This window comes from Pleurodeles waltl, chromosome 4_1, assembly GCF_031143425.1.
Source record: "Pleurodeles waltl isolate 20211129_DDA chromosome 4_1, aPleWal1.hap1.20221129, whole genome shotgun sequence".
Classification (NCBI taxonomy): domain Eukaryota; kingdom Metazoa; phylum Chordata; class Amphibia; order Caudata; family Salamandridae; genus Pleurodeles; species Pleurodeles waltl.
The window spans coordinates 668,501,957-668,646,135 of NC_090442.1; positions in this window are offsets into that span (position 1 = coordinate 668,501,957).

The window sequence follows — 144,179 nt, forward strand, 5'->3', positions numbered from 1 at the left end:
ATAGCATACACTGGAGTGGCATCCAATGGAAAAGTGTAGAATGGAGTGGGGTACAATGTAGTGGCATACACTGGAGTGGCATAGAGTGGAGTAGCATACATTGGAGTGGCATACAGTGGAACAGCATGGAGTGGAGTGGCATATAGTGGAATGGCATGGAGTGGAATGGCACATACAGGAGTATCATATAGCAGAGTGGCATATAGTGTAATAGCATAAAGTGAACTGATGTAGAGTGGAGCTGTGTACAGTTTAATAGCACAGAGTGGAGTGGTGTAGAGCAGAGTGTTGTAAAGTGGAGTGACATGAAGTGTAATAGTGTATAGTGAAGTAGCATATAGTGGAGTGGTGTAGACGAGTGGCATACAGTGGCTTTGGGTAGAGTTTAATAGCATACAATGGAGTGCCGTACATTGGATTAGGGTCCAATCGAATAACATAGAATGAAGAGCAGTATAGTGGAGTGCCACACACTGGAGTGCCGTAGAATGGAGTAGTATACAATGAAGTGGCACACGGTAGAATACCATAGAGTGGAGAAGCATACAGTGGAATGGAATAAAGTGGAATAACATATACTGTAGTAGCGTATAGAGGAATAGCATAAAGTGGAGTGGAATACACTATAGAGTGGAGTTGCATACAATGTAATGGTGTAGAGTGGATTGGTGTAGAGTGGACTGGTGTAGAGTGAAGTTGTGTACAGTGTAATACCGTACACTGAAGTGACATAGATCAGAGTATTGTACAGTGGAGTGGCATGAAGTGTAATAGTGTACAGAGGAGTAGCATACGGAGGAGTGGCTTAGAATGAAGTGGTGTAGATTGGAGTGGTGTACAGTGGTGTGCGGTGGAGTGTAATAGCATACAGTGGAGTGGCATACATTGAAATGAGGTCCACTTGAATAGTATAGAATGAAGTGGCATACAGTAGAGTGTTGTAGACTTGAGGAGCATACAGTAGAATGAAGTGGAGTAGCATAGAGTACAAAAGCATATAGTGGAATAGCATCCGGTGGAGTGGTGTACGGTGGAGTGACAGACTTGAGTGGCATACAGTGGTCTTGTGTTCAGTATAATGGAGTAGAGTAAAGTGGCATAGAGTGGAGTCTCATACAATGGAGAGGTGTAGAAATGAGTAGTGTAGAGTGGTATAGCGTATTATGGAGTGGCTACACTGGCATGGCATACAGATTTATGTGAAATTTAGCAGCAATAAAGATTATGATGTGCAGAGTAATGCAAAACAGCGAACTGTGCTGCCATTCATTTCTCAAGATTTACCAATCAATGCAGGGACACGTATGGTAGCCTTGCGTTCCTTTCTAAATAACCAGGACACACACAGATGCAATAATCATGCCTTTATACCCCTGCAGGACCCCTACCCAACGTCACCGGACAGGAGGTTCCAGACATGTCCACTCCACCCACAGAAGAGGCCCACAGTGATGACAGCAGCTCTGTCCAGCTGGATCTAGATGGCCAGCCCGGCCCATCTGGGACCTCGGGACAGTCGGTTCCCCTCACACAGTCACAGGCCACCACAGAGCCTCCCCCCTCTGGAAACACCAGCACAGCACCCACCCATCCCTCTGCCCCCAAGCAGCAGTGTGTCCACCACTACAGGGAACCAAAGCTAACCCACCACCCCAAGAACAGCAGGGACCTGAGGGCAGTGATAGAGGGCACACGGTTCAGGGGACAGAGGCCCAGGAAAACAGGGGAACTGGGAGGGCTGCTGTGCGACAGGGGGAGGACAGGCACAGGGAACCCACTCTCCACGAGGCCCTCTCCAACATCATGGGAGCCTACCATCATTCCCAGGAGATGATGGCAACGGTACTGGCCAAGTTTCAGGAGACCCAGCGGCTGCAGGAGGAACAGTATTTGGGGTTCAGGGAGGAACTCAAATCCATCAATACCACCCTGGGCACCATTGTAGGGGTGCTGAAGGACCTCATGAACACCAGAAGGGAGACTGTGGAACAACAAGGGGCCCCTGACACTCGCGTGGATGATGAACTGCCCACCACCTCCGCCGGCGCTAGTGGACAGGAGGCACCGCCACAGGACCATGACACCAGCACCCCACCCCCTGCAGATGGAGAACCACCCCGCAAGCGGTCCCTGAGATCCAGGACAAAGACAGAGAACAATGCCAAGACCCCCACCAAGAAATGAGACCACCCTGATTGTCATCCTTCTGTCCCACTTTGTCACCCTGTCCATCCTTAAACTGCCCTAGCTCCACTTCCTATGCCCCTTTGGACAATGCACCTGTGAGACAATTAGACTGGACTCTGCCATGGACAGTCCTCCACCATCACGCCTGACCATTTTACAACCACCTCCACTATTTAGCACTTAAATAAACACTCTTAAATCACAAAACAATCTGGAGTCAGTCTGTGCTTTCACAATTGTGTATTTGCAATAACTGAGGGAAATAGCAATGTCCATTGTATTGTCAACATACCTATGTCACACAGCTCTAGTCCATGAGGTAACATAGCAGAGGTCACACAGTGGGACCCACATCTGTGAAATCGAAAGGCAAAGTGACAAATCAGGGTCCATACACTGGGTGAAAGTGACAGACAGATGAGAGGTCAAACAATTTTATCAGATGTAGGAGGCAGTGATGTCTTATTACCTGTGTCTCACTGGAAGTATTGATGGATCACAGTGTTTCTGTTGTTTATGTCCTCTTCTTCTGCCTCCACTGTCCACAGGCTCCACAGCTTCCACAACACCTCCTTCAGACCATCCTCCTGCAGAAAAGGCACCTGTCGTTGCAAAACCAAGTTTTGCAGCATACAGCAGGCCACGATGATCTGGCACACCTTCTTTGGTGAGTAATATAGGGAACCACCTGTCATATGGAGGCACCTGTACCTTGCCTTCAGGAGGCCGAAGGTCCTCTCCATAACCCTCCTAGTTTGCCCATGTGCCTCATTGTAGCGTTCCTCTGCCCTTGTCCTGGGATTCCTCACTGGGGTCAGTAGCCATGACAGGTTGGGGTAGCCAGAGTCACCTGCAAATGTCGAGGGACAACTGTTAGACACACACTAACCCTTATGACAGACCCAGACAACTATTCACACTGTATAGGGTCCATGTCCTCACCTAATAGCCACACACAGTGCCTCTGGAGTTGCCCCATCACACAAGGGATGATGCTATTCCTCAGAATGTAAGCATCATGCACTGAGCCAGGAAACTTGGCGTTCACATGGAAAATGTACTGGTTGGCCAAACACACCATCTGCACATTCATTGAATGGTAACTCTTCCGGTTTCTGTACACCTGTTCATTCCTGCGGGGGGACCAAGGCCACATGTGTCCCATCAATGGCACCTATGATGTTGGGGATATGTCCCAGGGCATAGAAGTCACCTTTCACTGTAGGCAAATCCTCCACCTGAGGGAAAACGATGTAGCTGCGCATGTGTTTCATCAGGTTAGACAACACTCTGGACAACACGTTAGAGAACATTGGCTGGGACATGCCTGATGCAATGGCCACTGTTGTTTGAAAGGACCCACTTGCCAGGAAATGGAGTACTGACAGGACCTGCACTAGCGGGGGGATTCCTGTGGGATGGCGGATAGCTGACATCAGGTCTGGCTCCAACTGGGCACACAGTTTCTGGATTGTGACACGATCAAGTCTGTAGGTGACTATTACATGTCGCTCTTCCCTTCACCTCCACCACCCCTTCCGTCCCCTAGGGCCCGCCATTCCAGGTCCCAACCCAGCACCTCAGCCACCACATCACCGGAAACAGTGGTGCCAGCAGTAACCGGCTTCTGGAGAGCACCAAGCAGCAGGGCAGCCAGTGTCCCAAGGAGCGAGGCCAAGGACACTCCCCAGGATAAAGCAGTGGGAAAACCACCCACTGGAGAGACTTGTGAGACTGTGGCTTTGCACTCCCCAGGATACCTCAATGGGCATGGAGCCCCCTCATGGAGCTGGCGTTGTGCACTCATCTGGCTGAGGTGCCCTCCCCATTCCCTTCCCCCTGAGGTGCCTGTTTTATTTCGATCTGATGCTCCTGCAGTGTTCTCTCCATTTGGATCGGGTATTGAGTGTGGGCCTCGCCCATGCATTTTGGGCCCAGTGGTCCATGGACTATGAAGGTGAAGTACATGGACTTTAATTCTTGGTGTATATATTTGTTAATAGTGTATATATATTTTTGAGTAATGGATTTTTCCTGATTACAATCGTTCAACTCATTTCCTTTTGTCCTTGCGTTCTTCCAGGGGGGTTCTGGGGGGGGGGGGGAATGTAATGTTTCAGCATGTATTGGTGTGTGTGTTGTTGTGTGTGAGGGTGGGGGTGTTGCGTGTGTGTGTGTCACTTTCTTTTCCCTCCCCCCTCCCCTGTGTCGTAGGTGCAGTACTCAACGTGGTCGTCGCTGCCGTCGGTCGTGCTCCTGGTAGAGGAGCTGGAGGACTATCGCAGGGAGAATTTGGAGTTCCGGGTCCATGGCGTCCTGGTTCCTCGTGGGGCGTGTAGAGGTGAGAGTTTCCCCTTCCAAGTCCTGTTTCTGCCATGTTTTTGTTTGCGTTGAATCCGCCCTGGAAAAGGTGGCGGATTGGCCTCTCATAATGGTCTGGGCGGTACATTGTGTTCCCCCTGTCTGTTGGCGGTGACCACCATGCTGTTTGTTTGTACTGCCGTGGCAGTCCGAGTGTTAAAGTGGCTGTCTATGTTGGCGGTTTCCGCCATGGTCGTGATTCCATATTTTTTACCGCCGCTTTAACACCGACCGCCAGGGTTGTAATGAGGGCCATATTCTTTGCGTCATGATGTTTAATCCTGCCAAGTTTCATTCAGGCATTTTTGCGCTAATACAGTAGTCTGTGGAAAATGCATTGATGGAAAAATGCGTTTTGGGCCCCCCTTTTATCTTTGCACTCCCTAAACGATTTACCACGAAAAGTAACATCATCTCAAAGTGTAGAAAATGCTATGGGTCTGGAAAGTTTTGTGGTGATTAGTCAAACATGTTGAAAGTTATTAGGGATGTAGTATTGGAGAGTGGTAATCCGTGTTGTTGTTATGTAATTATTTATTGGATTACAGATTCATGTGACCATAAATGTGTCTTTTAGTTGTTCATGTAGCAATTCTGAAGCCTACATATGCTGTCTAGTTTATTTTTTGTGCTTCCTTGTTACTATTAGTAGGATTGTGCTACATGTGAAGCTCAAAGTGAACGAAAGCCAAACACTGTTCTTATAAAATAGATCACTTTTGCATTTTGCTGGACGGGAGTACATAAGGAATATGTTTTTTGTTTGGCTGGTTGAGCACAGTTTTATTTTGTGAGCCAGAAATCATGCAAAGACAATGCATGTAGATTAAGATAGATTCTATATGTTATGTATTTGTTTATAGGTTTCCTTTAGCATGTGACCATAAATGGGTCTTTCAGTTGTTCATGTATTGAATCTAAAACTTTACATATGTAGTCTAGTTTATTTTTTGCTTCCTCGCTACTTTAACTGGTACTGTGCTACATATGAAGGCCAAAGTAAATGGAAGGAGATCATTGTAATTGTAAAAATTAACATTATTACTTTTTTCCCTAGTGAGCAATTATCATGTCCTCCAAAAAGTAGTTTGTGTGGCTCACTGCTAGAGCAATTTCTCATTTTGTTGCACAGGGATGCATAAGAAAGATGTTTTTTGTTTGGCTTGATGGGTCAGTTTTATTTTGTGAGCCAGAGAGAATGCAAAGAAAACTTATGCAGATTAAGATGTATTCTATATGTTATGTATTTGTTTAAGGGTTTCTATTAGCATATGAAGTCTAACTTATTTTTTGGGCTTCCTGCTGCTTTTAGTAGTATTGTGTTGCAAGTTGAAAAACCTTATAACATAACATTTACTTACTCTACTTACCTGGAGTACCACACAGATTCATCTGTTCCTCCTAATATATAACGCTGCTAACCTTCATAAAAATCCAGCGGTTTTTGTGCTATGCAAAATACAAACATCTATGGAAAATGCATTGAATTTGAAGCCTATTTTGAGATGCCTGGTTTTTCTTTGCATCCCTGGACCAAACACAGTGAAACTTTAATCCTCTCAAAATGAAATGGGGGCAACAGGTCTGCAAAGTTTCACATACATTAATCAAATGGGTGCAGAGTCATGAAGGAACACCCTAACTATAACTACAGAGTGGCTACCACTACTCTATAATGAATATATTAAATATAGTTGTATGATTTTTTTATATATATATTATTATGTATCACATTTAAATTCATACAACTTAAGTGTATAGAAATATAGGCCCTCATTCTGACCTTGGCGGGCGGCGGAGGCCGCCCGCCAAAGTCCCGCCGTCAGATTACCGTTCCGCGGTCGAAAGACCGCGGCGGTCATTCTGACTTTCCCGCTGGGCTGGCGGGCGGTCGCCTTCAGACCGCCCGCCAGCCCAGCGGGAAAGAGGCTTCCACGATGAAGCCGGCTCGGAATCGAGCCGGCGGAGTGGAAGCTGTGCGACGGGTGCAGTTGCACCCGTCGCGTATTTCACTGTCTGCGCAGCAGACAGTGAAATACATGTAGGGGCCCTCTTACGGGGGCCCCTGCAATGCCCATGCCAGTGGCATGGGCACTGCAGGGGCCCCCAGGGGCCCCGCGACCCCCCCTACCGCCATCCGGATCCCGGCGGTCGGACCGCCGGGATCTGGATGGCGGTAGGGGGGGTCGGAATCCCCGCGGCGGTGCAGCAAGCTGCGCCGCCGTGGAGGATTCAATGGGGCGGCGGTACACTGGCGGGAGCCCGCCAGTGGTGCCGGTCCGACCGCGGCTTTACCGCCGCGGTCGGAATCCCCATTGGAGCACCGCCGGCCTGTCGGCGGTGCTCCCGCGGTCCTCCGCCCTGGCGGTCAAAAACCGCCAGGGTCAGAATGACCACCATAGTGTGGCTACCAAGTTAAATACATTATGGCTCCCATTATGAGTCTGGCGGTCTACTGACCGCCAGACATGCAGTGGTGGTTCCACTGGTGGCGGACCGGGGGTGAAGACCGCAAATTACGAGTGTGGTGGTTTGGCCTGTGCCAAACCGCCATTTGCCCATTCCTACTGCCAGGGTTGGCAGAACCCTGGGCAGGAGATAAGCATCTCCAACCACACAGTCCACCAAAGACCGCTGGCGGTATTACAAGTCCACTTCCAGCCAGGGATTTCGTGGTGGTAGCACAGCCACGAAATCTCTGGTGGGAAGGCTACGGGAGACAGGAAATTGTATTCCTGTCACTGGTAGACGACTTCTCCACCCCTCCTGCAATCCCAACACCTCGACCCCCCATTCCATACCAGACCCCTCTCCCCCACCCCCTTCCATACCAGACCCCGCAACCCCCCTACCGTACCAGATCCCCATCCCCCGCATACACCCACACACACACACACGCACCCCGCATGCACTCATTCACAAACACTGACATACACACATTCACTCACACGCATCCATACACGCATTCACACATACAGTCCAACATGCATTCACACAACCATTCCAACACGCACTCACTTAAACAATCATACACAAATTCATACACCCATACACACATGCATGCACACATGCATGCACACACGCATTCAAACATGCATTCAAGCATGCATTCAAACACCCATACACACATGCATACTCACTTTCACACACACAGACAACACCCACTCACACACGCAAACACAACACCCACCACCCTCCCATCCCCCTCCCCTGTTGGATGCTCAACGTACCTTGTTTGGCGAGGAGGTTGTCCGGCAGCGAACTGGAACAGGGGCTTCTACTGCCGGCAGCGCCCTGCCATCAGGACACTACCAGGTCATAATACAGGTACTAATACGGCTAGCGGAGTCCTTTTGGCGGGGCAGGGGCAGTGGTGGAACCACCTATGCTCCTCCGGCCACCAGCACGACTACTGGAGGATTTCCACCCAATTTGTGGAAGAAATCCCTCAGTACTCTTAATATGGCACCCGCGACTTCGGTGGTCTGTGTAAAAGTCCACGAAGTCGTAATGAGGGCCTATGTGTGGAGGTGGAAGAGTTGTAATAATTAGAAGGTGTTGCTTAAATTATAAATTAAAGGACATAAGTATAATTTTAGTAATTTAACTTTTTGTGCTCTTTAACCTTTGTTTGTAGCTAAGGAATAAACAATGTTAAATAAATCTAAAGATGGTCTGTAAATTATAAACATTTTTTAAGGTTTTTATAACTAACTTTTATTGAGTATTTCATTAACAATATGACATGCAGGAAGACATGCCCCAGATTCTCACTTACACATTCTAGTGCGGATATGTGAATAACAATCCTCAAGTAAGTACTGATTACAATCATATAAGTCCCAGCCATCCATCCCATATCTTATGGTATTTGCCCTCATAGCCCCTTGCCTGATAAAAGGGTCTCTCCATTGGACAAACCAGCCCATTCCCCTCTTTCACAGCTGCACCAAAGGGGAAGTCTTAGAGGACCAGAGTCTAGCAATGTCTCTCTTTGCAATTAATAGGGCTGTGCCCACCAATGTTCGGATCGCTCAGGAGTTTCCTACCCCTTCCATCACTCCCAGCAGGGCCATCTTGGGGGAGGATGCCAGTGAGAGGTCTAACAGTGCAGAGAGTTCATTTGGGATTTGCGCCCAGCACTGCTGGATCAAAGGGCAGGACCACACCACATGGAAGAAGTCCAGTGGTTAGTATGCACACCACTTACAGCAAGGGTCTGGTCTGATCCCAGCCTGGAAAAGCCTAGCCGGGGCCAGGTAGGCACAGTGCAGGTAGTACCTCTGCACCATGCGCAGTCTAGTCGAGATTGTAAGGACTTGCAACACCATCAGTGCATCCTGCCAGTGTATGTCGTCTAGGGAACTGATCCAGGATTCCCAGAGAGCCCGCAGGGGTTGGAGGGATGGTGAAGTATTTAACACAAGTGTGTGTTAGATTTGAGAGACTCCCCGGCTCCCAAGGCCCCCATCATCACCTTGGCCTCAAGAGGGCTAAATTCAGGTGGGGGGTGCCATCACTAATTTGTGTTCTCATCACATGCCTGAGTTGCAGGAATTTATGAAACTGTGTCTGGGCAAGGGCATATATTTCTTGGAGTTGCTGAAAGGACATCATGTCTGTGCTTTGCCAGATATCTCCTACTGTTGTTATGCCTATGCTGTCCCATCTTGAAAAACCTTCTAACCTTCTAAGTTAGCAACCTCCTGAAAACACATGTCCGCACCATAGGGGGTAAGTTGTGTGATTTGGTCCCACCACCCAATCAATTTCTGGGTGACTCTCCAGCTATGTAAGATGGCCCTTGGGATGGGGCTTCCATATAGCATATTCATGAGGCGTGGGAACCCCGTTGTGGATAACTCAATATGATAAGTTGGGTCATCCCATCCCCCAGTGTGCCAGTCATTGATGATGAGAAGTCAGGCAGCTAAATAGTAGCAGTAAAGGTTAGACATGGCTAGGCCACCATTGTATACATCACATTGGCATGTTTCCCATGCTAGGCGCCGCTGGCCATCCTGCCACACAAAGTAGTGAGCCATTGTACCCATCTGTCGGAACCACTGGTGAGGGAGCCAGAGGGGAAGGTTTTGGAGAATATAGATGGCTCGGTGTAGAATAAGCATTTTGTAGAGGGCATCACATCATATCACACTGAACCGCAGCATCTGCCAGGGCCCCAACTCCGCTTTCACTTTTCGAGTAAGAGGGGTGAGCTTAAGGGCCCTCGTTAAATTCGGTTCGAGCACCACTTTCAAGCCCAAATATGTGAAACTTAGGCTGCGGATCCATAAATTGTAAATTTAAGGTACAACTAAAACTGAAGAATTTCTAATCTTTGTGTATTTTGTTTGGTTTATATATCAAGAATAAATAAAGCATTCCTAGCTATAAAAAAGTTTTCACCTTCGTTTTTTTTTATTGAATTTCAATTTTTATAAAATATTTTAAAATCAGAGTTCACTGCCATAAAGTACAGTGGTATTAAGCAGAGTGTGGTACAGTACAATAGCGGAGAGCAACATAAAGTGTACTGTCATAGAGTAAATTGTCGTAGAGTGGAATGGAGTAGGGTAGAGTGTGGTACAGTGGAGGTGGAATTGAATAGAATAGCATACAATGGAGTGGTATAGAGTGGAGTGGCAGAGAGTGGAGTGTTGTACAGTGTAGTGCGGTACAGTGGAGTGGCATGTAGTGGAGTGGCATTGAGTGGAACAGCGTAGAGTCGAGTGTTGTACAGCGGAGTGGCGAGAGTTGGGTGGCATACAGTAGAATAGCATACAGTGTAGTGATGTGGCATTGAGTGTAGTGTGGAAGAGTGGAATAGCAAACAGAAGAGTGTAGTGGTGTAGAGTGGAGCCGCGTACAGTAGAGAGAGATTCAGTGTAGTGTTCTACAGTAGCGTGAAGTGGAGTGTTATAGAGTGGAGTGGTGTAGAATGGATTAGCATGCAGTGAAGTATTGTAGAGTGGAGTCTCATAGAGAGTAGTAGCATAGAGTGGAATAGTGTATAGTTGAGTGGGGTAAAGTGGAGTGGCATACAGTGGAGTGGCATACAGTGGAGTGGCATACAATGGAATAGCGTAGAGTGCAGTGGCTAGAGTGGAGTAACATACAGTGGAATAGCTTAGAGTGGCGTAGTCTAGAAGAGACTAGCTTAGAGCGTAGTGGCTTAGGCTGGAGTGGCCTAGAGTGGAGAGGTATAAAGTAGAGTGTGCAGAACAGAGTGGCATAGAGTAGAGTGGCATAGAGTGCAGTGAGTACAATGGAGTGAGTTACAGTGGATTGGTGTACAGTCGCATATCGTAGAGTGAAGTTGAGTGGCAAAGAGTAAATTGTCTCCAGTGGTGCTGAGTGGAATTGCGTACAGTGGAGTGGCCTACAGTAGAGTGGTGTAGAGTGGAATAATTTACAGTGGAGTGGTGCACAGTAAAGTAGGGTACAGCAGAGTGACATAGAGTGGAATGAGGTATAGTGTAGTGGCATTCGATGGAATAGCCTAGCCTGGAGTGGCATCGAGTGGAGTGTTATACAGGGTAGTGGTGTAGAGTGCAGTGTTGTAGAGTGGAATACTGTACAGTGGAGTGTTGTAGAGTGGAGCCCGGTAGAGTGTAGTAGGGTAGACTGTAGTGGTGTACAGTGTAATAGCATACTGCGGAGTGGAGTGGCATAGAGTGGAGTGATTTAAAGTAGAGTGCTTTAAAGTGGAGTGATGTACAGTGGACTAGTGTAGAGTAGAATAGTGTATAGTGGAGTGGCATAGAATGGAGTGGCATAGAGTGGGTTATTGTAGAATAGCAGAGTGGAGTGGCATAGAGAACTGTGACATACAGTGAAATAGCATACACTGGAATGGGGTAAAATGTAGTGGTGTAGAGCAGAATAGAGGAGAGTGGAATGGCATACAGTGGAGTAACGTAGAGTAGAGTGGTTTAGACTGGAGTGAGGTATAATGAAGTGGCATACAGTGGAATAGTGTAGACTGGACTGATGTAGAGTGGAGTGGCTCGCAGTGTAATGGAGTAAAGTGGAGTGTTGTAGAGTGGAATACCGTAGATTGAAGTGTTGTAAAGTGGAGTGGGTCACACTGTAGTGGTATAGACTATAGTGGCATACAATAGACAAGGGTACAGTTGAGTGTTGTAGAGTGATATAACATTGACAGTTACTGGCATACAGTGTAGTGATGTAAAGTGGAGAGGAATATAGTTGGAAAGCATACAGTAGAGTAGTGTAGAATGGAGTGTGTACAGTGGAATAGGGTAGAAATCACCCTCACTGTGGAAGATATCTCAGGAAGTTATGTGACTGTCCTTGTTGCCATTCCAGCTTTATTTAGGCAAAAAACAAGAAATGGTAGTAATGTTTGGGAATATGATCAACCATTTTGTCATTGCAAATAATGTGCCCTGTCTGTTTTTTCTTATTTATGAAGTGGCATACAGTGGAGTGGCATAGAATGGGGTGATGTACAGTGTAATAGAGTACAGTGCATTGTCATAGAATGGAGTGCCCTATAGTGGAGTGCATACAGTGCAGTGGTGGAGACTGGAGTGTAACAGAGTGGAGTGGCATAGAGTGGAGTGGCAAAGAGTGGAGTACACTGGAGTAAAGAATAGTGCTGTAGAGTGGAGTGCCATAAAGTGAAGTGGCGTACAGTGGAACAGCATGTGTTAGAATGCCATAGATTAGAGTGACATAGAATGGAATAGCATAGAGTGGAGTGTCACACAGTGAAGGTACACACAGTGAAAAGTGTAGAGTGTATTGGGATATAGGGGGTCATTCTGATTCCCGCCGGGCGCGGTCACCGCGCGCCCGGAGGGAGCCGTCAAAATACCGTACCGCGGTCGGAAGACCGCGGCGGGTATTTTGAGTTTTCCCCTGGGCTGGCGGGCGGCCTTCAAAAGGCCGCCCGCCAGCCCAGGGGAAAACGACCTTCCCACCATGAAGCCGGCTCGTAATCGAGCCGGCGGAGTGGGAAGGTGCGACGGGTGCTACTGCACCCGTCGCGTATTTCACTGTCTGCTATGCAGACAGTGAAATACAAGCGGGGCCCTCTTACGGGGGCCCCGCGACACCCCCTACCGCCATCCTGTTCCTGGCGGGCGAACCGCCAGGAACAGGATGGCGGTAGGGGGTGTCAGAATCCCCAAGGCGGCGCAGCATGCTGCGCCGCCTTGGAGGATTCTGACGGGCAGCGGAAAACCGGCGGGAGACCGCCGGTTTTCCTGCACTGACCGCGGCCAAAGCGCCGCGGTCAGAATGCCCTGCGGGGCACCGCCGGTCTGTCGGCAGTGCTCCCGCCGACCCTGGCCCCGGCGGTCTGAGACCGCCGGGGTCAGAATGACCCCCATAGTGTAGTAGCATACAGTGGTGTTGCATAGATTGGAGTGTAAGACAGTGGAATAGGGCAGAGTGCATTAGGTTAGAGTGGATTCACGTAGAGTGAAGTGCTGTACAGTGGAATGGCATAGAATGGACTTATGTACAGTGTAATGGCGTAGAGCGCATTGTCATAGGATGGAGTGGCGGATAGTGGAGTGGCATGCAGTGCAGTGGTGTAGACTGGAGTGCAACAGGTGGAGTGGCCTACAGTGGAGAGGCATAGAGTAGAGTGGCATAGAGTGGGGTAGAGTGGAGTGTCATAAAGTGGATTGGAATGCAGTGTGTTAGAGTGCCATAGACTGAAGTGGCGTAGAAAGAATAGCATAGAGTGAAGTGTCAAGCAGTGAAGTTGCATACTGTAGAATAGTGTAGAGTGTATTGGCATAGAGGGGGTCATTTTAACCCTGGCGGTAAGAGACCGCCAGGGCTAAAATGACGGAAGCACCACCAACAGGCTGGCGGTGCTTCCTGGCCTATTACGACTGCGGCGGAAGCGCTGCGGTCGCACCGCCGGGGCTGGCGGTATTCTGCCACTTTTGCCCCGGCGGTGATAATCCAGCGCTGCCCAGGGGATTACGAGTCCCCGACCGCCAGCCTTTTCCTGGCGGTTTGCACAGCCAGGAAAAGGCTGGCGGAACGGGGAGTCGTGGGGCCCCCTGACAGGGCCCCATGCAGCTTTTCACTGTCTGCTGTGCAGACAGTGAAAAGCGTGAAGGGTGCAACTGCACCAGTCGCACGGCCGCAACACCGCCAGGTCCATTTGGAGCCGGCTCCTATGTTGAGGCCGTGTTTCCGCCCGCCGGCCCAGCGGGGATCTCCAAATGGCCGTGGCGGGGGTGCGGCTGCATTGGTGGCCGCACGGCGGTCAGATCTTGGAGGGCGGCTGATGCCGCCCGCCAAGGTCGTAATCACCCCCATAGTGTAGTAGTGTGAGGGGGGTGGCGTAGACTAGAGAGTCATACAGTTGAGCAGCATTCAACAGATACCATACAGTGGAGTGGTGTACAGTGCAGTGGGGTACACTGGAGTGTGTTAGACTGCAGTGGCATAAAGTGCAATGCAGTAGAGTAGAGTGGCATACAGTGAAGTGACACAGAGTGGAGTGGCGTACATTGAGTATTGTAGAGTGGGCTCGCATAGAATGGAGAGGAGTAAAGTCTAGCAGTATACATTTAACTAGTGTAGAGTGTAGTGGCGTAGAGTGTAGTGGTATAGAGTGGAGTGTCATACAGTGGAATAACATACACTGTAGTGGGTTAGAGTGCAGTGGTGTACAGTGGGGGGGTTGTAGAGTTTAGTAGCATAAAAGAGAGTGATGTACAGTGGAGTATCATAGACTTGAGTGGCGTACAGAGGACAGATGTACAGTGTAGTGGTGTACAGTGGAATAGTGTATACTGGAGAGGCATAGAGTAGAGTGGCATACAGTCTAGTGATGTAGAGTGGAGTGTTGTAGAATGGAATAACAAAGTGGAGTGCTGCAGGGTGAAGGGGGGTACAGTGTAGAGGGGTATAGTGTAGTGACATACACTGTAATAGCATTCTGTTGAGTGGCACAGAGTTAAGTGTTGTAGAGTGGAGTGGTGTACAGTGGAATACCTTAGAGTTTAGTGGCATAGAGTTCAGTGGTCTAGTGCAGAGTGGCACAAAGTGGAATAGCATACAGTAGAGTAGTGTAGAGTGGTATAATGTTGAGTGCTACTAGCGTACAGTATAGTGATGTAGAGTAGAGTGGTATATAATAGAATATTATAGATTGTAGTATGGTAGCGTGGATTTGCGCAGGCTAGAGTGTAGCACCATAGAATGGAGTGATGTACAGTGTAATAGCATGAAGTGGACTGTAGTAGAGTGAATTGGGGTATAGTGGAGTGGCTCACAATTGAGTATGTAAAGTGCAGTGGCATACAGAAGAACAGCATACAGTGCACTGGTGTACACTGAAATAGTGCACAGTGGAGTGGCATAACGTGGAATAGCGTAGCGTTTAGTGGTGTAAAGTTGAGTGGCATAGTGCAGAGTGGCATAAAGTGGAGTAGCATACAGTAGAGTAGAGTTTAAAGGTGTACAGTGTATTGGTATGCACTGGAGTATTCTAAAATGGAGTGGAAATAGAGTGTAAAAGGGTATAATGTTGTGGTGTAGATTGAAATGGTGTAGAGTGGAGTTGGTCAGAGTCAGTGATGTACAGTGGATTAGTGTTGAGTGGAGTCGCGTATAGTGGAGTGACATAGAGTGGAGTGTCCCAGGGTGTAGTGGCATACAGTGGAGTGTGGTAATTGAAACAGACATAGAGGGTCGCCGCCCGCCTGGCGGGAATCGCCAAATGGCCGCTCTGCGGTCAGAAGACCGCGGAGGCCATTCTGACTTTCCCGCTTGGCCCGGCGGGCGCCCGCCAAAGGAGCGCCCACCGGCCCAGCGGGAAAGGCCCTGCAACAATGAAGCCGGCTCCGAATGGAGCCGGCGGAGTTGCAGGGGTGCGACGGGTCCAGTTGCACCCATCGTGATTTTCACTGTCTGCAATGCAGACAGTGAAAATCTTTATGGGGCCCTGTTAGGGGGCCCCTGCACTGCCCATGCCAGTGGCATGGACAGTGCAGGGGCCCCCTGGGCCCCACGACACCCGTTCCCGCCATCCTGTTCCTGGCGGTAAAAACCGCCAGGAACAGGATGGCGGGAAGGGGGTCGGAATCTCCATGGCAGCTCTGCTTGCAGCGCCGCCATGGAGATTCAGCCCATGCAGGGGAAATCCGGCGGGAAACCGCCGGATTCCCTTTTCTGACCGCGGCTTTAACGTCACGGTCAGAATGGGCTGGGAAGCACCGCCAGCCTGTTGGCGGTGCTTCCGTGGTCGTCGACCCTGGCGGTCGATGACCGCCAGGGTCAGAATGACCCCCATAGAGTGGAAGTGTGGTAACGTATGTAGAGATAATGTGGTAGGAAAATATGTTATTTCATGTAAATGGTAATTTTGGTACCATGTGTGAATTGTATAAGTAGTTTTAAAGTTATAACTTTTAAAATAATGAGTAATATATTGTGCTGTGGTATACTGCAGTAAGTTCACAGTAAATGGTGGTACATATGCATGATAAGGTAGTATGTGATTGGCTAATGGCTGTATTTACCAAAGGTAAAAGGCAGCCACATTGTTTTCAGCACATTTTGTCTGCTTTCTATGTTTCTCTGCATTTTGAGTTAGGGTCTTAAAGTCAGTTTTATTTTTGGTCCCTATCTATTACCACTTTATCAAAGTGTTACTAGGTAGAGAAAAACAAGTTTATACAAGTGTATAATTTTCTATATATTTTTATATCAGTTCAGGGAGAACGTCATATTTTTTAAAAAGTTTTGTTTTTTAAATATATATATATATATATATATATACATATATATATATATATATATATATATATACACATAAATGTATATATATGTAAATATATATTTATATACACATATATATATATACATATATATATATATATTCACTGAAAAAACAAAGGTTACAGGGACGATATAGTTAGGTAATGAATTTACTTTTACAAAACCAGAGAAATTCAGCAGTTATAGTTAGGGTCACGTAACTATAACTCACGCCTCGCCACGCAAAAATTCCTCAAAATGTTTACTGCAAATATTACATTGATATTATCAAGGATGTTATGAAAGATGTCATGAGTGGCATAATTTGTATGGTAATTAGCAGGGCATGGCGAGGGCGTGAATTATAGTTACTTTAGCGCATGTTTTAAAAAAATTATATTTCCTAACTATAACGCCCCTGTAACCTTTGTTTTTTCCCTGATATTTCAGTGCTCTGATATGTTCAAATACCTCTGTCTCTTTCCCCTTGACCTGTGACTACTGTTTCATATAAGTTTCACGTTTTGAGTGAGAGGCCTTATTTCGAATAGCATAGGTATCGGTGACAGTCCCTTTTGATCTATGCTTCTATAAACCTCTCTGATAGTATTCAGGCCCTGATTACAACCCTGGAGGTCGGTGATAAAGTGGCAGTAATACCGCTAGCAGGCTGACGGTAAATACCGCCAAATTATGACCATGGCGAAAAGAGCTCAGACAAACAACCACTTTACCACATCGACCACCAGGGCGGAAACAACAGGCACCACGGAGGTAGCCGCCTACAGCCAATGTTCCGCCCACTGTATTAAGACACAGGAAACCACCACCTTTTCCAGGGAGGTACCAACGACATCAAAAGCCTGGCAGAAACACTGCACAGAAGAGAAACTACTCACATGTGGAGACTCAGGGAAGAACCACGCCGCCATGGAGCCTGAACTGCATATATTCCTAATGTTGTTCTACGTCCTGCTCCACCACGAACACCAACGACGGTGAAGACGACCATGGTGAGTACAGGTGCCTAGCACACAAGGGAGTGGGGGAGGAAAAAGAGAGTGACACACACACGCAACACGCAACAACCCACCCCCAGCACCACACACTCAAGCAGATGCAGTAATAAAACATATTCACCCCGTACCCCTCAGGATTAATGCAAGGAGAACTTGAAGAGATAAAAGTGAGTGTAATAAGATAAATAAAGTAGTAATACATGCATCCAATCTAAAAGTATAAACAGATTTACAAATCAAGGGACACTGCCCAGTCCTCAATGTTTGTGGGCCACTGTGCCACTTTACAAAGTCCAAGGCCCCACTTGACTCCTGCAACAACACGGAGAGAACACTGCAGGGGCATCAGTTAGAAAATAGGCAGGCACCTCAGGGGGACGTGGAATGGTGGGGCACCTCTGCTGGCAGATGGAACAACACCATTGGTCCTGGAGAGGGCAACATGCCCTGTGCTTGGTCCTGGGGGGTGTAAGGCCACAGTCTCTCAAGTGGGTGAATTGCCCACATGCTCTGGAGGGGCAACATGCCCTGTGAGGTGTCCTGGGGAGTGCAAGACCACAGTCTCTCAAGTGGGTGATTTGCCCACATGCTCTGGAGGGGCGTTGTGCCCTGTGCTCATGTTCCTGGGCAGGCTGGGGTCCAATGGTTCTGGAGGGGGCATTGTGCCTTGTGCTTCTGATCCTGCTGAGGATGGGGTGAGTGAGTGCCATTCCCACTGGTTCTGGAGGGGGCATCGTGCCCTGTGCTTCTGATCCTGCTGAGGATGGGGTGAGTAAGTGCCATGCCCACTTGTTCTAGAGGGGCCACTGAGGAGGATGGGGTGAGTGGATGGCTTCTCCACTGGTTCTGGAGGGGGCATCTTGCCCTGTGATCTTCATCTTGGGGAGGATGGGGTGAGTGGATGGCTTCTCCACTGATTCTGGAGGGGGCATCGTGCCCTGTGATCTTCAAGCTGGGGAGGATGGGGTGAGTGGATGACTTCTCCACTGGTTCTGGAGGGAGCACCGTGCCCTGTGATCTTCATCCTGGGAAGGATGGGCTGAGTGGATGGCTTCTCCACTGCTTCTGGAGGGGGCATCGTGCCCTGTGATCTTCAAACGGGGGAGGATGGGGTGAGTGGATGGCTTCTCCACTGGTTCTGGAGGGAGCACCGTGCCCTGTGATCTTCATCCTGGGAAGGAAGGGCTGAGTGGATGGCTTCTCCAGTGCTTCTGGAGGGGGCATCGTGCCCTGTGATGCAAGTTTTGGGGAGTGCAAGGTCACAGTCTCTCAGCTGGGTGTCAATCCACCAGGATTTGTAGGGGCAGCCCACACAACAGCACATGGTCGCAGGACTACACACTGTCCACCGGCGGTGACAGCTGCTCAGTGGTGGTGATGTAATCTTGCCACTGGTGGTGGCGGGAAGCTCCAACCATTCCCCTGCAGACTCAGATGGCTGCCCATTGCTGGTGGTCATGCTGGTGGTGGTGCTGGTGGTGGTGGGGGGAGGCTCCAGCCCATCCCCTGCAGCCTCGCATGGCTGCACCACCATGGTTTGGTGGTAAGGTCTCCGACTGAGTCCCAGCACCAGGCCCTTTGTCCTTTCTGCCTGCGGGTGCAGGCCCCTTGCCCTTCCTGGCAGCAGCTGGTGATGGCTCCTTGCTCCTCTTGGCAGCAGCTGGGGATGGCTCCTTGCTCCTCTAGGCAGGAGCTGGGGATGGCTCCTTGCTCCTCTTGGCAGCAGTGGGGATGGCTCCTTGTTCCTCTTGGCAGCAGCTGGGGGTGGCACAATTACCTTCATGGTAGCAGCTGGGGGTGGCACCTTGACCTTCCTGGCAGCACTTGAGGCAGGTACTCTTCTTGTGTGGTTTCCTGGTGCCCTGGATCCCTTCCCACCACGAGTTGCTGGGGATGCTACTGGGCCCGTGGGCTGGGTGGCTGAGGTGCTTGTCTGGGTTTTACACACCCTGGCCAGGCGTGAAGGAAGAGGGAAGAGGTCAATGGTGGAGAGGAAAAGCTTCTTAGGGACATTGGGGCGGGAAGGGGTGAAGGTCTGGGAGTGGAGGAAGAGGGAGTGGTTGTAGGAGGTGTCTGCTGTGTTTGGGTTCGGGTGCATGGGCTGGATGCTGTTGTGAGGTGGATGGCTGTTAGGTGTCTGAGTGCTTGCGTTTGTGTACTTTGTGAGAAAGGGGAACAGACACAGTGGGAGAGGAAACAGAGGATGTGTGCATGGCTGTTGGGGCGGTGACTGCCAATGACGTGTGTGTTCTGATAGGTGTGCTGGTGATGGAGGTAGTGGATGAGGATGTAGTGCATGCATGAGTGTAGATGCAACTGGGAGGGAGGTGGAGGATGAGAAAGAGGGGGCCAAAGTGGAGGCAGTGGATGTTGGTATGTCTGCATCTGGATTGTGTTTGTGTAAGTGCATGTGGGATGATGTGTGGTGCCTGTGTTTGCCTGTGCCACTCTTGTGTGTTGTCTTGTGTGCATGCTCTTCTACCTGTGTGCTTGGGATAGGTTGGAGTTGAGGGGACAATGGCTGCCATCAGAGAGGAGGCCAGAGCCTGGATTGATCTCTGTTCGGCCACCAAGCTAGTGTGAATGCCTTCCAGAAATGCATTGGACTGTTGCACTTGGCTGCCAGCCCCTGGATGGCATTCACAATGGTTGACTGCCCAACAGAGATGGATCGCAGGAGGTCAATAGCCTCCTCACTCAGGGCAGTAGGGCTAACTGGGGCAGTGCCTGAGGTGCCTGGGGCGAAGGAGATACCCACCCTCCCGGGTGAGCAGGCACGGGCAACTCGCTGAGGGGCTGCTGGCAGTGTGGTGCTGGTACAGGTGGTGCGGGGGTGGCGGCTGTGCCTGTAGCTGGGGTGGGCACAGAGGTGCCTGCCACCATCAGCGAGCTTCCATCGGAGGAGGTATCCGTGTCCAAACTGTCCCCTCCAGTCTCTGCCGTGGTGCTCCCCTCACCCTCCGTCCCACTGGTGCACTCACAGTCGGTGGACTCTGCCTCCTGGGTCCTGTGGGATGCAGCTCCCTCCATCGCCGGTGCGTCAACTCCTCCACCAGATGATGCTAATGCACATAAGGACAGGGTGACAAAACAAAAAAAGGGGGAAGAGACAAAGGATACACTTGGTCAATGGCTGCACCAACACCACCGCTGGCATACACAGCACCCTTACACACAGGGAACAGCCCTACGCACTCTGCAATGCACTACCAGTAACAATGCTAGTCACCAGGGTATGGGGAGGGACACATACCGCCCACTGCAGCATACCTGGGACCCATATACCCCTGCCCAGTACAGGATGCCTACTAGCTAGGTTGGACCAATTTCACATCAGAACCCTGCTCAACATGGGACCTACTCTGCAATGTCAGCCCTGGCCTAGGGGCACCCACAGGCACACTTCCCCCACCTGGATACCACCCCACTAGGCATAAGTAGTAATGATGGGCACTGTACTCACCCACTTGTTGCTGCTGTCATGCCCCCAAGCTCCCATCCAGCTCCGGATAGGCCAACACCAGTATGCGGGCCATCAGTGGGGGTCAGGGTTTGACGGGCACCCCTTCCTCGTTGGGAGGCCATCCCCAGATGGGCCTCCACCATTTTCTGTGCCCAGTGTCTCAGGTCCTCCCACCATTTCTAACAGTGGGTGCTCCACCTGCCGTAGACCCCCAGGGTCCGCACGCCTTTGGCGATGGCACACCATATACCCTTCTTTTGATGGGTGCTGACCTGCAGAGGAAATATACACAGGGAAAGGTATTAGTTAGACCGTCCTGCCTGTTACACTCATGGTCCACCATAGCCCTTCCCTTCCCCTTACGGAGAGACATGGCCCAGCATACATGCTGCACATGGCCCAGGGGACATCCACCAACCACCCCCGCACACGAGACCTTCACACACACCACTCCATGCATTCATGCCCCATGCATCGTTCTCACAGTGTACTCACCTGATGGTCTGGAAAACCACACAGCAGTCCGTACTGGGGTAAGACCCCATACACTAGTCTCACCAACTCCGCTGAGGTGAAGGCAGGGGCCCTTTCCCCAGTCACATGGGCCATGGTAGGTTCTAGACACAGGGCACAGCAGCACATGCATTGTAGGGCCTCTCCTGTTGAAGGTCAGGTAGCAAGTAAGTAAACAGATAGAAAATGGCGGTGACGTCTGTGGCGGTGCATACCATCACCATCTTCATACATCACCATTGGCCACTGTACCCCATGGGGCCCAATAATAACCAATGATTAGTTGCACAGCGGTTCCCGATCGCCTCCCGCAACGGCGCACAACATCAGTGGAATTACCTCACTTCCACCTGTTCCTCCATACAGGACAGGCGGATGACATTTTGGGGAGAGAGGTAGCCCATGAATCATAACTGCATCACAGATCACAATTGTACATTCAAGACATATGCCACTAATAAATAAAAAAATCACATCATGCATTGAACTGTAGTAGCTACAATGTACAGATTATGGCCAGCTCCTCACTCTCTAGCCCCATAGATTGCAACCTCTGTGGATGAATAGGAGATGGAGACATTCCCCCATGTACAGACCCCTGGTGGACTTGGCAACAACGGAGGACAGGCACATTATCCTCACCTACCGACTTGAAAGGTCCACAATCACGGAGCTGTGTGCCCACCTGGAGCCTGACCTGATATCTGCTATCCGTCACCCCACTGGGATCCCACCTCTTGTGGAAGTGCAATCAGTGCTCCATTTCTTGGCAACTGGTTCTTTCCAGGTGACAGTGGGCTTGGCAGCAGGAATGTTACAGCCAATGTTCTCAATAGTGCTGACCAGAGTGTTGCTGCCCTGATTAAACACATGTGCAGCTACATTGATTTTCCCCAAGTGGAGGATTTGGCCACAGTGAAGGCTGACTTCTATGCAATGGGACATATCCCCAACATCATTGGTGCAATTGATGGAACATATATTGCATTTGTCCCCGCCCGGCAAAATGAACAGGTGTTCAGAAATTGAAAACGTTTTCACTCGATGAACGTGCAGATGGTGTGTTTGGCGGACAAGTACATCTCCCATGTCAGTGCTAAGTACCCAGGCTCGGTGCATGATGCTTTTATCCTGAAGAATAGCAGCATCCCAAATGTGATGGCCCAACTACAGAGGCACAGGGTTTGGCTAATAGGTGAGCCCTGGTTCCCACCCAGTGGATGTTGGTGTATGTGTATGGTGTGGGCCATATGGCATAGTGTGTGGCTAACAGTTGTCCCTCGATATTTGCAGGTGATTCTGGTTACCCCACCCTCTCATGACTAGTGACCCCTGTGAGGAATCCCAGGACAAGGGCAGAGGAATGTTACAATGAGGCACATGGGCGAACAAGAAGGATCACTGAACATACATTTTGCCTCTTGAAAGCCAGGCTTCAGTGCCTCCATCTAACAGGTCGATCTCTGTGCTACTCACCCAAGAAGGTCTGCCAGATAATCGTGGCATGGTGCATGTTGCATAACCTTGCCTTGAGACGCCATGTGCCTTTTCTGATGGAGGAGGAGGCTGGAGATGGCATGGTGGCAGCAGTGGACCCTGTGGACAGTGAAGATGAGGAGGCAGAGGATGAGGAAAACAGAACTGCAATTATTAGACAATACTTCCAATGACACAAAGGTAAGACAGTGTAACTTCACATTCCATTGACAGTTTTTTGTTTGACATTGTCACTGGCAGACTGTACCCTTTGGCAACTCTTTTTGCAGATGTTGGTGCCCCACTATCACTCCTGGTGTGTTCACTGCAGCCAACTACAGGTCTTTCTTATGTATACATTAACGTACAGTTGAATTGCAATGTTTAAACCTTGTTAAACAAATACATACATAAATCGCTTGACATACTGCATACTTGTATTTTTTCAAAGTGTGTTTATTGCAGTGCTCTGCAGAAAAAGGGGAAGTGCAATGGGCTGGGGCAATGATGGAGAAAAGTCCAGGGTAGAGTCCAGTTTATTTGTAGCACAGGTGCATTGTCCAAGGGGGCATAGGATGGGGAGCAATGGCAGTTCAAGGTGAACAGGGTGACAGAGTGGGACACAAGGGTGCCAATCAGGAGAGTCTCTTTTCCTGGTGGGGGTCTTGGCAATAGTCTCTGGCTTCGGCCTGGATCGCAAGGTGGTTCTACTTCTGCAGGGGGAGGGGTTCTGGTGGCCTGTTGGTCTTGTGGTGGGGCCTCCTGTCCACCAGCGGCAGCAGAGGTAGAGGACTGTTCAGTAGTCTGGCTAGTGGCATGGGCCTGCTGGTGTGACACTGTCTCCCTCATAATGTTGGCCATGTCTGCCAGCACCCCTGCTATGGAGACCAGGGTGGTGTTAATGGGCTTCAAGTCCTCCCTGATCCCCTGGTACTGTCCCTCCTGCAGCCGCATGTTCTCCTGCAACTTGTCCAGGATCTGGCCCAGCAAATCCTGGGAATGTTGGTATGCTCCCAGGATCATGGTGAGTGCCTCCTGGAAAGTCGGTTCCCTGGTCCTGTCCACCCCCTGGTGCACAGGAGTCCTCCCAGCTTCCTTGTTGTCCTGTGCCTCTGTCCCCTGAACCGTGTGCCCACGGCCACTGAGCCCAGGTCCCTGATAGTCTTGGGTTTGTGGTGTGGCCTGGGCTCCCTCTAGTGGTGGACACACTGCTGATTGACGTGTCCTGGGACAGAGGTATGGGCATACTGGGTGAGTGCTGCAGTGGTGTTTCCTGAGGGGGAGGCTCTGTGGTGGTGTATGACTGTGCCTGGGTAACAGACTGTCCGGAGGTCCCTGATCGGCCAGGTTGGTCATCCAGATCCAGGCGACCAGAGTCGCTGTCATCACTGTGGGCCTCTTCTGTGAGGGGACAGGATTTTGCTGGCACCTCTTCTCCGGTGACATTGGCTGGGATACCTCTGGGGATGTAAATGCATTGTTATTATTTCTGTGTGTGACATATTGTGCATGGGTGGGTTGCCCTCTATGTTGTTATTGCCCTGGCAGCTTTTCCTTGTGTGAGTTGTTATGTGGTGGGCTAGGTGATTCTCTCTAGTGTGCATGCTTTAGTGATAGGTGTCCATGCAGGGCTGTGAATGGTGTCCATGCATTGGTGGTGTATGCAGGGCTTGGTATTGGAAAGAGTGGGTTGTGATGGTGTGGTGTGTGGGAGGTAGTGGAGTGATGGGAGTGAAGGTGGGGTCTGGGTATGTGATGGCATGCAGGTAGGGGATGATAATAGAATAGAGTTGACTTACCAGAGTCCGTCCTCCTACTCCTGCCAGGCCCTCAGGATGCATGATTGCAAGACTTGCTGCTCCCATGCTGTTAGTTGTGGGGGAGGAGGTAGGGGTCCACAGCCAGTCCTCTGTACTGCGAGCTGGTGTCTTGCTGCAATGGAACACAACTTCCCCCGTAGGTCATTCCACCTCTTCCTGATGTCATCCCTTGTTCTGGGGTGCTACCCCACAGTGTTGACCCTGTCCACGGTCCTCTGCCATAGCTCCATCTTCCTATCAATGGATATTTGCTGACCTGTGATCCAAATAGGTGTGGCTCTACCCTGATGATTTCCTCCACCATGACCCTTAGCTCCCCCTCAGAGACACTGGAGTGTTGTTGTGGTGCCATGGGTGTAGTGGTGTGAGTGAGGGTGTTTAGGGTGATGTGTTGGGGTGTGTGATGTAAGGTGTGTGGGTGGTGTATAGGTGAGGGTAGTATGTGACTATGGTTGTGTGAGTGGTCTTGCTGTCTCTCTCTGTTGGCAATGATTTGTATTCTTAAAGGGTTGTGGGTAATGTGGGTGTTTGTTTTATAGTGGTGTGGGTGTGGTGTGTGTATGTGTGTCAGGTGTGTATAGTTTGACTTGTCCAACGTGGTGCTGTTTTGTATGTGTGTGTGTGTATTTTGAGTGCGGCGGTATATACCACCAATGGTTTATCACCATTGAATGTCCACTGTGGTGATTCGAGGGTCATAATGTGGTGGGCGTTGTTCTATTGGCGTAACAGTGTGGGTTTTGATACCGCCAGTTTATCACTGACCTTTGGTGTGGCGGAGTTGTGTGTGTGGCTGAATAGTGACGGATTGGTGTGTGTGTGTCATAATATGGTGAACAGATATCCGCTGCAGCGGCGGTATGTTGGCGGCAGTCAGCATGGCGGTAAGTGGGATTTACCTCCATTGTCATAATGATGGCCTCAGTCTCTAATATCTCCTGGTTTTACTACATGCAGTGTCTTCATTGAACATGGTGAAATCTCTTTTCTCCTAACCTAAGCTATATTTTGCAAGATTCAAAATATCTGATTAGACTCCCCTAAACATCTCAGAAATCGTGATGTATCCCTACTCCATTCACCAGTAAAATGGAGTGCATAGGAGAATGATGAATTAGAATGAATTGAAGAAAGAGACAGAAACGTAGTGTACCATATTGTCTTGTAACTATGTCTAAAACATCAGCACAGATAGGTAGATATACACTGAGACTCAATCTGTCTTTGGTTTCCATGGTAAATGCAAAAGGGCTGCCCCATCTAGTGCTTATTCAATGTATGGCCAAATCTTGGGGGTCATTCTGACCCTGGCGGTCGGTGATAAAGCGGCGGCCAACCCGCCAACAGGCTGGCGGTCCAAAAAATGGAATTCTGACCCTGGCGGGAACCGCCAACATAGCCCGCCACTTCAACACTCCGACCGCCACGGCGGGACACACAAACAGCGCGGCGGTCACCGCCAACAGCCAGGCGGCAGACAATGTACCGCCCACCCTATCACAACTCACCAATCCGCCACATTTTCCGGGGCGGGAGCCCCGCCGATAAAAACACGGCGGAAACAGACTACGAACGGGAAAACGCTCACCTCTATACACTCCACGAGGACGGAGGACAGCATGGAGCCCGAATTGAACATCCTACCTGCTCTCGTCTACCTGCTCATCTACCACGAGTACGAATTCCGGCGCAGACGACAACGGTGAGTACCGCACCTACGACACAGGGGAGGGGGGGAGGAGGAAGGGTTACGGGCACACACATACGCATTACACCCACCCCCCAACTATCTACACACCAATGCAGAGCACCAAGTCAAAGTGACCCCACCCAAACCCCCCGGAGTAACGAAAAGATATGATTAAAGTGAGAAACAACATTTATTTAAAAAATAGGTTCATTGAAGTCATGGTAAAATAGGAAAATGAATCAAAAAAATCCAAGTGTAAACATTGCGTAACCGATAAATAGAGGCAAAAAGTCCCGCACAGTCACTGAAATTGCAAATGTCCGTGGGCCAAAGTGTATCAACACATGGGCAAAGCCCACACAGGAGACCTGAGTCCGTTGGAGAGAACACTGCAGGGGCATCAGATGACAAAACTACAGGCACCTCAGGGGGAAGGGAAGGGGGGGCACCACAGCCACATGAGTCCATGACGCCAGATCCAAGAAGGGGCCACCATGCCCACTGTCCAATCCTGGGGAGTGCAAAGCCACAGTCTCTCAAGTCTCTACAGTGGGTGGCTTGCCCACTGTCATATCCTGGGGAGTGCAAAGCCACAGTCTCTCAAGTCTCTACAGTGGGTGGCTTGCCCACTGTCATATCCTGGGGAGTGCAAAGCCACAGTCTCTCAAGTCTCACAAGTGGGTGGCTTGCCCACTGTCATATCCAGGGGAGTGCAAAGCCACAGTCCATCAAGTGGATAACAGTCTCCACAGGCAATGGAGGAGGCAGGGTGGCCCGAGTGCAGCGTGAACATTAGCACGACACAGAACCGGCACTGTCATTGGGCCAGCGGTGCTTGAGACGGCGGGGCCCAGCGGAGCGGTGCTTGAGATGAAGGGCCCAGCGGAGCGGTGCTTGAGACGGCGGGGCCCAGCGGAGCGGTGCTTGACAGGAAGGGCCCAGCGGAGCGGTGCTTGAGACGGCAGGGCCCAGCGGAACGGTGCTTGACAGGAAGGGCCCAGCGGAGCGGTGCTTGACAGGAAGGGCCCAGCGGAGCGGTGCTTGAGATGGCGGGGCCCAGCGGAGCGGTGCTTGAGATGAAGGGCCCAGCGGAGCGGTGCTTGACAGGAAGGGCCCAGCGGAGCGGTGCTTGAGACGGCGGGGCCCAGCGGAGCAGTACTTGACAGGAAGGGCCCGGCGGAGCGGTGCTTGACAGGAAGGGCCCAGCGGAGCGGTGCTTGAGACGGTGGGGCCCAGCGGAGCGGTGCTTGAGATGAAGGGCCCAGCGGAGCGGTGCTTGAGACGGCGGGGCCCAGCGGAGCGGTGCTTGAGATGAAGGGCCCAGCGGAGCGGTGCTTGAGACGGCGGGGCCCAGCGGAGCGGTGCTTGACAGGAAGGGCCCAGCGGAGCGGTGCTTGACAGGAAGGGCCCAGCGGAGCTGTGCTTGAGACGGCGGGGCCCAGCGGAGCGGTGCTTGACAGGAAGGGCCCAGCGGAGCGGTGCTTGAGACGGCGGGGCCCAGCGGAGCGGTGCTTGACAGGAAGGGCCCAGCGGAGCGGTGCTTGAGACGGCAGGGCCCTGTTCAGCGGTGCCTTTCTGGACGGCGGGGCCCTGTTCAGCGGTGCTCCTCCCGGCGGTGCCCTGTTCAGCGGTGCCTTTCTGGACGGCGGGGCCCTGTTCAGCGGTGCCTTTCTGGACGGCGGGGCCCTGTTTAGCGGTGCTTTTCTGGACGGTGGGGCCCTGTTCAGCAGTGCCTTTTTGGACGGCGGGCCCTGTTCAGCAGTGCCTTTCTGGACGGCGGGGCCCTGTTCAGCGGTGCCTTTCTGGACGGCGGGGCCCTGTTCAGCGGTGCTTGTTCTGTAAGTCAAGGGAGTCAGACCTGGCCACGACTCCCTGCTCAGTCGCCCTCCGACCGTGCAGTTGCTGGACCCTTCGGTGACGGTGTGCTGGGCCCTTGGGTGTCCTCCCTCACACCCGGGATGGGGCTTGTGGGGCCCTCCTGGTCCGCGCTCCTGCTGGCTGACTTCTCCGCCCTGCCGCCCTTGCCCTCCTTCGATCTGGCTCTCTGGCCCTTGCCTCCCCTGGATGTTGTGGCAGGTGAAGTGGCAGAACTTTGGTCCTTGGGGGCAGCCGTGTCAGTCGTCCCGCGGCGTCCCCTTACTTTAGGGGTCCGCTTTCCAGGGGGGGGGCTGGCTGTCCCCTTGCTGCTGACTGATGTATCACTGCTGGCAAAGGGGGGCTCCAGAAGCCATGCACTACAGTGACCCTTGAAGCCGGGCTGGTGGTGGCTGAGGCACTCCTGGGACTCTTAGCAGATGGAGGGGGGGGGTCAGGGGAGGGAAAGAGGTCAAGAGTGGAGAGGTAAACTTTTTTAGGACCAGGGTAAAGAGTAGGTGTAGTGGTTATGGGAGTGGAGGAAGAGGAGGTGGTTGTAGGAGAGTCAGGTGTGCTGTCCTTGGGTGAAGGTGCATGGGCTGGAGGCTGTCGTGAGGTGCTTGGCTGTTGGGTGGGTGGCTGCCTGCGTTTGTGTGTCTTGGAAGAGGGGGTGACAGACACAGTGGGAGAGGACACAGGGGACGTGTAAATGGCAGTGGGGGTGGTGACTGCACGTGTGCGGACTGTACTGGAGGGTGTGGTGGTGATGGAAGTACTGGCTGTTGGTGGTGTGCATGCAGGTGTGAGTAGAGACATCACAGGGAGGGAGGAGGGAGACGAGGAGGTGGGGGACACAGAGGTGGTAGTGGCTGTTGGCATGTCTGCATCTGGGTGTTGCTTGGGTGAATGTTTGTGTGATCTGTGGTGCTTATGTCTGGATGAGCTGCCCTTGGGTGTTGAGGTGTGTGCAGGCTGGTCTGATGGTGTGGGTGGGATAGGCAGAGGAACAGGAGACAGAGACAGGCTGGAGGCAGTTAGAAGAGGGAGGCTGGAAACAGGGACAATGGCTGCCGTCAGTGCTGAGGCCAGAGCATTGAACGATCGTTGATGGGCAGCCTGACCCGAATGAATGCCCTCCAGGTATGCATTGCTACGATGCACCTCCCTCTCTACCCCCTGGATGGCATTCAAAAGGGTAGACTGCCCAACAATGATGGTCTGTAGGAGGTCAATGACCTCCTCACTGAGGGCAGCAGGGGGAACAGGGGCAGGGCCTGAGGTGCCTGGGGCGAAGGAGACGCCCGCCTTCTTGGGCGAGCGGGCACGGAGCGAAGGCGGAGGGGCTGCTGGGAGGGCGGAGCTGGTGTGCGGGGTGGCGGCTGTACCTGTAGAGGCGGGGGGCCCGGATGTTGCTGCCAACGCTAGGGAGCTCCCATCCGAGGACGTGTCGGTGTCGCTGGTGTCACCACAACTCCCCGTTGTGAAGCTCCCCTCGCCCTCCGTATCACTGGTGGCCTCGGTGTCTGTGCCATGGCCCACCGGGGCCTGGTGAGTTGCCGCTCCCTCGTGCTCCGGTGCCAATTCTCCTCCGCCTGATGATGCTAATGCACACATGCACAAGAAGATAAAGCAAAAGGGTGGGGGGAGACATAAAAACAGGTTGAGTGCATGCATTGTCAACACCGTTGGCGGAGAGGACAGACACAGGAGCCTCATGCACTAAGCCGCGCAATCGGGGTACACTACTCAGTACTTGTGACTAGGCCAACAGGTCTAGGGACAACAAACGCGCACATGGGTGATGCAGGACCATGGATAGCTGTACTTGTCACCCTACAGAGGTGGGGGGCGGGGGCACAGGGGCATGGCTAAAGCAGAGGACTACACTACAGAAAGCGCCCTGGCCTAATGTCACCCACAGCCCTCTTCCCCCACCCAGGCACCTCCACTGCGCGTAAAGATAGCTGAATGTGCTGGTACTCACCCCCTTGTGTCTGCTGTGATGTCCTCACATGCCCATCCAAATCGGGGTAGGCCACCGCCAGGATCCGGGACATCAGGGGGGTCAGGGTACGACTGGCACCCCTCCTAGGTTGGGAGGCCATCCCCAGCAGTGACTCAGCGGTCTTCCTGGTCCCGTGGCGGATGTCCTCCCACCTCTTGAGGCAGTGGGTGCCCCGTCTGTTGTGGACCCCCAGGGCCCGGATTTCCTTGGCGATGGCACGCCAAATGTCGACTTTCTGATGGGCGCTGACCTATTTGACATGTACAGGGTGGAAATTGAAATATCATAAATTTTCCGCATGATAGATGCGATTGGCCTCCCCTCCCCAACCTTGCCATGTGGCACATGCTCTCATCTGTCGTGCCTTGCACTCGTCATTGTCTCCCCACCCCACCATCTTACATCCACCATACACAACCCAGGCATAGCCCATTCAACGTGCACACAGTGTACTTACCTGTTGGTCTGGAGGACCGTAGAGTCGCGCATACTGGGGCAGGACCCCATCCACAAGTTTCTCCAACTCTTCTGTAGTGAAGGCAGGGGCCCTTTCCCCAGTCGCAGCAGCCATTGTATCTCCCAGACCGAGGTCACAGCAGCACTTGCAGTATAGGTCCTCTCCTGTGGATGATCACGTCTCGAGTGATTAACCAGATAGAAGATGGCGGTCACGCCCGCGGCGGCGCGTACCGCCGCGGTGCGTTCCGCGACCGCCGGCGCAGCTAGTCATTGGCTCGTGAAACCCATAGGGTTCGATGTTAACCAATGCAGCTTTGCGCCGCGGTCTTCGACCGCCTACCGCCACGGTGTGTCACGCCAGCGCATTGACCTCACATCCCACTGTCACACTTCTCAGGTCAGGCAGCCGCCATTACAAGGGACCACAGGGCTTAATTACTACTGCGTCACACAGGCCTAGGCCTTGCATTGCCACTCATACCAGCCATTCAATGCATTGAGAATCGTGTACTGTGCAAGCTGTAGTTACGTACCTGTGGGTTGCTTGACTCTGTGCTCCATGTTGTCCTTCCTAGGCACCGCCCACTGGGACTTGCGAGGAGAAGGATGAATCCTCCCGTGTACCGACCGCTGGTTGACCTGTCGACAATGGAGGAACGTCATATAATACTTCGCTACCGACTTGACCGAGCCACTATACTTGAACTGTGTGCCCAGCTGGAGCCAGCACTGATGTCCCCCATCCGCCAACCCACAGGAATTCCCTCTCTGGTGCAGGTTCTGTCAGTCCTCCATTTTTTGGCAAGTGGGTCTTTTCAGACAACAGTGGCCATGTCATCAGGGATGTCTCAGCCTATGTTTTCTAAGATTTTGTCCAGAGTGTTGTCTGCCCTGACGAAATACATGCGGAGCTACATTATTTTCCCTGAGGAGGGTGATTTGGCCACTGTGAAGGCTGACTTCTATGCCCTTGGACATATCCCCAACATCATTGGTGCCATTGATGGGACCCATGTGGCCTTAGTACCCCCAAAAGACGATGAGCAGGTGTACAGAAACAGGAAAAGTTACCATTCGATGAATGTCCAGGTGGTCTGTTTGGCTGACCAGTACATCTCCCATGTAAATGCCAAGTTCCCTGGGTCAGTGCATGACGCGTATGTTATGCGAAATAGCAGCATCCCTTATGTGATGGAACAGCTACAGAGACACCGTGTGTGGCTAATAGGTGACTCTGGATACCCCAACCTGCCGTGGCTACTGACCCCAGTGAGGAACCCCCGGACCAGGGCAGAGGAACGGTACAATGAGGCCCATGGGTGATCTAGGAGGATCATAGAAAGGACCTTCGGCCTCCTGAAGGCCAGGTTTAGGTGCCTGCATATGACAGGGGGATCCCTAATGTACTCACCTAAGAAGGTGTGCCAGATCATCGTGGCCTGCTGTATGCTTCACAATCTTGCATTGCGACGCCAGGTGCCTTTTCTGCAGGAGGATGGTCCAGATGGTGGTGTGGTTGCAGCTGTGGAGCCTGTGGAGAGTGAAGAGGAGGAAGACGACGGGGACGACACGGACAACAGGGACACAGTCATACAACAGTCATACAACAGTATTTTCAGTAGCACCCAGGTAAGAATCCCCCACGCCATTTTACATTTACTTCTGGCCTCCTGCATCTCTACTTTCTGTGTTTCCCCCCAGTTCCTTGTATTCACTGAATTGTGACTTTCCCTTGGCTTTTCAGAGCTGTATGACCCACTGTGTGACTTCTGGTTTGTTCAGCCATGGAGTAAAGCACATTGACATTGGTATGTTGTCATCACAATGTAACTGAACATTTTTGAACCGCTATGTGTAATACATTTGTAAAGAATACAAGCAGACTCCTGAGTGTTTTAAGTGCAATTAGTGATTATTTAAAGGGCTACATATAGGTCCATGATAGTAAAACGGTGATGGGTGGAGGTGGAGTGATGTCCATGGCAGAGTCCAGTTCTCGGTCGCACAGGTGCATTGTCCATATGCCTGTGGAAGGATGGAGCAGGGGCAGTTCAAGGTTAGACAGGGTGACGATGTGGGACAGTGGAATGACATCCGGGGGGATCTTAGGCTGGCGGGGGTCATCCTACTCTGTCTTCCTTTGTGATCTCAGGCTCCTCTTGCGGGGTGGTTGATCTTCAGCAGGAGGTGGGGTTCTGGTGGCCCGTCGTTGTGTGGGGGCCTCCTGTCCACTAGCGCCGGCGGAGGTGGTAGGCTGTTCCTGGTCCGGGCTGGTGACAGGGGCCCTTTGGGGTGCCACATGGTCCCGCAATGTGGTGACTATTAGGTTCAGGGCCTGGACGATGTTCCTGAGCTCCTCTCTGTACCCCATGTACCGTTCCTCCTGCTGTGCCTGGATCTCCTGGAACCTGGCCAGTACCGTCGCCATCGTCTCCTGGGAGCGGTGGTATGCTCCCATGATGGTGGTGAGGGCCTCTTGGAGAGTCGGTTCCCTGGGCCTGACCTCCCCCCCCTGTCACACTGCAGCCCTCCCAGTTGCCCTGTTTCCCCGGGCCTCTGTCCCCTGGACGGTGTGCCCACTACCACTGCCCCCAGGTCCCTGTTGTTGTTGGGGTGTTGGGTCAGCCTGGGTGCCCTGTAGTGGCGGACACACCGCTGATTGACCTGTCCTGGAGACATAGGCATGGGCCCGCTGGGTGGGAGCTGTGCTGATATTCCCAGAGGGGGTTAGGTCTGCTGTGGCCTGTGTCTGTGTGTGGGGAACCGACTGTCCAGAGGTCCCCGATGGTCCGGGCTGGTCATCAGGTTCCAGGTCGACAGAGCTGCTGTACTCACTGCGGGCCTGTTCTGGGGGTGGGATGGACATATCTGGACCCTCCTGGCCAGTGTGTTGGCGTTTGGGCCCTGCAGGGGTGAAAGAGTATGGTTATTGCTTCTGTGTGTTCCATGATGTGCGATTTGTGGGTGCCCTTGTCCCCCAGTGCTGGCATTCCCTTGTGGCAGGAGTTGTGAGGGTGGTTTGTGGGGGGGATGGGTATGTGCAGTGATCATGCATAGGTGATGGGTGTCCATGGTTTGTGTTGGCATTCAGGGTTTGGTTTTGGGTTGGGTGGGTTGTGCTGGTGAGACATTGGCAGGGAGGATGTGTGCTGGGGGGTTGGGGGTGAGGGTGGGGGGGTGGGTTGGCATGCTGGTGGTTGGGGGGGGGGAGTAGTTGAGACTAGACTTACCAGAGTCCATTCCTCCGCCTACTCCAGCGAGGCCCGCAGGATGCAGGATGTTAAGGACCTCTTGCTCCCATGCTGTGAATTTGGGAGGGGTGGGTGGTGGTCCGCCGCCAGTCCTTTACACAGCGATGTTGTGTCTGGAGACCATCGACCGTACCTTCCCCCGTAGGTCGTTCCAGCGCTTTCTGATGTCTTCCCGGTTTCTAGGATGCTGTCCCACAGCGTTGACCCTGTCGACGATCCTCTGCCATAGCTCCGCCTTCCTGGCTATTGTGGTGTGTTGCACCTGTGTGCCGAAGAGCTGGGGCTCTACCCTTATGATTTCCTCCACCATGACCCGGAGTTCTTGGTCCGAAAACCTGGGGTGTCTTTGGGGTGCCATGGGGTGGTGTGGATGAGGTGTGGGGTGGTGTTTGTGGTGATGTGAGTGGTGGTGTGTGGTGATGTGTGCGTAGATGTGGTGTGGTTGATGATGTTGGGTTCCTGTGTGTGTTGGGGTTTTCGATTGCTGTGCTCGCTCTCTCTCTCTCTATCGCCTTCTCTCCGATTTCCAACTAGTGGGGGTTTGTGGGTGATGTGGGTGTGTGTTTTATAGTTGCTTGGATATGTGGGGGTGGTGTTTGTATGTGTATCAGGTGTGTGTATTTCAAATTGTCCAATGTGGCTGGGTTTTGGAGCTGGGTGTGTATTTTGACCGCAGCGGTGTGTACCGCCAATGGAATACCGCGGTTGAATGACCGCCGCGTGGATTCGTGGGTCGTAATGGCATGGGCGTGTTTGTGTTGGCGTGGCGGTGGAGGTTTGGTCATCTCCAGTTTATTGCTGCCCGCTGATGAGGCGGCCTTCCGTGGATGTCGGGTTTTTGGCGGCTTGGCAGCTGTGGGTCAGAATGACCGTGGCGGGTTACTGCGGCCGCGGTGGTAGAATGGCGGTCTTCTGACCGGCGGTAAGAGCCTTTTACCGCCGAGGTCAGAATGACCCCCCTTGTCTGTTTCAGAAAGGGAACAGTTATCGAATTCCCTGAGATGCATTGTCTTCTGCTAAATGCAAAAAATAAAATCAAGGAGGCCTAATCTACCCTTCAACCTTGTGTTCGAAAAAAATGTATATGGCGAAAGTGGGCAGGTTCCTTGCCCATTATATTGAGGGTGAATGTATTTCAAATCCCCAAAAAATCATAGTTCCTCTGGAGGCAGTCTGGAGTGTCGTTAGTAGTTTGGGTGTAATTAGCCTTGTAAAGATCAATAACTGATGAAGTGTTATGGACATCGAAGCACTTAATTGATTTGTCCAACATGCTTAATAAAGCTATCCCCTTTAGTGCATTTACCTTCACCTATCTGAGAGTCAGCTTAAGAATTTCAAAGTTGACTCATTTGATTTTAAAAAACGCCACATTTCCAACACCTTGCAGGTGTATCATCAGCAAGGGATCATGCTCTCAGGAGATGTTGGGGTCAACAAAGTATCATTCGCAAATTAGGTGACATTTTGTAAACATTCAATTTGAATGGGACACCTTCAATCCCAACCTCATCCCTGTTTGAAAAGCCAGGGGTTGGATACTAAGAGCAAATAAAGAGGTGAAAGGGTCAGCCCTCCTTGGTTCCCCTTCCAAGAGAGATCGGGCGAGAAGAGCAGACAGTTTGGTCTCTTCTGGAAATGAGGTTATGGTATCTGACAAGAACTAGTGAGATGAATCTCAGACCCAGTATAATCTAATATAGGATTTTAGTGTCGAGGTGCCAGTCTACCTAGTGGAAAGCCTTTTCAGCATCAAGGAAAGCCAAGACTGCAGTGAGTGATTTCTTTTTGACCTTCTCGATCAGATGGGTGACCCTTCTTATGTTGTTATGGGTCTAACCCAAGATAAACCTCAAAGGATCACGCTGTATTAAATAGGATAAAAGTGGTTTCTATGACACAAGCAATTCTTAGGATCTTTCACAGGTTTGGGTTTAAGAGTTCTGCTTGCTTCCTGCTTCTCCCATCGAGGGCATAGTGCTACACCCATATTCAAGGTTGTTTAACAAAGACATCAATTTAGTGGCTATTTTATACATGAATATTTTACACAAATTACCCATAAATCTATCAGGCCTGAGGTGTTGCCTACTTTAAGAGTAATGGTGACTGCAACAATTGTAGTTATCGGAACTTTCAGAGCCAAGCATTGATCAGGTTACACTAGATTCATGGAATTACTGGGTATTCCGCTGTATGTAGGGATGTATAATAAGAAGGGAATCCATTTAGGATATCTGCCTCAGATAGAAGTGAGATATCTTGATAAAAGAATCTCTGGGACATAGGTATTCTCTACTTTTTGTCTCAGGAAGCAAGTCAGATGAAGTCCAACCTCATTGTCTTGATCATAGGTTTTCTTTTTGAAGCAGAGAACTATAATCGCAGCCTTATTAATAGCTATAGGATTGACTTTGCCTCATAAGAATGTCACCCTATGCAGCAAAGTCAGAAGAAGCCTAGCCCTATATCCCCCCTTCCCACCTTGTTTCATCTCCCTTTTTAAAGTCATCATTATCCCAAGGTATTTCCCTCTCATGATAGATTTAACCCCTTCGCTGCCAGGCCTTTTCCCCTGCCGTGCCAAGCCTTTTTTTTGGCTATTTGGGGCAGTTTGCGCTTAGGCTCTCATAACTTTTTGTCCACATAAGCTATCCACGCCAAATTGATGTCCTTTTTTTCCATCTTCCAAGAGATTCTAGGGGTACCCAGAGTTTGTGGGTTCCTTGGAGGAGACCAATAAATTAGCCAAAATACGGCAAAGATTTCTTTTTTTTCAAATAATTGGGAAAAAGGGCTTCAGAAGAAGGCTTGTGTTTTTTTTCCCTGAAAATAGCATCAACAGAGGGTTTGTGGTGCTAAATTCACCATCTTCCCAGCTTTCAGAACCGAAACAGGCAGACTTGAATCAGAAAAACACATTTTTCAACACAATTTTGGCATTTTTATTGGGACATACCCCATTTTCACTAATTTTTGTGCTTTCAGCCTCCTTCAGTTAGTGACAGAAATGGGTGTGAAACCAATGCTGGATCCCAGAAAGCTAAACATTTTTGAAAAATAAACAAAATTCAGAATTCAGCAAGGGGTCATTTGTGTGGATCCTACAAGTTTTTTCTACAGAAAATACCAGCTGAAATAAAACAAATATTGAATTTGAGGTAAAAAACAGCCATTTTTCTTCACGTTTTACTCTGTAACTTTCCCCTGCGATGTCAGATTTTTGAAAGCAATATACCGTTACGTCTGCTGGACTCTTCTGGTTGTGGGAATATATAGGGCTTGTAGGTTCATCAAGAACCCTAGGTACCCATAGCCAGTAAATGAGCTGCACCTTGCAATGGGTTTTCATTCTATACCGGGTATACAGAAAATTATTTGCTGAAATATAAAGAGTGAAAAATAGGTATTAAGAAAACCTTTGTATTTCCAAAATGGGCACAAAATAAGGGGTTGAGGAGCAGTGGTTATTTGCACATCTCTGAATTCCGGAGTGCCCATACTAGCATGTGAATTACAGGGCATTTCTCAAATAGACGTCTTTATTACACACTGGCTTACATTTGGAAGGAAAAAATGTAGAGAACGACAAGGGGCAAAAACACTTGTTTTGTTATTCTGTATTCCCTCAAGTCTCCCGATAAAAATGGCACCTCACTTGTGTGGTTAGGCCTAATGCTCGTGACAGAAAACACAACATGGACACATCACATTTTTACATAGAAATCATGAGTGCTTTTTGCAAAGTGCCTAGGTGTGGATTTTGGCGACTAGCTCAGCCGGCACCTAGGGAAACCTACCAAACCTCTGCATTTCTGAAAACTAGACACCTAGGGGAATCCAAGATGTGGTGACTTGTGGGGCTCTCACCCGGTTCTGTTACCCAGAATCCTTTGCAAACCTCAAAATTTGGTGAAACAAACACTTTTTTCGCACATTTCGGTGACAGAAAGTTCTGGAATCTGAGAGGAGTCACAAATTCCCTTCCACTCAGCATTCCCACAAGCCTCCTGATAAAAATGGTACCTCACTTGTGTGGGTATCCCTAGCGCCCGCAACAGAAAATGCCCCAAAACACAACGTGGACACATCACATTTTCCCAAAGAAAACAGAGCTGTTTTTTGGGAAGTGCCTAGCTGTGGATTTTGGCCTCTAGCTCAGCCGGCACCTAGGAAAACCTACCAAACCTGTACATTTGTTAAAACTAGACACCTAGTGGAATCCAAGAAGGGGCGACTTGTGGGGCTCTCACCAGGTTCTGTTATCCAGAATCCTTTGCAAACCTCAACATTTGCCCAAAAAACACTTTTTCCTCACATTTCGGTGACAGAAAGTTCTGGAATCTGAGAGGAGCCAAAAATGTCCTTCCACCCAGCGTTGCCCCAAGTCTCCCAATAAAAATGGTACCTCACTTGTGTGGGTAGGCCTATTGCCCGCTAAGGAAATGCCCCAAAACACTATCTGGACACATCAAAATGATCAAATACAAAACTACCTGTTTTTGCGGGAGTGGACCTGTGTTTTTGGTCCTGGGCTCAGCAGCCATCTAGGGAAACCTGCCAAACCCAGACATTTCTGCAAACTAGACACCCAAAGGAGTCCAGGGAGGTGTGACTTGCATGGATCCCCCAATGTTTTCTTACCCTGAATCCTAAGCAAACCTCATATTTAGCTAAAAAATAAAAAATGTCCTTAATTTCTGTGTGGGATCACTGCACCAGGACAAATTTCCTACCATCCAACATTCCCCTCCGTCTCCCAGCAAAAATGATACCTCACTTGTGTAGGTGGGCCAAGTGCCTGTGACAGGGAAGAGCCAAAAACATTGTCACAACTGAGGGGGAACAAAAGCGGGGGGGAACAAAAGCGTGTCCAAAAGGGCAGTTTGAAAATAAACATTTTAGGCTGACAAGTGCAGCAGAATTTTTATCGGTATAGATGAGACAATGCTGGGTGGTAGGAATTTTGTGGATTCCTGCAGATTCCGGAAGGTTCCATCACAAAAATGTGGAAAAAATGTGTGATTTCCAGCAAGGTTGGAAGTTTGCAAGGCATTGTGGGTAAGAAAATGATGCGGGGTGCATGTGAAGCACACCACTCTGCAATCAACCAGATGTTTAGTTTTCAGATGTGTCTAGGTCTTGTGGATTTTTCTACATGGCAGCATCCCAAAGTCCAAAAAGTACAGCCCTCACCATTCCAAGTGGGACGATTTTGAGAGTTAACCAGGCTCTCATGGCCCAAATGTAAAACCAAACCCCAAAATAATCAAATGTCCTCTTGCTTGCAGTGGGATAAGATGTTTTAGTGTGGGGGGGAGAGCTGAAAGACTGTTACCCCCTTCAGTTGGGGTGGGGGCATAACCAGGCCCATACTGATTGGTAGCCACCACCCCACAATTTTTTTTAATTTCCCTGGCATCTAGTAGACTTTCTGACCCCCTGGGCTGTGGATCGGGGGTAATTGCCCCATCTGCCCACTGGTGGGCAGAACAACTTTGGCCCCATTTATTTGGGGGTGGGGTTATGGCCATAACCCCATCCTCTTATTTTGAAAAAAAAATCTTCCCTGGTCTCTTGTGGGCATTCTGCCCGGCCGATGTGCCCCCAAGGGGAGCAGATATGGCCAACAGTAATGTTCCCTCAAGGGCCTAAGGGGTCGCTCCCCACGTATAAAAAAAGAAAATAAACAACATTTTTTTTCCTGGTGTCTCTGGGGTGTCTGCCCCCCTGGAGGGCAGATGGCTGATCTGCCCCCGGGGGGGCAGAAATAGCCTAAAAATAATTTGGCCCCCTGTGGAGTGGCCCTTGCCCAAGCGGCCACTCCCCTTATGCGTAAGTCTGAAAAAATAATTCCCTGGTGTCTAGTGGGCATTTCTGCTGCCCGATTGCATCACGATCGGGCAGCAGAAATGCTTGCAGAGACATGAAAGGAAAGGAAAGGCCTTTTCTTTCATGCCTCAGCCTGCCCCCTACTGAAGCGGAAGAGAAATGCTGAGCATTTCTCTTCCGCATCATGCTGGAAGCATGCTTCCAGCGCGATGGGAGGTGACCTCTGATGAAGTCAGAGGTCATCAGACGTCAATGGGGGGGTTGGGAGGTCGGTGGTGGAAGGATAAAGCGATTCGCCTTCCAGCCCTGCCATGGGGGGGTGGGAGGGAAGCCTACGGAGGGAGTTCTGGAGTGCTAGCGCTCCCTCCGAGCTCCGGTGCCGGGACGTAAAGGTTACGTTCTCGACACAGGAGCACTGTGCCGCGGGACATAACCATTACGTCCCCGGCACAGAAGCAGTTAATGGATTCCTAGTCATGTATTACTACAGTGCCCCAAATGTAATTTGTTATCGGGTTCAAAGAACAAGATCTCTAAAAAAAAAAAATTATAAAGCCTCCACTTACCATAACAATTCTTTCTTGGATAAAGGGTGAGGGACATTGATACCAGGCATGATCAGAGAGTGCATGCATTTTAACCTCACTAATGTTCAACATCAGGCTCCTGATAACCAATATGCAATATATTCTTTTTTTAATAGGAAGGTGTTTTCATCTTACAAATTAACCACTTTACAATCAGCATTTACAAATATGCTTCTTGGCATTTCCTTATATGACCAATATACAAACACACAAAAGTACTCATCAACTCCCCTCCTTTCAGATCAGCTAGTTCATTTGATTGTACTGAGAGATGCCTTTCCATGATATCTGACTTGGTTAGAACTATAAACTGGTGGAAACAAGCAATATAAAAGAGGACACTCACCTTCAGGAACACAGGCACATCAGCAGCCGCCATGGAACCCAAACTGGAAGTCTTCCCAATGCTCCTGCTGGCCATACAACTACACAACCAGCGATGGCAACAAAGACAACACCCATAAATACAGCCTCCTAGCACACCCTGGAGGGAAGGACATTAGTACACACCCACACACAACATACACACCCGGCACAAAAAATCACACATAAACATCACATACATGTGGAAGGAAAGCCAGGGCAAGTTTGTAACCATCAACACCAAGGGTGAAGTGGTGCAGATATATTCAAACAAATAAATAGTGCAGCCAGAACTATATGCAAGATGAGCCTACTGGCCAGTCCAATACAAATCAGTGCCTCTGGCACACTGGGCAGAGTGCAAGTCCCCAACTTGTCTCCTGACTGCAAAGTGGCCTCCATATGACTGGGGCATCAATGGTGAATGCAGGCACCTCAGGGTTAGGGGGGGCGAGGTGGGGGTTTGAATCTAAAGGGGGGTCCTTTGGTTTGGTTTTTTTTAGGTTTTGATGGATTTTATGGGGGCTTGGGTTTGGGTGGGGTAACCTTGGACTTTGTGGGGTTATAAGTCATAGATGGGGGAGGGGCATGGCTTCTACCAGTGGGATCATGAGAGGACTGGGAGGTGGAAGGCAAGGGTTTGGGGAGGCAAACAGGGTGCTTGGGGGGAACAGGGTCTGTGGGAGGAAAAAGGAAAAACTCTTTTAGGATTGTTTTTTTAGGGGCACCAGGTTGATGATGGGATACACGTTTGGGAGTGGAGGGAGAGGCAGTGGTTGAGAGGTGTGGATGCTGAGGTGCCTTGGGTGCAGGTGCGAGCATGGATGCCACGTGTGTGCTGTGTGATTGTTGGGTGGATGAGTGTGAGTGTTTGGGTGTAGGTGGAGGAGGGGGGAGGAGACGCAGAGAGATGGCAGGTGTGAATGTATGTTTAGGTGGTTTCTGCAGGTAGGGTGGATGTGCTGCAAGTGGAGTTTTTGACAGTTGTGCTGAGTGCGCATGTGGTGTATGGGGTGCATGTATGGTGGTCTGCTAATGTGGTGACGGTGGGAATCAGGGCACTTGTGGCAGGATCTGGGAGTGATGATGTGGCGACTGCAAGTATGAGTGATGTAGTGTCTGTGAGGGGGGAGATGGTGGGCGAGTCCATGTTGGGAGTGGATGCTGTCATGTCTGCAAGTGTCTGTTGTGTGTGTGCATGGCGGTGGTGGTGTTTGTGGTTCTTGTGCTTGTCGATGCGAACCATGTCTGCAGATGTGGATGCATATTGGTAGGAAAGTGTGCCTTGGATGGGTGATGGGAGAGGGCTGTAGGATTGGGAACAAGTAGTTGGAAGGGGGATGGAAGAAGAAGGGACATTGGCTGCCATCAATGAGGAGGCCAGAGCCTGAAAGGATCTCTGCAGGTAGGCATTGGACTGCTGCATCTGTGATGCCAGTCCCTGGATGGCTTTCATGATGGTTGACTGCCCCACAGAGATGGACCTCAGGAGGTCAATAGCCTCCTCATTGAGGACAGCAGGGCTGACTGGGGCAGGGGCAGAGGTGCCTGTGGCAAAGGAGATGCCCACCCTCCTGAGTGAGCGGGCATGGGCAACTGGGTGGGGAGCTACATTGAGGGTGGTGCTGGTAAGGGGGTGGCGGACAAGGATGGTGCTGGGATGGTCCCAGATGGGTCCCCCACTGCCAAGGAGCGTCCATTGGAAGAGGAATCTGAAGATGTAGTTGATCCTGTCTCCCTCGTGGCACTCCCTTTGCCCTCCGTCCCACTGGTCCCCTAAGGTCTGCTGGTATCAGCCTCCTGAATCCCATGGGCTGAAGCTTCCCCACCCGCCGGTACCCCTTCTCTTTCCCTTGATGATGCTGATGCACACAAAGACAGAGGAGGAGAGGGAGGGAAGGTGGGAGAGATAGAAATGGTGCAATGGGTCAATACCTACACATCATTCACAAATAGTAACAACATTGTTATCTACAGCTATGCCACGGCCGGCCATGCCCACAACTATACATGCTACAACAGTAGGACACCATGAGGGACACTACTGCAATGCAGATGTACACTGCTGATGGTGGTACAATAGCAGTCATGTACTTGATGAGGGTCATACTAGTCATACTTGCACAGTGCTTGGCACATTCTCATGGCCATCTATGGAGACATCTCCTGCACTCCTTACTCAACAGAATCCTGCATGGGTAGGTAGCATGCCCACAAATCCATTGACAAATAGCACTGTGACATCTGGGCCAACTGTGCCTATCTACACCATGGCAGCTGATTTATGGCACACTAATTACCTCTGTCATAGTGGTAGGTTGATACTGATGGCAATTCTCTGACACCTCAGGTGTACTGATGCTGATGGCTGGAGCTGGCCCCCCAAACTTTGTTAGGGTGACCACACAAATCCCACATTGGAAGGAATTGCCCTCATAAGTCACTGTCTACATGGTATGGGCACACATCTCTGATACCAAACGTGCTAGGGTGGCTGATACCCATAGTCGATGTGCATGTACCAATGTCATATGCTACATCTACCCACTAGTATTCAACCTAAAGCCATACAAGCATTACAATATAGAGGTGTGAGTGTGTACTTACTCCCTTGTGGTTGCTGTGCTGCCTCAAGCCCCCATCCACCTCAGGGTAGGCCACTGCCAAAATAGGGTCCATTAGGGAGTCAGGGTATGACGGGCACCCCTCCCTTGTTGGGAGGATGTCCCCAGCTCGGCCTCTGTGGTCATACATGCCCAGCGTATCAGGTCCTCCCACCCCTTCCTGCAGTGGGTGCTCCACTGGGCATGGACCACCAGGGTCTGGACTTGCTTGGCGATGGCATGCCAAATCCCCTTTTCTTATGGGCGCTGACCTGCATGAGTGACACAAAGAGAAGGAGAAAGTCATGTAGAATGGCATCAGATGGACAGCAGTGGACATCACACATCAGACACATTGCATGTTCACATTCACATGCCTTCACGCCACTAACGCTCAGACACCTCACCCATCTCCATGCATCCACTCCGTCTGCCTCGTCCCAACACCCTTCATCCTCACACACACCACCATCAGACAGGACAGTGACATGAGACTCACCTGCTGCTCTGGTGCCCCATACTACTGAACATACAGGGGTCGGACCCCGTCCACAAGCTTATCCAGCTCTTCCTGGGTGAAGGCTGGGGCCCTATCTCCTGCAGGACAATTCATCTTAGCTTCCAGAGTCAGAACACAGCAGCACAGGCAGCAGAGGGCTTGCTTGCACGAGTGTCAGTAGTCAAGTGATCTATGCAAGAGTAAATGGCAGTCACACCACTGCATACATGACCCTCACCGCTGGTGGTGACCACCATTGGCCCCAATCTCCCACAGGCACCAATGTTAGCCAATGAGGAGTTGCACAGCAGTTGAGGCCACCTACCGCCATGACGACTAGCGCCGGGAGAATGAGGTCACTTCCAATTGTCTTGTGCATGCAGGATAGGTGGCTGCCATTTTATGTGTGAATAGTGATTAGTAGATAAATTATAGGTGCATCATGGGTGAAATATTGGGACTACTGCATAGATTGACTATGTCCACACATTTGGTACATCTACTTCTGACTTCTCCTCTCTCCTATTCCTAGATACTGTGCAGTGGTGAGGATGAGACATGCTCCTGTGTATAAGCCCCAATTTGAGCTTGGTACCCTGGAAGAGAGACATATCATACAGATGTATCATATGAACTGTCAGACCATCATGGAGCTGGTAACCCGGTTGGATCCGGATCTTATGCCTGTCATATGTAATCCCTATGCCATCTCAGCCACAGTACAGGTGTTTTCAGTACTCCACTACTTTGCCTCAGGGTCCATCCAGATGACAGTGGGCTTGCCAGCAAGGATGTCACAGCTGATGTTCAGTAATGTGTTGAAGGATGTGCTGTGTGCTCTGCTCAAACATCTGGTTCCCCCAACATGCGGATTTGCCCACTGTCAAAACTGCCTTCTATGATTTTGCACGTCCTTCATGTGATGGGGGCCATAGGTGGCACCCACATTGCCTTGATTCCACCCAGGAGAAATGAACATGTGTTCAGGAACAGGAAAAACTTTAATTCCATTAATGTCCAGGTAGTGTGTCTCGCTGACCAATATATCTCCCAGGTTACTGCCAAGTTCTCTGGTTCTGTGCATGACTCCTTCATTTTGTGGCACAGCAATATTCCACACATGATGGCACGACTACAGATGGACCGGGCCTGGCTCACTGGTATGTAACCAATAGTATGTGTTGCCCTCCCCTCTCAAACTGCCCTATGTGCACACAGGTGACTCTGGCTACCCTAATCTTCCCTGGCTACTGACACCAGTGTGACATCTGACTACAACTGGTGAAACCCGTTTCAATGAGGCCCATGACAGGGTGAGGGGTGTCATCCAGAGGACCTTTGGGCTACTGAAGGCCAGATTCTGATGTCTACACGTCTCCGGAGGTGCCCTACTCTACAAACCACTGAAAGTGTGCCAAACTGTTGTTGCCTTCTGCATGCTACACAATCTGGCCCTGAGACGTCACATCCCATTGCAGGATGAAGAGGAGGTGGCAGCTGGACCAGTGGCTGATGAAAGAGACATTGGGCCTCATTACGACCCTCCGGAGGTAGCACCGCCAACAGGCTGGCGGTGCTACATCAGGTATTCCGACCGCGGCTGTGAAGCCGCAGTCGCCCAGCCGGGTCCGGCGGTTTCCCGCCGGATTTCCCCCGGCTGGGGGAATCCTCCATGGCGGCGCTGCATGCAGCGCCGCCATGGGGATTCCGACCCCCTTCCCACCAGCCTGTTCCTGGCGGTTTACACCGCCAGGAAGAGACTGGCGGGAACGGGTGTCGTGGGGCCCCTGGGGGCCCCTGCACTGCCCATGCCACTGGCATGGGCAGTGCAGGGGCCCCCTAACAGGGCCCCATTAAGATTTTCAGTGTCTGCTTGGCAGACACTGAAAATCGCGACGGGTGCAACTGCACCCGTCGCACCCCCGCAAATCCGCCCGCCGGCCCACTGGGAAAGTTAGAATGGTCCCCGCGGTCATTTGACCGCGGGGCGGTGTTTGGGCGGTTTCTGCCCGGCGGGCGGCGCCCGCCGCCCGCCGGGGTCGGAATGACCCCCATAGTGAGTGATGAGGAGGAATAGGATGAGGATGTAGCTGACTCTAGAGCAGAGTTGATTCAACAATACTTCCAATGAGATACAGGTATGTGTCAACTGTTTTGTATGTGCCCTGTACTCTTGTCTTCCTTGTGTCAAAGATGCTCCTGGTGTCTGTTCTTATTGTAGGTGTGGGTTGCAGCTCTCCCTCTGGTTAGTTTGAGGGGGGGACATATTGCCCATTAGGGGAGATATAACAGTTCATATGTCAGTGCTATTATCACTCTGCTCTTGTTTTGCTTTAGTCATACATTTATTTGCCATGTTCTATGCTTCCTGTACTGCTATGTGAACTGCAATGGATGTGCCTAACATAGTGGTGTCAACTGTATTGTTACTAATCCTCACAGTCCACAATGGGAGGATGTGCAACCTAACTGTAGCTGACTGTGGGACATGTCTTTAGTTTAGTTTAGTTTAGTTTAGTCAGCTGTGATTGAAGGACCATTGGGTATGTCTGTTTAGTGAATGTGGATCTTACATGGGCATATGGTATAGATTCCACTTGCCAAATCACACTATGGAAGTCGACATTGTACTGCATGTGTGTTTGGTGGGCAACATTAACTTCTATTGTGGCAGTTGTCCCTCTCTTGTTCTATCTGCAGGGCATTATTGTGGTGCAACTCTGGTTCCTGCCTTTGCTGTTGGCTCCCTTGACACATGTATACAGCATATATCTGTTCTACAATCATTTTAGTGCCATATTGCTTCTCCTTCGGTCAATCTCACAGACTTTTGAAGGACAAGGGGTTGACTGTCATGAAATGTTATACAACAGTAAACTTAGTTATTATGATCAAAACACGTAAGCAATAGCTGTGCTCAGTGGTGTTTATTGTGAAGTACAAGTGCAATGGGTGATGAGTGGGGTCATGGTGGGTAAAATCATCTGAGTAGTTGGCCCAGCTGTTGATAGCCCAGTTCCAGTATCAAAAGGATCATGGGAAAATGGAGCGATGACAGTGCATAGTCAACAGGGTGTCTCAGTGGTACAGAAGGGAGAATGTTCAGGAAAGGGTCATTTCCTGGCAGTGGTTTTGGTCTTGGCATCAGGACCTTCAGGATGTCTGGTTGGTTGTCCTCGTGTGCGTGGGGGTTCCTCAACTATAGGGGGAGGGGTGGTGGTGGTCTGTGGGTCCTCTGGCAGGGCCTCCTTTCCACTAGCTGCAGCATAAGTGGAAGGATCTGTGGGATGTGGCTAGTGGAAGGGGTCTGCTGGTGGTGGAGGGCTCACGCAGGATAGTTGTAATTTCCTTCAGCACCCCTGCAATGGAGGCCACGGCGGCATTGAGGTTCTGCCACTGCTGCATGGCCTCCTGGTGGTGTTCCTTTTGCAGCCTCTGATTCTCCTGCACTGTTGCGAGGATCTAGCCCATCTTGACCTGGGATTGGTGGTATGCTCCCAGGACTTGGGAGATGGCCTCCTGGACAGTCATTACCCTTGGGTGCCCCATACCTTTGCCCACAGGTGCCCTCCCACTGCCCTGGCCGCCTGTGACTGTAGCACAGTGAGCCCACTCCCAGTTGCACTGGGACCTTCATCGTCTTGGGTGTGTGGCCCTGTACTGTACGTCTGATTGACCTGTGCTTGGGACAGAGGTTTGGGTACTGAAGGTTGGCTGAGGTGTATTAGCCACATAGGTCGGGGCCTCCGCTGTGCCCAGGGTGGGGCTGGTGGTGGTGGACTGATCAGTCATCCCAGATGGGCCTGGCAAGTCATCACTATCCATACATCCACTGGGGCCTTCATCCTGGGGAGGGCTGTCTGCTGCCAAGTGGCAGTGGCAGCGGAACCTGTGAATGTAAAGGGAGAGATTCACATTGTAGATATGCTGGTATCATCGTGTGATGCATGGAGTAGCTTGCCTTGCTTCCCAGTTATGGCAATGACAGGTGCAGCACTGCGGACAATATTTACGGGTGACGGAATGTGTCATTCTTTGCATGTGCCATTGTGGCTTGTGGATTGTGGATGGCATTGATGTCATTGCCATGTGTTGGGATGCAGTCGAGGCATCCAGTTGGTGTGGCATGTGCTATTGTTTTCCATGCAGGTGTTCCATTGTGAAGTGGGACTGTGATCTTTTTATCTGTAGGGAGTGATGCATTGTAGGAGCTGTGGTGCTTGGCATTGTGATTGGTCTCCGTGCATTAGTGAAGGACTGTTTGAGAATAGTGGCAGTGGGGTGGTGTGTCATGCAGGGGAGGGGTGTGGGGTGATTAGGAGGTACAGACGTGTGAGATGGGGTGGTTTGGTGTGTGATGGGTGGTGGGGACGCATGCTGGGCAGGACTGGTTGGTGCCTGGAGAGTGTTCTTCACTTACCAGAGTAGAGCCTGCTGATGATTCCAGTCAGGCCCTCAGGATGCAGTATGTCCAAGATCTTTTCCTCCCACTATGTTAACTCTGGGGAGGAGGTGGGGGCCCACCGCCAGTCTTCAGCACAACAATTTGGTGTCTAAATGCCATGGAACGCACCTTCCCCCATAGGTCGTTCCACCTCTTCCTGATGTCCTTCCTTGTGCATGGATGGGTGCCCACTGAGTTGACCCTGCCAACGATCCTCTGCCATAACTCTGTTTTTCTGGCCTTTGATGTCTGCTGTACCTGGGCTCCAAACAGTTGTGGCTCTACCCTGACGATTTCCTCAACCATGACCCTCAACTCATTGTCTGCGAAACATGGGTGCTTTGAACGTGACATGTTGTGGTTGTGGAGGTGTGCCTTGCTGTGAAGGGTGCAGCGTACGGTGGTTGGTGGGGTAGGAGTGTTTGATTGTCAGTGCTGGTAGGTTGTGGTGTATGTGTATATTTGTGATGTGTGATTAGTGTTCTTGGTGCAATTGTGTGATGCCTGTGCAGTGCATATGTGCCTATGATGTGATGGTGGTGTTTCTGTTCTTTCCTTGTGCTCTTCTATGTGTTTGTGGTTTTTGTCGCAAAGGATTATGGGTTGTGTTGGAGTGTGTTATATAGTGTAGTGAGCAGGTGAGTGTGGTGTGTGTATGTGTGTCACTTGTGGGGTATTCAGACTGTCTAGGGTGTCTTTGGATTAATTTAGAGATGAGTTTTGAACTGCGGCGGTTCGCACTGCCAATGGTTTACCGCTGTTGAAGGACCACTGTGCTGATTTGTGAGTTGTGATATTGAGGGCGGAATGTTGTCGGCGTGGCGATGCTGGTGGTGGGACCGCCTCTCTCCCAACCTCGGCTGGCCTGGCGGTGTCATATTTGTGGCTGTTTTCTGGCGATCTTTAGTCTGCGACTTGAAATACCGCACTCAGGACACCACCAACACTGGCAGTCTTTTGGCAGCTGCCATCAAGGTGGTCTTCATAAAAGACCGCCAAAGTCGTAATAAGGGCCTAAGTGAACCAAGAGTTACAGTGGTTACTCAAAAAAAAAGTTCAAATCTCGAAAGAGCTAAAACAGCATTCTTAGAACCTTATATAGTCCAAACATTATGATAATTCAATTGGACCTTTTATCTCAGTGGGATAATAAATATATAATACAAAGTTTAATAAAACTATCTATCAAAAGAAACCCTCACCCATTTAAGAATACCTTTCTAAGCTCTCCAAAAAACAAGAAGGACAAAACTCCTCCCTAAAATGGGAAATCCACCCACTTCTGACATTCCCAATTTCTCCATTTACTGGAATATGTGAAAAATCAGGTCAGCCTAGCATGATTCGAAGATTTTCTCTGGCTGGCTTTCCACATTTTAGTTCCCCGTTCCCCATATATATGGCTGGCTGGGCATTTTGAGTAAATGGCGATTTGTAACAGGGCTAGCAACATGTCAGTAAAAACAAAAGGGAATATTTACCAGAAAGTGGTGCACCATAGATGATACACCACCTTTCTTGTGCCCCCCTACTGGCATCTAACAACATCATGGTTGCGCAGTATTTACAATACAGCACACCATGGCAGTCGCTAGCACAACAGAGTCAACATTTTTGACGCAATTGTGGCGCATTGCTACACTAGTGTCAAACATTTTGACGCTAGTGCAGAAAAGCACAGGGAGGCCTATTGAACATAATGGGTGGGTGTGTCATTTTAACGCCTGCTTTTAGCAGGCGTTAAAAATGACGGAATAAAATGGAGCAGTGAAATGTTGTAAATTTCACTGCACCATTTTTTCGTGCCCCCCCTGCGCTGGAATGCCCCCCTTGCATATTTTATGCCTGTTCTGCATACATTGTGACGCATAATGTGGCAAAAGGTTTTACAAAGTGGCGTAATGCTTGTATTGCGCCACTTTGGCACAGCAGAATAGCCACCTTAGAGTAAAAATAAATGATGGTAGGGGCTTGTAAATATGCCCTAAAGTGTTTTACGTATTGATCTTCTAAGCTATGTATATCTATCAAGCCCCCGATGGCAACTTTCAGGTAGGCTGGAATAACCTTCTGTGTCATCATACGCATGGCCTAAAATATGTCACCTCAAATGCCTTTGAAATACTGCATTTTAGTTAGAGTTATATAGTCAACAATGGATAGCGAGAGAGCCGTCCAAATTTCAAGAATGTTTAACCCCTTCCCCGCCACGGACGTAATGGTTACGTCCATGGCAGCGCCCGTGTGGCGCCATGGACGTAACCATTACGTCCTGAATGCTTCCCTCGGGAGAAGCGCTAGCGCTCCTCCCGAGGGACGCCCCCCCACCCCCCCAGGTCAGGGCTGACCGGGGAATCCCTTCCCCTTCCACCCCCGACCCCCCCCCACCCCCCCCTGTGACGTCAGCGCGCGAGCGCGCGCTGATTTGTCACAGGGGCCTCCCTAGTCGCGCTGGAAGCTCTGCTTCCAGCGCGATTGAAAAAGAAATGCAAAAGCATTTCTTTTTCAATCACTTGGGAGGCCCGGAGGGGCTTCAAAGGGAAGGAAAAGTATTTCCTTCCCTTTGAAGTCCCTCCGAGGGTTTCAAAAGCCGGATTGCTTGCAATCCGGCTTTTGAAACCCCACTAGACACCAGGGATTATTTTTTTTTTATTGAAACTGACATAAGGGAGCGACCCCTTGGGCAAGGGTCGCTCCCAGGGGGGGCATTTTTTTGAAAAGGCCTTTTCTGCCCCCAGGGGGGGCAGAAACCTCTAGGCACCAGGGACCATTTTTTTTTTTTTGTTTCATTTTTTTTTATTGAGGTGGGGAGCGACCCCTTAGGCAAGGGTCGCTCCCCTTGGGGGAAAATTATATTTTGGCCATTTCTGCCCCCCTTGGGGGCAGATTGTCCTATTTTGATGAGGCCAATCTGCCCCCAAGGGGGGTAGAAACCACTAGACACCAGGGTTTTTTTATTTTTTATTATTGTTATTGACAAAAGGGAGCGACCCCTTGGGCAAGGGTCGCTCCCGGGGGGGCATATTTTTGGGAAGGCCTTTTCTGCCCCCCCTGGGGGCAGATCGGCCTACTATTAGGCCGATCTGCCCCCAGGGGGGGCAGAAACCTCTAGGCACCAGGGACCATTTTTTTTTTTTGTTTCATTTTTTTTTTTTTGGTGGGGAGCGACCCCTTAGGCAAGGGTCGCTCCCCTTGGGGGAAAATTATATTTTGGCCATTTCTGCCCCCCTTGGGGGCAGATTGTCCTATTTTGATGAGGCCAATCTGCCCCCAAGGGGGGTAGAAACCACTAGACACCAGGGTTTTTTTATTTTTTATTATTGTTATTGACAAAAGGGAGCGACCCCTTGGGCAAGGGTCGCTCCCGGGGGGGCATATTTTTGGGAAGGCCTTTTCTGCCCCCCCTGGGGGCAGATCGGCCTACTATTAGGCCGATCTGCCCCCAGGGGGGGCAGAAACCTCTAGGCACCAGGGACCATTTTTTTTTTTTTGTTTCATTTTTTTTTTTTTTGGTGGGGAGCGACCCCTTAGGGGAAAATTATATTTTGGCCATTTCTGCCTCCCTTGGGGGCAGATTGGCCTATTTTGATGAGGCCAATCTGCCCCCAAGGGGGGTAGAAACCACTAGACACCAGGGAGTTTTTTCTTTGCGTGAATTTCACGCAAAGGGAGCGACCCCTTAGGCAAGGGTCGCTCCCTGGGGGGGAGGGCAATTTATTTTAGGCCATTTCTGCCCCCCCTGGGGGCAGATCGGCCTATTATTAGGCCGATCTGCCCCCAGGGGGGGAAGAAACCTCTAGGCGCCAGGGCAAATTTTTTTTTTGTGTTTTTTTTTTTTGTTCTTTCTTTTTTTTAGAGATGGGGAGCGACCCATCAGGCAAGGGTCGCTCCCCTGGGGGGCAAATTGTATTTAGACCATTTCTGCCCCCCTGGGGGCAGATTGGCCGATTTTAGGTCAATCTGCCCCCAAGGGGGCAGAAACCACTAGGCACCGGGGATTTGTTTTTTGGCGCCAATGTCACGCAGGGGGAGCGACCCTGTAGGCAAGGGTCGCTCCCGAGGGGCGGGGGGTGGGGGTTGGGGGGGAAATTTTTTTTTAGGCCATTTCTGCCCCCCCGGGGGACAGATCGGCCTATTATTAGGCCGAACTGCCCCCGGGGGGGGGGCAGAACACTCTAGGCGCCAGGGCAATTTTTTTTTTTGTGTGTTTTTTTGTTGATGTTTCTTTTTTTAGAGATGGGGAGCGACCCATCAGGCAAGGGTCGCTCCCCTGGGGGGGCAAATTGTATTTAGATCATTTCTGCCCCCCTGGGGGCAGATTGGCCAATTTTAGGTCAATCTGCCCCCAAGGGGGCAGAAACCACTAGGCACCGGGGATTTGTTTTTTGGCGCCAATGTCACGCAGGGGGAGCGACCCCGTAGGCAAGGGTCGCTCCGGGGGGGGGGTGGGGGGGCAAATTTATTTTAGGCCATTTCTGCCCCCCCGGGGGACAGATCGGCCTATTATTAGGCCGAACTGCCCCCGGGGGGGGGGCAGAACACTCTAGGCGCCAGGGCAATTATTTTTTTGTGTTTTTTTTTTTGTTGTTTCTTTTTTTAGAGATGGGGAGCGACCCATCAGGCAAGGGTCGCTCCCCTGGGGGGGGCAAATTGTATTTAGACCATTTCTGCCCCCCTGGGGGCAGATTGGCCAATTTTAGGTCAATCTGCCCCCAAGGGGGCAGAAACTACTAGGCACCGGGGATTTGTTTTTTGGCGCCAATGTCACGCAGGGGGAGCAACCCCGTAGGCAAGGGTCGCTCCCGGGGGGGGGGGGGGGGTTGGGGGGGCAAATTTATTTTAGACCATTTCTGCCCCCCCGGGGGACAGATCGGCCTATTATTAGGCCGAACTGCCCCCCGGGGGGGGGGGGCAGAACACTCTAGGCGCTAGGGCAATTTTTTTTTTTTTTTTTTTTTTTTTGTTGTTTCTTTTTTTAGAGATGGGGAGCGACCCATCAGGCAAGGGTCGCTCCCCTGGGGGGGCAAATTGTATTTAGACCATTTCTGCCCCCCTGGGGGCAGATTGGCCAATTTTAGGTCAACCTGCCCCCAAGGGGGCAGAAACCACTAGGCACCGGGGATTTGTTTTTTGGTGCCAATGTCACGCAGGGGGAGCGACCCCGTAGGCAAAGGTCGCTCCCGGCGGGGGAGGGTGGGGGTTGGGGGGGCAAATTTATTTTAGGGCATTTCTGCCCCCCCCCCCGGGGCCGGCTGAGCTACAGGCCAAACACCACAGGTAGGCACCTTGCAAAAAACACCTCTGTTTTCTGTGAAAAAATATGTTGTGTCCACGTTGTGTTTTGGGCCATTTCCTTTTGTGGGCGCTAGGCCTACCCACAGAAGTGATGTACCATTTTTATCGAGAGACTTAGGGGAACGCTGGGTGGAAGGAAATTTGTGGCTCCTCTCAGATTCCAGAACTTTCTGTCACCGAAATGAGAGGAAAAAGTGTTTTTTGGGCCAAATTTTGATGTTTGCAAAGGATTCTGGGTAACATAACCTGGTCAGAGCCCCGCAAGTCACCCCATCTTGGATTCCCCTGGGTTTCTAGTTTTCAAAAATGCACTGGTTTGCTAGGTTTCCTCAGGTGTCGGCTGAGCTACAGGCCAAAATCCACAGGTAGGCACTGCTTTTTATAAAAAAATGTGATGTGTCCACGTTGTGTTTTGGGCCCTTTCCTTTCGTGGGCGCTAGTCCTACCCACACAAGTGATGTATCATTTTTATCGGGAGACTTGGGGGAACGCTGGGTAGAAGGAAATTTGTGGCTCCTCTCAGATTCCAGAACTTTCTGCCACAGAAATGTGAGTAACATGTGTATTTTTAGCCAAATTTTGAGGTTTGCAAAGGATTCTGGGTAACAGAACCTGGTCCGAGCCCCGCAAGTCACCCCTCCTTGGATTCCCCTAGGTCTCTAGTTTTCAGAAATGCACAGGTTTGGTAGGTTTCCCTAGGTGCCGGCTGAGCTAGAAGCCAAAATCTACAGGTAGGCACTTCGCAAAAAACACCTCTGTTTTTTCCCAAAATTTAGGATGTGTCCACGTTGCGCTTTGGGGTGTTTCCTGTCGCCGGCGCTAGGCCTACCCACGCAAGTGAGGTATCATTTTTATCGGGAGACTTGGGGGAACGCTGGGTGGAAGGAAATTTGTAGCTCCTCTCAGATTCCAGAACTTTCTGCCACAGAAATGTGAGTAACATGTGTATTTTTAGCCAAATTTTGAGGTTTGCAAAGGATTCTGGGTAACAGAACCTGGTCCGAGCCCCGCAAGTCACCCCTCCTTGGATTCCCCTAGGTCTCTAGTTTTCAGAAATGCACAGGTTTGGTAGGTTTCCCTAGGTGCCGGCTGAGCTAGAGGCCAAAATCTACAGGTAGGCACTTCGCAAAAAACACCTCTGTTTTTTTCGAAAATTTAGGATGTGTCCACATTGCGCTTTGGGGTGTTTCCTGTCGCCGGCGCTAGGCCTACCCACGCAAGTGAGGTATCATTTTTATCGGGAGACTTGGGGGAACACTGGGTGGAAGGAAATTTGTAGCTCCTCTCAGATTCCAGAACTTTCTGCCACAGAAATGTGAGGGACATGTGTTTTTTTAGCCACATTTTGAGGTTTGCAAAGGATTCTGGGTAACAGAACCTGGTCCGAGCCCCGCAAGTCACCCCTCCTTGGATTCCCCTAGGTCTCTAGTTTTCAGAAATGCACAGGTTTGGTAGGTTTCCCTAGGTGCCGGCTGAGCTAGAGGCCAAAATCTACAGGTAGGCACTTCGCAAAAAACACCTCTGTTTTTTTCCAAAATTTAGGATGTGTCCACGTTGCGCTTTGGGGTGTTTCCTGTCGCCGGCGCTAGGCCTACCCACGCAAGTGAGGTATCATTTTTATCGGGAGACTTGGGGGAACGCTGGGTGGAAGGAAATTTGTAGCTCCTCTCAGATTCCAGAACTTTCTGCCACAGAAATGTGAGGGACATGTGTTTTTTTAGCCAAATTTTGAGGTTTGCAAAGGATTCTGGGTAACAGAACCTGGTCCGAGCCCCGCAAGTCACCCCTCCTTGGATTCCCCTAGGTCTCTAGTTTTCAGAAATGCACAGGGTTGGTAGGTTTCCCTAGGTGCCGGCTGAGCTAGAGGCCAAAATCTACAGGTAGTCCCTTTGCTAAAAACAGCTCTGTTTTCTGTGATATGTCCACGTTGTGTTTTGGGGCATATCCTGTCGCGGGCGCTAGGCCTACCCACACAAGTGAGGTATCATTTTTATCGGGAGACGTGGGGGAACGCTGGGTGGAAGGAAATTTGTGACTCCTCTCAGATTCCAGAACTTTCTGCCACAGAAATGTGAGGAACATGTGTTTTTTTAGCCAAATTTTGAGGTTTGCAAAGGATTCTGGGTAACAGAACCTGGTCCGAGCCACACAAGTCACCCCTCCTTGGATTCCCCTAGGTCTCTAGTTTTCAGAAATGCATAGGTTTGGTAGGTTTCCCTAGGTGGCGGCTGAGCTAGAGGCCAAAATCTACAGGTAGTCACTTTGCTAAAAACAGCTCTGTTTTCTGTGATATGTCCACGTTGTGTTTTGGGGCATATCCTGTCGCGGGCGCTAGGCCTACCCAAACAAGTGAGGTATCATTTTTATCGGGAGACTTGGGGGAACATAGAATAGCAAAACAAGTGTTATTGCCCCTTGTCTTTCTCTACATTTATTCCTTCCAAATATAGGGGTGTGTGTAAAAAAGACATCTATTTGAGAAATTCCATGTAATTCACGTGCTACTATGGTCACCCCGGAATTCAGAGATGTGCAAATAACCACTGCTCCTCAACACCTTATCTTGTGCCCTTTTTGGAAATGCAAAGGTTTTCTTGATAGCTATTTTTTACTCCTTATATTTCAGCAAATGAATTACTGTATACCCGGTATAGAATGAAAACGCACTGCAGGGTGCAGCTCATTTATTGGCTCTGGGTTCCTCGGGTTCTTGATGAACCTACAAACCCTATATATCCCCGCAACCAGAGGAGTCCAGCAGACGTAACGGTATATTGCTTTCGATAATCTGACATTGCAGGGAAAAGTTACAGAGTAAAAAGTAGAGACAAATTGATGTTTTTTTCACCTCAATTTCAATATTTTTCTTTTTCAGCTGTTATTTTCTGTAGGAAACCCTTGTAGGATCTACACAAATGACCCCTTGCTGAATTCAGAATTTTGTCTACTTTTCAGAAATGTTTAGGTTTCTGGGATCCAGCATTGGTTTCATGACCATTCCTGTCACTGACTGGAAGGAGGCTGAAAGCACAAAAAATTGCACAAATGGGGTATGCCCCAGTAAAATGCCAAAATTGTGTTGAAAAATTGGGTTTTCGGATTCAAGTCTGCCTGTTCCTGAAAGCTGGGAAGCTGCTGAGTTTAGCACCGCAAACCCTTTGTTGATGCCATTTTCAGGGGAAAAACCACAAGCCTTCTTCTGCAGCCACTTTTTCCAATTTTTTTGAAAAAAACAAAATTTTCCCTGTATTTTGGCCAATTTCTTGGCCTCTTTCAGGGGAACCCACAAAGTCTGGGTACCTCCAGAATCCCTAGGATGTTGGAAAAAAAGGACGCAAATTTGGCTTGGTTAGCTTATGTGGACAAAAAGTTATGCGGGCCTAAGCGCGAACTGCCCCAAATAGGCAAAAAAAGGCCTGGCACAGGAGGGGGAAAAGGCCTGGCAGCGAAGTGGTTAAAACCTTCATCATTACAGGGTTACACTTGTTAAACAAGCATTGGCAAAGCCAATAGGGCTCGCCTATATAAGAGCTATCGGCTTGGCAATGTCTTTTTGCCATGTTGTACAACAGTGTGGCTGCTGTTCAGCATGGCTAAAAGTTAGTGGCATGGAGTGTTACAGCATGGAGTTGGGGGGTAGCGGTGTAGAGTTGATTTGCTGGACTAGAATGCCATAGAGTGGAGTAGGTAGAGTAGAGTGTTGTAGAGTTGAGTAGTGGTGGGTAGAGTTTAGTGGTTCTATGGCAGAGAGAGTTGTAGAGTGCAGTGTTGTAGAGTGGAGTGACGTAGAGTGGAGTGGAGTGAGGTAGAGTGAGGTAGAATAGGGTGGAATGGGTTGGAGTGGATTGAGGTAGTCTAGTGGATTGGATTGGAGTAGAGTGGTGTGGATTAGAGTGGGGTAGAGTGGGTTAGATTGGGTAAAAGGGGGTGGATTGGCATGGGTGGACTGGATTGGATGGACTGGAGTGTGATGGATTGGGGTGGATTAGATTGGAATGGGCATTCCGGAGTGGGGTGAATTGGGGTGGGGTGGAGTGGGTGAATAAGACTGAACTGGAGTGGAGTGAATAAGATTTAACTGAAGTAGGGGATTGGATTGGAGTGGAGTAGGTTGTACTAGAGTAGGGTCGACTAGACTACAATGGGGTGGATTGGAGTAAGGAGGATTGAATTCACTGGACTGGTGTGGGGAGGATTGGACTAGAGTGTGGTGGACTGGAGTAGAATGGAGTGGATTGGAGTGGGGTGGATTGGATTGGATTGGATTGGATTGGGGTGTGCTGCATAGATTAGATTGAGTGGGGTGAACTGAACTAGGTCAGGGTGGATTGGAATCGGGTAGTGTGGGGTGGATTGGAGTAGACTGGATTCAAGTGGAGTGGAGGCAGATTGGGTTGGAGTGGAGCTGATTGGAGTTGAGTGGGCTGGATTGGAGTAGGGTGGACTGGATGGGAGTGGGGTGGGTGGATTGAAATAGGGTAGTTTGAATTGGGTGAACTGGAATGGAGTGGATTGGGTAGTGGTAGAGTGGAGTGGATTGGATTAGAGTGGGGGGTGTGGATTGGATTGGAATGGGATGGATTTGATTGGGATGGAGTGGATTGGATTGAATTGAGGTGGTTTTGATTGGAGTTGGGTGAATTGGATTGATTATGGTGGATTGGATTGAGTGGAATGTATTGGACTGAGTGGGTGGATTAAATGGGGTGGGGTGTCATTGAATTTAGTGTAGTGGATTGGGGTTTAGTGGATTGCAGTGGATTCTATTGCAGTGGGGTGGGTGGATTAGAGCAACGTGGATTGGATTGAGTAGGGTGGATTGGATTGGATTGGATTGTAATGAGGTGGACTGGATTTAGTTGGGCGCGTTGGATTGGGGTGAATTGGATTGCATTTGGGTGGACTGGGGTAAGGAATGATGGGTTAGGGTATGGTAGAATGGAGTGGTGTGGATTGGAGTGGGAAGGTTTGGACTGGCATGGATTTTTGGAGTGATTAGATTGGCATGGGGTGGACTGGAGCAGGGTGGACAGAAGTGGACTGGACTTTAGTGGTTGGGATTTTAATGGGATAGATTGTGGTGTACATGACTGGAATGGGGTTGACTGGAGTGGGGTGAATTGGATTGGTGTGGGGTGGATTGGATTGGGGTGGGGTGAGTGGACTGGATTTGAGTGGGGTGGATTGAGGTGGTTTGGAGGTGAGTGGATTGAATTGTAGTGGGGTGTATTAAGGTGGAATGGATTAGACTGTGTAGGGTGGATTAAGATTAATTGGATTAGAGAGGAATGGATTAGAGTCAGATGGATTGGGTGGCAGTGAATTGGATTTGAGTGGGGTGGATTGGACTGGAGTTGGGTGGATTCCTCTCCCTCCACTGCAGCCCATGCAGCCTCCTTTATGTGTGATGTGGAGCCTTTCTCTACCTCTCATAAACTCCCTTTGGTGGTGTCAATAGTCTGGAAAATATGAAGTGGAGGTAAGAGTAAATAGGATAAAACAGATCTCTTGGAGTAAGGGTGGTGGGTTGCAGCAGCCTTTTATTTTTTTTGGGGGGCAGTGTTATTTGTGAGAGGATAAAATGAGCAAGAGGGAATAGGGAGACTGGAAGGACTGACACTTCTTGCTCTTTGATATCTGAAAAGGAAAGGTCGATTTTCTGCTGTCTTCTCAATCAGGAGGTAATGGTAAGTAGTTAATATTCCACTAGACAGACTTTATTGCGGACAGTCCGGAGGCTTCTGATGCTCAGTACCACACTCTTGGCCCCTGATAAAGTCCTATTTTGCTGGGGAGTTGAGGGTGGGGAGAATACATTCTGTTGTCAGAGTTCAGAGGCCGTTGCTTATATCCTAACACTACTATAATTATGCAAACAGTTTGACTATCACGGAAAGAGACGAGGTGTGTTTCTTTCGTCTTAATCTCACTTCTAGGGGGCGTGGCTGGAGGTCATGCAAGATGGCCACCGCTCTTTAGAGCTCTGTGAGGCTTCAGCACTTCCTGGAAGGAAGGAGATGTTTTCACATCAAAATGATTAATTTGTTCTGCATTTTGAGCGCTGGAGCTCTGCCGCTGCATAAATATGCCTTTATCTTACAGAGACATCGAGTTTTGAAGTCATTTCAGAGACTTTATGTGAGGGCCTGAGGGACTTCATGTGAGGGCCTGAGGTAATTATTTATCTGTGTTTGCGTTTCACTCCATAAGCCTCTGCACAAACCTAAACTTTCACAGAGATGTTTCTATTTGACTTTCAACTGCTTGCCTTGATGTCATTCTACAAATCTAATTTTCTCTGCAATGGGATATGTATTACCTTCTGACAGCCAGCTGAACTTTTGACCTCTCTCTTCAAACACATTTAGCTGAGGTTTTCAACTTTCAGTATTCACTGGCAGCTCTTGTTGTCAAGGAGCTCTTTCAAATTGCTCTTCATAACATGGTAAATGCTTTCCTTTGACGGAGGGGATTTTTCCTCTTCAGAAGGTTCCCTTAAAACTAGTCACCAATTGTTTGACTATCTGCAGTAAAGTGCTTTGCTCTTGTGGTATTCTGACATGCCTGTTCTGAGAGAATAATTTAGAATTTTCTATTTATATATTTTTTATTATATTTTGCTCTGTTGTTGGAAACTTCTTGCAGCAGGCTTCTCATCGTAATATAATTTCATCATCACCTCACATTGCTGGCTTCCTATTACCAAACTGCTGCTAGCTTTTATGGGGAGACCACATAATTCTCAGAGCAGTCAGTCATCCTCTTCCTCCAAGTCTAATAATCCTCTTCGAGTGACGCACACATATAACAAAATCTTCTCTACCATCAGCTTTAACAATGGATAGTGCTACAGACTTTTTAAAGGATAGCGCCTCTTCATCTCATGCAGCTTGCGCAATTGCGACAAAAACACCTAACACCTCCTCCGTCAAGCGCCCAGAAAAAGACCTTGATTCTTCCTCAAAATCACCTACACATCTTACGCTAGATTATGTCATGGAGGAATTGCGTGAATTAACGCCCTTTATGATGGACACTAATGCCTCTTTGCAACGTATTGAGGAGCAATGGTCCCAACACGAACAACGAATTTGTACTCTGGAACAGAGAGTCAGTAACCTTGAAGATTGTAACACTGTCAATCCTCAGATCTCCAAGGACATAGCTCAACTTAATAGGCTTACTGAAAACTTATAAAATAGAAATAGGAGAAATAATCTTCGCCTTTTTGGGATTCCAGAAGGTTCAGAAGACTCTAACATGATTGCATTCCTTCAAATAGCAATACCTTCAATTCTTCGCTTGCCTTCTACCTCTCCCCTCTCCATCCAACGGACACATCATTTAGGTCCACAGACTTCAACTGGCCCTTGTGCACATCCTAGAAGCATTATTTTTCTATTTCTCCAATTTACTGACGATGCAAATACTCTCAGAAGCCAAAAAGATGGGCTCTTTGCTATGGTCATGTCATAAAGTGTTTTTCACACAAGACTTCTCTACAGCTGTACGTCGCAAACAGTTTTTGGACTTACGCCCACAACTCAAATCCTTGAATATTCGATATGGTCTTCTTCACTCATGCTTTTTCAAAATTACATTCAAGGACAAATCTTACTTGTTCGAGGAACCTTCGGCACTACAAACTTTTATTAACCAACACAAAACAGAAGCAATGGAACTAGGAGCATCTGCAATTACTTGAAGATATAATTTAATTTGTTTTTAATGTCCTTTCTTTTTTTTTTCTGGACAGTTTATTTATTAATAGCAATGGTTATGTTTAGTATTTATATCCATGGTTTTCCTTCTATGCATCTTTGTATTTTCTTATTATTTTTTTTAGATAGTGTTCTTTGTGCAATCCTCATGTGCCTTTCCCAACCGTATCCCTTTCTCACCATCCAAAGGTTTGATTTTTATTGTTCTTCATGTCACACTCCTTCACTGTAGTTATTCCGTTATTTGGTCTCTTGAATGGTACATTTTTCGTTTATATGGTTTTTTTTCTTCCATGAAACTCGCCTTCATATGTTTTAATATCTAATATCACTTTTCTTGTGCTAAAGCCACTCTTGCCTGTCTTTTCATGTTCTCTGCTGTCCCTCTACCTTTCGTGGGTATTCACTTTCTATCTTGTCTTCTTTAGCTTTCATGGACTTTAGTCCCTGTATTGCCACATCCATGTATATACAACTTCTGGAGGTAATCTTCCTCCTTTTCTTTACTATCTTGTTTCTTTCCCATTTCTTTGCTTTTGCAAAATTGATGTGCCTAGTGTTTTCCCAGTTACAGCAGTTGTTTATTAATGCTTCTTGTTATGCAACTTAGAACTGTTACTTGGAATGTTAAGGGGCTTAAACACCCCATTAAACGTCAGTGTGTCTTATCTCACCTAGCTCGTTTGAAAGGCCACATTGCTTTGTTGCAAGAGACTCACCTGAACGACTCTGAGGCAATTAAGCTTAAAAAACAATGGTTGGGGGACATTTTCTACTCCCCTTCCACCACAAACAAAAATGGGGTAATTATACTCTGTCATAAATCTCTCAAACCTACCATAATTTCACAGCATCAAGATACAGAAGGTTGCTGGGTACTTGTTACATTTACAATTGACAATATTTCTCTAACTATCCTAAATATGTACGGCCCCACACATCCAGATCCAAATTTTTGGGAGAATCTTTCACATATTGTCTCTGAACATTCCTCAAACAATTTACTAATAGGTGGTGACTGCAACCGAATTCTCGATCCATTTTTGGACAGACGTTCCACATCACGTTTCGTACACATGCCTCCCACAAAGCTTTTAAAAACTTTATTTTACAGCATTCTCTCTGGTTCCTGGAGAATATGCAATCCCAACTTCTTGGAATACTCTTTTTTATTCTCCTACCAACCATTCCCATTCTAGGCTTGATTATATCTTTCTGAGTAAAGGTTTATTGCAACATATGGTGAACTCTGAAATCGGTGCTATTTTGATCTCAGATCACACACCTGTGATTAATGACCTTGATCTTTTTGTTAATGGTTCTAAAACATCTACATGGAGGTTTAATAACTCTCTACTTTCAGATGCTACTTTTATCGCTTCCGACAGTAAGTTTATAGAAGAATACTTCCACATCAACGATAGTGATCAACTATCATTTCATTTTATGTGGGATGCATTCAAAGCATCATAAGTTACGACACTCAAAAAAAAGTCTGCTCAACAAAAATTGACTTCAATCCTTGAAAATATAAAGTCCCTGGAACATGAATACTATACTCATAAAACTAGTAAATCACCTCTTGAAGCACTAGTCTCAGCTAAAATGGAGTTTAACCAATATACCACTGAACAAGCATGCAGCACCCTCCTGAAAATAAATGCCAGATATTATGGTAGTAACAATAAAGCTGGTTCTCTTCTAGCTCGATATTTGAAACAAAGAAAAGAAAAAACAACCATTAAATCCATCACAGATAACAATGGTGTTTAACAGTTTAAAGATAAAGACATAGCATTGTGTTTCGCTTTTTACTATAAGGACCTGTACCCTCCAGAACACATACCGACAGTTGAATCTCTCAAACAATATTTCTCTAATCTCAAACCAAGAGACCCATTGCAGATTGACCTCTCATCTTTAGACAAACCCCTACAACTTACCAAACTATATACAGCTTTACAATCTCTCCCCAAGGGTAAGGCTCCAGGCCCAGATAGCTTCACAGTAGAATTCTTTATTCAGTTTGCTACTTCTCTCTTCCCCAAACTCTTTCAATTACTTAATCACTTTATAATGTCAGGTTCTGCATCTGGCTCATTTACGGAGGCCATGATTTGTCTTATTCCCAAAAAAGATCGGGATGCGACTGACTGTAAAAATTATAGACCCATATCTTTAATTAATACTGATTGTAAACTCTATACCAAAGTTTTAGCTTTCTGTTTACTCCCATATATACCTGACCTTATTGATTCTCATCAATCTGGTTTTATCCCATAGAAATGAAGCAGATAATTCCCGTACTTTTTTGAATATTATTAACAAGGCATCTGAACTTAAGATTCCTCTGGCAGCTTTATCATTGGATGCGGAAAAGGCCTTGGGTAGGGTCTACTGGGGTTTCTTGTCGAAGGCATTGGAATGGCATGGACTAGGTACTAAATTCCGACATTTTATATCCATTCTGTATTCCTCACCGTGTTCCTCGGTTATAACAAATGGTATCCAATCTCCTTTTTTCCCCTCTTAAAAGGGGTACTCGTTAGGGGTGCCCATTATCTCCTTCACTATTTATTTTGGCTCTCAAACCTTTTCTATATCAATTAAAAACGTCTGAACAATTTACGGGGTTTCAAATTAATAAAGCACACATCAAATTTATGGCATATGATGATGATATTCTTTTGTTCATGTCTCACCCTGACACTTCTCTCCCTGCATTCCTGCATGAGCTCAACTTATATTCTGATGTATCTGGCTATAAACTTAATATAGACAAAACAGTGGCCTTACCACTTAATTCTCATTGCACAGGCTCTGTATTCCTTGATGCAGGATTATCTTGGAATTCTTCTAAGATTAAATGCCTGGGGGTATGGTACTGCACTACTCTCAAGGATACATTAAAGACTACTTTAGAAATCTTATCTGCAAAGCTTGTAGATCTCACACAGAAATGGTCTCCGTTATATCTCACGTGGTGGGGCCACTTGGACACCATTAAGATGATGTTTCTCCCTATCATCAACTTCTTCCTTATGATGCTTCCTAGTAAGATACCTAAACTATTTTTTAGTTCAATTGATAAAATTCTATCTAAGTTCCTGTGGAACAGTAAACAATCCTGAATCTCTCTCTCAAAATTAAAACGTCCTAAAGTACAAGGTGGAGTTAATTTTCCTGACTTTTTAACTTATCACACATATTTTGGCATTAAGCAAATACATCCCTATTTATCTACACTCAATGATGCCCTTCAAAAGCTATGGTTCTCTTTGGAAGAAACATTTATTTCTCCCTTTTCCCATAAACACATTATATTTATGTCTAACCTCCCAAAATTCTGGTTGCCCAGCACTATCTCCCATTCAGTCAACTTACTGAAATCTTTTTTTATTTTGCATTTTACCCCCATTAATCAATTATTTAACAGTCCTATTTGGCACAATAGTTCTCTTAGGAAACAAGGTAAAACCTTGTTTTGGAAGGCTTGGATGACTTAAGGTATTCTTCTCATTTCCCAATTATATCATAAAGACTCTCTCATCCCTTTTACTACTCTTTCAGCAATTTATAATCTCCCTATTTGCATGAAATCCCAATATATCATTCTTTCTTCTCTGGTCCAAAAGGCCCTCGATAAACGTATACATCATAATCATTCTTCTCTTGCATCATCTCCACACCCGATCGTAACTTCTACTTATCCTAGGGCAGCTGGAATTTATAAACTTTTAAGAACGTCTGTTTCACCTAGACTCAAACCACCTATTGAGACATTATGGGAATCAGATGTTGGTGTTGTTTGGCCAACTTTTTTATGGGATAGAATATGGTATAAGATTCATTCCACTGCACGCACTGCAAGCCTCACGCAGACCCTATATTTTTCTTATAATAGACTTTTCTACACTCCTGTATGCCTTTACAAACTCAAACTTGCACAAAATGACAATTGTTGGCGCTGCCACACTCAGCAGGGTACTGACTTTCACATGTTTTTTTCTTGTCCATCCTTATCTACTTTTTGGTCCTAAATATGGTCTCGCATTTCAGCAATAGCTCAGATCTCCTTACCAATGTCATATGAATTACTGCTTTTGGGTGGCATACACATTATCTGGAGTTCATTCAGGCCTCTTGGAAAATTGGTGGACCTTTTGCTTTCTACTGCAATCTCTATTATTACTTCTAACTGGAAATCTTCTGAGAACATTACTCTCAGACAGTGGTGGAATTCTGTATGTTATCATCATAGACTTGACAGCTAGAAGCTTGATTTAACAGGAACTTTCTTCAAACGTCATCAGCTATGGTTGCCTTTAAGTAACTATCTCTCACGCACTGCGAAGGAAATTGATTTTTCTCCTCCTTTTTAAAAATGTCAATATATTTCCTGTTTTTCTTCTTATATATACTTATTTCATCTTACATTTGCTGTAACTAATGTCTATTACCTCTCTCTCCACATGGCTATCACTTGATTCCCTTTTCTATCCCTATAGCTATTCTCCCTCTCCCTTTCTCTTTCCTCTTTCTTTATTCAAACTTGGAGTCTCTGATAATATATTGCTGTATATGCCTAATTCATTTACATGTGTAATATGCATTTATAAGTTCAATATTCTTTATGCATATATATTAACAACTGCATATCTCTGTCCTGGCAATGTTAAGTTAATGTTCTTGTATTTGACTCAATAAAAAACATCTTTAAAAAAAAAAAAATCTCGCTTCTAGGCTCTGTTATTACCAGATGCAGCCAAAGCAAGTAGCTGTGCTCAGTAGGGATGCAATCTATTCTTGTATAAATCCTGTGAACATATAAAACGTGGGTATTGTCTCTGATATTACCATTAAGCGCCCACCAAACATCATAAAGGCCCTAGCCTCTCATTGTTGATTTCAGCCTCTTCAAGAGAACTCCATAGTGCGTGTCAGGAGCACCTCACCTATCTATATTGATATTCCTTACTAGATCAAAATAGCCAATTATCTTTAGGTCAACCTGAGATAATCACGCTGAAGTGTGCAAAAAACATTCTAAGAACACATATTGCTCTATGCTAGGGAATAAACTTTATCTAACTTATCCTCCTATTCAACGACCACCATCCTTTGACAATAATAAATCTACCCGCTTTAACTTTTCAGCTGCTCTCGACCTGAAATTGCAGTGACCTATAAAAGAATGCAACCACTCCATTATGTTTTTTGTTAGTGGCAGAGAAAACGACTGTGCGGTATTTCCTATTACTAAGAAGGGCTTTGTCAGAACTTTGCAGATGGGTTTCTCAGAATGCAATAATTTCATGCTTTCCTTCTAATAAGAATTGCTATATTTTTAGTCTTTTGTTTGGGGATTTCAAACTTTAGGCCCTCATTATGAGTGGCTCGAATATCGGGTGCAAGAAATATCGCCTATAGCGAGCTTTGCCTAAAAATATGCCATTAACAAGCGGATTACTGAACCAAAATACTTTTGTTCATGACAGTTTCACCTGGTACAATTTCGATATTTGCGGTAAAAGTTGCTGCACATAGCAGAATTTGATGATCAGCTTGTAATGAGGGCTTCAGTCTTTAAGGAAATAATGTTTATAATTCATGTCATTGACAAATATAGATCACAGAGATTATTGTGAAAATAGTTCATAGTTCAGTGTCATCCCTATTTCCAGTAATGGAACCACGCAGCCATAATTCATAAAAAGCCCAGTTTGCAAACTAACCTTTTGGCCTATCCATCATAAACCGTTACTATATATCCAGAAATTCTCACAAAACATCCAATCCAATAAAGAGTAGTCCATGGTCCAGTCTCAACTGTAACAACCAACATAATAGATGGCTGAGCAAGGATGCAGTCGTTTTCTTTGTGGCAAAAATCGAAAAAGCTCCACTATGTCAGAAAAAAACAGGGATATAAGAGAGGTATAACTCCCTGCCCCCCTTCACCCGGGTCTATCGGAAATCAAAAGCCAATAATGAGCCCTTTTGTGCATTGGACTGTTCCTATTGACATGATGCATCGGTAAGGAAACATTGATAGAGCAAAAAAGGAAAAGGGAAACAGGGCAATAGGAGCAAAATTGATTAAAGTATTACTTCAACCATTATGTCAGAGTGTCACTCAGAAAGTCACTTCACAGCAACAGGGAGATATGTGGAAACATCCCAAGGATCTATCTCCTATAATTTGCAGATGTCTTTCAGGCATATCATGTACAGTCATCACTGCGTCTCCCAGTGGTTTAACAGTTCTCCAACTACTTATTGATGAGTCAGCACTCCTTAATTCTTCATCACCACCTCAAAATGAATGTCCTTTTATTCAGGTATGAAAATGCAATGTGTGGTGATAGCAGTGCTTAATTCGTAAATACAAACGTGCCGGTGCTCAAAGCCCTCCTCGCGCGGCTGCTGCAATTAAATGTGGGTACATGGAATATTGAGGCGGCGTAATCCTGAAGTCACCACGGGCCTCTTCAATCCATTTAAAGCCACTCCCTGCCCCTTCATCTCACGTTTGAGGCTTTCTGCTTTCTCCCATGGTGACGCTTTTTCATTTTTCTCTTCCTCTGTCTTTCCCTTTTCTGTCTTTTGCTGGCAGCAAATAAATGCTTGGGGCAGAAGAATAAGCGCCAGCCCTCAAAAGTAAGTGCCGGTGTTCTGCACCAGAAACAACAAGAACACATTAAACACTGGGTGATAGGCTCATTCTTCCACATTCCATGTTCTATGCGTTTTGGAGCGTTAAATTGGGCTATGTGGAACACTGATGATGTTAGAAGGTCGGTTATGGAAAGGAGGCGGCTGAAGTCTGTGGTCAATTAACATTTCTCTTAAGATTACCCGCGTGGTGATTAATATTTAATACAATATCCGCAAATTTGCAACAATTTTGGCCACAGAGATGAGCCCACGTGTGCGTTTTGGTGCTGATGCCATTTTTTGGACAAATCTAAAGGACTGTGTCGGTTGCGATCAGTCTAGGAGCTGTTTTTTCCGCTTGGAACACAAAATCAGGTGAGCCAGCTTTATCTGAGTAGTCAGGCCAGTAACTGTGTTAACGTCATATTAATTCATCAGTTGCACATTTATTCTCACCCTGGTGCGATTGCTGCTCTGGTGCGCTCGTGCCCCCCTCCATGAGACTCTTCGAGGTGCCTGCTCCTGTACTTCATCTGCTCCTGTGCTCGCGCTCTCCCGCGAGACTCTGTGACACGCTTGCCTTTGTGCTCATTTGTTTCCGCACGCTTTCCACTCCTATAGCTTACTCGAGCGTCAGCCCTCGCCCTGCCTCTTGAGGAACACGTAATTACTGCCTGGTTATTGTTCCAGGCTTGACAAAAAGCGTTGGCGGACATCTTCGTTAAGGATACAAGCATAAAGGCATGTTCTCACAGTGATAAGCAAACATTCATAAAGCATATTCAGTGCGCACTGGAATGGTTTAGTGCTGTGATACGCACACAATTTGTTGTCAGAGATGGTTATGAGCGTGTTACAATCTGTGACACGCACACAAACAAGCAAGTGAACATACAAAATGAGACTTTGGGAAAATGTAGATCTTCATTTTCTATACATTGAGTCAATTAGTTTATCACTGCTGAACATATCAGTACTGCGTAGATATGCAGAGTGTCAATGCAACCCCACCATTTTTTACAGAGACCAAGTGATCCCCAATATCTTGGTGTAATTGGTATAGAGCTTTTACTAAATACCGTGGAGCCATTGGTGGCTAAGGTAGGTATTGTCCTGAAAGTAAAAGATATCTGTTAGAACATAATTTATAGTTGGAAGGCCAAGCTATTTCTAAACTCCTACCACCCTATAAATTACTAGTTAGTGAAGAAGATGACATTGACGAATACTAATTAGCAGTTGAAAAATTAGAACAACAATTTGACGTCCGGCCAAGTCTAATTGTCAATAGACATACGCTCTTCACTAGGGAACAATGCCAGGATGAATCTATTGACAGCTATGCGTCAGCTTTATGAACTCTAGCTGCAGAGTGTGAATTTGAGGGGTTTCCTTTACAACTTATTCGTGCCCAGATTGCAGTACGTTGCTGGGACATAAATGTCCAAGAGAAACGTTTGACTTTGAAAAACTCAAGTCTTATAGGAACAACAAACATTGTGAAAAGTATCAAGCTGTCTCGTAAGTCATGTAAAGAAACAACACAGAAGGAGCAGAGTAGCGTAGGAGTCATCAAATCAACTAACAACACTGTGAAATATCAAAAAGAAAAAAATACCAAGAAGAAAAACGGAAAAGAAAAATACGTTATTTTTCAATCAAACAAACATTTGCTTTAGGTGTGGGTATCTCAGACACGGATCCAATGGTCGACCTATGAATGTAAAATGTAGAATCTCAAGTAAAGTGGGTCTATTTGCAAAAGTATGTCAATCTGCTAAAAACAAGACAAAGTAAACACTGTACACGAGAAAGAGAATAGTGGAAGTTCAGAGGATGAATCAAGTCCAGAGAGTGACACCAACCTAGGCGAACCTCGACAAACGAGGTAGAATGCTAAAAGCTCCTATGAAATCAATTGCCAGTTTAGACCATGGTTCTTTCGGTAAATTACTAGGGTGGCGTGGTAGCCTTTGTCTTCATCCACTTGTCACTGCTCACACATATAACACACCTCGTAACACCAATAACGTTCCCTGATCTTTCTTTTGGTTATAGTTTGACCAAGATGCCCGTCATGTCCACTCAAAATTACCTTAACAATTCATCTGTAATCATAGTCATTCTGGTGCCTGAGTCCATCAGTAGGTTCCATGCTTTACCATCTACATTGATGTTTTCATACGAATCTACGCAATTAGATTCTCCTCCCTGGCAAAAAGTAAGTGAAAAAGGGAAGGTGTCAACATCTTAGAATCTTAGCCAAGAGTCCTCTCTTTAAGTCAAGAAAAAGTTTGATCTATAAGCATTTGGGAAAGTGTGTGGCAAGGGCAGAGAGGTATGTACCTCTCAAAGTCCATATAAAAGAGTTCAGCAAATTCAACTGGGAACGGTAAATTAAAGTCCAAAGTGAACGATGATTTGTCCATTGGTAACACCATATGATTCAAACATCTGGCTGTCCAATCATAACCCATCATGCAACATGCATCTGCAACATCAGGAAAAATTCCCAAGTCTGTCATGGGAAGGCATCCATCTTTGCTCTCCTGGGCAGCTTTGTAACAATTAACAAATTAGGTCCAGCTTCACATTCTTTGTTTCTTGTGGTACCATATTCAATTTACTTTTTCAGGCTTTCTATGAACAACAAAGTAGCATATTTTTTGCCAAACTAACATTTCATGTGAATAAAAACTGAAAAAAATGACACGTTAGCAAGAAGGAAAATAGCGTTCTTATGATCTATGAATCTGAGGCCTAGCAAATCAATATGGCTAAACTTAAGGGAAACAGATTTAAAATGATACACTTGATTCTTGTTAAGTAAACATATATAGGGGGTCATTCTGACCCCGGTGGTCATGGACCGCCGGGGCCAGGGTTGGCGGGAGCACCGCCAACAGGCTGGCGGTGCCCCGCAGGGCATTCTGACCGCGGCGGTTTGGCCGCGGTCAGATGTGGAAAACCGGCGGTCTCCCGCCGGTTTTCCGCTGCCCAAATGAATCCTCCATGGCGGCGCAGCTCGCTGCGCCGCCATGGAGGATTCTGACACCCCGTACCGCCATCCTGTTCCTGGCGGTTTGCCCGCCAGGAACAGGATGGCGGTATGGGGTGTCGTGGGGCCCATGGGGGCCCCTGCAGTGCCCATGCCAATGGCATGGGCACTGCAGGGGCCCCCTTAAGAGGGCCCCACTTTGTATTTCAGTGTCTGCTTTGCAGACACTGAAATACGCGACGGGTGCCACTGCACCCGTCGCACCTTCCCACTCCGCCGGCTCCATTCAGAGCCGGCGTCCTCGTGGGAAGGTTGTTTTCCACTGGGCTGGTGGGCGGCCTTTTGGCGGTCGCCCGCCAGTCCAGTGGAAAACCCAGAATCACCGCAGCGGTCTGACGACCGCGGTGCGGTGTTCTGGCGGGGGTACTTTGGCGGGCGGCCTCCGCCGCCCACCAAGGTAAGAATCACCCCCATAATGTTGAAATTGTAAATTTCTCATTAATAAATCGTGTTATAATTCATGTTACAGTAAATTTCAAAAGTAAAATAACTTGCTAATATATGTCAGTAGGTGTGATGAAGAACTAACATTTTAAACAATAGCATACAACATTTAAAACACTTTTTTAAAGAAATTTATTATCATTCCAATGAAAACTATTGCTTAACATCATTAGGAAACGTAGAATTCAAATAAATTATTATACTTAGATTAGAATGGCTATACGGCATCGCATTAAATCATTAGTCTACAGTGAATGCACTCTAATATAGCCTTTCGATGCACCCCTTTACAGTTACCTTGTTAGAGATTAACTCAATATAATATCAATCTGGTCGCGTATAGCTCAACATTTTGACACAAAATGTAACAGGCAAATCTCTGCTGCACCACAGGCAAGGTGAAGAAAGTGGAGAATTGGTGAGGAAGAGGAAAATCTAGGATTCAGAAATGAGATGGAGGACTTCTGTACTACAGGCTATAATGAGATGGAAAACTTCCATACTACAGGTTATATTGCATTGGCTTAATGAGTTATGCTTCTTTCCTAGTTTGCTGGTATGTGAGTATGCTCTATTAGAACAGTGATCAGTGTTTAATGTATGGGTAATGTTGTATGCCATGTTCCTATTTCTTGCAAGAATGCATGGGATGGACTGAGACACCACTCCCCTGGGCCTGTGCAATTTTCTAATCTCCTCTGGTGTGAAAGTGGCATTCAACAATCTCCTGTTCACCATGTGCTTGTCCATGTGCCTAAAATTGAAGTCCGTGTGACAACAGCTGGTTCTATGCTATGTGTGGTTGCTTATGAAGGCTAAGTGATAATTACATGAATATAAATGCTGCAACTAAGGGGATGTAATAATCTGTAAGGCAGTAAGAACTTGGGGAGAGAGCCTGACAACTCCTTTTCTCCCCACAAACTATTACTTGTGCGTCACTTGTTTAGAGCTGAAAGTGTTTCTCAGCTGTCTTAATTAATTAATATGGCAAAGGGTATCTCATATCCATTAAAATCCAAGGGCTAAATCACAGAAATTGATGACAGCTCAAGACCTCAGCTTTCTCATTGTTGTATAATTAACTTAACTGTCAAACCTGGTCTGAGAAGTACAATTCAAACTAAGTGTTGGCTGTCCCTCAAATCTGTATGCAATGGTTCAAATTTACCAGTGTTCTATTGCATCAAAGGCTACTAACATGTCCAATAAAAATAGGCTCCCTCTGTACCATTTCCGATCTAAAACCCTGAATAACATCCACTGAATAAGCAACATTTACAAATATGTTGCCGAAGCATTTAATGCACTGTTCCCTCCTGTCGTACAGACATTTTGGCCTGACTCCATTTTGTCCAAATTATGGGGGTCATTTTGACCATGGCAGTCTTCTGACCACCAGGGTAAAGGTGGTGGACCACATTATAAGTGTAGCGTGTTGGCCTCTGCCAGCCTGCCACATCTCCACTCATACCGCCTGATCATCCCTGACCCGGTGGTCCACAGAAGACCGCCGATAGTATTAAGAGCCGGCTTGCCGACATGGTTTCCACGGCAGCAACCACATCGCCACCCTCATAACTACATTCATACACGCATTCACAACTACATTCATACATGCATACTCACACCCATCCAAACACGCACACGCATACACACTGACATGCAGACACGCACTCACTCCAACATTCTGATATGCTTACAACCAGGCACACACACATTCATACACACATGCAGACACCACATACTCATACACGCACACACAACACCCCCACCCTCCAACCCCCTTCCCTGTCGGACGATCACTTTACCTAGTCTGGGGAGAAGGTATTCAGGCAGAGAACGGGATGGGGCGCTTCCACCGCTGGCAGCGCTCCACCAGCAGGACACCTCCATGCCATGTTAAGGACCATAATATGGTGGGCGGTGTCCTACTGGTGGGGTGGGGCTGGTGGTGGACCCGCCAGAGCACCACCATCCGCCAGGACGACTACTGCTGGATTTCCACATAAAGTGAGGTGGAAATCGGCAGTACCCCTGATATGGCGGGCGGGAGACTGCCAGCACTGGCGGTCTCCTGGAGCCCGCGGCTTTGTCGGTCTTCCTGGAAGACTGACAAAGTGATAATGAGGGCCTATGAAACCATTTTGTCTTGGGCCCACCTTAAATATGGAAACCTTTTACTGGTATTTGGACAAAATAGCAGAAAAAAATAGTGTGATACAAAAATATTGTGTTAAGAATAATGGGATTTCAAATACTATCAACAGGAATATCAAAGGTAAAAATATTGTTTTAAGTTTTTTTAATATTGTAAAAAATATTGAACTAGAAAATAATGTATGTAATATATATATATATATATATATATATATAAATGTAATATTGTAAGTGTTAAGTAGCATGTCGTTTATTGAAGTGTGTTTGAATCGCTATGTTTAATCCTTATTTATTTGTGTTTTCGTTTTTATTAATATATTTTTTAGCTATGAAATTGTTGAAATTTGTATTTTTAGTTGTACTAATGTTTATAAGTAATGGTTTTCTAATATTTTTAGTTGCATGGTATTGGGTATTTAAGGGTGAGTGGTGGGGAAGTTATAAACAATGTACATTTTATGTCAATTATTTTAATGATATGCGGACGGTGTTAAAGCGGCGGTAAGACCGCCAATAGGCTGGCGGTCTTTTTTTTAGTATTATGACCATGGCGGTTACCGCCATGGTCATCCGTCGCTTCTCCGCTCCGCCCGCTGGGCTGGAGACCTGGGTCTCCAGCCCGGCGGCTGTCACAATACCGCCGCCGGTATTTTGACCCAGCTTACCGCCGTGGATTTCCAGCAGTAGGAACCGCCATGAAATCCATGGCGGTAAGCACTATCAGTGCTAGGGAATTACTTCCCTGGCACTAATAGGGATCTCCCCCACCCCCCACCCGACTCCCTCCCCTACACCCCCCACCACCCCTGCCACCCCCCAGAGGTGGCAGGGTCCCCCTCCCCACCCCGACCCCAACATCACATAACTCACATACACATGACACACACGCAGGCACCACCAACACACACATGCACACACACCGACATACATGCCTACATCCACACACTCAGTCAGACAAGCACACCCAGATACAGACATACACGCAGACATCCATACAGACATACATACAGACATACACACACTCATTCCCAAAACACGCAACACACCCACAAGCATACACGCACTCACACACCCCCTCTACATACACAGACGCACACCCCCATGCACCCACACAACACCCCCCACCCCCTCCCCTAACGGACGATCGACTTACCTGTTCCGTCGATCCTACGGGAGGGAACGGGATCCATGGGGGCTGCTCCGCCGACACCACACCGCCAACAGAACACCGCCGCGCCGAATCACAGGACGGGATTCGCTGGGCGGTGTTTTGTTGCCGTGGCGGTGGAGGTGGACCAACCTCCACTTCCCCGCCGCCCGCCAGTATGGCTGTTGGCAGCTCTCCGTCAGAAAAAGGACGGAGAACAGCCAACAGTCATAATACGCTGAGCGGCAAACTGCCACTACTGGCGGTCTTCCGCACGGCGGTCCCTCGGCGGTCTTGTAAAAAGACCGCCGAGGTTGTTAAGACCCCCTTAATGTTTTATCAGTTTTAAATTTATAATGTAACAATATTTTTAGGGAAGTTACATTTAAAATGAATTAAAATATATAATAAGTGTAGTAAAGTAAATAAATGAAATATTAAAATATCTAAACATATTTTAAATTATTAATTATATTAAGATATTTCTGTTTACAAATTTAGTTTTATGATTTATTTTTAATTTTTTTATATTCTGATTGTTCATTTTGAATTATTATAATTTTCTAGTATATGTTTCATGTTTTCAAATTTAGGAATACTAGTATATATTTAAAAAGTCATAATTATTTATTGTAATAAAATATTGTTATATGTTAATGTTTAAATATAAATATATAGGTTTGAAGATTTGGCCAGTGTGTTTTTAGAATTGAATAAACTTTAGTTTATTTTATAGGTAAAAAATTGGGTGTGAGTATGGAGTACTGATTGTGTCTGTAAAATGTTTAATTCGTATTATCTTGAACAAAATGTTTTAGATTGCAGGGGAAAAAGTACATTTCACCTCTTTAGCATTCAACAACTTCTTCACAAAGGCTTAGATTGGAGTGGGGTCTGTAAATGTCACCACTTTAGTGTCCAACACCTTCCACCATAATGGTTAGAGTGGAGTGGAATAGTAAATGCCACCCCTTGAGTGTCCCAAGTTCTCACCCGATATGATAACATTGTAGTGGGAGTATTACATTTGCACATTTAGGGGGTTATTACAACTTTGGAGGAGGTGTTAATCCGTCCCAAAAGTGACGGTAAAGTGACGGATATACCACCAGCCGTATTACGAGTCCATTATATCCTATGGAACTCGTAATACGGCTGGTGGTATATCCGTCACTTTACCGTCACTTTTGGGACGGATTAACACCTCCTCCAAAGTTGTAATAACCCCCTTAGTGTCCATCATCTTCCACCAGTATGATTAGATTGGAGTAGGAATACTTAATGTCACCCCTTTAGTGTCCAATACCTTCTACCATAATGGTTAAATTGGAGTGTAATAGTAAATGTCACCTCTTTGGTGTCTAAAGTCTACCCCAAAATAGGTAGTTTTAGTGGGAATAGTACAATGTGGCCTTTTATTGTTCAACACCTTCCTCCAATATGTTTAGACTGGAGTGGGAAGAGTAAATGTCAACCCCTTTGGTGTCCAAGAGCATCCCTGAATATGATTATATTGAAGTAGGAATAGTAATTGTTCAATGTTCAAAACCTCCTCCAAATTGGTGTAGATTAGAATGGGAATAGTAAATGTTACCCTTTTAGTGTCTAACATCTTCCCCAAATTGGAATAGGTTGGAGTGGAGAAGTAAATGACACCCTGTTACTGTCCAATACTTTCCACAAATTGGTCTAGTTGGTAGTAGGAATAGTGTTTTTCACCCCTTTAGTGCCCAACATCATCTTCAAATTGGTGTAGGTTGAAGTTGGAATAATAAATATTACCCTTTTAGTGTCCAACACCGTCCCAAATTTGGCATAGGTTGGTGTCGGAATAGTAAATTACACCCTAATAGGGCCCAACACTTTCCCCAAATTGTTTTAGATTGGAGTGGGAATAGTACATATAATCCTTTTAATGCCCAACATTGTCCCCTAATTGATGTAGATTGGAGGGGGAATAGCATTTTTCACCCCTTTGGTGTCCAACGCCTTTTTCGAATATGTATGGAATAGGAATAGTAACTGTTCCTATTTTAGTGGTTCTGCGGCCCCCTGCACTTGTTCTCTGCAAGCCTTTTTATGGTGGTTGAGCCACCATGAACAGGCTGGCGGAGAACAAGGTTGTAATTAGCAGGGTGGCACTGAGTTCCCTGGCTTATTGCAAACTGCACTGCCGTCAGCCCCTCGGGATTTGAGATCTTAGCGGGGACGGTGGGAGGTCTGCATGTCAACATCATAATGTGGCAGTCAGACAGCCACAGCCACAGCGGCCTGACTGTCACCACGAAGCTGACAGTCTTCAAACCACCAACCTCGTATTCTGCCCCTAATTGTCCAACACTACCCAAATTGGTTTGGATTGATGTGGGAATAGTAAATGTTACCCCTTTAATGTCCCACTCTCTCCCCAAATTGGTTTGGATTGAATTGGAAATAGTAAATGTCACTCCTATAGTGTCCAACACTGTTCCCAAATTTGTTTATATTGGAGTGGCAATAGTCAATTCCTCCCCTTTCGTGTATAACACTTTCTTAATATGATTTATATTGAAATGTGAATGTGTAATGGTATAATTTTAGTCCAAAATTTTATGTTTTATTTTATTAGTATGTATTAGCAATAGTTTGTGTTCTTTCATTTGTATTGTTGGTGTTTCGAAATATAAGAAAAAAAATAGTTGTAATTTTGTAAGCAATAATATAATTTATTACATTTTTACATTAATGAAGTCTACCATTTTTCTCATGTTATTTACTTTCAAGTTTTTTTTTTAAATATATAGTTATACAAATGAAACCATATCTATATTTCAACTTAAAATGCACATTTATATAGTTAAATAAATAAAACATTAATAATGATTTTTTGTATTATTCAATAAAATATAAATTATATTTAATTTCTATTGTATATTGTACATTTGTCACTTTGTTCATGGTGTAATTATATTTCAACATTTCTTACATTGTTTTATATCTATAATTTCAACCTGAATTTATTAGTTATATACTAAACAATTAATATATATTTAATACTATTAGTTAAATTAGCATGTTTAAAATATTTTTGATATGTTTTACATCATTAATAATTATGTATATTTTAAAAACATTTTGTCAACATTTTCACATTATTTCCCACTTATTTTGCATGGGAAGATATTTCTATTTTGAGTTTCATTTAGCGGCTATTATTTTTACTGATACCCTCAATTTTTTATCTTATTTGTGTTATGTGTGGCTTATTTTGCCAGAACCAGGTTGTGGTAAAGTTCTGCTGTTTGTCTGAACAGGTAAGTTCTTTTGTAAGGTTTTTGAGAGAAAGGGGCTTGGGAGGGTTCTAGAAGGTAGCTGTAGTATTGTTTTTAAGTTGTTTGCATATTTAGAATGAATTGATAGTGTTTTTCACTAGTTTATAGGTTTGAGCTAACTACACAGTTTTTGTTATGTTACTTACATTTGTATGATCAAGCCGATGGCCTCACCACCTGTCATATTACAGTGTTTCAACTGGGCTGATGGAAAGAAACATCATGTTATGACGTTTCAGCTGGTCAGCGCGGTGGATAGAGTGCAGCAGCAATGGCCTCAGATCCCTTAGGAAGCCGATGCCAATGTTGTCTCATACCAGCACCCTTGGAATGCACACTGTCTGCAGAGCAGACAGTGTGCATTCCAAGGGTGCTTGCAGGGGAACCCATGCACTGTCCACAACAAAGCCGTGGACAGTGTAGGGCCCCCCTGTGGCCCACAGCACTGGCTTTCTGCCAGTCTTTCCAAAGCAGTGCAACCATCATGGAAATACTGGAAGAAAGTGGATTCTTGATCAGCCTGGCAGTGCTGAACTAGGCACCACCCTGGCTGACCACAACTCCGATTGCTGCCATCCCATCTTGAACTATGATCTTGACAGTGGTGGCCGTCTTCTGGCGCTCTGACCATTAGGATCATAACCTGACAGTCAGACCGCCAGGAGTGCGACGGTCCTACCACCACTGCGAATTTGGCAGTCTCAAGACCACCAAAATCCTGATTATGCCCTAAGTATGAGTATGTGTATTTTTTAGATTGTACTGTGCGGGTGGGTTTTCTTATTTCCTTTACAGTTTTTTTGTCTATGAACATGATGTGTTGGAATGGGGATTATTTTTAAAGGACATCCAATTTTGGTTTATAATAAACCAATGCATTTTGCTTTGATTTTCTTTATATCGGATTGCCCAGAGAATTTCTTTTTTTAAAGCACCTTTTCAGGTTTTGTTATGGTTTCTAGATACTTTGGATTGCTTTGAGTGATCTTTATTGAATTTGTCTTATTTTTAATTATTGGTTTCGTTTTTGTCATAGTACTTTTGGACTTTGATAGGTTGCCATTTATTTTATAATATGCGTTTGGCTATTATTTATCATTAATCTACTCCTTATATATTTATGAAGAGTTTGACTTTAAATTGTAGCATCTTGCACATCTTTTTGGCTTGTTTACTAAGTTTAGGGGCAATTAGGTGAACAAATTTCCCCATTCTTAGTTGTTGGTTGTTTTGCTCTTGCTGTTTTGCTTCTATAAATTTAAATAGTGTAGGTTGGGTTCTGCCTAGTGTGAATTGGAAGGCACTGTGCCATTCTTTCACTGTGTTGTTTATTTTGGCTTCTTGTGCCAAGGTGCTGTCCTAGGCATTCCACCATGGTATTTGGCATTGCGGTGGCATCTGAGTCCGGAGTGATGCAGGCTGTCAACCCAAGCATCTTCCAAATAGTCCACTAGGGGGCTTTATATGTCTTCATTTTGTTGGTGGAAAGCACTTTCCATAAGTAAATTGCAGTGATTGGCTACCTCTTTGACAGGGACATAGGCTAGTTCTATGATCTTTTTTTATTCAAAGGCAAATAGACTATTAGTGTAATTTTCAACACTTGGGGCCTCATTCCGAGTTTGGTAGTCTGTGCACCCCTGTGCCAGCGGTCCGATCACCATGGACTTGGTGGTCCGACCACTGCATTATGAGACATGCGGGCTTATGGAGCAAAAGACCATTGTGGTTCTGTTGGCATTGCCAGGCAGTACTAACGGTTGTGGTCATGAGGCAGGACAAACAGGCAGACTGATCCTGTGTTTCCTCCGGACATATTATGAGGTTAAATACCACCAACGTGACCATGGCGGTCCAACCACCACATCCCAGCAGGCAGAAATGGAGAGCATAAAGGGAGCAACTCACCTTCAGGCAGTGTTACATGTCCTGTGCCAACCTGGGGCCCATCACACACATCCTGCCGCTGCTTATCGAGGAGCCCAAAATCCACACTGTTGTGGAGACAACCAACTGTAAGAATACACACCTGCCTGTGCCATTGTGTTTAACAACAGATCTTTGTGCCATCATCCACATGATAGGGGGGCCATTCTAAGGGCACTAAGTACATGTGTCATTGTGTCCACAGTTGGAGTCATTCACACAGCAGGACACATTTACAGCCATTAAACGCCCCCTTTGGGCAGGTCACTCATACTGCACTGCCATTCTACACAAAAATACATGTCTGCACATCTTAGGCACAGGGACTGTAAAGTGTACACAACATTCTGTCACACAACACCAACAACACAGCAACATCACATCTACCAAAACAACTGACACCCACACATTGCACACATGCCATAGATTTTTGTCAGATCCAACACACATATGTATGGATGTGTAATAGAACACAAACACCACTCCTGTTAAACAACCCTGTAATAGTCCCACATATCACCTGCACTGCAACACAATGTAAGAACAATGGGATGTACAATAGTCAGAGAGACAAATATCCAAAGCTCACTATGCGATAGGGGCATCAGGAACACTCAAGGAAGGATCCTGCACTGGAAAACATATCACTTTGCACAAGCCCCTAAAGGAACATTTGCAAAGGACCTGGCCCTACATGTATCTCATGGACAAGCAATACTGGAGCCAAGTGACATGCCTATCTGTAAAACGTGGAAGTGCAAGTCAAGAAAGCACATTCAAGTGCAACTGCATGGGACATACATTTAGATGAAGTAGCTGCAAGGTATATACAGCTAAATGGACACATGCACAGTCAAATGCAATGAAACTTAGCACAATGTAATGCCCTCCATGTCTGCACAAAGAAAACTCAAGCTGCCACACATGAGACCAATATACAGTCCATATCAGGGGGTCAAGTCTAACAACATACACGCTGACATTGGACCACACTAGAGGAAATGCTTACCATACCAAACATAACACATTGCATTGACACCCCAATTGCAATAACAAACACATGTCCATAGTCAACATCTACCCCTGACCTGGGTCACACCAGCACTGCCCAAAATGTCAGATTTTCATAATGACAGCAAATGGATCAGCAATCAGCCTGAAACACACACAACTATCGGCATACAACACAACGTACCCAGAAACAACATAAATGTAGAAAAGTAATTGTAGGACAAATGTGTCCCCCCAAGAAACAACAACTTCAGTTTATTAAAGGCAGAATAATGAGAATCGAAGGCCATTAACCAGTCCATGCTGAAGCCTCTGCACAGTTCTGGGCTCACAATTGACTCCTATAACTGCCAGAGAACCTCCACAGGAGGGGGCATCAAGTGGGCAGGCAAGCACCTCAGAGATCAACCTCGGTGGGGTCGGATGTGGGACGGATGGGTTTGGTATTGGGAGCGGTGGAATGGTTCTTAGGAAGGTGGGCTTCTCCATGGGGGGAGGAGTATGGGTGCTTGCAGGGGGAGCAGGTGTGACAGGGAGGTATTGGATATGAAAGGGATGAGTTGGGATGTGGGTTGGGGAGAAGGTTTGGAGGCCACTGGGGAAGGGGAAAGGGCAAGGTAAAAAATAATCACCTTTCGAACATGGGGATGGTCATCTGAAGGGGTTAGGGATTTGGAGGTTGAGGGATGGTTGTCTTGTGTGTCAGTGTAGATGTCTTGTGTGTGTGTGAGAGAGATATCCTTCAGTGTGGGTGGTGTCTGTTGTGTGAGTGTGGGCATTTGCATGTATTGGGGCTGGGATGGGTGGATGTGTGTTTGCCTGCTGGGGTGGTATCTGCAGGTATGCTAGTAGTGGTGAATGTCTGTGTGTCTGTTGGAGTGGTGTCTGCAGGTATGATGGATGTGGTGGATGTCAGTGTGTCTGTAGGATTGGTGTCAGTGTGTTTGATGGATTTTGTGAATATTTGTGTGTCTGTTGGGGTGGTATTTGTGGGTATGATGGGTGTGGTAGAATTGTCACTGACTGTTGTGATGGTGCCTGTGGGTATGCTTGATATGGTGTGTGGGTCAGTAGGTTAGTCTGCTGAAGTGTGACTGATGTCATGTTTGTGGGTGTATGGTAAGTGCCTCTGTGACGTGTATCTTGTGGTGTTTGTGCTTGTGTGCATTGAGCTGGGCACATGCAGATGCGTTTGTGTGCTTTGGATAGGTAGGGTATTTGAGATTTGGATTGGGAAGAGGGAGGTGGAGGGAGGAAGGAATGTGGGCAGTGCTGGCTGCCATCAGTGAGAAGGCCAGAGCCTGAAAAGATCTCTGTAGGCCAGAATGGCACTATAAATGGCTTCCAGGAAACATTGGTTGGCTGAATTTGGGTGGCCAACCCCTGGATGGTAGTTACAATGGCAGTCTGACCCACAGAGTCTTTCCTCGTGAGGTCAATAGCCTCCTCACTCAGGGCAGCAGGAGTAACAGGGGCTGGGCCACCTTCTTGGGTGAATGGACATGGTCAACTGGGTGGGGAGCAAAAGGTGGGTGGCAATAGAACTGGGGTGGCAGACAAAGTCCTGATGGGCCCTCCACCACTAGGGAGTGGCCACTGGAAGTTTAATCTGTTGATGAGGATGTAGATCCGGTCTCCTCAGTAGCCTTCCCCTCACCGCCAGGGATACTGGGTCCCTCCATGCTGATGGTGTATTGAGAAGAGGTACTGTGGCCAGATGTTTCCCCAATTGGTTGTGCACTGTCTCCTTTGTTTGCCTGGGCTGATGTTGAAAGTACAAAGAAAAATGGGTCACCACATGTTTCAGATCACACTTGAACACCAACTCTGATTAACAAATATTACCATGATGTCAAGTAGGCCCCAGCAACAATCTCACCAAAGTGGCCCCTACATGTACCATACCATATGCCTGCATGCCGTCTGAACTGTCAACAGTTGCCAACAGGAAAATCAGGATCGCAGACAATTACAATTACATGGCTGACGTTGTGCAATCACAGTAACCGTTGAACAAGTAGGAGACCACATCACCTTCAATGCTTTGCCTCATGGAGCATACCTCAGTTACCTGTTGTCATACAATACTAGCCCAATATCAACTTAAGCCCCACACATCCCACACAAGGTCATGCAAAGATTTATCTGTCACATACACAATAACACAGCAATGTGAAATGATGCTCCCAGAACATGTCATGTTTCTGACAACAGTGCAGTAGCCTTTCACTTGAGTAACAATGAATGGGCTGGAATGGTGGGTACAGAAAGTGCATTCCTTGTGCATGTGTAGACATGTGCTATAACAAATGAAGACTCATGTCACTTCAGGGGGAGGGCTCATTGGTACGTACCTGTCCACAGAACACTCTTTTGGACATATGTGTCTATCCTACAGAGATGGCATCCAAAATACATAGGTATAAATTGTACAATTTCTGCTATGTGACCAAGGTACTGACTCACAAAATCATGGCCTCCCTGAACCCAACACACTACACTGTGGGATTGACATTAGTGCAAAAAGCCTGGACAGGACAAATATGACTTCTGTAAAAGTGACTACAGAGCTGTGGGAGTAAGAGACCTGTCATGAGTCAAAGACACACATTGGTAATGAGGCAAAAAGCACACATGGGCTATTGTGGGATGCACCTCAGTACTCATTCCTAATGTAGTCAATGGACCGAGGGATTCAGAGCAGGTTTTACCACTACAGCATACTATTGTCCAATGACAGGATCTGCTGGTGTACATGGAGTGGGCACTGTGCCACAGTTGCATAGCAACAGTGACTCTCCCTCAGCCTGTACTAGGTCCCATTCTGGGAGATACAATTGACAGGCCCTGGTATCTGCAGGCTGAACATATAGAACCCATATAACACTCACATTTCCATCACTTCTATGCACGGCAGTACATCATGTGGCCATCAGCAATTTGACATGCGGTTTTTGTGGCAACCTGAAGGGCAGAGTGAGTCAGGATGTGGATTCCAGACAACAGTTTGTCAAGGCTAGACATAGGTTGAAAGATCTGTGGTACTATAAACATTGCTTACAAGATCCTCAAATGACTCATACAAGATGCATACACAGCTCATGCTATAATGCACATGCAGGTTGTTCAACATTTACAACAATCATGAAGAAGGAGATGTCTTTGGGTGGCAGTAATGTCTCTTTAACTAGTTATATGCATCCAACCAAGGAGAGTCCAGGACCTCAAAAACCTGACACAACACAATGTGACTGAACTCAATATATACTACTGGCCACGAATACCTGCACAATGTCCATCATATTGATGCCACACAGACTACAACAACAGGCACACAAGAAGTCTTACAGGCACATAGGGGCACATTGAAGCCTGCGAGGAGGGAAAAGATGGTGTTGAACAGAATTAATTGTGCCTCTGAGTATCTTACTTGTACTTCCTATGAGCTATACAGAGGTAAGACTTCATCAACAAGCCTCTCCAGCTCCTCTGGAAAGAAGGCAGAGGTTCTATTACCTGCTGGATGTGTCATGATTGCTCCCAGAGGTGGCACACATCAACTCAGGTAGTGGAGGTGTGCTGGCAGCGGTGACAGGACTACAGTAAGTGGATGTGCACAGCATGGCAGTCATGTCTGCCACGTATGCAGTCATCACCACCCACCGACACAGCCATTGGGCTGCAACCACCACAGGCAGCAGCGTTAGCCTATGGCGGGGTCCACCGTGGTTGGAACCACCTACTGCCCTGACAAATTCCACTGGCAGTCGTGGGCCGTTCCTGATGTCCAGTGGAGTAGGTCAGGCATCTGCCATTTTGGTGGCCTTAAATAATATAATTTGCTTTGTGAACTGAATCACAACTACAATATATGTGTTGTGGCATAGCAAACATTATCATTCTGTCAAGACATGTGTATCCTTCTACATAGCCACCAGTGTAGTTGCCAGCTGTGATGTGTACTGGGTGTCATGTCTATCCAATAAGAAATGCTTTGTCACATGATAATTATGACATGCATAATGTATGTTGCTGTGGACACACTGACTAATATTACAAATCATGTCTTGTCACACATAGATGCCCTGGGAGATGGAGGATGCGACAACGTCCTATCTACCATCAATTGCCAGACCTTCAGATCATGGAGCAGTTGCATATAATTATGTTGTAGCACCTGAATAGGCAAACAAAAGTGGACTCATGCCATCAGTTGGAGCCAGACCTGATGCCAGCTATTAATTATCCAACCTGCATTCCACCCATTGTATACGTCATGTCAGTTTTGCACTTCCTGGCCAAAGAGTCCTTCCAACATACAGTGGCCCTATCTGCTGGTATGTCCCAACCTATGTGTCGTCTGGTGCTGCAGAATTTCCTCCCAGCAATGTTGAAACACATTGACAGCTGTGTTAGGTTCCTTTGACGTGAGGATTTAGCCAATGTGAAGGCTGACTTTTATGGTTTTGGCCACCTCACACATGTGGTGTGGGCCATTGATGGCACACATGTTGGTGTGGTGCCACTTCAGGCCACTGAACAAGTCTATCGGAACAGCAAGAACTTCCATTCCATCAATGTGCAAGTTGTGTGTTTGGCAGATCTCTACATATCACTTGTCTGTGCCCGTTATCCACTATCAGCCCATGATTCTTTCACAATGCAGAAAAATACCACACCACAGCTGATGTTACAGCTGCACCCAGAGAGAGCCTGGCTGGTTGGTAACTCAGATCTATCCTGATTGTGTGTGTGCAATTTCAGGTGTTACAATTATGAAGTGAGTGACTCATTGTTGCACTTATTTCCCATTCCTTAACAGGAGACTCTGCATATCTAAACCATCCTTGGTTGTTGATACTGGTGAGGACTCTAACTACACCAGGCAAAGTCGTTTCAATGAGGCTCATGGGCGACCACGGTGGCCAGTGGAGCAGGCTTTTGGGCTCTTGAATGTCAGATTCTGCAGTCTGGATAAGACTCGTGGAGACCTCATCTACTCACCCATGAAAGTGTCAGATCACTGTGACATGCTGAATGCTCTACAACATTGCCCTTGCGCAGAATATCCCGTACATCCCAGAAAAGGGGGAGTTTGCATTGCCACTGGGTGAGAATCCTGAAATGCCAAATGAAGACGAAGAGGAAGTGGTGAAGAGGAAGAAGCTGACCTGTGGGAAGATCTCATCCATAGCTACTTCTCATGAGTGTAAGCATGTCATGTGATGTACTGACTGTGACTCTACAATGAACTGTAGTTGTGAGAATGTATGGAGTTGGATGTTTTGGAAACATCTAAGGAGTTAATATTCTGCACTTTTCAGCCAAAGGCTGCTTTTGACACATCCCCACCTTGATAATGTCAATTTGTTCATGTCAGTTGCCTCACAATATCCAGTTGCTTGCTACGTGACTTGTATCATAGGTATAGTTTCAAGCCTATACTCCTTGTTTTGTTTGTTGTACAGGTACATTCACCATGACATCTTCATGCAGGAATTTCAGAGTTGTGACATTGGCAGGTATGTGATTCTGTTCAGACATACAAATTGGACATAGATTGTTCCAGGTAATGTAGCTCACAGAGTGTGGATGTATGAGACCTGTACCAAGACAGTTTGCATAGTGGTTGGGTGGAGGCACAGAAGTGACCACTGCACTTGTTTGGTTTGTTGTGGTGGGCCTGATGCATCAAGTTTGTCATCATGTGGTCAGACAATATGTAGTCCTAGCTTTTGACCAAGTCATATTTCCTTCAAATTGACTAAACACTCTTTTTGTATGACCTGTATATATAGCTGTATGTGTTTTTCACCAATCAGGCCACAGTTCCTGTGCCACAACACTGACATATGTTTCTGTCGTACCTCCAGATTCACGAGAACTGCATTATGATGTCCCTGTGATCAGGGACTGTTGTACTGCTATCTGTCTGTATCTTGAATTATGTGATGGAGGATTACTTTGGGTTGGTATGTGATTAGACTGATGCTTCTATCATCAACCACTTTAATGTTTGTCTATCCTACAGGACAATGTCTGGCAAATCCCTTCCTTGTGTGGTCTGGGAGTCTGTACCTGTAAATATGTTCACTTACTCAGTATGAGTCACTCATTCTTGATTTCTAGTAGTCCAGACACATTGACAGCTTATGTTCTGAACAATGTAATAAAATTGTTGGTTTGACCAGATACTTGTACTAATGTGTTGGTTTGTAATGGTTGTAACCCTGAGTTGGACACTGCATCTGTAACAAATCCCTGCTTCCACAAGTAGCTTGTATATTCATCGTATGGTTCACAAGGTCTTATGCCTCTACATAGATATATGAGAAATGTAAGCAAGCACACAATGAGTTTATGATGGGTGAATTTAAGACAATGCTAATACAAACAATACATTTTGGACACAAAAATGTAAATTGAAGGTGTTAGTCATGGTGAATGAGATCATTGGAGTAGATGCCACACCATTGGGAGATCAAAGTCCAGAGCATTCCTCCCATTGGAACTGTTTGGTGGCTCAGGATCAGTCCACAGAGTGAATTTGTGGCACACAAAGGAGGTCCTTTAGGAAGAGCTTACTTCCTGGCATTGGTGGGTGTCCCTTCCATATTTACCTCCTGGATTCTTTGCTGGATGTCCCTGCTTTAGGGTTAGGTTCTTCCTCTGACACGGCCTCCCGTCCAGTGGCTGGCACCAATGTTGATGTGTCTGGTGTTGATGAGCCAAAGGAAGGGGTAGACTGTTGTTGAAAAGCCAATCTCAGAGTGGTATGTATATCCCTCAGTACCCCTGTTAGGGAGAACATGTTGTTATTGTGACCTCCATCTGTTCCTGCATGTCTCTGTGCATGCCCCTCTGTAGCTGCTTGATTTCTTGGAGTTTAGTCAACACCTGGCCCATCGTCCTTTGGACTCCTAATAGACCCCCAAGACATGGCTGATGGTGTCCTGGCCGAGAGCAGCCCCAGTGGCCTCACCCCACTGGCCCACGAGATCCCTCCAATGCACCGTACACCCATGGACCTGTGCCCTCTCCAACTTGTTCCTGGACCCTCATTGTCAGAAGAATTGCATTGCAACGCAGAATCCAGGACAAAATTTGGAGCACAAAATGTTACAAAGTGTGCTAGGTACACAGGTTGGGGGGTGAATTGTTGCCTGTGACCTTGAGGCAACTGGGCTGGGAGGTGAAGTTGTCGGCACAGTGAGACTCACTGTTGCCATCTGAACAGGTTGCTCAGATGGGCCAGAACGGTCCTCCATGTCCAGCCATTTAAGAGTGCCTTCTTCACTGAGGGCTTCATCTGGGGAGTAGTGGCAGTCCATTCTGTTGCCTCTGTGTGCCCAGCGGCAGCTCCATCTGTTGATGTAAAACAAAAATGTTACTGTTTGTATTGTGACATCTGCCTCCAACGGTTTAGAGTTACACTAAGCAGAGACCTTGTACAATTCAAGTTGCAGTTAACTCATTGTGTCAAGAAACCATGGTAATTGGTGCATTGAAATGACTTATGAAGCTTGCCAATTCATTTTGATTAAAACAGCTGCTGAAATATGCAGATTGTCACGTAGGCTATCATTATTCTGATGAGACTACTGAATTTGAGCAGCAGAATCACCTGCGGTGTGGGGGACTGAGTCTCACCCACTACAGGTGACACCTGTCGGCCTAATCCGAGTTTTGCTCCAGTTAACTAGCAGTGCCTCATCTCTACCCAAGAGCAGGGATGATTGGACAGCTGAGCGCATGACACAATTGATTCATCAGGGAAATCGTGGTCACTCAGATCGAATCTGTTTCTCTTATTTACATTAGTCTCACATATGCAAGGACAATCAGAGACAGTATATGTTTCAATAAGGTTTTAACCCCTTCGCTGCCAGGCCTTTTCCCCCTCCTGTGCCAAGCCTTTTTTTGGCTTTTTGGGGCAGTTTGCGCTTAGGCCCTCAGAACTTTTTGTTCACATAAGCTACCCACACCAAATTTGTGTCCTTTTTTCCCAACATCCTATGGATTCTAGAGGTACCCAGACTTTGTGGGTTCCCCTGAAGGAGACCAAGAAATTAGCCAAAATACAGTGAAACTTTTGTTTTTTTCAAAAAAATGGAAAAAAGGGCTGCAGAAGGCAGCTCGTGTTTTTTCCCCTGAAAATGGCATCAACAAAGGGTTTGTGGTGACAGGATCACCATCTTCCCAGCTTTCAGGAACAGGCAGATTTGAATTGGAAAACCCAATATTTCAATAAAATTTTGACATTTTACTGGGACATACCCCATTTTTACTATTTTTTGTGCTTTCAGCCTCCTTCCAGTTAGTGACCAAAATGGGTGAGAAACCAATGCTGGATCCCAGAAAGCTAAACATTTCTGAAAAGTAGACACAATTCTGAATTCAGCAAGGGGTCATTTGTGTACATCCTACAAGTGTTTCCTACAGAAAATAATATTGAAGTTGAGGTAACAAAACAACAATTTTTCTCCACGTTTTACTCTGTAACTTTTTCCTGCAATGTCAGATTTTTGAAAACAATATACCGTTACGTCAGCTGGACTCTTCTAGTTGTGGGGATATATAGGGCTTGTAGGTCCATCAAGAACTCCAGGTACCAAGAGCCAATAAATGAGCTACCCCTTGCAATGGGTTTTTATTCTATACCGGGTATACAGCAATTCATTTGCTGAAATATAAAAAGTGAAAAATAGGTATCAAGAAAACCTTTGTATTTTAAAAATGGCCACAAGATAAGGTGTTGAGAAGCAGTGGTTATGTGCACATCTCTGAATTACCGGGTGCCCATACTAGCATGTGAATTACAGGGCAATTTTCAAATAGACGTCTTTTTTACACACTGCCTTACATTTGGAAAGAAAAAATGTAGAGAAAGACAAGGGGCAATAACACTTGTTTTACTAGTCTGTGTTCCCCCAAGTCTCCCAATAAAAATGGTACCTCACTTGTGTGGGCAGGCCTAGCGCCCACGAAAGGAAATGGCTCAAAACACAACATGGACACATCAAATTTTTTCACAGAAAACAGAGGTGTTTTTTGCAAAGTGCCTACCTGTGGATTTTGGCCTCTAGCTCAGCCGGCACCTGGGGAAACCTAGCAAACCAGTGCATTTTGAAAACTAGACACCTTGGGGAATCCAAGATGGGGTGACTTGTGGGGCTCTGACCAGGTTCTGTTACCCAGAATCCTTTGCAAACCTCAAAATCAGACCAAAAAACACATTTTCCTCTCATTTCGGTGACAAAAAGTTCTGGAATCTGAGAGGAGCCACAAATTTCCTTCCACCCAGCGTTCCCCCAAGGCTCCCGATAAAAATGGCACCTCACTTGTATGGGTAGGCCTAGCGCCCCCGAAAGGAAATGGCCCAAAACACAACATAGACACATCACATTTTTTCACAGAAAACAGAGGTGTTTTTTGCAAAGTGCCTACCTGTGGATTTTGGCCTCTACCTCAACCGGCACCTGGGGAAACCTAGCAAACCAGCAAATTTTTTAAAACTAGACACCTAGGGGAATCCAATATGGGGTGACTTGTGGGGCTCTGACCAGGTTCTGTTACCCAGAATCCTTTGCAAACCTCAAAATTTGGCAAAAAAAACACATTTTCCTCAATGTTCGGTGACAGAAAGTTCTGGAATCTGAGAGGAGCCACAAATTACCTTCCACCCAGCGTTCTCCCGATAAAAATGATAGCTCACTTGTGTGGGTAGGCCAAGTGCCCGCGACAGGAAATGCCCCAAAACACAACGTGGACATATCCCATTTTTTGACAGAAAACAGAGGTGTTTTTTGCAAAGTGCCTACCTGTAGATTTTGCCCTCTAGCTCAGCCGGCACTTAGGGAAACCTACCAAACCTGTGCATTTTTGAAAACTAGAGACCTGGGGAAATCCAAGATGGGGTGACTTGTGGTGCTCTGACCAGGTTCTGTTACCCAGAATCCTTTGCAAACCTCAAAATTTGGCTAAAAAAACACATTTCCCTCACATTTCGGTGACAGAAAGTTCTGGAATCTGAGAGGAGACACAAATTTCCTTCCACCCAGCGTTCCCCCAAGTCTCCCGATAAAAATGGTACCTCACTTGTGTGGGTAGGCCTAGCTTCCACGAAAGGAAATGGCCCAAAACACAACGTGGACAAATCACATTTTTTCACAGAAAACAGAGCTGTTTTTTGCAAAGTGCCTACCTGTGGATTTTGGCCTCTAGCTCAGCCGGCCCCAGGGGGGGCAGAAATGGCCTAAAATAAATTTGCCCCCAACCCCCCCGGGGAGCAACCCTTGCCTACGGGGTCGCTCCCCCTGTGTGACATTGGAGCAAAAATAAAGATCCCCAGTGCCTAGTTGTTTCTCCCCCCTTGGGGGCAGATTGACCTAAAATCGGCCGATTTGCCCCCAAGGGGTGCAGAAATGGTCTAAATACAATTTGCCCCCCAGGGGAGCAACCCTTGCCTAATGGGTGGCTCCCCATCTAAAAAAAAAACTAAAAAAAAAAATTGCCTTGGTGCCTAGAGGTTTCTGCCCCCCCCGGGGGCAGATCGGCCTAATAACAATAGGCCGATCTGCCCCCAGGGGGGCAGAAATGGCCTAAAATAAATTTGCCCCCACCCCCCCAACCACCCCCCTTAGGGAGCAACCCTTGCATACTGGGTCGCTCCCCTTGCGTGACATTGGCGCAAAAAAAAATCCCTGGTGCCTAGTTGTTTCTGCCCCCCTTGGGGGCAGATTGACCTAAAATCCGCTGATCTGCCCCCAAGGGGGGCGGCAGAAATGGTCTAAATACAATTTGCCCCCCAGTTGAGCTACCCTTGCCTAATGGGTCGCTCCCCATATAAAAAAAAAAAAAAAATTAGCCCTGGCGCCTAGAGGTTTCTGCCCCCCCCCCTGGGGGCAGAGCGGCCTAATAACAATAGGCCGATCTGCCCCCAGAGGGGACAGAAATGGCCTAAAATAAATTTGGCCCCCAACCCCCCTCCGTGAAGCGACCCTTGCCTACAGGGTCGCTCCCCTTGCGTGACATTGGCGCAAAAAATAATCCACGGTGCCTAGTGGTTTCTGCCCCCCTTGAAGTCTCTCGGCCTCCTCCACGTGATTGGAAGAGAAATGCTTTTGCATTTCTCTTCGCTTCCAGCGCGATGGGAGGAGACCTTGTGACAATCAGCGTGCGATCGTGCGCTGACATTACAGGGTGGTGGGGGGGGTCGGGGTGGAAGGGGAAGGGCTTCCCCTTCCATCCCTGCCTTGGGGCGGTGGGGGGGACCCCACAGAGGGAGCGCTAGCGCTCCCTCTGGGCTCTGTGCCCAGGACGCAATGGTTACGTCCTGGGCACACAAGCACTGTACCTCAGGACGTAACCATTACGTCCTGGTCACAGAAGGGGTTAATGAAGCAACTGTATCTTAGATAACAATGTGTGTACTGCAATAAGCAGGACGATAAAGCATGACAGAATTACAATTGTGACAAGGAGAGTGAAGCATAAAAATAACGCTACCATGTTGTCACTAGAACCATTACATGAATTCCTACCTAGGCTATGTTAGCGCACAACATGTTAAGCTCTAGTTCTGCCCTTTTACTCTGGGAAGACCTCATCCCTCATTCCTGAGCAAGAGGCCTGTACTCTACAGAAGCAGCTGTAGCGAAGTGTTCAGCAATAAGCATACAGTCTTGGTCATCTGACTGGAATCTCCCTCTAACGTGTATGGGACGGAGAAGTGTTTTTATAATAAAACAGCTGACGTTCTAAGAAAATTTCCCTACATAAGGATGTGTACGTTTACATGAACACCAGAGACAAAGCGTTATCACTTTTACCGGCATCCTATCTTACTGCAGACTTGAGAAAAGCACAGAGTGAAAGAAATGTTATGTTTAAGAACTCAGTCACTCCCTGTACCACACACACTATTTTTTTTAAATAGGGTTTCTAGTTGGCATTCAGTGTGCACCCTGTCCAAATAGGGACCCTCACTCTAATCAGAGTGACGGGGATATACAGCTCAGATAGCCCCTGCTGAACCCCTTGGTAGCTTGTCACAAACAGGCTTATCTCAGATGCAATGGGTAAAGTATTTGTACAAACAAACACAGTCACACAGTGAAAAAAAGCACAAAATGACTTCACACCAGTTTAGAATAATAGCCAACATTTATCTAAATCAAACAAGACCAAAATGACAAAAATCCAACATAGACGACTAAAGATATCAGATTTTAAAGTAAAAAGAGTCTTAATCCATAAGAAAGAATGGATGCATTGTTTTAGCACAAAGTACCTGGTAGGCGTCAAAAATAAAGCCGCATCGGCGGGTGTGCATCACAAAAGCAAGTGATGCATTGATTCCTTACTCACAAGTGAGGCCTTGCATTATTTCTGCCAGCTAACCAATGCATCAATTATTTCCTCACAGGGAAGGGATGGGTCAATTTCCAGACAAGCAGCCCCAGGTCCTTGTGGTGATGTTGAAGATTCTTGTGCCCAGGGATGATGGGTGGAAAATCCAGACACACAACAGCAGTGAACTGGCGAAAAGTTGATTTCATCAGCGCTGCATCAATTTATCAGCCGCAGTGCAGGCGCTGCATCGATTATTCTGCCGCTCAGCTCCGCTGCGTGGATTTTTACCTTGGGTTCAGAAGCTTCGCCTTTCAAGGGCCCTGGGACTGGATGTGGCACCACTTGGCAGGGTATGGGTCTCAGCAAGAGAGCCCGGGTGCTTGATGAAGTCCTTGATGGTCATGAGACTTCAGAACGGGGGTAAGCTCAGTACAAGCCCTTGGAGAAACTTCACAATCAGGATACACAGAAAAGTCCAGTCTTTGTCCTCACTAAGGCAGAAGCAGCAGCTACAGATCAACTCAGCAAAGCACACAGGGCACGAGGGCAGTACTCCTCCTCACAGCTCTTCTCCTTGGCAGAGGTTCCTCTTGATCCAAAAATGTTCTGAAAATCTGGGGTTTTGGGTCCATTACTTATACTAGTTTCTCCCTTTGAAATAGGCAAACTTCAAAGGAAAGTCTTTGTAGTGCACACGACCCTGCCTCTTCCTTGCTCTACCCCAGCCACACTTTAGGGGGTTAGAGACTGTATAGCGAGGGGACAGACACAGCCCTTTCGAGTGTAGGTGACAGTTCTTCCCTCTCACTCTAGCCCAGAAAGACTCACCAGTAAATGCAGGACAACTCCCTTTGTGTCAATGTCTAGACGGAATTCACAAACATCCCAACTCTCAGTCTTACCCAGATATGCATTCAGTAGCCATGCAGAGGCACAGAATGGTTAAGAAAGAAGATGCGCACTTTCTAAAAGTGGCATTTTTAAACAGACAATCTAAAAAAACAACTTTACCAAAATATGTATTTTTAAATTGGTCAGAGACACTAAACTCCAAATGTCCATCTGCTCCCAATGGGAAATCACACTTAAAAATATTTAAAGGCAATCCCCATCTTAACCTATGAGAGAGGGAGGGCTTGCAATAGTGCAAAACAAATTTGACAGTATTTTACTATCAGGGCATGTAAAATACATCAGTACATATCATATCTTTAAAATACACTGCATCCTGCCCATAGGGCTACCTATAGCCTACCTTAGGGCTGGCTTACATGTAGTAAAAGGAGAAGTTTGGACCTGGCAAGTGGGTACACTTGCCAGATTCAATTTGGCAGTGCACAACTTCACACACAGACACTACAGTGTCAGCTGTGAGACATGGTTGCAGGGCTACTCATGTGTGCTGCAGGCCCACTAGTAGCATTTGATTTACAGGCCCAGGGCACCCCTAATGCACTTTACTAGGGACTTACTAGTAAATCAAATATTCCAATCTTGATTAATCAATCCTAATCACAATTTACATAGGGAGCACTTGCACTGTAGCACTGTTCAGCAGTGGTAAAGTGTTCAGAATATTAAAAATCAGCAAAAATGAAATCTAGAACACAGTCAAAAATACAGGAAGCAGGGCCAAAAAGTCAAGGGAAACCACACCGAGGATGGCAGGTCCAAAACTATACAAATGTTATCATCCCAGGTGAGAACAGTTCAATTAAGAGATGACAAAAGGGTCTTTATAAAAGTGTACACTGGGGTGGTGTTTGGAGTTACAGAATCAGTGTCTCCTGGGAGTTGCAGTAATTACACTCTCTCCACTACACACACTATACACATGGTATCCTCCCAGGTGGATTCACTTCAATTGAGAGTTGGGGAAAAGGGATATGTGGACAATTGAACACTGGGCTGGTGGTTGAAATTACAGAAACAGTCTCCTGGCCTTAACAGTCATGGCACTTTCTGTACTACACACACTGTACAAATGTTATTTTCTCAGGTGGGAGCAGTTCAACTGAGTGATGACAGAAAGGATCTTTAGACAAGCGAACACTGGGCTGGTGTTTAAAGTTACAGAATCAGTGCCTCCTGGGAGTTGCAGTTATGTCAGTCTTTCTACTACACACACTATAAACATGGTATCTTCCCAGGTGAGTACACTTCAATTGAGAGTTAAGACAGGTTTTTGGACAAGTGAACACTGGTCGGGTGTTTGAAGTTAGAGAAACAGTGTCTCCTGGGAGTTGCAGTCAGGTAACTCTCTACAAACACTATACAAATGTTGGGTATTACATAAAAGTATGCAGACTGCATTTAGGTTTGGACGAACATTCATCTGTTGAGCCATATCATGAGTCGTAGGTTTAATATTGCATATTGAAAAATACTTACAGGCCCCATCTGGACCAATGGCTTGTGATGGGCCTTAGTAGCTGTGATATTGGGTCCAACAACACAGATTGGAAGTGTCACCCCTCAGATACTCTGGGTATTGAATGTTGGTGGGATACATGGACGAGACAGTGGCAAAAGGTGAGCTATGAGCAATCATGACATGGCATTTCTGTGACATTAATTGTGTTGTGACTTACCAGACTCCACTCCTCCAGGTATTCCTGTCAACCACTCAGGATGCAGGATGGCCAAGACATTTTCCTCCCATGGAAAGAGATGTAATGGAGCACTGGGAGGGCCACCACTAGTCTTCTTGGCCTGCAGCTGGTGCCTGGAGACCAGGGAATGCACCTTGCCCATGAGGTCATTCCACCTCTCCCCGATGTCCTCCATTGTGCACAAGGCAGTGCCAACAGCATTCACTCTGTCAACGATCCTGTACATTTCTATTTTCTTACTGCAGGAGGCTGGCCTGGCTTATAGTGGGTACCTGGTGGTATATACACCTTGTGCCAGGTCCAGTTATCCCTTATTAGTAGATTAGTAGTGTTCTAGCAGCTTAGCCTGATAGAGGTAGCTATAGCAGAGTAGCTTAGGCTGAACTAGGATACATGCAGAGCTCCTACTATACCACTCATATAGGACTATATCATAAGAATCACAATACTCAGAGTTACTAAAAATAAAGGTACTTTATTCCAGTGACAATGTGCCAAAAATATCTCAGAGGATATACTCCCTTAGGAGGTAAGTAAAATACACAATATATACACACAAACCAAAATCAGCTGAGTAAACAGTTAGAAAAGTAGTGCAAACACTGTAGAATACAATAGGATGCAATAGGCCTAGGGGCAACACAAACCATATACTAAGAAAGTGGAATGTGAACCACTTAGGGACCCCAGGCCTAGTGCAGTGTGTAGAGGGTCGCTGGGAGTGTAAGAAAACACTAAGGGTGTCCAAGTTACCCCACCCAAGATCCTGAAAAGTAGGAGTAAAGTGGCCCTACTTCCCCAGAACCACACTAAAGTCGTGATAGGAGATTCTGCAAAGACCGCAACTGACTGCAAAGCACTAAAGACAGATTCCTTGACCTGAGGACCTCTAAAGGAAGGGGACCAAGTCCAAGAGTCACAAAAGTGTCCAGGGGGGGCAGAAGCCCACTAAACCCCAGATGAAGGTGCAAAATGGCTGCCTCTGGGTGGAAGAAGCTGAAGATTCTGCAACAACAGAAGATGCCAGGAACTTTGCCTTTGCACAGAAGATGACCCACAGAATGCTGGAGGATGCAGAGTTGTTTCTTTGCAGAAAGACCACAAACAAACCTTGCTAGCTGCAAAGGTCACAGTTGAAGAAAATGGGTGCTGCCCAAGCCCAGGAAGGACCAGGGGGTTGCCACTTGGAAGAGGAGACAGAGGGGACTCAGCAACACAGAGAGCCCATGCAGAAGGTGGCAGCACCCGCAGAAGTACTTGAACACAGGTTGAAGAAAACTGAGCATGGCAGTCATCTCAACACTACAAAGGAGGGTCCCACAAAGCCGGTGGTCAACTCAGCAAGTTGAGCAATGCAGGACGTCGTGCTGGAGACCTGGGCTATGCTGTGCACGAAGGATTCCTTGCAAGAGTGCACAGAAGCCCTAGCAGCTGCAATTCATGCAGTACACAGGATTACTGTCTGTCGAGGGGAGGAAAGGACTTACCTCTGCCAAATTTGGACAGATGGACCACTGGACTGTTTGGGTCACTTGGATCCAGCTCCTGTGTTCCAGGGACCACGCTTGTCACGATGAGAGGGGACCCAGAGGACCGGTGAAGCAGAAGATTGGTGCCTGCGTTAGCAGGGGGAAGATTCCGTCGATCCACAGGAGATTTCTTATTGGCATCCAGTGCAGGGTGAAGGCAGACAGCCCCCAGAGTATGTACTACCAGGAAACAGTCAGGAAAGCCAGCAGGATTGGGCGCTACGATGTCGCTGGTAGTCTTCTTGCTACTTTGTTGTAGTTTTGCAGGCGTCCTGGAGCAGTCAGTGGTCAATCCTTGGCAGAGGTCAAAGAGGGAGATGCAGAGGAACTCTGGTGAGCTCTTGCATTCGTTATCTGAAGAGAAGCCCACAGGAGAGACCCTAAATAGCCCTCAGAGGAGGATTGGCCACCTATTCAGGTAAGCACCTATCAGGAGTGGTCTCAGACGTCACCTGCTGGCATTGGCCACTCAGAGGCCTCCATTGTGCCCTCACACATCTGAATTCAAGCTGGCAGAGGTCTGGGGCATACTGGAGGAGCTCTGGGCACCACCCCTGGGGTGGTGATGGACAGGGGAGTGGTCACTCCACTTTCCTTTGTCCAGTTTCGTGCCAGAGCAGGGCTGGGGGTCCCTGAACCGGTGTAGACTGGTTTATGCAAGAAGGGCACCATCTGTTTCCTTCAAAGCATTTCCAGAGGCCAGGAGAGGCTACTCCTCTCAGGCCCATAACACCTATTTCCAACGGGAGAGGGTATAACACCCTCTCTCAGAGGAAATCCTTTGTTCTGCCTTCCTGGGACTGGGCTGCCCAGACCCCAGGAGGGCAGAAGCCTGTCTGTGGGTTGGCAGCAGCAGTAGCTACAGTGAAAACCCCAGAGAGCTGGTTTGGCAGTACCCGGGGTCCATCCTGGAGCCCCGGGATACATGGCATTGGCACCCCAATATCAGATTTGGCATGGGGGAACAATTCCATGATCTTAGACATGTTACATGGCCATATTCGGAGTTACCATTGTGAAGCTACATATAGGTATCGATCTATATGTAGTGCACGTGTGTAATGGTGTCCCCGCACTCACAATGTCTGGGGAAATTGCCCTGAACTATGTGGTGGCACCTTGGCTAGTGGCAGGGTGCCTCACACTTAGTAACTTTGCACCTAACCTTCACCAAGTGAGGGTTCGACATATAGGTGCCTTATAATTTACTTAAGTGCAGTGTAAAATGGCTGTGAAATAACGTGGACTTTATTTCACTCAGGCTACAGTTGCAGCCCTGTGTAAGATTTGTCTGAGCTCCCTATGGGTGGCAAAAGAAATGTGGCAGCCCATAGGGATCTCCTGGAACCCCAATACCCTGGGTACCTAGGTACCATATAATAGGAAATTATAAGGGTGTTCCAGTGTGCCAATTAGAATTGGCAAAAATGGTCACTAGCCTGCAGTGACAATTTTAAAGGCAGAGAGAGCATAAGCACTGAGGTTCTGATTAGCAGGGCCTCAGTGACACAGTTAGGCAACACACAGGGAACACACATTCAGGCCACAACTATGAGCACTGGGGTCCTGGCTAGCAGGATCCCAGTGAGACAGGCAAAAACAAACTGACACACAAGAAAAGTGGGGGTAACATGCCAGGCAAGATGGCACTTTCCTACACCTTCTGAGAGGAGTATGGTGGACTTGTGCTACATACAAATGTGCCTCTACCCCTATGATTTAATCCACCATGTCTCTGGAGTCGTCTTCTGAAAAAAGTGGATTTCAAGAACAAGACATAGTTGGGGAAAAAGGGTAACAGTGTCTTACTAAACAGGGGAAGTGCAAAATGGTGTGAATGGACAAAAGTGTGTGCAGGGTGTTCTATAGGATGGTGAAAATATAGGGGAGTCTATAATATGGAAAAATGGGTAAATGGTGGTCAGTGTTCTTCGTTGTACAGTGGAAATGCAAAGGATTATGGTCTGTGAAGGGGTGTGTTTTATAGTGTAATTTGAGGGTGTGTCTGCTGTGGCCATGTGTGTAAGCTGTGCTGTTTTCAAATTTATCCAATGTGCAGTTGTCTGTTACTTTGCTGATCATGAACCGCTGTGGTTTGGACTGACATTGGCTAGCCACCATGAAGTGACGCCACTGTGACTGTGTGCTTGGAATATGCTCAGTGGTTGGTTGCAGTGCTGTCAGCGCTGGTGATCAGACCACCTATTTCCAGGCTGCTGCACCGCTGGCGGTCTGCAGTTTTTGCTCATCGGTCCTGCCTGTGTAACTCATAATAGGGTGGTCTGAAAGACTGCCAGTATAGGGGTCTTTTCAGAACTGCCAAAAGGTGGTCTGGCAGTCCAACCACCAAACTCGTAACAGATTGTTGGAGGTGTCTCTATATGCTTTGATTGATAGGATAGTAACAGCCTTGTGTGACTTTGTGAGGGCAAATCTGTAAAATGATTTAAATCATGGCTTTCTCAAAGACTATGATTATTTTTTGAGGGTAGTCATTATTTATTTTATGTTCAATGGGGTTTAAGCCATAAAAAAAAGTGCTGCTTCATTTCTGTGGTAGTAGGATAGATAGATAGATAGATAGATAGATAGATAGATAGATAGATAGATAGATAGATAGATAGATAGATAAATTGCTTGCTTAAAAGAAACTGTTGCAAAACATCAACATGAGCATAAATAAATCATGGACCACATCACAGTCAAGTTATCCTGAAACCATTGTGAAATACAAATAGCAATTGTCATAACAATATTTGGGACACAGCCCAGAAGATACGTAAAGTGTGATCATGTATTACTACTAGAAGAGTTGCCAAAATGCAACATCTCAGCCTAAGGGAGACTCAGCTGTAGCGCATTTGGAGACCTGTCGAGAGCCCTGGAGGTTTGAATGATGGATGATAACCTTCAGTCATATAGATGACTTAACCATAACAAAAAAAAACTACAGTGCAAACATCAGTTGATTAATTAAAGCCCTCTTAATTCTAGCAACAAACTATTTCGATCCTACACACAGTGCTAAAAAAGTAAGCCATTCTAATTCTTCAGTAAATCGAGTCATGATCAGTGTGTTATATATTCCATGATAGCCGCAGAGCACATAAAGGTGGTATGTTCTAAGGTCTACCTGAAAAGGTGAACATTTAAAAGGGAGATGACTTTTGAGTGTTTAGATGACTTGCATAAAAAGTGACCTAACAACCGAATAATACTTTCTCGCCACTCGGCTCTACAGGACTTTATCAGGACGTACCAGGGTCCTTCGAAGTATATTACCTTTATTTATGGTCCTAACGTTTACTACCCTCTGCTGTGTGAACAAGGCACTTTCCTCTACACTCACTCTGGATACAGGATTACTTTCTGTGCAAATCTCTCTACCCGGAACCTTCTCCATTCTACCTAAAAATAATTTGCCTTGAAGAAGTCACTTTGGTGATGAAACACGTGTTGGCTGTGTTTGTTGGACTTGCCTTTCTACTCACAGAACTGTTCGAAATAAAAGATTTTGCCTATGAAAAACGTAAAATCTATCCTTTCATCAAAGGATCCTTCATGCTTTGAATGTATTGATGTATTCTACTTCTGCTTTTGCATATTGCGTGCTGTGGTCATATCTGTTTATTGCAAAAAAAGTGACACTGCAGTGGAAGAGGTGGTCAAGATAGAAGTAAAGGGCTTTTGTGCTTAAACATCCTCCTAAACAGTCAGAGAATTAATTTGAGAGAATACGCCATGCTGCGCCTTTAGTTAGTCATTTCGGGGGCCACATGTGGTCTATATGTATCTTTAGCTTTAGCTTCCCTATCAAAATGCTAGCGCTTCTTCTTCACTCTCACAAGGAACTTTCCAATGGAACAGTTAATCCAAGAGTCACTTGAGTGGAAACAGGCAACAATAGCTTTGTGACTTGATTCCCCTTTCTTTGAATTTCCTAGGTAGGATTATTCGGTAGTCTTCTAAGGTAGCCTTGCACAGGCATATCACATGGACCATGTCTTCAGGACCTTGCCCGCACAGTCTGCAGGTATCCTGGCCATCATTTCTACACCACAGTAGAGCATGAGACGATGTAGGAGCAAGGTAGGACAGCCAGTCTAAAATTCAGGAACTTTTCCATTAATAAGTTATTATAGAGTTCACCTAAATGAGGCTGAGGCCTGAGCTCAGTGTAACTATTGAGGGTTAACCAGCCATGTCTACATCTGGTCAGGACAGATTTATACTCTAGAAGTGACAGAATTTTGATACTTGATTTTGTTATTCTTTTGAGCTCGTCATTGCCCATTGGTAGGTCCCTGGCATTTCATTATGGAAGATTTTAAGTGAACTCCGGCTGGTGAGTGGCCCTACCATGAATTTCGAGCCAAAGACAATTTCATATGGATTCTTCACTTGCATGTTTAAATTTGAAACAACAGTTCACAGAAACTGCCCAGCAGGCCAAGGAGTGTTTGGCAAGGCTGAATTCTAATCTGAGTAGGGGATGTATAGGGGATGTATATGGTGGAAGTTTAAAGATGTACTTGTAGATCCTCACTATTGTTTGTATCTAAATTATAACTGTCCCACCCTCTCAGGGCCTCACTCCCATGAGTCAAAGTGAGAGAGATTTTTGCTTGGGCAACCTGGGGGGACAGAGTTAGGGTTGAGACGTTCAACTTTCTGTACAAGGCCCCTAGGCCTGCTGTGAGAACATTGTCCTTCCTTTTGGTGTTTTTTTGGTTGGGTAGAGATCCTACCATTGGAACTTTAAAAAATACCCCTCGCTATTTATAATTTTTAACACCTTCCAGAGTTTCTGATCCTAGGTGCCATGTAGGATGTATTCCCCTTCTTTTATTATGGTTAGGATTTTGGTCATTTTCATGATAATTACAATTCCAGTTCTCTAGGAGTAAACTAGTTGCATCTAAAACTTGTTGAAGGCCTGCCTTCATTGTTCTGATTAGCACAAGGTTGTCTGCGTAGAGTAGGTTTGATAGTGGGATGCCACCTATTTTTGATAGGATGACTGATAACCTTGTTTAGCTCAGATATGAGGTCCAAGAGAAAAAAGGTGAAGAGGGTAAGTGTGGGCACTTAACGGTGCTTTAGGCCTTGCGTAGTTTTTATGGCTCTCGACAGATAGGATTCATCCTCTAGTTTGACCCAAACCCATACATTGTTGAGAAGCATCTATATAGTCTTGAGCAGACCCTGTGGAATCTTCCATTTTCCTAATGTATGCCATAATTTATTTTGGTCCACCCTGCTGAATGCAGCTTTATAAACAATAAAGCAGAGATGCATTGACTGAGTGTGAGCAACTGCAAAGTCTGTCAGCAGGGGTAATGTTATGATGTTAGTAGATGTTATGGTACATTTGGAGAAACAGATTTAAATGCATTATAGTATTATCTCCAGCCCATGCCGAAAGTTCTACCAATATGGTTCTATCAAATTATTGTGCCTCGTTGTCAAGTAAAGATACCAAATGGAAGTTTTCAGGATTATTCTTGTTTCTGTCTTTATAAATTGATGATATTATAGAACCGATCCAAGAGGTGGGAATGTTGTTACTGCAGGTACTGTAATTAAAAAATCGTGAAAGTCCAAAAGATTGGGTCCTCCTTAAACATTGTAGGAGGGTCTCCCATTTGAGCCAGGGTCCCTTCTCAACATCCCTTGGAAATATGTATTTTACAAGCTCCTTAACGGATGGAAAATTTGCTGCTTCGCATCTCTACATTGCTGTAGGTTGAACGTTTGAAGTCATCAATATGATGGTTGCAACCCCCTTTACTCCATTTGACCAGGTTACCTGTAGTACATTCTTTGCCCACATGGATAATATCTAGAACATCTTAAGCAGAGGAGTAGTTATTTTGGCAACTCACATAAATATTGTGCCTAAATTGATTCTGGAATGTTCAAGTTTAGCACTTTGAGAGCCTGTTCATATACTTCACCATCTGCCAAAAGATTAAGATTTTCTTAATGTCCCACAGCAGTTTTTCCCAAATGGAGTTTTGTTCCTTGCCGATTCTCACTTTAATTTTTTTAGATATTTCTTTGGATCACCAAGGGCAGTTTGTGCCACTGTATCATTTGGAGCTCTCCTGAAAAACCTCACAAGTTTGGTTATTCATTTTTCAGGTTCCGCAATGAAGTAAAAGTAAAGTGATTGTGACCATTCATCTGCTTTTCAGGGTTTAATCAGCTTTGCATATCTTCTTGAAAACAGTGCTTAATTTGAGGCTGTGGTTTCCGGAGTGCAGCACAGTCACTTAATTGTCAACACTGATCCTATGACAACCAGCCACATAGTGGCACTGTTTCTCTAATTTTTTGATGAACACAACAGCGGTTGTCTAATCATTCTATATACATTAAAAATGACTAATACCTTCCACCCAACCTATGAAAATAAATTGGGTGGCAGGTAGTATTTATTTTTAGTTTATAAATAGTCTATATTGTCATTAGTAGTGCAATAAGTGGTAGAAGCTTCAGTGGTCTCCTCACAAGGGCACTGGCACTGATTTCTTTACAAATGAAGTACTGCCTGAAAGCAAACAGATAAAGGTCCTCTTTGCGAGTTTGGTGGTCCAAGGACTGCCATGTTTGCAGTCCGACCACCAACAGGCTGGCGGAAAAGACGACCAAAGTATGATATTGGCGGTGATGCATACAGTGCCCCACCAAAGCATCCTCGGCACTGCCAGTGTGGTCAGACCGCCACGGTTGAATGAGGCCACCACCAGTCCGGCAATGACCATGTTTCTGCCGAACTCACATGAGGTTGCAAACGGCAAGATTTCAACCGCAATCGGACCACCAGGCAGAAATGAACAGTATAAAAGGAGACACTCACCTACAGGAAGTCATACTCGTCCAGAGCCACCATGGAACCACAACTAGACATCATCCCGCTGCTCCTGATCACAAAAAGACAACTGAATCATCGCCAACGAGGAAGACAACAACTGTAAATACACACAGTCACCTGTTACATTTGTAAAATGTATACATTTGAAATGTTACATAACATACCATCGGGAGGGGTGTCCAAGAGCTATACGCACACTTAATAGTAGTGACACACACACACTCACATACAGCAACAAATACACCCACACATACACTGCACGCACACTGCAGCCAGCACACATATACCAGATGTCAATACCACACAGTTACACATGGCAACAAGGCACATGTCCATCCTCAAAAATTCACATACAACATACTAACTTGTACCAACAACACCTCAACCACACAAATATAAACACATGCCAAACACTCACAGCAGACACTGCCCATGGACTCCACAAACATATACAACACAATATACAACCATTTGTGATGACACACACACAATTACACCATCATACAACCTAGCAATCAACATACACCTCACACACACAGTACACCGAACCTATTATGCCATGCAGAATACATGCAGACTCAAACAGTCTAATCACACAAAGCCACACAGCACTACATCAAACACATATAAACACTAACACAACACATCACCATGACAACAACATTTCATCTACGTACACATACCCATCACACTAAAAACACACTCTATTCCTGGGGGGGGGGGGGTAAAAGCACTGCACACAACCTCACAGACTGCTCAGACAATACCGGAAGCATCAAGCAGCACACACACACAAATAATGGCAAACAACTAATGTCAGCCAAGGAAAGGAAATTCAAGACAAAGATGTAACCAGAAAACCATCCACTGTTTGGTTTATTTCTTGGAAAATAATGGAATTGAATACGATTGTTCAAGGCCATAGGCCAGTCCTTTGTACTTAAAAACGCACCATGTAACCTCCACATGTAAGGGCATCAAGGGGGCAAGTAGGCACCTCTGGGATCCATGGGGGGTGGTGGGGGTTTGGGCTTAGGCTTGAGAGGGGGGGTTAGGCTTTGGCTTGGGAGGGGCTTGAACTTTTGGGGAGGGGTTGGCTTCTTTTTGGCAGGGGGGAATGGGTCCTGGCAGGGGGATAGGGAGGCCTAGGAGGTGGAAGGGATCCCCCTTGGGGGGAGAAACATCTTTTAGACGTGTCATGGGGGAGTTGGGAAAAGGTCAAACTCAGAGAAGAAATATTTTTTTTGACATGTGGAAGGACATCAGAAGGAGTGTTGGGTGTGGGTGTGAGAGAGTGGTTGTCTGACGTTTTTGTGTGGATGTCTTGGGTGCATCTTGGTGGGAGGTGTGCTTGTGGGCGGTGGGTGTCTTTTGGGTGGGTAAGTGAGGGCGTTTATGTGTCGTGGGCTGAGGGGGGTGGAGGCACTGGGGGATGCCGTGGTGAGTGGTTGTCTGTCTGTTGGGGTGGTGACTGCAGGTATGGAGGATGTGCTGGATGAAGGTGTGTCAGTGGCTGTGGTGTCTGCAGTTGTAGTGACTGGGGTGGATGTCTGAGGATCTGCTGGGGTGCTGTCCACGGGTAGGATAGCTGTGGTGACTGGATCACTGAATGTTGGTGTGGTGTCTGCTGGTGTGTCAGTTGTTGTGTCTGTGATGCTGGGGTGGTGGGGGTGTTAGGGGAGGCCGTGACTGCTGCTGTGCCTGCAGGTGGATGTTGTCTGTGTGCGTGCCAGTGGTGTGTCTTGTAGTGCTTATGTTTATCTGTGCTACCTTTGGATGTTGAGGTAGATGCATGCCTGTCTGTTTGTGTGCTTTGACTGGGTTGAGGAAGGGGGGTTTCAGACTGGGAAGAGGAAGGTGGAGGGGGGACAGTAGACAAGGGGTGACTGGCTGCCGTCAGTGTGGAGGCAGGAGAATGAAATTATCTCTGTAGGCCAGCCACTGCACAGGGAATGTCCTTCACATTGCTCTGTTGGATTTGAGTTGTCAGTCTCTGGATGGCATTCACAATGGTCGACTCACCCACAGAGATCATCATCAGGAGGTCAATAGCCTACACACTGAGGGCTAATATAGGCTGGAGCAGAGGTACCTGAGGTGAAGGAGACACCCACCCTGTTTGATGGGTAGCATGGCCAACTAAGTGGAGAGCTGCAGGGAGGGTGTTGATAGAATGTGGGTTGGTAGACAGAGATGGCACTGGGGTGGTCCCAAATGGGTCCACCACCACTAGGGAGTGGCCAAAGGAGGAGGAATCTGAAGAAGATGTATTGAATCCGGTTTTCCCTGTGGCACTCCCCACTGCCCTCCGGGCCACTGAGTTTCTCGCTGTTGGTGTTCTCATGAAAGGAGGTCCCATGGACAGAAGCTTCACCACTCCGCTGTGCCCTGTGTCCTTCGTCTAATGTTGCTGGAAAACAGAAAGTCAGGTATGGTTATCACATTCACAAGATACCTCTTCGATCATACAGTACACATAAGTCCCATTACATTAATCACACTGACCATAACATGACAAGGTGACTTTGCCACATGATACAGGATACATATCCACGACAACATAGTCAACCCCCAATCAAGTAATAGTTTAGGAATGTAAACTTGGTTATCACCCTAATCAAAAACACATGCTCAACACAAACAAATATTTTACTCTGCTGTCATGTGCCAGGCTATGACACATGTTATAAACCAAAGGCAAACAAGCCTAGTGTAGACAAGCCATACCTCCTTCATTTCACATACACAATGGACATATGAAAACCTGTAACAACTCAAAGTGTTATACATTTCAATTTTAGGTTAAGTAATCAGAACATGTTACACACACATGTGCCAATCGTGATGTACTAAGGATTGAAAATACAATGTGGACCAAGTCATCTAGGTAATTGGTCTTCTGAAAATAAACATTATCAGTCAAGTAAGGGCCATGTAAGCTCAGACCTATGTCCCACACACACCCACAAGATGTCAAAAAAGAGTGTCCCTTACACATGGACTACTATACTGTGCAGAATGACGACAATCAGGCATACCTATCCATGCAATTATTCCACCAATGGGCCAATGACTGAGTGGGTATCACTACACACACATTAAACATGGCAAACCGTACATCTGCCTCTGGAGGTTTCTCAGGGCCAAGGCACATGTGATGCTAACATGACAGGTACACCTACCATGAGGCAAGCCACAAGCCTTGATACACTTACAATACTAATCACATGTCTAAGTGAAATACCACACCTGTACCACCTAGGTGGTATTGCCAACCTTAGATTCCCAAACAGCCAGGTCTCATTTGCCACATCCTTCATAGCAACAGCAAGTGGACATAACTATTGCCAATGTTGAATCATTACTGAACCTTTCAATCAATACATGATGTTGATACATTTCTGTCAAGAATTGAATGTGAAGAGGCTACCATTGCCTATGTGTCATGTCTACTACAGTCTGCCCAAGGGCAATACTGTGTGGCTACTTTCCACTAACAGAAAATTAGCAAGGTAGTAACCTTCCTAGCCTCTGATACCATATATGTGTGTTCATAGAAATGTTGCAACACCTCAATGGTATTCAACATGCATGTTGTCTACTCCGATGAGACTTCACAAAAGCCTATGTACATTCCTCACTTACCAAGGGGGATTAACTTGTAACAGGTGTGTAGATGTTAACCTTGTATTTAATGTGACATGTTAGATGGGCATCTCAGACTCACATGCTGCTGTCACTTATCAGAAAGCATTAGAAAACTAGAGATGATTTTAATATGTCTGACTCCATGTGGCACATAGACCGGAATATTTAGACATTGCAGAAGACAGAGATCAAGAACCTACACACCTCATCACTATGACATTGGGAGGATTGACCTGTTGGTTGGTATTAACAATTACCAGAGTAGAAAATGCGGTATAGTAGTACACATATGACACAGTCATATGTGCACCATAATATGCTATTGTACTTAGGGGACAACATAGTTGAGTAACATGCCTCTAAATACATTTGTATGTGCACAAGTGTGTGCATTAAATGGATACAGTACATCTATGTGTACACAGGAGATCTCTGACACTTTGTACTTACCACATTGTCAGAGCCAACATTCTGTTCCCTCACTCAATCACTTGAGAAAGGGACAAACATGAGTTAGGTCTGTACTTATCCTTTATGGATGCTGTGCTGCCTTTAAACCCCAATCCACCTCATTGTAGGCCACCGCCAAAATGCAGGCCATTAGCGGGGTCATGGTCCGATGGGCACCCAGTCCTTATTGGGAGGACAACTCCAGCTGGGCCTCTGTGGTCTTCCTGGCCCAGCGTCTCAGGTCCTCCCACCTCTTCCTACAGTGGGTGCACTGCCGGCTGTAAACCCTCAGGATCCTCACTTTCTTGGCAATGGCACTCCAAATCTCCTTTTTCTGAAGGGCATTGACCTGCATGGATGACATGGATAAAAAAGCATGTAATTTTCATATGTACCATGCTAAAACAGGCAGGGCTAATAACTAGTTAGTACAACAAGCCATACACAGACTGCCTTTACCATCCCCTCCACTGATAGATGAGTATATGCAGCCAGGCCAGATGTGAGGTGGGAACAGACAGACAACATACATCTCCAGCACCAGCTGTCATGTTATCACATATGACTTGACAGCAAACACATTAGCAAATATGATATTTCAGGAGGAGTCTGGTGTACCAACTCCACTAACCTTGTGCAACTGTCACAAGGTGGGTCAGGGAATATACATGAAACACTCCCCATAATGTTTCGGGACTCAAAATCTGTTACCATAAGTACACGACCAGGAACTCGTCCTATTTTATCACAACTTTGGCACCCTACAGACTTTAAGGGCACAATCAGAAACATTGCTCATCAGCCTTTGCTAAGTATAACAAAGTATAATTGAGCTAATGAAATGTCTGGCACATGGTGCCCTTGACTGCTCCTCTGGTGCATAGAGCTGTTCATACAGGGGTAGGACCTCCTCCACCAGCTTCTCCAGCTCCTCGGGACATGGCATGATTGCTCCCAGAGGCAGTATATAGAAGCTCAGGTCCTGGAGGTCTTGCTGGCAGCAGTACCAGGAGTCAAATGAGAGATGAAGTATGAAATAACAGTCACATCCCCCACGTAAGAGACAGTCACTGCCGGTGGACATCGCCATTGCCTCTGACTTCCAAAGGCAGCAATGTGTTCCAATAACAATATCCACTGTGCTAGTATCCGCCTACTGACATGACAACTTCTGCCGGAGGACGTAGGACATTTCCGGTTGTCCAGTACAGTAGGTCAGGGTCCTGCCATTTTCAGGTCCTTAGATGGTCAGAAAATCTAAATTAGAGATACGTAACAAAGTCAGAAATATCTACAACAGTTTTCAGTGCTGGCTTTGAGCAACCATGTATTTAAAATCCAAATGAATAGACATACTGTGATACTCATGTGAATAATGCATCGTTAGTGGCCTAGTCTGTACTCTAATGGCAATTGCACAGATGATATTTGTGTCTATTATATATGAAATATGGTAAGAATGTAATTTTCACTGAGACTTTCAGCAACATACATATCCGTTTCCAAGTCATAATTGAGGTAGGGAATTATATTACAGCAATAAGCCATTATTTCCCTAGGTGTGTCCTGTGTACCATGTTTTTACTATTTCATATGGCATGTCCAAGCATCATATGTGACATATGTATTTTCACACTTACAATGGACACAATGACTGATAGTTATGCCTTCTTATATCCCTTCATTTAGCTACCCTGGAATGAGAAGGGTCAGACAACCTCCAGTATACCATTCACTATCAGACCTGCAGACCATGTAGGATTGACATGTCATCCAGCTCTAGCGCCTGGATAGGCAGACAATCATGGATCTCTGTCGTCAGTTGGAGGCAGATCTGATGCCTGCCAATCGTCATCCCAATAGCATTCCACCCATTGTACAAGTCATGACAGGGCTTCACTTTGTGGCCAGAGGCTCCTTTCAAAATACTGTTGCCCTAACTGCAGCCTATGTTCAGTTTGGTCTTGAAGGATGTCCTCTCAGCACTGTTGAAACACCTGGACAGCTACATCGATTTCCACAATGTGAAGATTTGGCCAATGTGAAGGCTGATTTTTTTGCTTTGGCATTTATTTCACATGTGGTGGGAACCATTGTTGGAAGATGTTTCTATGAGAAAGTTACCCAAAAGAGATAGGCGGTCATTACAACATTGGCGGTAAAAACTGCTTACCGCCGTGCAGAAGACTGCCAACACACTGCCGCGGCCGTGGAATTCCGCCACAGCTATTATGATCCGCAGCACGGAATCCGCCAATATTCAGACACCCACACAAGTCGGCCACACCAAAGGTCAGTGATAAACTGGCGTAAACAAAACCTCCACCGTCACGCCAACAGAAATACGCCCACACTATCATGACCCACGAATCCACGCGGGGGTCATTCAACCGCTGTATTCCATTGGCAGTACAAACCGCCGCGCTCAAAATACACACACATCTCCAAAACATAGCCACATTGGACAATTCGAAATACACACACCTGATACACATACACACACCACTCCCACACACCCAATACAATATAAAACACACACCCACATCACCCACAAACCCCTACGACCACAATTACTGAGAGAAGGCCAGAGAGAGACACCACCATCAACAATAATAGCATCCACAAGCACACAACACCATCACCCACGTAACTTCCACGCACCTCACACAACACACCACTACATATCAGCACACTTATCACCCCACACACCACCCCACACATCACCCACACCACCCCATGGCACGGCAAAGACACCCCAGGTTCTCGGAGGAGGAGCTCAGGGTCATGGTGGAGGAAATCGTCCGGGTAGAGCCACAGATATTCTGATCACAGGTGCAGCACACCTCCATTGCAAGGAAGATGGAGCTCTGGCACAGAATAGTGAACAGGGTCAACGCAGTGGGACAACACCCAAGAAATCGGGATGACATCAGGAAGAGGTGGAACGACCTACGGGGGAAGGTGTGTTCCGTGGTCTCAAGACACCACCTTGCGGTTCAGCGGACTGGCGGCGGACCTCCACCTCCTCCCCCACAACTAACAACATGGGAGGAGCAGATCTTGGTGATTCTGCATCCTGAGGGCCTCGCAGGAGTAGCTAGAGGAATGGACTCTGGTAAGTCAAATCTTAACTATTACATCCCCCACCCTATCTGCATGCCATCACATACCCCCACCCTCACCCTTCCCCCATCACTCCAACTCCTCACAAATGTCCCAACATCACAAACCACCCATCCCAACACCAAGCCCTGCATGCAACAACAAAGCACGGACACACATCACTTAAGCATGTCCACTGCACATACCCATACACCCCCCAAAACATCATCACACAAGGTCCAACACAGGAATGCAAGCACTGGGGTACACGGTCACCCACCCATTGCACACCATGGCACACACAGATGTAATAAACATCCTTTTATACCCCTGCAGGACCTCTACCCAATGTCACTGGACAGGAGGGTCCACACATGTCCACACCACCATCAGAAGAGGCCCACAGTGATGAAAGCACCTCTGTCCAACTGGATCTAGATGACCAGCCCGGCCCATCGGGGACCTCGGGACAGTCGGTTCTCCTGACACAGTCACAGGCCATTACAGAGCTTCCCCCCTCTGGAAACACCAGCACAGCACCCACCCAGTGGGCCCATACCTCCGTCCCCAGGACACGTCAATCAGCAGTGTGTTTACCACTACAGGGAACCCAGGCTAACCCACCACCCCAGCAACAACAGAGACCTGGGAGCAGTGGCAGTGGGCACACGGTCCAGGGGACGAAGGCCCAGGAACACAGGGGAACTGGGGAACTGGGAGGGCTGCTGTGCGATAGGGGTAGGACAGGCCCAGGGAACCCACTCTCCACAAGGCCCTCTCCAACATCATGGGAGCCTACCACCACTCCCAGGAGACGATGGCAACGGTACTGGACAAGTTTCAGGAAACCCAGCGCCTGCAGGAGGAACAGTATTTGGGCTTCAGGGAGGAACTCAGATCCATCAATTCCACCCTGTGCACCATTGTAGGGGTGCTGAAGGAAGTACTCAACACCAGGAGGGACACTGTGGCACTACAAGGGGCCCCTGACACTAGCCTGGACGATGAACTGCCAACCACCTCCACCGGTGCTAGTGGACAGGACGCCCCGCCACAGGACCACCACACCAGCACCCCACCCCCTGCAGAGGGAGAACCATCTCGCAAACGGTCCCTGAGATCCAGGACAAAGACAGAGAATGATGCCAAGACCCCGCCAAGAAATGAGACCACCCTGATGTCATCCTTCTATCCCACTTTGTCACCCTGTCCATCCTTAAACTGCCCCAGCTCCACTTCCTATGCCCATTTGGGCAATGCACCTGTGAGACTAATAGACTGGACTCTGTCATGGACATTCCTCCACTATCACCCCTCACCATTTTGCTACCCCCTCCAATATTGAGCACTAAAATAAACACCCTTAAAGCACAAAGCAATCTGGAGTCAGTCTGTGATTTCGGAATAGTGTATCAGCAATTACTGTGGCAAAATGCTCTTTCATTTGTAATGTCAACATACCTATGTCACACAGCTATCCATTATGAATCAAGCAGAAGTAACACTGTGGGACACACATCGGTGAAATCGTAAGGGAAAGTGACGACTCAGTGACCATACACTGGGTGAAAACGACAGACAGTAGAGAGGTAGTAGTGCTAAAGTACATGTAGTAGGCTGGTTTGTATTCTTACCTGTGTCTCACTGGAAATATTGCTGGATCACTGAGTCCCTGTTGTCCATGTCTTCTTCCTCTGCTTCCTCGTCTTCACTGTCCACAGGCTCCACAGCTCCAACAACACCACCATCTGGACCATCCTCCTGCGGAAAAGGCACCTGTCATTGCAAAGCTAAGTTGTGAAGCATACAGCAGGCCACGATGATCTGGCACACCTTCTTTAGTGAGTAGAATAGGGATCCACCTGTCATATGTACACACCTGAACCTGGCCTTCAGGAGGCCGAAAGTCCGCTCGATTATCCGCTGTGTACGCCCATGTGCCTCATTGTAGCGTTCCTCTGCCCTTGTCCTGGGATTCCTCACTGGGGTCAGTAGCCATGACAGGTTGGGGTAACTAGAGTCACCTGCAAATGTTGAGGGACAACTGTTAGACACACACTAACCTGTAGGGATAGCCCCAGACCCAGGAAACCATTCCCACTGTCTTGCTTCCAGATGCTCACCTAATAGCCACACACAGTGCCTCTGGAGTTGACCCATCACATAAGGGATGCTGCTATTCCGCAGGATGTAGGCGTCATGCACTGAGCCAGGGAACTTGGCATTCACATGGGAGATGTACTGGTCTGCCAAACATACCATCTGTACATTAATGGAATGGTAACTCTTCCGGTTTCTGTACACCTGTTCACTCCTGCGGGGGGTACCAAGGCCACATGTGTCCCATCAATGGCACCTATGATGTTGGGGATATGTCCCAGGGCATAGAAGTCACCTTTCACTGTAGGCAAATCCTCCACCTGAGGGAAAACGATGTAGCTCCGCATGTGTTTCAGCAGGGCAGACAACACTCTGGACAACACGTTGGAAAACATAGGCTGGGACATCCCTGATGCTATGGCCACTGTTGGTTGAAATGATTCACTTGCAAGGAAATGGAGTACTGACAGCACCTGCACTTGAGGGGGGATTCCTGTGGGATGGCGGATAGCTGACATCAGGTCTGGCTCCAGCTGAGTACACAGTTCCTGGATTGTGGCACGGTCAACCCTGTAGGTGATGATCACATGTCTTTCCTCCATTGTTGACAGGTCCACCAACGGTCGGTAAACCGGAGGATGGCGCCATCTCCTCACATGTCCCAGCGGACGGTGCCTATGAAGGACAACAGCGAGCACAGAGCCAACCAACTCACCTCGGTCTGGAAGAGACAATGGCTCGTGCGTCTGGGGAAAGGGCCCCTGCCTTCACATCGGAGGAGTTGGATAAACTCGTGGACAGGGTACTCCCCCAGTACACGCTACTCTAAGGTCCTCCAGACAAACAGGTAAGTACACTGGGAGCATGCAGTATGGGCTATGCCTGTGTGGAGTGGGGTGGATGTAAGAAGGAGGGGGAGATTGCGGCGTGCATGAAACAACTGTGAGTGCATGTGCCACATGGCAAGGGTAGGGATGGGGGCAATGACTGTGATGGTGCAGTTGGTAATAAGTTCCTCTTCCCCCTGTACAATTCATGTAGGTCAGCGCCCACCAGAAAAAAGATATTTGGCATGCCATCGCCAAGGACGTCCAAGGACGCCAAGGACGTCCGGACCCTGGGGGTCTACCACAGACAGAGCACCCACTGCCGGAAAAGATGGGAGGACATTCGCCATTGGAGCAAGAAGATGGTGGAGGCTCAGCTGGGGATGGCCTCCCAACGTGGGAGGGGTGCCCGTCGCACCGTGACCCCCCTGATGTTCAGGATCCAGGCGGTGGCGTACCCAGAGTTGGATGGGCGCTTGAGGGCATCACAGCAGCCACAAGGGGGTGAGTACACTCTCATCCTGGTGATTTTGCGCGCAGTGGAGGGGTCTGGGTGGGGAAGGTGGGCTGTGGGTTTCCCTAGGCCAGGGCGAGTTCCGTAGGCAAGGTCCCTCTGTAAGGCAGGCCATGTGGCACCCCACCCCACCTCTGTAGAGTGCCAAGTACACCTAGTCATGCCCCTGTGTCATCCATGTGTGCAGATGTCGTCCGTAGCCTAGTAGGCTATTTCCCAGGAATTGAACAGTGGAGCCCAAGAGCGCGGCGCAGTGCAGGGGTAATGCATGCACTCAACATGTCTTTCTTCTGTCGTCCCCCTCTTTTTGTGGTCTCCCTGTTCTTGTGTGCATTAGCACCATCAGGCGGAGGAGAGGTGGCACTGGAGCACGAGGGGGCTGCATCCCACATGGCCATGGAGGGCCACACTACGGACTCGGACTTCACCAGGGGGACGGAGGGTGAGGGGAGCTCCACGGTGGGGACAGGAGCTGATACCAGCGACACAGACTCGTCCTCTGATGGGAGCTCCCTTGTGGTGGCGGCAACATCTCTGCCCCCCCATCTACAGATACAACCGCTACCCCCCCACCAGCATCACCCTCCCAGCAGCCCCTCAGCCTTTGCCCCGTGCCCGCTAACCCGGGAGGGTGGGCATCACCTTCGCCCCTGGCACCTCAGCCCCTGCCCCAGTCACCCCTGCTGCCCTCAGTGAGGAGGCCATTGAGCTCCTCAGGTCCCTCACTGTTGGGCAGTCTACCATTTTGAATGCCATCCAGGATGTCGAAAGGCAGTTGCAACAAACCAATGCATTCCTGGAGGGCATTCATTCTGGTCGGGCGGCCCTTCAGCGAGCTTTTTAGACTCTGGCTTCAGCACCGATGGCAGCCATTGTCCCTGTCTCTAGCCTCCCCCCTCCAACTTCCTCCACCCAGACCCAATCCCCTGAACCCCAGCCTATCACAAGCACACCTACAGACCAGCATGCACACACGTCAACACACAAGGAAAGCTCAGGCAAACATAAGCACCACACATCCCACAGGCACTCACGCAAGTATCACACACATGCAGACATAGCAACATCCACTGCCTTCACTGTGTCCCCCTCCTCCTCGTCTCCCTCCTCCCTCCCAGTCTCGTCTACACTGACACCTGCATGCACTACATCTACAGCCATTACTGCCATTACCAGAACACACACCACCACACCCCGCTCACGTGCAGTCACCACCCCACTACCATTCACACGTTCCCTGTGTCCTCTCCCAGTGTGTCTGTGACGCCACCTCCCAAGATACACAAACGCAGCCACACACCCACCCAACAGCCATCCACCTCACAACAGCCTCCAGCGCATGCACCTTCACCCAAAGTCAGCAAACAAACACCTCTTCAACCACCACCTCTTCCTCCACTCCCAAACCCCCTCCAGCTACCCATCCTAGTGTCTCCCAAAAACTTTTCCTGTCCAACCTTGAACTCTTTCCCACACCTCCCCCACCCCGCCGGTCTCCTAGGTCCCGAACTAGCACCTCAGCCACAACATCTCCGGGACCAGTTGTGTCTGTAGTCACCGGAAGCATCAAAAGTTGGCCAGTGCCCGGCGGGAGAGTGGAGTCAGCTGCCACACCTTCCAAGGTGGGGAAGGGCCACAAGAAACCAGGAAAGTCTGGGAAGAGCAGCACGGCGGAGGAGACCGCCATCATCCCCGCTGCCCAGGAAGCCACAGCCGTCATCCCCACTGCCCACCGCCATCATCCCTGCTGGGCCAGAGAGGACCGCCAGCACAAGCCCCGTTGGGCTAGAGAGGACCGTCAGCAAAAGCCCTGCTGGGACAGAGAGGACCGCCAGCAGAAGCCCCGCTGGGACAGAGAGGACCGCCAGCACAAGCTCCGCTGGGACAGAGAGGACCGCCAGCACAAGCCCTGGTGGGACAGAGAGGACCACCAGCAGCTGAGTCACTGCAAAGGAGCCCACCACTCCAAGCACCGCTGAACAGGGCATCGCCGCTCCAAGCACCGCTTAACAGGGCACCGCCGCTCCAAGCACTGCTGAACAGGGCACCGCCGCCTCAAGCACCGCTGGCCCATGACCGCCAAGGGCACTGACGCTACTGAGTCCGTCACGAGCAGGATGAAGTACTCTGGGCACAAAACCCCCTCCAGAACCAGTGGAGACTGTCATCCACTACCTCTGTCCTTAGCAGGATGAAGCACTCTGGGCACAATGCCCCCTCCAGAACCAGTGGAGAGATACATCCACTACCTCTGTCCTTAGCAGGATGAAGTACTCTGGGCACAATGCCTCCTCCAGAACCAGTGGAGACTGTTATCCACTTGAGAGACTGTGGCTTTGCACTCCCCAGGATGGAACAGTGGGCAACCCACCCACTGTAGAGACTTGAGAGATTGTGGCTTTGCACTCCCCAGGATTGAACAGTGGGCAACCCACCCACTGTATAGACTTGTGAGACTGTGGCTTTGCACTCCCCAGGACTGAACAGTGGGCAACCCACCCACTGTATAGACTTGAGAGACTGTGGCATTGCACTCCCCAGGATGGAACAGTGGGCAACCCACCCACTGTATAGACTTGAGAAACTGTGGCTTTGCACTCCCCAGGATGGAACAGTGGGCAACCCACCCACTGTATAGACTTGAGAGACTGAGGCTTTGCACTCCCAAGAATTGAACTGTGGGCATGTGGCCCTCTCGTGGATTTGGCGTCGTGCACTTAACCAGCTGAGGTGCCCCCCCTTTCCCTCCCCCTGTGGTGCCTGTTTTCTTGCTCTCTGATGCCCCTGCAGTGTTCTCTCCGTCATGGTTGGGGATCTTGTGTGGGCCTCACCCATACCGTGTGGGCCCAGTGTTCCACGGACTTAATTGGAGCACTACCTGGACTACTATGCTTGGTGTATATTTTGTTTATGGTGTATATATATATTTTTGCCTACTTGATTTTAATATATTACAATGGTTGCACTCATTTGCTTTTGTCTTTGCATTCTTCCAGGGGGTGGGTTGGGGGGGTAACTATCATGTATTAATATGTATTAGTGTGTGTGTTGTAGTGGGTGAGGGTGGGGGTGTTGCGTGTGTGTGTCCCTGTTTTTTCCCTCCCCCTCCCCTGTGTCGTAGGTGCAGTACTCACCGTTGTCTTCGCCACCGGCGTTCTTGCTTCTGTTAGAGGAGCAGGAAGACTATCGCAGGGAGAATTTGGAGTTCCGGCTCCATGGTGTCCTGGTTCCTCGTGGGGTGTGTAGAGGTGAGCGTTTTCCCTTTGAAATCCTGTTTCCGACGTGTTTTTATCCGCAGTGAATCTGCCCCGGAAAAGGTGGCGGATTGGTAGGTTGTGGTACTGTGGGCTTTACTTTGTCTTCCGCCTGTCTGTTGGCGGTGACCGCCAAGCTGTTTGTTTGTACCGCCGTGGCGGTCCGAGTGTTAAAGTGGCTGTCTTTGTTGGCGGTTTCCGCCACAGTCGTAATTGCTAATTGTTTTCTGGTGGTCCTACCGCCGATTTAACACCGACCGCCAGGGTTGGAATGACCGCCATAGTGTCCGACACTGGAGTACAATTTGTTTCGAATGAGATGAAGGCGTTCTGTGCAAAAAAAAAATTCTTCAACACAAACGGATAGCATTATATCACCCTCAGGCTAATGCTCTTGTAGAGAAAATGAATCGTACTTTGGTGGAATGCATTCAATGGGCCATTGAAAGCAAGATCGAAGTAAAGGTGGATGTAGAAAGCATGTTATGGGGACATCATTCTAGTCCTAATGCTATTTCTGGAATTAGTCCTTTTGAGACTATGAGATTATGACCCACTCCAGCTTCTTCGTTGTGCCCAGAATGGTTGAGAAAATTTCAACAGAAGTCAGATATAACTAAGAGGCAGATTTATGGAACTGCATCAAGTGCAGCGCCTCTTTCCCTACGCCCCTTTGCATCCCCTACCGCTATCATGTGTGCGCCGTAGGGTAGGCGGCAATAGCTTCATTTTTCATGATGCTATTGATGTACTCTGCAGCAGTAGTGCCAAATCGTTGGTGCTACTCCTGCAGAGTACATAGGGACCCATTCCAAAGAATGAAAGCCCCTTTTAATGCCTGATGTTTAGCAGGCATTAAAAGTGCTGTGAAAAATGTTGCAAGGAAATCTCATAGATGTCCTTATACCATTTTTCCAGCTCCCCTAATGGGGTAATGCCCCCTTTGTATACATTATGCATGGCTCAGGCATGATGTGGCTCAAAGGGTAACAGGGAGGCGCAGTGCATGCATTGCACCACCCTTTAAATTCAGTGTGGGGATTTCGGCCTTGTTGGGCCACTTTAACGTAAAAAATAATGATGGCAATGTGGCGCAAGGTGGTGCTAGGCCATTATAATTTATGCCCCTAAATCTCTTGATGACATTACATGCCCGTGTACAAATTCATCAAGAGAAAATGAAAGAAGAATATGATACTAGAAACAAAGTGAAGGAAGTGATAAGTGGGATCAAGGTTATTGATCGATATGTGTGAAAGATCCCAGTCATGTTGCCAAAGGGTTATCCAAGTTCAGGTCCTCAGAAAAAGTTGATGCATATTCCAGGAATGCTGTTCGCATAAAAAGACACAAATGGTGGAACAGAAGTAGAGTGACAAAAGTGAAAGTGAGGGATGGAAGGATTGAAGGTCTGTCAGCAGATAGAGATGAGCCCTGTGTTGACAGAGGTGAAACTGAGGGAAAGGTGGAGAGACCACTAAGACACAAGTGTAGACCCCATAGTAATGGGTCGAATGAAATGGTAATTACCAAGCACACTCAATGCAGAGTCAAAAGGGTGGTGGTGAAACCAGCTAGATATTGTGATGTCTAATCAGCTTCTTTGACACTGAGAGTATATTTTACAGTTTAATTCAGTTATATGTTATAAATCTGTCAGTGAGAAAAACATTGTTTTATGTTACATTTGTGTTTATTATTTGAGGTATCATCAGGGTGATTCTTTTTGGAATTCATAAAGAAGTATAATGATTTATGTTATGTTTTCTCTGGTAAGAAGAACATTATTTCAGGTATTTAAAAATAGTTATGTTTCAATTATGTCATGTATTTTTCTATAAGGAGGAAGATGTGATTTATATTGAATACAATCTCCACACAATGACAATTGCAAATGTTCATAAATACTTTTAGGGCCGGACTGGGAACCAAACACAGCGCTGGCAAAAGTGATCAAACCAGCCTCACTCCTTTACCTTCATATTCATTCCATCATATACATTCTCTTTCTCTCTCTCACCAGCTCTGCTGCCCGTCTCTAATTCTCTCACTCTATTTGTCTCTCTGGTTTTTTCTTTTCTTTTGCCTCAGCTGCCATATACCTCAGAGAACTAGAGACAGAAATGAAATAAAAGTAAATGCAGTGTCAGATAATTTATGTTGTCTGCCTTCAATTGATCAGTAATTGGCCCAAACAATTGCCAGGACTCTTGAGTGGCTGGAGCTATATCCTGGAACAGTGAATGCTCACAGCCCACACATGAAATGTCCTTCATTCTCAAAACCCTCAAAGCTGTCTTCTTCGCCTTAACGCAAATTTTGTTCATTCTTTCCCTACCTGTTCCATATGTGAACTGCCTCCAGTCAGCCTTCGAGGCGAGCATCACCAAAGAGGGAGAAGAACACTCCCATCATAAAGGTTTCTACGTCAATGCCCTTTGCTCCTTTCTGCAGCACTTCACTCTTTTATTGTCCCATCTGGAGTAATGTTCCAACTGTTCACATTTCAAGGTACCAGCATCAGTTTGGGCTTGCAGATTGTCCAGAGGGCCTTCAAGGGAGCTCTCTCCAGGTGATCTAACTTTCTCATTATGTCGAACACTCTTGTGCTGATTTCATAAATGTCGGATTGGGTGGTATCAATATTAAACGCTAGTTCTAATTTCATGGACTTTAGCTGCAGTAAAACCTAAGTGTGTTCCTATGCTTGACATCCTCACTGTAGAAGACAGAAAAACCACTGAGGGTTAAAAAGTTCCAGGGATCAGCATCAACAGGTTTCTACAACCATCTCCAATCCCCCGCACTCTGAAGCCTACCCCTTCCATGCTTCAAATGTGGCATATTGGCAACCTGTACCCTGGCCACACTTGCTGGTTTATTGCAGGCGGAGAGAGAGCCCAGGTGCCTGCTGCCAAAATGGAAAGGTCCTTGAGCTTCTATTCCACCTTCTATGGCTAAGGGGTCACTCCACCAACAGCACAGCAGTAGGTATGTCCGAACGGAGGCCAGCTGTCACAGCCTGCATGCAGTGCTATCCAGAGTAGATCAGGCCTTTGTTGGCATCACTTCTGCTGTCTTGATCTCACTCCGGGCCCAAGACTTCAGAGCAACTTGCCCTCTCTTTTTTCAAGTGCTATCTTGAATTAACTTCGACTGGGAGACAGGAGCAGTTCTCTGTGCGGGTGCTGCATCTAATAGAGTGGCTTGAAGCCAGGTCACAGAAGCATTAACTTCTCTGCAGTACGGTGATTCTTCACGAGTAGGTAGTTAGGGTTCAATCAGCTTTCTATGGATGGATAGCAAGGCAAAGCAGGAGCCTCTGAGGCTTGCCACTGCTCAAGTCGGTGCCATGATCATTACCCCTTGCCTCCTATTTCTCGATAGTTTCCACTGTGCATCTTTGGCAGTCGGTTTTAGGAAGGAGTCTACTTTCACCTTATGCTCTACTAGGTCTGGTCCATTTTAGCGGAGGAGCATTGCCTGCATTTCCTGGTCCTGTTCACTGAAGCTTTCAGGAGCAGGAGGACGCCCCGAGAAAGACGTCTCAAGGTAAGTGCATTTTTTCTCTTTTATTTCTTATTTTTTATTATTAAAATTGTGTTCCCCTACCACCCCTCCCCCTCTGCGCCACTGGTCCATATCCTTTCCTGTTTCTGCTCCAGCTCCAGCACTCTGCGGAATACGTCATCTAGTTTACACTCAATTGTTTTAATTGTCATAACAATATTCTTATGTTCACGTTTTTGTATTGGGCTTTGGAAGACTTCATCAAGGGTCTTCCCTCACTTTTATATTCGTGTTTCCCCCTACAGTCAGTTGCCAGCCTCTCTTTTGACACCTCATGCGTGAACAGTTCACTGGCAACCTGAGAGAACCCAGAAAATACACTGAGATTTTGCTCCTACGATGGTTTACTCCATTGGCAAAAATACTCAGTGCTTATATTTAGTGTCTAAACCCTCAAGCTTCAGAAATGCTCGAAATGTGGTATAAAAAAAGTGCAGTATTGTTCCAACACAATTTAGCATGGTTTATCTGGGCAGATTAGATGGAAACAAGGAGAAGGCAGTAGATGAAGGGAGGGGTGAGTGAACAACACAGTACAATAGAGACTGCAGGTAGAAAAGGACAGGAACATATCACAAATGATGAAAATGAGAAGCAGATAGGATCCAGTGCCCAATGCAAACCAAGCATTTACAAATTTGTTTGGCCTTTCAATGTTTATAGCTTCAAGACTGACTTCCAGGATATCAGTGCACCTGCACCACAATTATGCCTGGTATGGGCAAATGATGCGCAGGGGGACTACAGTTTGCAACCAGTGGTCAACGTCATGCCAGCGGTGATAACACTGTGACATAATTTTTTTTAATATGCCACAAATAATCATGAGTATGCAGGCTAGCATTATGCCAGGAACAGGTCCCTTATCGACAAGGATGTTCATAGTAAACCTAGGATGGGCAGTTTTGTGCCTGGATGGGTCCCATAAAGACAAAGATGTCTGCATGTTGCAATGAAGGGTTGCCAATATGCCACAGACACACCTCCCTGCGACAGATGGACCCATATGCCATGGTGGATCACTACATGTCAGGTGGTCCTGAGACGTCAGGAGTTTGGTGACCTCTAAAGAGGGACACTGCAAGGATAGAGGACTGCCACACCATGCACAACCACAATCAAACACATACACATGTGTGTGGACAAGCACACACCCGCACAGACAGAAATAGAGGTGTGCACCACTCAACCTCCACAGCAATCAATGTAGTTTTTTTTACCTATTCCTCTCGTTTCTAACGGTTCATCTTTCTGCGGCTTAGGCTATTTTCCTCACCTTCTCCTGGCCAGCTGGTTACCATCTTTGAAGTGAAATGCAACTTTGGTTGAAGCTGGCCCACTGGACACCATGCTGCTTGCATTCCTGTACCACCTGCTTACATTCTGGTAAATGCAGGAGGGGGGAGAGGGGATAGGCGGGCGGCTATAAGGAATGGCAGTAAAATTATTTTTGCATAATTCCCATTTGACTATACCGATGGTACACCATTCTTTAACGAGTTGTCAGATGATTATAACATCAATTCGCAACTATTAAGTGAACATTTTACGGCCAGTAAGAGATGAACGGATGACAGTTAGTTAGCATATATTCTGAATAAGACAGCATTAATACTGACTAGACACAAGAACATTCTTGTATATGTTATCGTATTGTTGGTATTTCTTTGAGTGGACACTATTATATTCCCTTGTTGCACAATGCAAAAACGTGGCTAGAGTACTAGCTTCAAACCTAGTAATGGAATAACAATTGCAAAACATACTCAAGGGAAGTAACAACTGTGTAAACATACATTGCATGGGCTACAGCTGTTTCTGCAGAAAAGTGACAGAGCCACGCCTGCTAGGGCAATCATATGAGCACCCTGGGGAATTCCTTAGTTGTTGGCAATCCCCTAAAACAAATTTTACAAGCCTCGTTTAGCAGTGAGGACTGAGGCAAACGGTTTCAGGTGGTATCACATTACATCAACCCACTGATAACCGTATTGGCTTTGGTGTGCAAAGAATAATCATTTTAAAATAGGTACCTTGGGCCCTGATTTATACTTTTTGGTGCAAAACTTCACTAATGCAGTTTTGCACCAAAAAGTTTAGCATCGGCTTGCACCATTCCTGTGCACCAGCCGGGCACCATATTTATGGATTAGTGCAAGCCGCTGCAAAGGGTAGGCTAGCGTAAAAGAAATGACGTAAGTCAGGTGGGGCTGGCGGTATGGAAGGAGGGGGTATTGCACCAAAAAATGACGTTAGGCAGGCTAGAGTAAAAAAAAAAAAAATGACTCTAACCTGCCTAGAGTCATTTTCTGATGCAAAACCATCCATACCACATGACTCCTGTCTTAGAAAAGACAGGAGTCTTGCCCACCACCCCAGTGGCCAGCCAGAGGGCCAGGGTCCCCTGGGCATGGCCATTGCACCCAGTGCCATGTAGGGGTGCCCAATTCAGGGCCCCCAATGGCACTTTAAAAAAACAAAATACTTACCTATATTTACCTGGGATGGGGTTTCCCATCCTCCGCTGACCCTCTGGTGTAGGTGGGGGTGTCCCTGGGGAGGGCACCTGTGGGCTTATTCCATGGTGTTCCACCATGGAAATAGGCCCACAGGTCCCCTAACGCCTACCCTGAGCCAGGTGTTAAAAAATGGTACAAAGCAAGCTTTGGACCATTTTTTGACCCCTCCTCCCCCGTGCATGATTTTTCCATGGGAGGATAAATAAGACGTTAGGGCCTTAAAGTCATGCCCAGATACACCTACCTTGCATCTCAGTGATGCAAGGTAGTTTTCCGCAGGAAAAAATGACTTTAACTCCAATATTTTGGCGCTAGACATGTCTAGTGCCAAAATATAAATATAGAGTTAAGTCTGTACTGGATTTGCTTTAAAATAAAAAGACACAAATCTGGCGCAAACAGAGTATAAACATGCCTCTCGGTGCATAAACCCATTAGGGCACCCTGTCCCATGTCACTTTACTCGATTTGTTCCTGCCGCGGACGCAGGTGAGCTGCTAAGGGTCTACTGCTGCTTCCCAAATGCAAGAGAGCCACCATTAATGATTGGACATTTGCTGTAATTTGAGCAAAAGTCTGAAAAAAATCAATTGGATTCTGAAGGCTGGGGGAGGAAACTGGGTTACTAATTAAGAGGGGTGAGAGCTCCACTCAAATAATAAACAGAATTCTCTTGAGGGTGAACCCGACAAGTCACTAAATAAGCCTGTGTTTTACCCTCTGCTGGGTTGGCACGAAAACTGTCAGGCTTAGCTTAGAGGCAGTGTGTAAAGTATTTCTGCAGCACTCAAACTGTGATAAAGTGAAACCATAACACATGAAAAATCCCAAACTAATTTAGAAAAATACAGTACATTTTAATAGCAGAAATGACTTTAAACACCACAGAAATTCAATAAATGGAACTGGAGTTATGAATTCATAACATTTCAGGTAAAAATAGTGCCATAAAGCACAAAGGGCCAATTGTAATTTTCTTGATCGTGCTGAACTGGGTCAACGTCAAAAGTTCAGACTTACTGCGACCAGGTTCAAGTTTACCTTCTCACACAGTTTAGATTTATGTGCGAAGGTTCAGCCGGAGCTCTGTGTTGGCGAGGGCCATAAGGAGATTCTTGTTGACACAAAGAGCAGGTTGCCATCAAAGCATTTCATTTATGGTAGTTTCTGATGTGAAGAGCACAGAACCTCTGTAATTTCACCTGGAGTCCAGTTATTGCAATTTATGGATTGAAGCAGTACACTCTGACAACAGCTAACTCTACAGGACCTGGTGATAGAACACTTGGGGGTCAGGACGCACTCCAGCAGAGCCCAGCAGCAGGATCCAGGCAGGTCCAATTGGTGCTGGGCAGCTGAGCAGTTGCAGAGAAGGCCTCTGGAAGCTTGTGGGGTCCCTGTAGCTCAAACAGGTGACCATCCAACTGACCGTTGCAGCCTCTTCTGGGTTCCTGGGCTCAAGGCAAGCAGGTCCAGGTTTCCTTCTTCAGACAACAGGGCAGTCCTTCTCCTGAATCTTGTACAGGTCTCGGAGTGTTCTGATGATAGGCTCTGAGGATGCCACCTTTATAACCAGTGCCAGCCTATGTGTGGTTCACTCTCTTTGTCTACCCTTAATTGGTTCAGGCCAGTTCTCTCCCCTTCCCCTATGTCTGGCTCTAAAATGTCTAGGGTAACAAAGGGTAGGCAGGCCTGGGTGTAGGCTACATGTGACAATGACAGGGCAGGCTGCTTCTGAAGTCAGGAAGGGTTGGGCACAGCCCTAAGGCTATCCTCAGAAGCTCAGGTAGGGTGGAGTACAATCCCTCCAGGCAATCCTGCCCAGGAGGACACACTCCCCACACCCGAGGCCCTTTTTTCTTTATCTGGAAGAAATACACATCACACCACAGGAGAGCCATTCACTGTCATTTGACCCTAGACACTGACAGAATAGCACATTAGGCAGGAAAATCCCAACTTTCCAAAAGTAGCTAATAGTTTCAATAATTTATGTGTACAGTCACTTTATTGTTCACTTTGTATGAGCACTGTTCACTGTGTTTCTATTGTATGGAGCAACCTTGAGTGTATTATGTATTGAAGACTTTCATGTACTTTTTCCAAAAATATATGCAGCATGTGCATATTGGGGGTCATTCTGACCCTGGCGGTCTTGGACCGCCAGGGCAAGAATGACGGAAGCACCGCCAACAGGCTGGCGGTGCTTCATTTCCCATTCTGACCGCGGCGGTAAAGCCGCGGTCGCACCACCTGGGAACGGCGGTGTGCCGCCGATTTTCCCCCGGCGGTGATAATCCGCCAGGGCAGCGCTGCAAGCAGCGCTGCCCTGGGGATTATGACCCCCTTACCGCCAGCCTGTTTCTGGCGGTTCACACCGCCAGGAAGCGGCTGGCGGTAAGGGGTGTCCTGGGGCCCCTGGGGGCCCCTGCACTGCCCATGCCAGTGGCATGGGCAGTGCAGGGGCCCCCTAACAGGGCCCGGCCTGCTTTTCACTGTCTGCATGGCAGACAGTGAAAAGCGCGACGGGTGCAACTGCACCCGTCGCACCGCCGCAACACCGCCGGCTCCATTAGGAGCCGGCTCCTGTGTTGCGGCCTCATTCCCGCTGGGCCAGCGGGTGCTAACATGGTTAGCGCCCGCCAGCCCAGCGGGAATGTTGGAATGGGGGCCGTGTTATTGCGGGCGCATGGCGGCCGCTTGGCGGTTCCCGTCTGGCGGGCGGCTACAGACCCCCATTATCTGCTCTGGTTGTGCTTTTTGTTTCCCTATGCTGATTTATATGACTGCTTTTGGTTAACTTTTAATTCATATTTTGGTCTCCAGTGTGATCCCCTAAAAATAGGATTGCTGCTGTCTATACCAATTGTTACCCAGGTCCTGAGGTTTACGTGGTTACCCCATTAGATTGAAATAGTGTACCAGTGACAGAGCAAGCTGCTTCAGAAGTCAGGAATGGGTGGGCACAGCCCTCAAGCTATGCTTTGAAGCTTAGAAAGGGTGGAGTAAACCCACCAGGCCATCCTGCTCAGGAGAACACCCTCCCCACATCCTAGGTCCTTTTTTACCTTATCTGGCAGAAATACGCATCACACCACAGGACAGCTATTAACAGTCATGTGACCCTGGATGCTGGCAGAATGGCATATTTGGATTAGGCAGGAAAATCCTAATTTTCTAAAGCCATCAATTTCATAATAGTAACTACAATTTGATTTTACTATTAAAGAGGATTTTAAAATTAGAATTCAAATGAGTTGAATAAGTAGTTCTCTATCTGCTCCCAAACTAAAGTTATCACTTGTTAAGTGCAATAAGCTAGACCAGTGTTAGTAATTAGAGAGTTAGCCTTGCTCCCATGAAAAATTAGTTTAAGAGCTTTTCACCGTCAGGACATGTAACCATTAACCAGACATGTCATGCCTTTTAAATACCATGCACTGTACACTGCCAAATGAGCTTTTAGGGCCTACAACAGGGGTGGCGCAGGAGTATTAAAAAGGTGGGTTTATGCCTTTATTTTGGTAATAGCTACAATTGTGAACAATCATAGATCCAAGTCCACTGTTAAATTAAGGAGAAAAACTCTGGTGAATTCAAATAATTCATCCCAATCTCATTCAATTGCTTAAAATATGTTTATTTCTTTTAACACAATGCTTCATGATTTTTTCATCAACACAAATCAATCAAAATAAATATGTTAATCCATGATTCCCAATGTATGTTGGACCTTCTGTCATTCATTAGGAGACTAATGTTAGAACATCTAAAAGGTACATTAAGAATGGTTACCAATCTGGAAACAATTGCAAGTCATGTGGAGTGACCACCGCCAACAAGCGTTGTGGGAGATGTGACAGCTTGTATTACCTTTTTTACCCACAACTAGAAGACATCAAAAAACCAAATTGTACTAATACCATAATTAAAACATGAAACAACTAAAAAGTCTGGTCATATTAGAAAAGATGTTACCAACATAGTGCTATAGTCTGAACTACTCAGGCACTTAAATATGGTGGGACCCACTCGTACGATACAGAAAGCAAAGCCATGAGTTCTGGTGATAAAGGAAAATTCTTGACCATACCTGTAAGTTCTACCAAAAGTGAATCAAAGAGTAAATGAATAAAAGATACAACAGACAAAGAATGAATAATCACCAATGTACACCTTGTATACAAAATCTCTAATAGAGAAAGGGTGACCAGAATCACGCCAGCTAGGTTGGCGTTTTCACGACCACGGTGGAACGGCCATGTTTATATAAGCAAAAGACGTGTATAGTTGGTATGTATTCGAGGCATGTACGGAGGAATCAGAATGACCAGGTATCAAGTGTATATTAAAGGTGCAACAATAAAAGAGAGACAAACGAAAAGTGGTAATATGCATTATACAATTACAATTGGTTTGATTGCAAACAATTTCAACCATTCTAAAAATGTCTCAAAGCATCGTGTTAAATGAAATAAGCATAATTCAAACAAATGAATAAGACTGGGATGAAGCATTTGAAATATTCAGGGTTTTTCTCATTAATTTAACAGTGCGATTTGGGACTATGATTGTTTGCAAGTGTAGTTATTCCTTTTTATTACAACCTTAAGATGGAGGGACATCCAAGCAAGCACATTTGACAATTTACATTGAACACATTTAGGATGAATTTGTTCGAAGTGTTCAAGAGACAACATATAAAATGTTTTGTTTGCCAGGTCGGAATGGCAGTTAAAAACTACAGACTGGAGTTGCAAGCCTGAGACATGATTTACAATGCAACCTTCCTGGGTGGCAAAATGGGTGCTGCAAACTACTGATAGCAATTTACAGGCCCTGGATACACATAGTCCCATTTACTATGTAACTATAAGTAAATTGCATGGACCGATCAGGTGTATACCAATTTCACCATATTTAGTAAGAAGTGCACAAGCACCTTACCACTGGTTAGAAGGAGAAAAGTGTGCAGAGTCCTAATAGTCAACGAAAACGGGTTCATCAAAAGAAGGCAAAGATCTGGGGTGAGACTGCAGAAATGGCCAAGTCCAGCACTTATCAACAGGAATGTAAGGTCGAAAGTTAATGATGTGAAGATGGAGAGACAAGGAAGGAGGAGTAAGGATAATACAGGATCAATAGTTAATGTTAATTTAGTCCATTTTAGCAGTTGGTTTGTCAAATATTTAAATGTTGTTTAAAAAGGATTGTTTGTAGTTTTTTTCCCCAGAAACAGCCTAAATATTCTCCATATCTTACTTTTTCTGGAAGATAGTTCCTGAGAGAGAGGGTGGCAAAGGATCTGTGTGCAGCTTTGTGGGCTTTACATTTTTTGCATTCCAGAGTGATGCTTTGTTCCTCAGTTTTCTTTCCTCACTAGTTATGTGGAGTAAGGAGTGTAGATAGTACAGCTAGCTTAGTATCAGGGCTTTACAATTGAGACAAGAAAGTTTAAGTTTAATCCTTGCCTTCAAAGGGAGCCAGTGTAGGTGTTTCAGGATGTGGGAGATGTGATCAAATTTCCTGGTATTTGTTGTTAGTCAAGAAGCTAAATGAAGGTGGACTTTCAGTGTAGCCAGGGAGCTCCCTTAAAGAGAGTTTCCATAGTCTATTTCTGAGAGGACAATAGATTGTACAATGTAACAACAGTCTGTTTTTTTGAGGATAGGTCTGAAATCTTTGAGGGAGGAAAGAGGAGCTCAAGTTGATTTGATGGTGTGAGCAATTAGAGAAATCATGGATATATTTGTGATTTGTGTTAGTTTAGAGCAGGGGTCTCCAGTCTTGACTATTATGTGAGCTACTTACGTTCAATGGAAGTGCATGTCGAGATACTAATATTATTAGTGTTGTCATCATGTCAGACAAGATCACGTTAGGGGCCAGCATATACATGAAGAAATTGGTCTTGGTGCATCAGACAGGGTTGCCACCAATAATGTAAAAAATAAGGCTTTCTCAATTTTTAGTGCCTCAGCCTACGTATCAGCCAAAGCTGCAATGACCTTGGTACCAATGTAATTATATTAGTAATAAGTCTCCCCGTGCCACATGGTTTTTTCACTCAAACATGAGCTTCAAATATATTTTGGTAGTTCAACCATTTTTCTCCAAACATCAATTAATGAGTTTTGAAAACACACATAATTGCGTCTCAAATACACATTCTCAGTTGTGGTCAAGCTAAATATTAATTCAACCATGCAAAAGATTCTAAGTTAGTAGACTGTTCTGCACAAAGGAGAGCTGCTTACAGGTGGCTGGGGAGCTACCAGTAGGTCAAGAGCTACTGTTTGGAAAAGCCTGTGTGATGAAATGTCCAAGACACCAAACTGGATACACTGCAGCCTTGATCTTGGGGCACTGTAGTGCACAAGATCAACATTCTAGTGGCTGACACTACTTTAGCCAATCCGGCTAATGGGGGTGGAGTTGATGTTCATGGTGGCAGAGAGCTGGGAGAAAGAGACGAGTAAGAGAATCACAGAGCGGGAGAGTGGATTACGGAGGAACAGTTAGTCGATGAAAGGAAGTAGGAGGCCCCGAACGACCCCTGCAGCACAAATAGGAGGCGTCAGTACGTGTGGTGGATGGAGGAGACTGAAGGAGGCACCAGGAAGGAAGATGGGGCATGGATTTGCCATCGGCATCCCAGGAGGAGGCAGACCCAGTTTCCCACGTGGAGAAGGTGGACTCACCATTCTTGGGGAGAGGCATGCTGGACAAGGCTGTTGCAGCTCTAGACTCGGTCTGTGGGCTCAGACAAGTATAGACAAAGAGTTCCGGGGCTGTAACGTAGTGGGCGGCAATACGGGAGCTGGTGTTTGAAGGGTAGTCCTGACCAAATACCACACTGGGGAACGTGGCCTAACACGGTGTTGTAAGGTTTGGTTCTCCTACTCTTTGTGAATAGTCAACTCAAGGGCAGCACTATTGTTGAGAATGTTATGCACTGGGTGCTTATACACATGGGACTACAAGGACTGTCCTTTCACTTATTGGGAGAACAGCAATAGACAAGCTGCATTGTGGTGTTAGGATCTGAAATTGGTACATAGGGTTCTGAGTACTAAGGCCTAAGTATTTTTATCCCCAAGGGCATACCCAGATGATCCACAAAGGATAAGAGAAGAGATCAGAAGGAGATCCCGACAAATGATAGTTCAACCCTTTTAGAACTGTACTAAGCACTTTCTAATGAAAAAACATACTACTCACAAATCCTATGTTGTCAAGTCCCTTGAATCGTCCTGTTACACCCTGGTTTAGAGCCTTGCTTTAAATATGGTGAAAAACCTTCAGCTTTGAGTTCACTTAGCCAGTTTATGTCAATTTTAGGGGGTTAGGTCTCTGCTGTGCACAATGAATTTTGTTTTCCCTTAATTTAGCTACAGACAATTAATTAGAATCCATTTGTTAAATCTTTGGCATGGTATTTTGATGGTGTTGATATTGCTGAAATCTGAAACTTTCAAGTAAAGGTGTGCATCATCCACATATTGGTGGATGAACTCCCCATGGTCTTTCATGGTGGCTTCAAGAGGTTCCATATACAGGATGAATAAAGAAGGAGACAGAATGGAACTTTGTGGTACACCCAAAGGGACTGGGAGGGTTTCAGGTAAAATTTCCCATTTTACTATTTGTTTTTTGTTTGTCGGGTATGAAGAAAACCATTTAAGTACATATTCTGTGAAACACATTTGCACCACTCACAAACAGGATTCTGAACTGGGAACAGTACAGAGACTGCCCTTTTAACAGCCACAGAGGAACTGAGGACAATTCTTGATAATGGTGGATCAGCAGCCTTGACCTTACTTGATTTAAGTGCCACCTTTGACACAGGGAGGACCTGGCCTGCCAGTTCGGGCTGGACTGTCCCCATGGGGAACAGGGTCAAGACTGATTTGCATGTGGATGGGTCCAAACTGGTGTGGCATGGGGAGCAAAATAATTGATGGATTAAACCCAGATCTGTGACTGGGGGTGAATGTTTGATTGGTTCACCATTCCATCCATCATTTGTGTTTGTTTGCTTTTGTCACCATAAGTGCACCGGGTATGCTCAGACGTGGGTCCCTGGCTCACTGTGCCACTGGATTTAAGCTAGTCTGGCTGATGAAGGGTGATACCCTGAAACCAGTCCCAGGATGCTTGTTTCTGGTCCAGGGAACAATCCTGGCAGTTCAGGCTGGTCTGTTCCCATGGGGAACAGGGTCAAGACTGAATTGCATATGGCTGGGTCCAAACTAGGGTGGCATGGTGAGCAAAAGAATTGATGGATCAAACCCAGATTTGTGACTGGGGGTGAATGTTTGATTGGTTCTGCATTCCGTCCATCATTTGTGCTTGTTTGCTTTTTTCGCCATCAGGGTGCCGCGTATGCCCAGACGTGGGTCCCGGGCTCACTGTGCCACTGGATTCAGGCTAGCCTGGCTGATGAAGGGTGATAGCTTGATACCGCTCCAAGGATGCTTGTTTCTGGTCCAAGAAGGACTTCCTTGGACCTGGCCTGGCTGTTTGGGCTGGACTGTTCCCATGGGGAACAGGGTCAAGACTGATTTGCATATGGTTGAGTCCAAACTGGGGTGGCATGGTGAGCAAAAGAATTGATGGATTAAACCCAGATCTGTGACTGGGGGTGAATGTTTGATTGGTTCTGCATTCAATCCATCATTTGTGTTTATTTGTTGCTTTTGTCGCCATAAGTGTGCCGGGTATGCCCAGACGTGGGTCCCGGGCTCACTTTGCCACTGTATTCAAGCTAGCCTGGCTGATGAAGGGTGATACCCTGAAACCGGTCTGAGGATGCTTGTTTCCGATCCAGGGAGGACTTGGCCTGGCAGTTCAGGCTGGACTGTTCCCATGGGGAACAGGGTCAAGACTGATTTGCATATGGCTGGGTCCAAACTGGAGTGGCATGGTGAGCAAAAGAGTTGATGGATTATACCCAGATCTGTGACTGGGGGTGAATGTTTGATTGGTTCTGCATTCTGACCATCATTTGTGTTTGTTTGCCTTTGACACGGTATCACATCAGACATTGATTAAACCACTATCTGAAGGAGGTATTGCTGGTATAGTACTAAAATGGCTGACGTCTTTTTTGGATAGTCTCAGTTTTCAAGTATGCAAAGAGGATAAGCAATCAAACATCTTTCCCCTTAAGTGCAGAGTACCGCAAGGGTCCTCACTAAGTCCAAGATTCTTCAATGTATACATCGCACCTTTAACAGAGATCATAAAGTCTTTTGGCTTTTTATCACTCTCATATGCAAACAACACAGAAATAGTTATCAGTTTGTCTCGGCACACTGATACTACCTCCTGGGTAGCCTCCATTGAAGGCGAGGGCTGCTGTATCTCAGCTGTGGAAGGTGCCTCATGGGTAGCCTCCGTTGGAGGCAAGGGCTGCTGTGTCTCAGCTGGAGATGAGGGCTTCTTCCCTTTCATGGCAGGAGGCAAGGGCTTCTTCCCTTAACTGGCAGGAGGTGAGGGTTCCTTTCCTTTCCTGGCTGGCGGAGTGGGATCCTCCCCCTTCCTGGCTGGTGGAGTGGGATCCTTTTCCTACCTGGCTGGCGGAGTAGGATCGTTCCCCTTCCTGGCTGGTGGAGTGGGATCCTTCACTGTCTTTCCTCCACGACTAGGAGGTTCCTCCACTGTCCCAGTGGACCTTTTAGCAGAGGTGCTGGGCTGGGTCATTGGGACCCTGCACTTACGGACAAGACGGGGTGAGGGGCAGGGAAGAGGTCAAGTTGGGCAAGGAAAAGCTTCTTAGGGACGGCAGGGTGGGATGAGGGAGGAGGGGTGGGAGTGGTGGTTGAGGGGGTGGTTATTGGAGGAGTACGTCTGATGGATTAGGGTGCAGGTGCATGGGTAGTGTGCTGATGTGAGGTGGATGCTGTTGGGTGCCTGAGTGCCTGCATTTGTGTCCTTTAGGAGGGGGGACAGACAGGGTGGGAGAGGACACAGGGGACGCATGGATGGATGTTGTGGAGGTGTCTGCTAGTGAGATGTGTGTGCTGCTTGGTGTGGTGTGGTAATGCTGGTGGTGGCTGTCGAAGCAGTGCATGCAGATGTGAGTGTGGATGTGACTGTGAAGGAGGTGGAGGAGGAGGAGTAGGGGGAGACAGTGGAGGCAGTGGGTGTGGTTGTGTGTGCAACTATCTGGTGTTTGCGTGAGTGTTTGTGGCTGAAGTGTGGTGCCTGTGTTTGACTGTGCCACTCTTGTGTGTTGTCTTGTGTGCATGCTCGTCTGTATGTGTGCATGGGATGGGTTGGGGTTGAGGAGACTGGGAAGTGGTAGTTGGAGGGGTAAAGGTAGGAACAGGGACAATGGCTGCCATCAGAGAGGAGGCCAGAGCCTGAATCGATCTCTGTCGGGCCGCCAATCCACTGTGGATGCCCTCCAGGAATAGATTGCATTTCTGCATCTGGGATGCCATCCCCTGGATGGCATTCACATTGGTTGACTGCCCTACAGAGATGGTGCCCTACAGAGATGGATCTCAGGAGGTCAATAGCTTCCTCACTTAGGGCAGCAGGGCTGACTGGGGCAGGGCCTGAGGTGCCTGGGGTGAAGGAGATGCCCACCCTCCTGGGAGAGCGGGCACGGCCAACTTGCTGAGGGGCTACTGGGAGGGCGGCGCTGTTACTGGGTGGCGGCTGCGCCTGCAGCTGGGGTGGTCACACAGGTGTCCGTCACCACCAGGGAGCTTCCATTGGAGGAGGCATCACCTCCTGTCTCTGCTGTGGTGCTCCCCTCACCCTCCGTCCCACTGGTTCCCTCTGCGTCGGTGGACTCTGCCTCCTGGGTCCTGTGGGATGCAACTCCTCCTCTGTCACCGGTGCCCCTGCTCCTCCGCCAGATGATGCTAATACACACATGGACAGAAAGACAGAAGAATAAAGGGGGGGAGAGAGAGAAAGGGAACACTGGGTCAATTATAGCACCAACACCACAGTTGGCATACACAGCACCGTCACACAGAGGGATCAGGATTGAGCACTATGCCTTGCACTGGCATTGATTTGGCTAGATGCCACAGCAAGATGAGGGCCAAACACTGCCAACGGCACACCTCCTGGGACCCACAAAGCCCTGACTGACATGGAATGCAAACGAGCTACCTTACCTGCATTTGCCATACACCCATTACCCTTGAGCTGTATCACGCTGCAATGTCTGGCCTGGCATTAAGGGGCACCCACTAACTCACACGCACCACCCAGATCCCATGTCACCTAACAATTATTGTAGTAACGCCCACTGTACTCACTCCCTTGTGCCTGCTGTGATGCCCTCAAGTGCCCATCCAGCTCTGGGTAGGCCACTGCCAGTTGGTGGGCCATCAGAGGGGTAAGATTCCGACTGGCACCCCTTCCTCATTGGGAGGCTATCCCCAGCTGGGTGCTCCACAGTTTTCCTTGCCCAGCGTCTCAGGTCCTCCCACCGTTTCCTGCAGTGGGTGCTCCGCCTGCTGTAGATCCCCAGGGTCTGCACATCCTTGGTGATGGCACACCACAATCCCTTCTTTTGATGGGTGCTGACCTGAAGAGGGAATGCAGACAAGAGGACACCATCACACATACAATCCAGCCTGTCACACATATGGCCCACCAATCCCGTTTCCATCACCATTGGCACACACATCGTCTGGTGCTACCCATGTACACTACCACCAGACATTCCCCCTGATGACACGATGCTTGCACACACATCTCCATGCATCCTTCCCACATGCATCGTGCCCAGGGTGTACTCACCTGTTGGTCTGGAGGCCCATACAGAAGGCCATACAGAGGTCCCCATCCACCAGTCGCTCCAACTTCTTCAAAGTGAAGGCAGGGACCCTTTCCCCCGGTCACATGGACCATGGTAGGTTCCAGACACAGGTCACAGCAGCACACGCAGTGTAGGTGTTGTCCTGTGGAAAGTCAGGAAACAAGTGAAGATTTAGATAGAAAATGGCATTCATGTCCGCGGCGGTGTACACCGTCACGCCGACGGCGATCCCCATTGGCCACTGTACTCAATAGAGCCACACATTAGCCAATGAGGAATTGCACGGCAGTGCAAGACCACCTTCCGCCACGACGCCCAATGTCGGCGGAGTTACCTCGCTTCCACCTGTCCCAAGATACTGGACAGGTGGTCGCCATTTCACAGTGGTGGACAACGATCAGATAAACCATAACTGCGTCATTGCCTAAAATTGCACATACGTTGCCATTCCCACTGTCCCATCACATTGATGTTGTATGTACACTGAGGTGGTGGATCCATTGTTCAAGTTGTGACAGCCTACTCACTGTTGTGTCCCTTAGATACCTACCACTGCAGATGAATGGAAGGAGGAGGCAAACCCCTGTGTACAGACCCCTTCTGGTCTTGGCTATGCTGGAGGAAAGGCACATTATACTCACCTATAGACTGGACAGGGCCACAATCACAGAGCTGTGTGCCCAATTGGAGCCTGACCTGACATCAGCCATCCATCATCCCACTGGGATCCCCCCTCTTGTACAAGTGTTATCAGTGCTCCATTTCCTGGCAACTGGTTCTTTCCAAGTGACTGTTAAGGCAGGATTCTATTCAATGAGGACATATCTTCAATATTATTGGGGGGATTGACTGTACACATATTGCGTTCCCCCCCCGCCAGAATGAACAGGTGTTCAGGAATCGGAAGAGTTTCCACTCACTGAATGTGGAAATGGTGTTCCTGGTGGACCAGTACATCTCCCACGTATCTGCCAAGTATCCTGGTTCGGTGCATGATGCCTTTGTCCTGAGGAATAACAGCATCCCAAATGTGATGCCCAACTACAGAGGCACAGGGTGTGGCTAATAGGTGAGCTAGAGTCTTCACCCACTGTATGTCAGTGTATACCTTCAGGTGTTATCCCCATAGCATTGTTTTAGGCTAATGTTTGTCCCTCAATACTTACAGGTGACTCTGGTACCCAAACCTATTGTGGCTCCTGACCCCTGCGGGGAATGCAAGGGCAGGTGCTGAGAACCTTTATAATGAGGCACATGGACGAACCAGAAGAATAATCGAAAGGACCTTCGGCCTCCTGAAGGCCAGGTACAAGTGCCTCCATCTGACAGGTGGATCCCTGTGCTACTCACTCGAGAAGGTCTGCTAGATAGTAGTGGCATGCTGCATGTTGCACAACCTGGCCCTCAGACAACATGTGTCTTTTCTGCAGGAGGAGGAGACTGGAGATGCCCCTGTGGCAGCAGTGGACCCTGAGTACAGTGAGGATAAGGAGGAAGAGGATGAGGATGTGGACAACAGAACATCAGTTATACGTCAATACTTCCAATGACACAGGTGAGCCAGTGGAACCGATCATTGCTCTGACTATTGATTTCATCTGTGTGACTGTGGTGTGATTGAATTCGCTTCCTTTGCATCTCAACTTACTGTCACCTATGGCTTGTCATTTTACTGATGTTGGTGATATGACAACAGTATCCAGATGTGATTTCTACATACAGTTACATGTAATTAATTGTATGCTATCACAGTGTTCATATCATTAGCACCAGATGTGACTGTTCCCCTGAATGCCCATTCCTAACACATAAAATAATATTAGTCAAGTTGTGTTCAAGGGTGTTTATTGTAGTGCTATAAAATTAAGGGTAAAGTGTAATGGAATGGGGTGATGGTAGAGGAAAGTCCAGGGTATTGTTCCAGTCTGTTTGCAGCACAGGTGCAGTGTCCAAGGGGCCATAGGAAGGGGAGCAAAGGCAGTTCAAAGTGGACAAGGTGACAGGGTGGGACACAAGGGGGACAGCCAGGAGAGTCTCATTTCCTGGCGGTGGTCTTGGTCTTGCCAAGTGCCTCTGGCTTCTGTCTGGATCGCAGGGAACGTTAGCGGGGTGGTTTACCTTCTGCAGGAAGAGGGGTGCTGGTGGCCTGTGGGTCCTGTGGAGGGGCCGCCTGCCTACTAGTTGCAGCAGAGGTGGTGGGCTGGTCAATAGACTGGCTAGTGGTAGAGGCCTGCTGGTGTGCTGTCGATTCCCTCATGGTGTTGACCATGTCTGCCAGCACCCCTACTATGGGGATCATGGTGGTTTGAGAGCCTGCAAGACGTCCCTGATCTCCAGATGTTGTTCCTCCTGCAGCCGCTTGTTCTCCTGCATGTTGTCAAGGATCTTGCCCATCGTGTCCTGGGGTTGTTGGTAGGCACCCAGGATATTGGTGAGTGCCTCCTGGAGAGTTGGTTCCCTTGGCCTGTCCTCATTCTGGCGTACAGCGGTCCTCCCAGTGTCCCTCTTCCCCTGTGCCTCTGTCCCCTGAAAGGTGTGCCCACTGCCACTGACCCCAGGTCCCTGATTGTCTTGGGTGTGAGGTGAGGACTGGGGTCCCTGTACAGGTGGGCACACTGCTGATTGACGTGTCCGGGGGACAGAGGTGTGGGGACGCTAAGTGGGCGCTGTGGTGTTGGATACTGATGGGGGAGGCTGTGTGGTGGACTGTGAGTGGGCTTGGGTGATTGACTGTCCAGTGGTCCCTGATGGGCCAGGTTGTTGATACAGATACTGAAGTCCAGAGTTACTGGCATCTTCTGTTGGGGGAGTGGTTTGTCGTGGCACCTCCTCTCCGCTGACATTGCGGGGATGTAAGTGATGTATTATGCTTCACACCTGTGACATATTGTACATCCCTATCTTCCCCTCTATCGTTGCTGTTGCCCTGCCACCTTGGGTTGTGCATGTTGATGTATTGTGGGATTGTTAGTTCCCCTATGATGTGCATGCTTTAGTGATGGGTGTCCATGCTGGGCTGGGAGGGCTGTGCATGCATTGGTATTGCATGCAGGGCTGGGCATTGGGGTTAGTCATATGTGTAGGTGCAATGTGTGGGATGGAGTGGAATGATGGGAGTGAGGGTAAGGGTGTAAGATGGCATGCAGATATGGGGGTTGATGAGTAATAAATCTTGACTCACCAGTGTCCAGTCCTCCGGCAACTCCAGTGAGTCCCTCAGGATGCAGTATTGCCAAGACTTGCTCCTCCCATGCTGTGAGCTGTGGGGGAGGAGGTGGTGGTCCACCGCCAGTCCTCTGTATGGCGAGCTGGTGCCTTGCTGCTATGGAACGTACCTCCCCCCGTAGGTCATTCCACCTCTTCCTGATGTCGTCACTCGTTCTTGGATGCTGTCCCACGGCGTTCACCTTGTACACAATTCTCTGCCATAGCTCCATCTTCCTGACAATGGATATGTGCTGTACCTGTGCTCCAAACAGCTGTGGCTCTACCCTATTTCCTCCACCATGACCCTCAACTCCTCATCTGTGAAACGGGGGTGCCTTTGTGAGGACATGGGCGTTGTGTGGTGTGTGTAAGTGTGTGGGTGTTGGGTACTGTGGTTGGGTGTGCATAGTGGGGTGCGAGAGGGATGTATGGGTGTATGTGGTGTGTGTGTCTAGTTGTCTCAGTGGTCTTAGTGTCAGTCTGGTGGCAATAATTTGTATTCGTAAGGGTTGCAGGTGATGTGGGTGGGTGTTTTATAGTGCGGTGGGTGTGTGTGTGCAGTGTGTGTATGAGTGTCAGGTGTGTGTTTTTGGTATTGGCCAATTTTGTGCAGTTTAGTATTTGGGTGTCCATTCTGAGCGCACCGGTGTGTACCACTAATTGTTTACCGCCGTTGAATGTCTGCCGTGGTGATTCATGGGTCATGATGTAGTGGGCAGTGTTTTGTTGGCGTAATGGTATGGGTGTTGGTACCGACAGTTTAACACTGACCTTTGGGCTGGCGGATTTGTGTATGTGGCAGTATTCTGTCAGATTGGTGTGTGTGTGTCATAATATGGCGAACGGATATCCACCACCGTGGCGGTATTTTGGCGGTTGTCACTGTGGCGGTAAGCAGAATTTACCGCAATGTCATAATGAGGGCCTCTGTCTGGTAAATAGAGCGATATACAATAAGGATCTAAACTAATTCAAGGACTTCTCACACCCTATAATCTAGGAAATAAAAATGTGCCTACCTTGCCCCCAAGCTGTGGATCTTGCTAGGGTTACAGCTGAGGCCAATGGAATCAAAATTAATATTTAGAAAAGCTAAAACAAAATAGGCTGTTTGATTACATCGATTCATAGGCAGGACCCTGTGGTTGGTCTAAGCTCTGGGAAGCCCTCTTGGGTGGCTATGCGCTTCAGAAAACCCAGAGAATAGAATAAAATAGAGCATGCAATTTTAGAGGGGTTTGGTAAGTCCATAATGATCAATGTCAGTCTTCAGTAGGAAAATCTTCCCCCTTCCCGAACATGTGATGGAGGTCATTTATGATTTACACTGCAATTATTTCCATGCTAAAGCCTTTGCAGAAACCTGATTGGTGGATTTGTAGAAGGTTCTCTTGCTGTATTACTCATTGAATTGGTTTGTTACGCATCTTTCAAATACTTTACTCAGCTATGGAAAAGAGGTCACTGTTTTATCAATTGGAAAAAAGTTTGATTCTACTTCTATAATTTCTTCAGAAGGGAACATTATCTTCCATTTACAAGGAAGTTGCCTTCGTTTAATGACATATTGATAACGAGATACCATATTTTTCAGAAGACTTTGGAATAATCAAGTGATGCTGTTATGTGATCACAGGCATAAAGTTCAGGCTTCAGTGAGTTAGTTTATTGAAGTGAGCCTAAGGGCCTTATTACGAGGCTGGAGGTCTTGAAACTGCCAGCCTTGTGGTGGCGGTCAGGACCGCCGCTGCTGTGGCGATCCGACCGCCACATTAAGACCCAAAAGGTTGACAGTGGGTGGCGATCGCAATCAGCCGGGGCAGCATTGCATGCAGCACCGCCCTGCTGATTACTACCTCGTTGCATGGGCAATGCAAGGTTCCCCCTGCCCAGCACCATCACAATGTTCACTGTCTGGTGTGCAGACAATGAACATTGCGAATATGCTAGTTCACCCTGCAGTGGCAGCATTGCCGCTGGCTCAATTATGAGCTGGCGACAATTATGCCGCCTTTTCGCCACTAGGCTGGTGAGCGCAAACCTTAGTTGGAAACTCTTAATGGGTCTGGCGAGGAGGTAGTCAGTGTGCGGCACCCTCCCCGTCAGAAGTTCAGTGGAAGGTTCAAACTGTCCACCAAACTCCTAATCAGGCCCTAACTGTTCTTAAGAGATGGTTTGATGCATCAACTTTGTGCAAATGTGGTCTGTATTAAGAAATTTTGCATATGGTAGACATTTTGGGCCTGATATGGAGTTTTGCAGATGGGATACTCCATCACAAATATGACGGATATCCTGTCCACCCTATTACAAGTACCATAGAATATAACGCACTTGTAATATGGTGGACGGGATATCAGTCACGTTTGTAACAGAGTATCCCATCCACCAAACTCTAAACCAGGCCCTTTGTCTGCAGAGAAATTTACAAATGTGTTACATTTTCAGTCTAATTTACTGGAGATGAAATAGCGGAGGGTTTAGTTTGGTTCTTCACATTTTTTTTAAGTTCTTTCAGTTTGTAGAGCGCTGCAGATCTTCTGGTGTGGAAATAAGGATCTTGTAATCACGTTCTAATTGTAATATTTCATCTCTTTTTTAGCTTTCTGAGGCGTCGTGGGTCAGACGTTGTCTTCCAGTTTCATTCCAGTTTCCTGATGTTCACTCTTTCCTGGTGTAATGCGTCAGAGAACCAGTGGTTAGTGACTTTTCAGTTTATATTCCTCTTTTTTGGCGGTGCACATTTACAAGCAATTTCTTACATGGACATGTTAAATTTACTAAACATTTTATTTGCATCACAGATTTGTGACAATGATACCTTTATGGCTGATTTCAGTGTGTCAAGGATGATCTTTTTCAATATGCTGCGTTCTATTTTTTTGATGTTGACCGTCTGAGATTTTATTTTAAAAGCGATAAGAATGGTCAGACCACTACATAAAGCTATTCATATCAAGATTCAAATGGGCTGTTAATATTTCCTGAATAATTAGAATTCTTAAATTTGCGATTATTACTCCACCCCTACAACTATCCATTGGTGAATTATTGGACTCAAACACACCGAGATTTACTCACTTATGGCCAGATTTATAGAGCCCTTGCACCATTCCAACGCCACTTTAGCCTCATTTTTTTCCCCGCTAATGTGGCGTTGGAAGGGGGAAAATGCTGCACCATATTTATAAAGTGGCACAATGCATTCATTGCACCACTTTGTAACCCTTTGCGCACATTATGCCTGCGCCAAGCATAATGTATGCAAGGGGGTGTTCCGGCGCTAGGGGGGGGCTGTAAAAATAGCGCAAAGAAATCTATGAGATTCCTTAGCGCCATTTTTATTGGCATTTTTAATGCCTGCTAAGTGCAGGTGTTAAAAACAGGCTCACATTGATTACAATGGGCCTCTGGGTGCTTTGTAGGATTAGCGTCATAATTTTTGGTGCTAATCCTGCAAGGCGCTGGACTAGCGTAAACAATTATGACGCTAGTCACCCTAACTACCACCATGCTGCACAGTATTTTAAATACAGTGCTCCAATGGTGGCGTTAGGGGGGCGCTAAGGGGCGCAAGAAAAGTGGCGCTGCACGAGGTGGAGCGCCACTTGTCATTAATCTGCCCCTAAATGCCTGCTGTGCATGTCATACATGCAGTATTTGGTGCAGAAAGCTAAAAAAACGGCATGAAATTCCATATTTGCACATGAAAAACTCTGAATTGGGGGTATGAACCCCTTGGTACTGGTATCTTCCATGTGTGGTAAATACTTTACCCACATTCTGCTCACTTGTAATTGGATCGTAGTTTTGCCTTGTCAATGGGTAGATCACCTGCTTTTGGACGTGGTCTCAAACATAAAATATAAAATGCATTGCCCTAGTCTAGTTAGTTCATGCTGGTGAAGGGACTAACAAAAAGCGGGAAAGAGCTCAGAATCAAAGAAAACTCTAACGGTGTCACTGGGGCATGGAAAAGCATAATTGCTCCCCCTTCCCCGTTGCAGGCATAAAGTTACTTTCTGGCGTCACCATTCGCATCGTTGTGCTCTGGTAAAGTTTTCCACTGGGACATGAAAGGGCTCAGAAGCTGCTGTAGTTGGCATGTGAAGATTACAAATGCAAATAAATTATACATGCATAAAATAAAATTAATAATACATTGTTTTCATGACCTCATTTAACAAAATAGTCACACTGTCACTTGACGTAGGTTTGGTGCAGGAAAAAAATCTGTCCATTAAAACTGAGGCATCTAGCTTACAGCTTTCGATATGCTACAGTGAAGATACTAGCACTGTAGCATTACTGTGGTGTAAATGAACCCACATGCTTATTTCCTGCCGCAACAAAAGCTGTATATTCTAACCTATGCACGGTGTATGAAGGGTTTGTGGTCTGGTCTTGGCGTGAGAATGCTGATATACGGTAAATGGTCGTCTGTTGGCTTAAGTTTCCAGTAAAGCCTTCATGGGCATTAAGAATTTTTTTCATGGCTTCTTAGTACAAAAAATGTGTTGGTACTAGAAACGAACTATTCTAAATCCTCATTGTGAGAAATTGGGTTGTTGGTCGAGGTGGGGTGTAACCCTACTCAAGCGACAGCCACAATCCCTATCAGGGTGAACCACAAGAAGTCACTAAATTAACCTGTGCCTAACCCTCTAGTACTGTGGCAGAAAAGCAGTCAGACAATTTACAGGCAATGTGTAAAGTATTTGTGCAGCACACAAAGAACAATAAAGTGAAAACATAACAGAAGAAATACCTCACACCAATTTAGGAATATAGAGTAAAATGTAATAAATTATTGAACACCAAAATGACAAAAATCCAATTAGTAGAACTGGAGATATGCAGTTTAAAAGGTTTAGGTTAAAATAGTGCTGAAAAGCACAAAGCACCAATTGTG